The following is a 144,179-nucleotide window of genomic DNA, read 5'->3' on the forward strand; positions in this document are numbered from 1 at the left end:
GCAGCGACGCCGGACGGAACCAGAACACAAGAACCGAAAACACAGCGAAGCCACGTCGCCGCGGGGGGCGTCCGGCTCGGCGGGGTCTGCCGGGGCCGCGGGAGCGGAGCGGCTCTGTAGGGAGGAGGGGGAGAGGACGGGCAGTGTGAGGCTTTCTCTCTCGCGCTCTCTTTGTGTTGTTGTTGTTGTTGTGTTGCTGGCAGGAGAGACGTCCGTCCGACCCACGGCGGCTGTGTGCCCGGCGTGCCGCCCGGCGTGCCGCCCGCCCCTCGCCATGCCGCCGGCGTGCCGCTCGCTGCTGTTCGGCGCCGTAATACTTGTGGTCCTCTGTCTCATCCTTGTTGACATCGCCAAAGTGGAAGAAGAAGCTGCGTAAGTGGATTTTGCGTCTCGTCCACGCGCACACGAGCGCGGCTGTGTGTGTGCGTGTGTGTGCGTGTGCTGCGTGCGTGTGTTTGATATACGCGCGCGCATTTGTGCGTACATGATCTCATATCAAGAAATGGTCGTGTGTTCTTTAATGAGAGCAAACCTCGTAGACTCGTGTGCGCTATCTCTGGTCTGGTTCCAGCGGTTCAGCCGGACTGAAGTGGTTTCTCGTTCGCGGCGGATTTGCCTCCACTTTGTCTTGTGCCACCCGGGTGGGTGCAGCCCCACAGGACAGCTGTCCAGGCTGCAGCCCCACAGGACAGCTCCTGTAGGGCTGCAGCCTGCTGGGCTCTCGGAGGGTTATTTGTGTTGCAGTGAAGCCAGCATGCAGGATAGTTCTGGTTACAACCCAGTGTAACACAACACTCTCTCTCCCTCCCCCCCCTCTCCCCCCCTCTCTCTCTCCCCCCCCTCTCTCTCCCTCTCTCCCCCCCCTCTCTCTCCCTCTCTCCCCCCCCCTCTCTCTCACACACACCGTCCATCCATCCACACATTCAGTCCGTGTGCATTGTGAGGAGGAGCTGGGGAGAAAGAGAGCAACAGACCAGGGGACAAAGGGACAAAGCAATCTGCTGCCGAAATTATACATGCTGCACAAATGAAGCCTTACAGAAGGACCCCGCCTGCTCCTCGTGCCCTGCCATGAGCTGGTTGTGCCGGTGACTATTTGGGTTGTAGACATTAGTTGGCTTGGTTAGTGCTGAGAGGGAGAGAATTGCAAAAGTGTGTGGGGGGGGGGTGACAATAGGTTGGAGAAAAGAGGAGGTTTTCCTTTTCTTTTCTTTTTTTTTCTCTCCCGGTACTTTGTGTTGCTTAGCAATGCAGCAGAAATCCTCCGAGCGAGACAAATACACCATTTGCATTTGTTTTGAAAATACAGCGAAAACAGATTGTCCGTTAAGCAGCGAAACACGTCCGCCGTGCTAATCCCAACACACACCACTAGCGTGGACAAGACAAGATAAGGGGTTTTTTCTTCTTCTTCTCTCCAATCAAACGTTGGACCTCGTTATAATCACCGCGGCCGTAAAAGGGGGTGTCGGTACGGGAATAGCCGTTCACGTCCCCTTCTCGAAGCAGTTGGGATCACACATTTCCCCCCCTCAGCAAAATCATTTTGTTTGGGACGCAATTACATGGCCGTGGCTCATTTCATAATGAGGTCATGGTGATTTTTGTCCCCCCCCCCCCCCCGTAGCAGTGGGACCATCCCCGGTTCCCATCCTGGTTAAATAGCCGGTTGTATCGTTTAGACCACAAGTTTGTTAGGCAAGAAAAAGGAGGAAAAAGGTGGTTCAAAATATAAACTGAGCACCTTGCTGATGCTTGGGGCTCCAGATGCCTCTGGGCGGACGTCACCGACAGCGCCGTGAGAAGACGTCCCTGGAAAAGTTCCTACAACTATGAATAACGCAGCCGCCTCCGGTGCAGAACTTCCGGCCTAGCGTCACCTAGCAGTGTCGCCGCGCAGCGGGGTCCTTCGGAAAGTCTTTTGTGTGTCGTTGTCTGTCACGACACGCCGGTGCAAATACACATGCAGTACGGAACGAGGCCTCGTTGCTCGTTAGGTTAAATATTGATGTGTGGTTGAAGCTGATCCGGCGTCCACGCGCTCCTCCTCCTCCTCCTGAACGTTGCACGGCCTCGTTTTTATGAATAAGAACACGTGCCTCGATGAAACCCAATAACTCTCTCTCTCTCTCTCTCTGCCTAGGAACATTGGAGACTCCAGAAAGCTGTTCTGGCACGGCCTCGTCCCCAAGTCCAGCAGGTCTGACGATCCTTCCTACTCTGACCTATTTAGAATTGGTGGTCGCGGGTACTTTCCAGAAGTCTTTGGTTCGGTTTGACGAGCCATCCCGCGGTACGAGTGAGCCGGTGTGACGTCCCCGGGGTTTCTACCGAGGCAGAGGTTTATCCCGAGAAAGGACTTTTAGCAGAAACTGAAAGAAGTTCCTCATTTGCATGAGACATAATAGGCCTTTGTGATCTGGAAAAGTGGCGTTGATTGCAAAATGACTCCTCTGCATTTCAGATCATTTCATTGCATTTACCGGAGCTGTTGTTGGGCTTCGTTGTGCAACAAACAGCAACGAGGCCTATGAGCTGGACTTGCAGAGAAAAGCCAGGACTGTGATGTGCTCATTGCCTGCTTCTGGTGGTGTACTACATACGTATATCTGTATTTTTCAGAAAGGCTACAGCGAAGGTGGATCCCAGACCTCCGGCAAACCCTGGTAAAGACGTAAGCTATTGCCTTTTCCGAAGCTTGAACGACACCGCTAACCTTTCCTCGCACAACTGGACCTTCAACAAGACGCTCTCCATCCTCATCAGGTAGACTCAGAATGACCCGTATGCTCCTGGACTTCATATGCAAACCAAAACGTCGTATTTCCCGGGAAGCTCACTTCTTCCTCTCTCTCGTGTGTGTGTAGGAAGAACATCCTGAGATTCCTCGATCCGGAGAGGGACATCTCTATTCTGAAAGGCACGCTGAAACCAGGAGACATCGTCCACTACGTTTTTGACCGCCGCAGCACCACGAACATCTCGGAAAACCTTTACCGCCTGCTGCCGAGCGTGTCCCCCATGAAGAACCAGCACCACAGGCGCTGTGCCATCGTGGGCAACTCTGGGATTCTGCTGAACAGCAGCTGCGGGCCGGAGATCGACTCTCACGACTTCGTCATCAGGTATCTTTACACAGCAGCCACAGAAGAGGGCGTCAGGGCAGTGTGGCGGTCATTTCCGTTGCCTACCAACGCGGGGATCGCCGGTTCGAATCCCCGTGTTACCTCCGGCTTGGTCGGGCGTCCCTATAGACACAACTGGCCGTGTCTGTGGGTGGGAAGCCGGATGTGGGTATGTGTCCTGGTCGCTGTACTAGCGCCTCCTCTGGTCAGTTGGGGTGCCTATTCGGGGGGGGGGGGGGGGTAGTGTGATCCTCCCACGCACTACATCCCCCTGGCCCTGGCGAAACTCCTCACTGTCAGGTGAAAAGAAGCGGCTGGCGACTCCACATGTATGGGAGGAGGCATGTGGTAGTCTGCAGCCCTCCCCCGGATCGGCAGAGGAGGTGGGGCAGCGACTGGGACGGCTCGGAAGAGTGGGGTGAGTGGTCGGATACAATTGGGGAGAAAAGGGGGGATGGGGGGGGGTCCAACAAAACAAAAGAAGAAGAGATTTAAGTGCTTCAGGTTGTCCACTAACGCCCAGACAAAGTAGTAATACTAAGGGGGTTCGGACTAACGCGCAGAAGGAAATTCAGTTTTATATCCGTTTGCTTTGAGTACGCTTCTCGCTGAAAGATTTGACGATAGTCGGTGTAGTTCAGGAGTTGCTGCTCACAGGGACTTCAATATGTTCAACGCACTTTTGAGAAAAAAAATTTTCAAGGCCGTCTTCACATGCAGCCTGTTGTCGATTTTAAGCGGGAAAGGAGCAGCAAGACTCTTAACAAGCGCATGACGGGGGAAACTGACGTCTTGAAAGGCTGTAGCTGTCGCCCATAATTACAAGCCTGTCAAAGTAGGACAGGCAACCTGAGGGTTTCTCGCTCTTATTCACCTGGGAATTTTGGGGGGGTTTTTCCACCGACACCCAGCTCTGCTTTGGGCTTGAGTGTCTGCAGAACGGCCACTTAGTGGGTTATTTGTTGCCCTTGGCAGCTCGTCGTTGAAAGAAATGAATCTATCGCACTGGTAGATGCAAAAGATATTTTCTTTGGGACATGTTGACCCAGTGTGCCGCATAACAAAGCAGAAGTAGGGGCCTATACATATGCACCGGTTGATTCAAGGCCTCCAATGTGGCCCAGAAACCTATTTCCTATATCTTGTTTTCAGACGAGGCACCGACCAGGTAAGCAGCAGACAACATGGAGGCGTCCTATGTTATGTCCGAGTGTCATTGCTGCCGTGTTTGCGCCCCCTGACCTTTGCCCTGACTGTATGGTTGTGTGTCCATCGCGCATCTGGACGACTGTTCATCAGCATGCAGGTCTTTTTGACTGCTGATTGTCCTAGTTCACGCTGACCCCTAGAGAGCTCAAGCTAACGTTCTGTAGTTTCAGAAGTGCTTTATATAGTGACTACATCCTTGTATTACTGACATAAGTTAGATTTTTAGCACAAAAAAAAACCCAATTAATTTATTAGCTTCACACCATAATAACACAAATGTGGCTCTTCGAATTAGTTTATTTATGTAAGTAGTTGGGCGGCATGGTGGCGCAGTGGTTAGCGCGGTTGCCTCACAGCAAGAAGGTCCTGGGTTCGAATCCCAGGGTCGTCCAACCTTGGGGGTCGTCCCAGGTCATCCTGTGTGTGGAGCTTGCCTGTTCTCCCCCGTGTCTGCGTGGGTTTGCTCCAGTTTCCCCCCACAGTCCGAAGACATGCATGTTAGGTGAGTCGGCCGTACTGAATTGTCCCTAGGTGTGGACATGGGGGCCCTGTGATGGACTGGTGGCCTGTCCAGGGTGTCTCCCCGCCTGCAGCCCAGTGACTGCTGAGATAGGCTCCGGCATCCCACAACCCTACTCGGGATAAGCGGCTTGCATGATGGATGTTTTGAAAAGCCGAAGAAGCTACTGCAGCTAGTACACCCGAACAACACATGAAGGCGGCATGGCTCAGGAGGTAGAGCGGGTTGTCTAGTAATCAGAAGGTCGCTGGTTCGAACTCCGGCTCCTCCAGAGAGCCTGTCGAAGCGCCCTTGAGCAAGACACGGAACCCCCTAACTCAGTGTTTCTCAACCCAGTCCTCAAGAAACCCCTATCCTGCATATTTTCTTTGCAACCCTGAATAGGTACCTGTTTGTAGTTATTCAACCAATCAGCACTGAATTTTGTCAGATGTTGCACACCTTGCATAATTAAGTGCTGCGAGATGATTGGTCGAGTAAGTACAAGCAGGGCTACCTATGCAGGGTTACAATGAAAATCTGCAGGATAGGGGCTCCTTGAGGACCGGGTTGAGAAACACTGCTAACTGCTCCTGATGAGCAGGTTGGCGCCTTGCATGGCAGCCTCCACCCTCAGTGTATGAATGTGTGTGTGTGAATGGGTGAATGTGAGGCGCACACACTGTAAAGTGCTTTGAATGCTCAGTAGACTAGAAAAGTGCTATATAAATGCAGTCCATCACCATTTAAAGACTGGTGAAAAAATACTTGGTAAAAAAGAAAATAATCAGAAATGACTCATCCTTTCAAACACTCAACGCTACACTGGGTTTAAAAGCAACCCAAACGTGACCGCCCTGCTGAACACACACGTTAGATTGACCCAATCAGTGGGTTGGTCTGTTTCACTCCACAGCACTGTTATTTAACATATTTAGTAAATGGGGAAAAAATTCTACTGAGGGGTCAAATCTTATCCACTCTTTCTTTGTGAATCAACTGTCAGATTTGACTATTTTTAGTGGGATTAAAAGTTGGCATCATCATGGGAAAATGAATAACCCACATAACAGTAGGAACAGTCTATTCATTCTACTTGAATGGGGAATTAAAGGACTCCTGACAAGAAAAATGTAATGACAATAAATTGAATTGAATTGAAAAATAATATACATTTACCAGTTGACTGGTTAATGTAGCAGCAGACATCCTAACTCAGATGAGTAGGCAACCAGGTCAAGTCCATTTTATTTGTATAGCCCAATATCGTAAATGACAAATTTGCCTCAGGGGGCTTTGCAGAAATACAACATCCTGTCTTTCGACCCTTGCATCAGATAAGGGTCAACTCCCTAAAAAAAATATATGAAGAAACCTCAGGGAGAGCAACAGAGGAGAGAAGCAGTTACACAACTGATTCTATTGCTCAACCAATAGGACCTTGATTTATAGACTCAGGAGTGAGGCTGCTTGGCTGGAGCAAAGACCTGCACCTACACCCACCCTTTCTGGATCATGTTGCACATCCCTGGTGGCTATAAAAGCTGCTCACATTTACAGATGCTGTTTGGACACATGCTGATGCACATGTGAATAAGTTAATCGTTGTAAATCACATTTCGGTAGCCTTACGCATAAGAAATTGGTAGCGATTGTACAGAAAACGGCTTGTGTTCTGTTATAACAGCTGTCTGAAACTGAGATTTGACCAGAAATGTGACGCACTTTGAATGGCTGTCGCAGCTAGAATAGCACTATATAAAATGCCACTTGATTGATTGATTGATTGGTTGCTTGGTTGATTGATTGATTGGTTGGTTGAGGAATCTGTCCCCCAAGACGGACAGATGTTCAATGGATGTTGTGTTTACACAATTTACAGAATATAACATTGAAAGAGGATAACAGAATTATAATGGAATTATAAAATAAATGAAGAATGTGATGAGGAGGATGTCAAGCAGTGTCCAGATGCCACCGGAACAGCCAAGGACCCGAGCCACGCGACCACCATCACACCATGTAGACCTGACAGGAGGACAGACTACACATGCACACACGAGAGACTCTTAAGGGTCCTCCTGGACCACAAAAAGATGAGCAGTTCATCAAATCAGGCCAAACCAATATTTCCTGCAACTCAATACGATCTCAAAGCATGTGAAAGACAAATCCACAGGAAATCATTGAGCAAGTATAAAAATGATTTAGAAACTACCCAAGATGCTTAAACACAAACAGCATAGCCTCACCCCCAACAAATACTGACCCATTCTACGCGGTGGCTACAGAACACTGTGTAGGGTAGCACTGGGCAATATCGAAAATACTACTACCACTACAGTCATAGGGAATTTTACATGATACCAGTATATGTCACAATATCTGCTTACGCAAACATACCATAATTAAGAATTGACATTGTTAAAATTGGACTGCCTGGTAATGTAAAGTATACTATCAAACCAGAACAAGTTTTCAAATAATACTCACTCAACTATAATAATAATAACAACAACAACAATAATAATAATAATAATTCTATTTATATAGAACTTTTCTAAAACAATTACAAAGTGCTTTAAAAAAATAAAACCAGTCAAGGCAAACGTAAGAGTAAGACCAAATAAGTAAGAGTAAAAATAAAAACAGTATAAATAAATAAAAACAAATATAAAACATTTGTAAAAGCTTTCATAAAAAGAACAGTTTTAAAATGAGATTTGAAAGAAGCTAGAGACTTGGTTTGTCTTAGATCAACAGGAAGAGAGGTCCATAGTGTGGGGGCTCTAACAGCAAAAGCCTGTTCACCCTTTGTAACAAACCGAGACCTGGGAATAACCAGCAGGGCTCCATCTGCAGACGTTAATGGTCGAGGGGGCATACACCAGGTCAATAAATCACAAATGTATGTAGGAGCAAGACCATTTAAAGCCTTAAAAGTGAACAATGACATTTTAAAATCAATTCAAAATCTAACAGGGAGCCAGTGTAGGGAAGCAAGCACAGGAGTGATATGGTCATGCCTCTTTGTCCTGGTAATGAGCCAAGCAGTGGCATTTTGTACCAACTGCAGGCGGTGGAGGAAGTGCTTGTTGATACCAGAATAAAGTGCATTACAATAGTCAAGCCGAGAATAGATAAAAGTATGTACAACTATTTGCAGATCAGCAATTGATAAAAATAACCTAATTTTGGAGATTAGCTTGAGCTGGAGAAAACATGACTGAACAACAAGTCTGATTTGATTATCAAAACTGAGGTTAGCATCGAATATTACCCCAAGATTCACAGCAGCCTGCTTAAGACTACCTGACAGACCACCAAGATTAGTAGCAAAAGGGCTGATGGAATTTTCGGGACCAAACAGAATGATCTCAGACTTATCATTAAATTTGAGAAAATTTTCGGACATCCAGGAGTTAATGTCAGAGAGGCAAGTTGTGAGATTTGCTAGGGCGCTAGGATCTGTGGGTTTTAGTGGCATGTATAACTGAGTGTCATCAGCATAAAAAAAATGGTAGAACACATCGTGATTTTGAATCCTGGCCAAGGGGCAGCATGTATATAGAAAAGAGAAGGGAGTGCAGAACTGAGCCTTGAGGGACACCACAACTCAACTGAGCCATCAAGGAGGTAGAGTTACCCAGAACAACAGAAAAAGTTCTGTTGGTGAGGTAACAGCATAGTAAGCTAAGAGCCGAGCCCTTGATGCCAACCCAAGTCTCTAAGTGATGTAAGAAGATACTGTGATCGACTGTGTCAAAGGCAGCACTAAAGTCTAAAAGAACTAAAATCGAGCAGTCACCTCTGTTTGCAGTCAGCAGTAGGTCATTAGTAACCTTAACCAGAGCTGTGTCGGTACTATGAAGTGCTCTAAAACCAGACTGGAAACTGTTAAAAACACTATTAGTGTTCATAAAAGAAGTCAATCGAGAAGAAATTACTCTCTCCAGAACCTTAGATAGCAAAGACAATTTGAAGATTGGTCTGTAGTTACATAGGGACAGGGGATCTAAATTAGGTTTCTTCAGCAGTGAACAATGGCATGCTTAAAACGGTCTGGAAAAGAACCAGAGGCCAGAGAATATTAAGAATTTGCAGAACAAACAGGGCTAATAGTTGAAAATGCCTCCTTGAGCAGCTTAGTGGGAATGATGTCTAAGATGCGGGAAGAGGAGTTCATATTGGAGACTCTACTCTCTAACACTGAAATTGTAATTGGTTGAAACTGGGTAAAAGAGGCAGAATTAACATGGGGACTGGAATGAATGCAGGAGCCTGGCTGGATTTGTTACCTGATATTCTCCACCCTTATTTACAAAATGATTGAGAATTTTTTTTGGACAATTCAACATCAGGTTCAAAAAGAGAAGTGGAGGGACCATTAATAACAGAATCATTTACCCTAAAGAGAACTTTAGGATTGTGGTTATTTCTTGATATTAGTTCAGAGAAGTATGCTGATCTCGCATCCTTAACCGCCTTCTGGTAAATTAACATTTGTTTTTTGTTTTGTTTTTGTAGGATTCCCCCCCCCCTTTTTCTCCCAATTGTACTTGGCCAATTACCCCACTCTTCCAAGCCATCCTGGTCGCTGCTCCACCCCCTCTGCCGATCCGGGGAGGGCTGCAGACTACCACATGCCTCTTCCGATACATGTGGAGTCGCCAGCCACTTCTTTTCACCTGACAGTGAGGAGTTTCGCCAGGGGGACGTAACGCGTAGGAGGATCACACTATCCCCCCCCCCCCCCAAACAGGCGCCCCAACCAAACAGAGGAGGCACTAGTGCAGCGACCAGGACACATACCCACATCTGGCTTCCCACCTGCAGACACAGTCAATTGTGTCTGTAGGAACGCCGGACCAAGCCGGCGTGAACACGGGGATTCGAACCAGAGATCCCCATGTTGGTAGGCAACGGAATAGACCGCCACGCTACCCGGGTGCCACATTTGGTTTTTAAGGGATATTTAAATATTTGAAAATTTAAATATTTAAGACTTCATTTTGTGGGAAATTTCAGGTAATAGATTTTTGCTATCATCGACTTGGACAACAAAATTGGCTGCCATGATATGACAGTATCCAAATTTCATAAGCAATAATAATGAATAATCACCCAGCCTTCGTGCAGGGGCATCGAGTGAATGATAAACTTGTGTCCCAGCTGCAGCATAGTGCACATATTGCTTTTTGTTTTTTCTTTTCCACAACCCTGAGAACTCCGGTTTGTTAAATCCAGCAACAACAAAAAAAAGCCAAGCACTTGTTTGCAGAAAAAGCCCAGCACTTGTTAGAGTCTGGGTTTGCAGAGCCATTATCTTCCCATCTAGAACCTGGATGCCAGCAGAAATCCCACAGCTCCTTTAAATGTCACACTTTCTGCTGTCTGCCTTAGAGACAGACAGTTTACCAGGAAAAGAGAGACAGAAGAGTACCATCAGGACAATGCAACACTCATACAGTAAATATTGATTGATGAGCAGCTGAATGGCATAAGAAGCGGCTACATTTAACTTTGAAATAGGATATTGAACTCAATATCCAGGATTGACATTAGGAGGAGATGTCCCAGAAGTCAAGTGCTTAGGAGCGACGATACAGACAGGTGGTGGTGGTAAGAAGGAAGTCAAGAAAAGAACACATCTGGGTGGAATTCACAGAGAAAGGTAGCTGGAGTACTTTGTGACAAAAGAATGCCGTTGAGAGTAAAGGGCAAAGTATACAAATCAATGGCCAGGCCTGCCATGCTCTGTGGTATGGAAGCAGTGACAACAACAGAGGCTAGCATCTACATTACCAGTAGCAGAGATGAACATGCTGCGTTGGTCCTTAGGAGTGACTAGAAAAGACTGAAAGAGAAACCAAGAAGTGAGAGCTGCGTTCAAGATCAGAGGAATGGGTGAGAAGTTGAGAGAAACAAGACTGAGATGGTTTGGACATGTACAGAGAGGAGGCATAGTCTATATAGGAAAGAAGGTATTGGACCTGGAAATACCTGGCAAATGAAAAAGAGGAAGACCAAGTAAAAGATGGAGAGACCAGATAGAGGAGGACATGAGGAGGGTTGGACCGCGGGAGAGGGATGTGTCAGACAGAAAGCTATGGAGGGCAAAAATCTGCCATGGCGACCCCCTGAGAAATAGGGAACAAGCTGAAAGAAGAAGAAAATTAGGATACTGAACTCAGCATTGGCATTTATGTTGGTTTTCGTTTAAAACTTGGTGCTGTGAAAGTCCCCCAGACAGAAAAGAACCTCCTTCTTCTCCCTAACAAAGGTCTAACAGCACAACAGACTCCTCGTTCCTGCTTAATGCAGGCAATGAATTTTAAATTCTTTCAGTAACTGCATGGGAGAGGGTGTCCTTCATCACAGTACCCATTCATAAAGTTACAAAATGAAATACAATATTTTGGCAAACAAATATGTATTGATGAATGTCAAAATATTATAATTGCCAATTGTCATTGTCAGAGGGCAAGGTTATAATGGCAATGAATAGAAATGCTTTCCAAATGCATTCCTCTCATGCTGTGGCGAAGCAATTTAATCCTGAATCCTAGATGGAGCCAATAGCACAAGTGGTCGGAAAACGGTTCGGTGTGATAGCATCGACCGGCTTGATAATAACTGAAAACTGATGGAAATGCAAAGGTGCTGTTTCAACCTTCCTGTCCATTTTCTTGCAAGCTTGCAGCTGTTGTGATTGCTTTTGTTACTTTATTTATCTATCTATCTATCTATCTATCTATCTATCTATCTATCTATCTATCTATCTATCTATCTATCTATCTATCTATCTATCTATCTATCTATCTATCTATCTATCTATCTATCTATCTATCTATCTATCTATCTATCTATCTATATGCTCTGGTGGTACATTGCAAGAGAAGCATCGGAGTCTGCACAAAAGATTGTTAATTCTCTGAGACCCCAAACCCGCCAGCAGGTTTGAGAGGCATGTTTTCTTTAAGAAAAAAAAAATTGCCAAAATTACTCCATTCGTCATAGCCAGAAACTGTGGAAATAAAAAATTATTGTTGGATTTTCACATTTCTGACCGTCCTTGAATGCACTATGAGCGATGAACGGTTCCGTCATAGAAAATAACTTTTAACTAGTGACATTTCATCAAAGTCACTCGATTCCCAAATGTCTCATTTAAAATTTCCCGAAAAATGATCTGTTTGCACGAGCCAGACGCTGTAAAAACATAAATTCTGCACTCTTCAGCGCAACTAGGAAGCTTTGTATGACTTGGCTGAGACAAACAGTCACATGACAAAAAAAAAAATCAGCAAATCTGTGTCTGAGGCAAATAGTATTGTGTGATAATACACAATTATTACATATGTAAACAGTTCAATATGTATAGCATGTGCAACCCCTTCTTTTTTTCCAACACTTGTTTTTTGCATGGTTTTTTTAATGATTTTATGGCTCTATAACTGTGTTATACTGCACAAAAGACAGTTTTGAGTGTCTCCAGACTTACAGCCGTGATGGTGCTGTTTCCATAAAGGTGCAGGACATGTATTGCAGTGAAAAAGGAGCCCACGGTGAGTAGAAGTGTGACAGGAGCACAAAACGTCCAGAAACCGCTGGGATGTCGGGGGGCTAAGCGAGACGAGTTGACACTGCGGGGCTAAGTCTCTGGATGAACCAGAACTCGACTGACACCCTGCCCGTCTGTCCTCAGGTGTAACCTTGCCCCCGTGGAGGAATACTCCCAGGATGTGGGACTGCGCACTAACCTGGTAACCATGAACCCTTCGGTGGTGCAGCGGGCTTTCCAGGACCTCGCGAATGAAGAATGGAGGCAGCGCTTCCTGCAGCGGCTACGCGGCCTTAGCGGCAGTGTGCTGTGGATTCCAGCCTTTATGGCTAAAGGGGGAGAGGAGCGTGTGGAATGGGCCGTTCGGCTAATTCTCCTCCATGCTGTGGATGTGCGTGTGGCCTTTCCTTCACTGCGCCTTCTCCACGCCGTCCGAGGGTAAGAGGCCGATCAGTCGCACGACGACCGCAATTGTGTGCGTTGTAGATCAGCTGTGAGCATCTAGCACTAGCATCGAGCACCGATGACTACTTATTAACGGCATCGAAGCTCGTCACCGCCGGCAGTACGTGGGAGAGAGCCGCTCTGGCCTGCCTTTGCTGCCCCACACCCATGAGTCACCTCATTGAAATGGATGTTCAGGGATGGGTCGGGGGTTCTTATCAGGTGTTCACCACTGACAGGTTACAACACTCTGCATAACGGCCTATGAGTGTGCTAATATTGGCATAGCTTGTACACACTAGCCCTCTGTCGCCGCTCATATGTTCTGTGGCTACCCTTTCAGAAGCTTTACTTGCAGCCACACCACATATATTTGTGCAAAGAGAATTGCTCCTGCCCCTTCATTTTTAATATATGTCCTGTATATATTGCAAATTATGCTGCACGTAGTTGATAAGGGATTGGACTGCAGTTGTGTAGCTATTGTACAATGACAGGGAGTACAGTAAACTAAATAAAGGGGACAAAAACAAACCAAATTAAAAATGAGCATATTAGTTTATCCCTCTCCTATATCAAACCTATTAATTTGATTGTATTATAGATCAATATGAGGATGTCGCATACCTCAAAGTCCGTTATTTCCCCCCTGTTTTGATTTTTGTTCTAGGTAATTGTTTTTGTTGAGGGGGGGGGGTCTAACTAATGCGCAAGCAATCATTTCTTTTGTCAACAGGTACTGGCTGACCAACAACGTCAAGATTAAACGGCCCACCACCGGGCTGCTGATGTACACCATGGCCACCCGCTTCTGCGAAGAAATCCACTTGTACGGCTTCTGGCCCTTTCCGCTCGACCCGCAGGGGAAAGCGGTTAAATACCACTACTATGACGCACTAACGTACGACTACGCCTCTCATTCGAGCCCGCACACCATGCCGCTGGAGTTCAGGACCCTGAGCACGTTGCACGGACAGGGGGCGCTCAGACTCCACACTGAAGCGTGTCGTGCAGAGAAGCCGCCGTAGAACGCTGCGAGGGAGAGAAGCTGCAAGGAACGTGTCGTGGCAATTCGTTAATTCCACTCTGACGTTAAATGAGGAGCGAGACAAAACTCTCTTACGGCACTGTCACACGATTTTAATACATGTTCAATGAACAGACGCACAAGCTGAGACACTTGAATGTGTGCCCTGATCTCAGAGCCCCCCCCCCCTTTATACCTTGCAGCACAAACAGCTGGGTCATGCCTATTGTGAACTAATCTGGTTGGGAGAAGTAACTCGTCTCTATTGCTGGGCTGTCATCCGAATGGGTAACAGGCTGGGAGAGTTCATAGGTCAGGTCTCCGCTCGCCCAGCTCGTGATCCCCAGGACCCTTCCCCTTCAGACCTTGTGACCCTCGAATACGTTTCCCTGACGGTCCTCCGCCATCAACCAACAGTCAATCACAGGCCTTTTCCTGTTCATACAGGAGAAGGCACTTTTATAGCCCCACCCGTGTTGCTTCACCTGTGTCCTGCTACACATGAGCCCCAGGCATCCATCCATCCATCCATCCATCCATCCATCCATCTATCCAGGCAGACAATGTGAACACAGTGCAGCTGGCAAACATTCGTATCTGAATTGCCCCTCACAATAGCCCCCCCTTTTGATGACTTTTAATCAACAACAAGTCACCAAGATAAACATCACCTGGAACGTGACAGTGGTTCTACATCCTGGGCAACGTCTTACCTCACACACGATGACTGTGACGCCTGTCTTGTCAGTTACAAGCCAACTGAAAGGCATCAGGTGTACGTACATGAACACACGCCCTATAAACTCAGCGGTCAGACACGAGTCCCAGTTACCCCCACGTCCTCCCGAGCCGAACGGCTCACCCCGCTCTTGACTAGAAACGAGTAAAACATTCAAGACGTTAAGCTACACTTATTCGCGCAACCGTATTACAAAGAACCCCCGGTGTCGACTTTTGGGGAAAATCTATGTGACTGCTCAGAATCCGTGTAAAACACCACACAGTCCCCAGTAATGTTAAACAATGAGTAAAATTACCGAACAATACGTGAGAGATATTCATAACACACACGTGGGACGGATGAACTAAGTAGGTGTTAACATAAGGAAAAGGAAAACAAACCAGTAACTCTAAATAAAAGAGAGGATTTGGGGGAACTACTCCTATCAAGTGAGGTCACCGCAAACACTTGCTAAAATCCTTATTGTCATCATCATCATCATCATCATCATCATCACAATGGGATCAGAAGAATATCTGACTTGTACAGCATTAAGCACCGCCTTAATACAACACCTACGGAGCAACCCAATCATACAAGTAACGAGAAACAGGAGAATACCCACAATCGATGTGCGACTGAACGACGCACCCACAGGCGCCAAGTGGCCGAACCCCTTCCGACAAGGGATCCCACCCGTGAACAGTTCAGATACTGAACAAGGGGTACATCCTTTACCCCTTGTACCCCACCCCCAGTAATGTATGCACAGCAGTCAGTGGAGATCACTTCGCCTACACCACCCTGCAAGGCTGACAGCAGATCCAACGCCATCCTGTTTCCAGTTGCTACGCGGCCGACATCCTCTCGGCGCCTCGCCCCGTGGCCGTGACGGTGGCTGTAGGGATGCTCAGGTGACGGTCTGACAGTAGAGAGGGACTTGATCTCGTCCCGGGCTGCATATCCACCATACGAGGGTGTCGATATGCCAAACGTGTGCTGAGCAGTTGATAAGGCTCGTTTAGCTTTGCGATGGGAGTGATGATAAAGGGACTAATGATGCCCACGAGCCGCCCCCCCCCCCCAGCTATGGGGTAAATAGTGCCACTGTAGTGGACACCTCGGGGGAGGAACAGGCTACGGGAGTAAACCCCTACAGAAACTCAACGTCCACAGTGCTGTGGGGGGGGGGGGGGTATTGTGTGTTTCTTGCCCCTATTGTGTGTGTTTAAGTGGGAGAGTCCTGCTGGCGTCGTATGTGGCTGCCACTTCTTCCCTCTTGTAGCCCCCCTTCCCATCCACCCCTGTATGTCTGCCCCTTCCCATCCACCCCTGTATGTCTGCCCCTTCCCATCCACCCCTGTATGTCTGCCCCTTCCCATCCACCCCTGTATGTCTGCCCCTTCCTATCCACCCCTGTATGTCTGCCCCTTCCCATCCACCCCTGTACGTCTGCCCCTTCCCATCCACCCCTGTATGTCTGCCCCTTCCCATCCACCCCTGTACGTCTGCCCCTTCCCATCCACCCCTGTATGTCTGCCCCTTCCCATCCACCCCTGTATGTCTGCCCCTTCCCGTCCACCCCTGTATGTCTGCCCCTTCCCGTCCACCCCTGTATGTCTGCCCCTTCCCGTCCACCCCTGTATGTCTGCCCCTTCCCGTCCACCCCTGTATGTCTGCCCCTTCCCATCCACCCCTGTAGGTCTGCCCCTTCCCAGCCACCCCTGTATGTCTGCCCCTTCCCAGCCACCCCTGTATGTCTGCCCCTTCCCATCCACCCCTGTATGTCTGCCCCTTCCTATCCACCCCTGTATGTCTGCCCCTTCCCATCCACCCCTGTATGTCTGTGTTATGTTTATCTGTCGTCTTGTTTCACCCCGTTGATTGTAAAGCGACTTTGAGTGTTAGACAAGCGCTATGTAAAATTGATTTATTATTATTATTATTATTATGATAATGCTGATGCTGATGCCTGTCTGATTAAAGGCACCAAAAAATGCAAAGTAACACCGACTGTGGGTTTCTTCCGGGAAACCGCTATAAGCCCGATCACCTCAAATCACACGGACCGTTTCAGGCAGTTCGGGTCGCTTACTGGATGCCATCTTCACCGTCCTATTACGGCGGGCGGTGTCTGCTGTGATTTCATAACCGGGGTCCTGCACACACACAGAGGCATCAGGCAGGGCATGAACATAGGCCAGGGGCAGTTCTACACATGGAGCTGAACACACCCGGCTACAACACGATAGGTGTGTTCTGGTTCGGTCACAGGCTTACATTCCCTATTGCTAGTGCAGTCAGCAGGCACGGCCAGAAACTCTGCACGATACCGAAGCATTGCATTTAACTTTGGATACCTTCCATAATGCTGCGTAGTCCAACTCAGGCGGCCTGTAACCTCTATTGAACTCGGACAAGGCAGATGAGGTGATCTCTTCCTCACTATCGGGTAGATCGTTATGAATAACCCCGAGACATAACGGACTGAGGAGGCGTCAACTAGGTTAACACTCAACACCCTAAAGTCCGCTGCAGACAGCGGTACTGGAACCACCATAGGCGTTTGAGACGATGCAGGCAATTGCTGACAAATCCAACAGTTCAGTTAGTAAAGTTATGAGAAGTGGCCCCTTCTTTCATCATAGTTATAGCCAGATTTCCCCTATAGGTGTCAAAGCGTCTTACACGTATTAGCAATATCTTTGCATATGTGTGATTGATGCCCTGTTGGCCAGTCTGCATCTATACAGGTTTCTCATCTTTTTGGCACCAGGCTGTGGACTGTTTCAAACCCTCGGCTGTAAATCGGTCTGTGACTAGTGGCACGATAGTAATTGTCGCTTAACCATGACCAATAAACTTCGCCTGGCCGACCGGGGAGACAGGGTCGATGGCTAGTAAACAGCCATCTCCATCACACGTATCTGTCCTGCACAAAATAGACATTGATCTGCTGTCATCTGCACATGCCAATCTGGCTGTGGTGGGGGCGAAGGGTGTTGAATGAGAATGTAACGGGGTTCATTGTTACCACATTGTTATCTTGCGGGGAATCAAAAACCCGAGACTAAACCCCGTTCCCCCTAAAAGGATGCCAGGGCCTGCTTTCAGCTACTGACCTCATTGCTGCAGAGTAACTCAGTGGTGCCCTATGGTCATCCGGCTCCATTAGGTAAAGAACGCCTCTGCCTATAGCACAGCGCCCGCTGGCTCTCAGCAGGTACCTCAGTGAGAGCTGGTCACGTCTACTCTTGCTTGCTTGTGAGTGGAGCGGGTCTCCCACCCTGGACCTCCATCTCCAGTGGTGGCACCTTCTTGAAGTGGCTGGTGTGTGTCCAGCTGGCTCTCCCCTCCACCTCCGCTGCTGTAGGTGTGGTCAAGAGCATTTGGTGGGGCCCCCGCCCACGGGGGCTTCCTCCAATATTTTCTCTTTAGGTCCTTTATCAGCACCCTGGCTTCAGGTCATTCAGCTGACCCTCTATTGTCCCTCTATTGTCCCTCTATTGTCTCAGCATTGTGTTTAGTTGCACACAATAATTAGGCATTACATCGTTCTGGAGGTCGGAGCTGAGGACCTGCTCTTGCAGGGGAAGGGCTATTCCAGTGTTCATTGGTCTGCCTGTGAGGGTTTCAAAAGGCGACAGACCTGTTGCAGCCCTCCCTCTCGCTCTCGTGGCCATCAGCACTAACGCCAGCGCTTTTATCCATGCGAGTCCTGTCTCATCACAACATTTGAGCAGGGTTTTTTGTGGGGGGGGGGGTATTTTTTTGGGGGGGGGTCTCCGCAATTGTATCTGGCCAATTACCCCACTCTGTCTGGAGCTGTCCTGGTCGCAGCTCCCCCCCTTCTGCCGATCCGGGGGGAGCTGCAGACTACCACGTGTCTCCTCAGATACACGTGGAGTCGCCAGCCGCTTCTTTTCACCTGACAGCGAAGAGTTTTGCCAGGATGATGTAGCGCGTGGGAGTATCACGCTATTCCCCCAGCCCCCCCCCCGAACAGGCGCCCCGACCGTCCAGAGGAGGCGCTAGTGTAAACTACTAATAAGACACGTTAGTCCCTAGCTAACGGGTCTGACCCTTTAGCCGAGCGGTTAGTGACGTCGCCTTGTGGTGCAGTACACCCCGTATCGAATCCCGCACCGGGCAACAAAGTAACCGGTTACATTGGTGGCAGCGGTGGGATCCGGAAGTGTGCAGATCCTCAGAAGTCTCTTCGGAGCGCGGGAATAACCTCGCGCTTCCGGGGAGGGTGACGACTGTAAACTACAAATAAGACACGTTAGCCCCTAGCTAACGGGTCTGACCCTTTAGCCGAGCGGTTGGTGACGTCGCCTTGTGGTGCAGTACACCCCGTATCGAATCCCGCACCGGGCAACAAAATAACCGATTACACTAGTATAGCGACCCGGGCACATACCCACATCTCGGCGCATTGCATAAGAACTTCCGGTACAACCGGATGCGTACGTCCTACTGAATCGTTGGCTGCTAACTTACCCGTCCGACATCTTAATTTCGTCCGAAAAAAAATCAATGAATCGAACACGGCAAAAAGGGGCGTTCAAGTATGAACGCCGTGAATCAGGCTCCACTGAGCACCGTTGTGTGCCACAGGGTGCGAATTCGGCGCGCTATAATTCTCTTTTTAAGTTTCCATTCAGTCCCTAGCAACTGCGAGGAAAGAGCTAAGTGGCTAGCCAAGATTCGGAGATTTGCCTTTACCGTCACCAAGAGTACAGAAGGGTGTAGTTGGGTGTAGTTGCATGTTGAAGCGGGTGATTTCGCTGTGCCAGCTACAGGTGCGTTAAGGAGGCTCAAGAGAGGAGCTGTCCCCACACTCTGTGTGGAATGAGTGCTCCAAACCCGCACCCAGGCCAGGTGTGTGGGAGCCCCGGGAGCGTCCTGCCGTCGCCCCTCTGCCAGCTCTGGACTCTGATAATGAGATGGATGTCAGCAGCTGCCTGCGAGAGCAGGACTACTGCGTGGCTCCTAATCCTGCCGCTTTGGATGATGCCCTGGCCCAAAACGAGTCAGCGAGGAAACAAATAGAAGTGCTCCAGAAACAACTAGAGACCGTCCAGCTACAGTCCACATTCAGCCTGAGGTGATTTGCAGGTTCTGATGAGGGCATCCGGTTTTACACCAGGTATGTCTGATTTGTATCATTTCATTTACTCTCCCCTGCCAAATTAACTCACCTGTTCAGTCTCTCCACCCCCCCACGCCTCTCTCATACACACTTACTGATTTTGTGATTTTGAATGTAGATGTAAGTCAGCAACATCAGCTGACTAATAAAAACAAAGTAGCAAGGTAACGTTAGTTGCAAGGCAGCCAGCTAACGTTAGCTAGCTAGCTAGCTAGCACTAGCATAGTTCTAATGATGCCGTTGCGCATCCTCGTAGTTGTCGATGTAGCTCGAAATATACGTCTTAAACCCCATTTCTCTTTCGCTCGTCTGAGCTACAGAGGAAGCGCTAACGATGCGATGTAGGTGATTTTAGGGAGGTCCCTTGCAAACAGCGAGTGTAAAACAAAGCCATCTTTTCTCTACACAAACCAGACCGGAAGTTCTTCGCAAGCGCTCGTGCGTCGGAAGCCGAACGACGCCATCTTGCGCACCCAGGCTGTCGTGTCTGTAGGGACGCCCGACCAAGCCAGAGGTAACGATTCCATGACCAATGCTCACAACACTAAAAGAAAAAGAGACAAATGCTCCCAAATTGTTTTATAATCTATATTTACAGCGAAAAATGACAATGTAACTGATTATTTTCTTGCCCGGTGCGGGATTCGATACAGGGTGTACCGCACCACAAGGCGACATCACTAACCGCTCGGCTAAAGGGTTAGACCCGTTAGCTAGGGGGCTAACGTGTCATATTAGTAGTTTACAATAGTATACAGATATACAAATATGAAGTATGTTTACATATCGATTTAATTATGAAAATATGTACAAATACTTTCAAAACCCAATGCACTAGTAAAATATGTACATGGAATCGATTTCCTTTGTAGTTCGATGACTCTGTAGACACTGCTTTAAAATCTCTTAATTAGGTCACTGTGATCCCTATTACATGCTTAGACCTATGTGATATTTCCTGTGACATGCAACAGACTGTTCAATGGAATATTTTTCCATGAATAAAGGTTAATTAAGATTATGTAGTACCAAACAGTAATTAATAGTGTCATTATCAAGATTATCTTTAAGATCACCATTTCATTTGTCAGGGAGATGTGATCCCTCTCACATGCTCAGGCCTATGTGATATGTCTTATGTGACATGCAACAGAATGTTCAGTTGACTTTTTGAAAAATAAAGATTGTAAAACAATTTGTGAGCATTTGTCTGCACACCGAGGTAACACGGGGATTCCAACCGCCAATCCTCGTGTTGGTGGGCAACGAAATAGACCGCCACGCTACTCGGACGCTCAGCAGTTTATTTTTAATCGTCAAGTCAATGTTATTGTATAGCCCAATATCACACATTACAAATTTGCCTCAAGGGGCTTTATAGCAACACAACATCTTGTCCTTAGACCCTCACATAAGGAACAACTCCCAGGAAGAAACCTCAGGGAGCGCAACAGAGGGAGGGCTCTATCTCCCAAGACAGACAACGTGCAATGGATGATGTGTTTACATAATTTACAGAATACAACATTGAAAGAGGATAACATAATTCTAAAATTTATGAAGAATCCACCCATCCATTATCCAAACCGCTTATCCTGCTCTCGGGGTCACGGGGATGCTGGAGTGGAGTCTATCCCAGCAGTCATTGGCGGCAGGCGGGGAGACACCCTGGACAGGCCACCAAGCCATCTGATGCAATAATAATAATCCTCCCGTTTTCTCTCTTCACTGCCCCACCACTCTGTGGATGATAGGCACAATGTTGCCTCAGATTAATACCCAAAAAATGTTGAAAGTTGTTTAATAGCACTATTTACAAAGTGAGTTTCGTTATCACTACTGATCTTCCATAGTATTCCTCATCTGGGAATAATCTCTTTTATTAGCACCTTTGCTACTGTGGAGGCATCTGCCTCTCCTGTAAACATCAACCCATTTAGAAAACATATCAACAATCACAAGACAGTATTTCTTTCCCTCACATGGTGTTAGTTCAATGAAATCCATCTGTAGCTTCGATGCTTGTGTGGTTTGCCCTCTTGCGGCATTATTTTTCAAACAATTTGAACAAACATTTTGGGAATAGTTTGTGAAGCCTCTCGTGAACCAGTGTTTGTTTACCGCGTCCACCACCCCCCCTTTGACACATAGTCAAAGGGGGGGGTGTGTGTGCCAATTTTGCATAATAAGGAAACAAACACTTAGGTAGGCAAGGACATCCGTCCTCAGACTGCCATACATTATTTACATATGTACATCCAGCCCTTATCCAGGCTGATCTCCATCTTACCAGCACAGGTTTGTGCCGTTGCTAGATCAGTTAGAGTGGCAACAGGAGTCTCAGTCGTTTGTGGCATCTGCATTACATTTTCTTGTCGTCCCGCTAACTTTGTGGCTGGGTCTGCTTGAGCATTACCTTGTGATACTGGGTCATTGTCAGTAGTGTGAGCCACACATTTGCAGACAGAAACAGCAGTGGGGAGCTTAATAGCAGTTAAATCATAAATTAAAGGCCCATTTTATATGGGCTTGCCTGTAGATGTTAAGAAACCCCGCAGTTTCCACAGTGTGCAAAAATCATCTACAACTCCAAATGCATATCTGCTATCAGTGTACATAGTGATTTCCCTTCCGCTAGTTTGCAAGTCCTGGTTAATGCAAGCAGTTCAGCTGCCTGTGCAGACAAATGACCTGGGGGGTGTGCACTTTCAATGATGTCATAATCATCCGCTACTGCATATCCAACTTCATTTTGCCCTGTAAATTGGATTTTTCCTAGCAGAGTCATCAACATACCATACATAGTCGGAGTTAATGAGAGGTGTTTCCTTCAAATCCATTATTGGGCTGCATACTTGCGCCAACGTGGCCAAACAATCATGAGGTTCCCCATCTTCAGCAGTAGGGAGCAGGCTGGCAGGATTTAGAGTTGTGCAACGTTTGACCTCAACATTAGGCAGACATAAGAGAATGTTTTTCTATCTCAGCCAGCGCGCTGGAGACAAGTGCACCGTTTTCTGCTCTAGCAGAATAGAGGCCACTGAATGAGGTACAAAATGTGACTTTCTGATACCCAGTTATATCCCGTGATGCAACTATGGCTTTTTCTGCTGCTGCTATTGCTCTTAGACAGAGAGGCAGCCCCAATGCTACACCATCTAGTTTTGAGAAAAAATATGCCATTGGTCGCTGCTTTCTTCCATGTTCTTGTAACAGAACAGAAGTCATAAAGCCCGCCTTTTTGTCCACAGTCTGTGTGAATGGTCTGTCAGGGTCAGGCAGTCCCAACGTGGGGATGGTAGTCAGTCTGTTTCAGTCAAGTGAAAGCAGTATTGGCAGCTTCTGTCCATGTCACATTGTCAGTTGGTTTTAGTCCATGGCCATGCATGATAGTCAGAAGTTGAGCCTCCAGGGATGCATAATCAGAGCTCAGTGTTTTACCATTTTCAGAGATCTCATACCTTAGGAAGATGACCTTTTCCTGAACAAATTGCAATTTATTCAAACTGGCTTTGTGGCCTTGTTCTGCTAAATGTTTTAGCAATGCAATGGTGTCAATTTCACAAGCTTGTTTTGTTGATGAACAGATCATTAAATCATCGACATACTGTATCAGCACACTCCCTGCTGGAAGATCCAAGCCCTCCAGGCTTGCATGCAAAACCTGAGAGTAGACTGCTGGGGACTCAACATAACCTTGTGCCATCCTGGTCCACGTATATGTCTTACCCTGAAACATAAAAGCAAACCAATACCGAGAGTCTGGATGTAGTGGAACACTGAAGAATGTGTTAGCCAAATTGATTACAGAGAACCACATACTACCAGGTGGGACCTGTGAAAGTATTGTATGTGGATTAGGCACAATGGGTGCCCATGCGTGCAGTTACATTTACTGCTTGTAAATCTTGCATGAATCAACACTCTGCTGGCTGATTCTCGGGCCTTATTTTTTAACTGGAAAGATCGGTGTCCTCACTGGTGAATGAGCACATGGGATAATGACTCCTGCTGCTAGCAGACTGTTAAAAACCGGTGTTATACCTGTTACTGCCTCTGGTTTGAGCGGCTGTTGTGCCTGACATGGACAGGATGTGCCTGGGTGTGACATGGAAGGCTTCAGCCCCCTTAACTAACCCCACATCATAACCATCCTGGGCCCATAAAATTTGTGGCACTCCTTGGAACTCTGGTGAGTCAATGGTTAACTGGGGGAAATTTCCCCACTCCTTCAGATTGAATTCACTGCTGTGTGCTAGATGCAGTCTGTTTTCACATAAAGCTGCTCTGAAATGAGCATCTATATGCTAGCATTCAGGGTGAGTATTGCACTCTTTCTCCCCTAGCCTCCCACATGTGATCTTGTGAACACCGAGTGACCCAAGCCCCTAAATCCTCCCACTGGGCGTCAGCTGTTTTGACTAGAGGTACCTGTGGTGTCGAGTTACTCTCCCAGTGGAGCTGGGTTATGGAGGGGGTCGGCACAACCGTTAATGTGCACATATCGTCATCCCAATACAGCTAATCGCTAGTCATAAGATCACTGTCCTTGTCTTTCCCTTGCTTTCTCGAATTCCTCATCAGCTCCTTTACTTACATTGGCTTTGATATGCAAATCAGAATTGTCTGTGAACGTGTGCTGTGGTGACATGTGAGCATGCGCTGTTTTAAGCAAATCAGTGGTTATTAATCTCGGCCCTGACAGCAGCAGATCCCACTGATATATGTACAATGGCTTGCCACACCCTAATTGTACACACTGACCTGGGATGTTTGATTACTCTGGTGACCTTAATTCCTTCCTCGGTACAATGCAATACCAAGCCCAATGTACACATCAAATCTCTGGCGAACAGACTTACAGGGCAACACTTGGAAAAGAGGAAAGAGTGTTTTATTCTGTCACCTTCTTCTGTGACGACAGACAATGGTGTGGTATATAATTCTGTTACTGCAACACCTGATGCTTCTACGGTGTATACCTACCACTCGGGGGCATTTGAAATTCATTTTGTTTATTACTGAAACTAGCTTCGGAGTCAACCAAAAGCATAATGCGTTTCCCTGCCACCTCCAAAATCATTTCAGGTAAATTCTCAAATGTACTCACTGTTGTCATATTGAGTATGCTTTGGCTGTCATGTGTTAATGTGTGTGTGTGTGTGTGTGTCATGTCGGAGGTGCATTCACCAGACTCCGGAATCTTCCCTGTCCCTGCTGCCAGTCACGCTTCATCTTCGGCGTACACACCGTGTGTGTATCCAATGGGTTCCTGTCTCCTCCTTGGTTCGGTACAGTCTTTCGCCCAATGATCAGGGACCCCACAGTTCCAACACCCCTCGTTTCGACGGCCTGCATTGCGGGGTCCTCTACTCGGAGCTTGGCCTCTGCTCCGAGGGGGGCCGCCGCACCCTTGGCGTCTGCCTCTCCCTCTCCCTCTGTTTGAGCTCTGTTGAGTCTGGAACTGTGCCAGTCGTGCCATTTGAAGCTTGTCAGTCAACCGAGCTTTGACTCGTTGTGCTTTTGTCTCGGAGAGTTTCATATTGTTTTCGACGTGGAGGGCATGCTCTTGAACAGCAGCCAAACGTCCGCTGTCCCAGCCCACACAGTGTTCGCACGCCTGACGGCTAATTTCTTCCAGGAAACGGGTCTTAAGCTGTTGTTCATACAGGGAGTCATCTCGTTCATTTAGTGGTGCTGGTGGTGCTAGACCACTGTTTTCCCCGAAAACTTTAGTCGGTCTGACTAAAAAGTCAGACACAGTCTTTACAGGCTGCTGTCTACAGCTCTTTATTGTCCCCCATCTCATGGTGGCCAGGAAACCGTCTCTAATTCTGCCACGTAGTCCCTCTACATGGCGCCAATAATCAGCATTGTCCGCCCAGTCATAACAATCCTCCTCTTTTGACCAGCCTCCTTGCACTCTGCCCTATTTCAGTTTCATGCTGTGCATCAGAAGAGATTCGATTTCTCTCAGCATCGGTCTTTGTTGGTGTACAATCTCGAGCAACACGTTGACAACTGTATTTCCTCCATGTGTGGATATATACATATATATGTCTGGCAGGTCACTGCACACTGATTTCATTTCATCTGGTGTCCAGGCCCTGTAGACATACACCGTGGTTGTACTGTTCTCTTTATGTGTTAAACTTCCAAAGTGTTAACATAAATAAACAGCCAGCCAGACTCCTTTCCAAGAGCCGGGAGAGTGAGCGTCCTTGCTCCTTTGTGGCTTCGTACATCAGGTAAGTCAACATGGCACATTGAATTAGAGTAAAACTAGAAAAAGAAAGACACAAAAATACACTTAAAGGACTGCTATGTAAACAGCCTAGCACTAACATTGTAGACAATTTTCCTTTAAGAAGACTAGACTAGACATTTCTAGATAACATTTATTTTCCATACCGAATGGAAACAGATCCAGCATCAAACGGCACTCTTGGGTAAGTATACAACAGCTTAAGTATGAAGATTGGCATTAATAGACGACTAGGACTAGGTAGTAGCAGGTAAGTATGGTATTGCATAGGTTACAACGTATTAAACTTTTATTTTCGTACAAACTTAAACAATACGCACAATACTCATTAATATCAATTCTCTAACATGTAAGGAATATTTTAAACGTACAGCCATTGCTTTCTAAAGGATATTCACAGCAGATTCCTTTTGATTACACTTGACAAACCATGAAGATTCGACCATGCCCTTTCACAGTTTACAGCTAACAGCTACTTCCTACTTCTCCTCTATTGTGCGGTTTCAAAAATAAAAGCTCTACTTTCAAAGTAAAAGTTCCCTAATCATTTGTGCATATAACAGTACAAAACATACTTGAACAGTCAGCTTAATGTCTCTTCAGCACACAAACATATTCGGGGCAGAACGGTGGTGTTTCCATCTATTCTCGTATTAGGCTCGTCAATCATTGGAAGGGCGTAGGTGCTTTGCGATCTTGGTGGCAGGGCACTCGCAAGGCTCTGCGTGATGGGCTCTGCTGCAGCCGGCTGTTCTCGGGCCTCTGGATACAAACGGGCTGGCTGCTGTTGACCCTCAGCAGGCTGCTGTTGGTCTGCGGGTCTCTGAAAGGCTGAGACGGGGAAGAGATCCAGGTCATTCTGTGAAAGCGGAGGACAGTGATTAATCCCCCCCCCCCCCCGTATGTCACTATTCTTTTGCCTATTTCTTTTCTCTGCATCCTCTTTCCACATCATCAACGCTTTCCAATCCACCTTTCCTTTTCCTTTCTTTCTTCTCTTTCCTTTCCTTTCCTTCCCAGACAGCAAACGACAGAAGAACAGTGGAGAAGAACGCGGAGAAAGGAGAGAGAAATACGGCAAAGAATTGATGGTGGAAATGGAGGTGGAGGGAAGTGAAAGAGTTACAATGATGAAAATGTTGAAGGAGGTGAAGAAAGAGTGGAGAGGTGGTTGGTTGCAGAGTAAGAAGAGAGAAGACTTGAAGTCACAATGAAGGACAAGGAGGGGAAATCTAAATTGATGGATGGCATGCGAATGAAAGGGGCGATGATTCACGGCAGACACATTACAAACAATGACATGGTCGTGTCCTTCATCAGCCTGCCTGTTTAGCTGGAGGGCTGGAAGATACTGGCAAAGCTGGAAGAATAGGGAGTGAAGGCGACATGGCCAATTAAATGACACATGTGGCCTGGTACAGAAATAGCTGATGGAACGAGATTCTTAAAAGTATGTTTCAACCATCAGGTCCGCTCACTCTCCTACTCCACAAAATGTGAAACTCTCAGAAGTGCAGAATATTTTAGAGTAATTCACGACAGACAAGTTGGTGTGTGCAGACTCTGCATTAAACCTGGGCACGTTTTTAGAGAGTGCCCTGAGTTTAACTGCTTTAAATGTGGCAAGAGGGGACACTGCACGAGGGAGTGTGGCGAGCGGAGAGAGAAGAGGAGGACTGGCAGACAGAAGGAGAAGGAAGCAGAGGAGAAGAGGTGGGAGCAGAGGAGAACAGTGCAAGGGAAGATGACGACGGAGAGCAGATGGGCGAGGTAGTGGAGCAAGAAGGAGAGCAGGATGAGATGGCAGCGGAGGACGCACCCACGGAGGAGGGGAAGGAGACTGAGGAGACTGGCAGCAATGCGGACAGTAATCCAAGAAAGAAGGATGGAGGAAAGAAGGACGACGCGGCGGTGGGAATGAAAGAAGGGAAGAAGAACGGAGGGGAAGACAGTGGGGAAGCAAGGGAGGCCACTGGGGTGAGGGAGGGAGGGGGAGAGTGGGTTATTTCAGACATTCCAGACAGTGAGGCAATGGCATGCTGCCTACCCTGTGATAATTTAATCAAAGTAACCATAAAATAAATTCATGACAACATATCAAAAGCTCACTCCTCTGCTTTTTTCAGGATTGCCTTTAATGTTGCACATGCGTATTGCGTAGCTTAAGGCAAAATCAACGGGCGAAGAAAGGCACTGCTTATGGCGTGAGTGCGAGCCAATCAGCCATCAAGGTGCTAAATTGCTACAATGTCAGAGATATTTGTGCTGTCAATAAAGCAAGCTAGCTCATTTGAATTTAAGCAGCTTAGCTACACTTCAGAGCGAAAACCAGTAATGTCGACTATCGTACGTCTTCAGGGGTTTAATAAACTGGATTACCAGCAAAAATTACTTGTCATCAAGCAAGGCAGGCCTACACCAGCTCTCCCTGACCTCCACGAGTGTAAAGGGAGAAAATCATCCGATCATTCCAGCCGGAGTAGAACATAAGGAAAGAGTGGTTATGCAGCTGCGGCTCCGATGCTACCAGAAGGGTGTACTGCTTCCCTTATTTGCTGTTTTACAGAGAGCGGGACAATGTATGGGTAGATCAAGTCAGTTTTATTTGTATAGCCCAATATCACGAATTACAAATTTGCCTCAAGGGGCTTTACAGCAACACAACATCCTGTCCTTAGACCCTCGCATTGGATAAGGGACAACTCCCTAAGAAAAAAAAACCTTTAACAGGTAGAAAAAATAGGCAGGGTAGGTGGCGGTTACTGTGACCTGAACAACCTGCCTGCAGCGCTAGTCAAGCATGAGTGGTCCAGTTCACACGTTCAACATCAAATAGCATTGAAAACCTTTGGAAGCTGCACTCCGATCAACCTAGCTTTAAACGAGGCTAACAAACAGCAAGTCTCCACGCACAACACGAAGGTGAGGGAAAATCGTGAGATTCTGAGGTACTTGACAAGTGCTACTTGCTACTTAGGGAAACAGGAATTAGCCTTCAGGGGAAACATGGAAAGCACCGGCTCATCAAACCAGAGAAACTATGTGGCGCTCTTAAACCTCATGCGGCGAAAGACCAGCAGTTGGCGACACATCTTGAAGTTTCTTCAGTGTTTTCCGAAACATCGAATCCTATTCAAAACGACCTTATCTTGGCAGTAAGTGACACTCTTCGGCAGAACGTTCAAGATGAGGTGAATGCAGCCCCTTTCGTGTCGATAAGACCACTGACACAACCGACAAAGCGCAGCTCTCTGTTGTACTGTGGTATGTCTGCCAAAATGGAGTTAAAAGAGGCATTTTTGGGATTTAGTGATGTAATGCTGTGCAACGTAATGATGTGAGGCAATGGTGGTACTTAGTCATTTCACAGCCATCAAAAACCATATAAAACAAGAAAAAAGTACTTCACATATCTACTTTGACAATATTTTTGTTTCGGTTTTCAGTTTGGACTGTAGTTCAGCCAGGGGGGCGTAATACTCTAGAATTCTATGGCAGCTGGAAGAGTGAAGAAGGTTCAGATTGTTACAAAACAGAGAACACAAAAGGATGTAATTTGGATTTGTGAATAGGAAAATCCCACTGGGGAGGAAATCTGCTAGAATACAAAGGAAAGTGAAAAAAGACGGCTTAGGTAGTTAAAATGGGGCATCTCTTTCCATTTGTACTGTAGCGACTGGGGGAGGGGGTCGCTCTGACTGTCCACGGCTCTGCGCTGAGGGTCTCATGGGACCGTTAATGTTCGGGTTGAATTATAGTAATTTATGTGTCTCGATGATGTGTTCATGTTGTGATGATTGTTGTTTGTTTGCGGGTTGACTGGGACTGGGTAGACGACTATGTTACGGACTGACTGACCGTAGGGCCGTGACTGACAATAATGGCCTTGTTGGGGGAAGGCGTCGTTTCGGAAACTGTTGGGAAGAGGCAGAATCAAGGTGCACCGCTCAGGTCGTGCGGTGTGCGGGGTACAGGACCTGCCAGTCTCAAGCGCATCCTTGCCTCTTGCCTCGCCTCCCCTTCAGTGGCGTTCGGTTCTGACGGGGAGTTAAAACTACATAACCTGGGGTCATGCGGCGTAAGGGACATGAGAGTTGCGAATAAGAGATCTCTATCTTTCCACTCTTCCACACCGGCTCGCCACAATACTTTTAATGGTAAAAAAAAAAAAATCACCTCCTTTTAATGCAAATACGATTAGGGGGCAGTAAACCTTCATGGTGAGAGACACATTGGGATGAGGAGGCATGTGTGCAAGGTTGAGAGAATGGGCGGGAGAAATGTATGTGAGCAATGGTGGAATCGGAACAAGATGGGTTGGAATATTAGTGTGAAAAGAGGTGTATAGTGGAGAATGTGTGGGTGAGGGGAGAGTGATAGGGATTACTTTTGAGCACTTGGGTAAAGAAATTCAATTGTTGAATGTGTATGCACCGAATGAGGAGAGAGAGGAGGGGTTTTTTTTTTTTTTAGAAATTGGAAGGGATGGTGGGTGAGAAGTGTATGGTGGTGGGTGACTTTAATGTATGGTGTGGAAGGTTGGCTGCGAGTGTGAGATTTAAGAGCGGTTCGTCGAGAGAGGTGTGTTAAAAGAAGTGATGAGAGTGAAAGGGCTGATTGACGTGTGGAGAGAGGAATCCGGAGGGGAGGGCCTTCCCCAGGAGACAAGTGGTGAAAGGGGGGTTAAAACAGAGCGGGAAAGATTGAGCTTTGAGCACGAAGGGCGTAGCGGGTAAGATAGGGGAAATAGAATACAAAGTCACAAAACTAAGTGATCACTTGGTATTAGGTTTTAGCTTAGGCCAAAGTGTAGAGAGGATGGGGGGGGGGGTCTGAGTGGTGAGTTGCTGAGAGATAAGAAATATAAGAAGGAAATAGTGAGCGTGTATAATGAGAAGAACATTGGGAGGTGGTGGGAGAGTGTGAAAGAAGAGTTAATAGCAGAGGCAGAGATAGGATAGAGAGAAAACGAGAGGAGGTTAAAGGGAGGGTTAGCTAGAGAGGGCAGATAGGGAGGCAGGTTATGATGTAAGGGAATATATTAGAGAAAAGATGAATTGCAGGAGACGGAACAAAAGAGGTGTATGGGAGCAATAGTTAGAAGCAGGGCTAGCTAGATATGTAGTTCAGGGAGAGAAATGTAGGTGGAAGGAAAGGATGGTCGGGAGATTACAGATTTTGTAGGGATAGCTGAAAGAGTAGGTTTTTATAGGTAATTATTTGGGAAAGAACAGATTGATGAAGGTAGCATAGTCATAGCATAGCTTAGTCTCACCCGCTTCAGACGATGGCCTCACCCAGTACCGGTGTGGGAAGTTAGCGGTGCGGACTTGTGTTTGTGGCGGCCTCACCCAGTACCGGTGCGGACTTGTGTTTGTGGCGGCCTCACCCAGTACCGTCCATGTAGTGTCTTTGTCCACATCTGCATCTAAGTTTGTGTCTTCATTTGATGGCTGGGAGAGCTGGTGCTGGATCGGCTTGGAGAGCTTGGTCTGCTGCGTTCTGTGGGCCCAGGGACCACGGCCCTGCCCGGAGCTGGAAACACCGAGGGTGGTCTGACAGGATGCGGATCGGGGCAGGTTAAGCTAACTGCTAGCTCGTGCAGACCGGCAGGTCCGACAGTCGACCTACATTCGTTCTCTTGGGCAGTGATTGTTTTTTCATTGTTTGATATACGTATGTGTTCTTGTAATTTTTGGATACGCGTTTCTGTCTTCGTGTTGCACTGCTGTGGGCTGGGGGAAACGATAGTTCGTTTCATTTCATGTACGCAAGCGACCGGGACACATACCCACATCCGGCTTCCCACCCGCAGACACGGCCAATTGTGTCTGTAGGGACGCCTGACCAAGCTGGAGGTAACGCGGGGATTCGAACTGGCGATCCTCATGTTGGTACATAGGCAACGGAATAGACCGCTACGCTACCCGGACGCCCTGGCCGGCCAGATTCGGTCCGTGCAGAGTGGGTCAAAGAAGAATATGAGTTAGGCTTCCCGGAGGAGCCCCCAAATTGTCGTGGCAATTAGTTAATTCCACTCTGACGTTAAATGAGGAGCGAGATAAAACTCTCTTACCGTACTGTCACACAATTTCAATACATGTTCAATGAACAGACGCACAAGCTGAGACACTTGAATTTGTGCCCTGATCTCAGAGCCCCCCCCCCCCCTTTATACCTTGCAGCACAAACAGCTGGGTCATGCTTATTGTGAACTAATCTGGTTGGGAGAAGTAACTCATCTCTATTGCTGGGCTGTCATCCGAATGGGTAACAGGCTGAGAGAGTTCATAGGTCAGGTCTCCGCTCGCCCAGCTCGTGATCCCCAGGACCCTTCCCCTTCAGACCTTGTGACCCTCGAATACGTTTCCCAGACGGTCCTCCGCCATCAACCAACAGTCAATCACAGGCCTTTTCCTGTTCATACAGGAGAAGGCACTTTTATAGCCCCACCCGTGTTGCTTCACCTGTGTCCTGCTACACATGAGCCCCAGGCATCCATCCATCCATCCATCCATCCATCCATCCATCCATCCGTCCATCCATCCATCCATCCATCCAGGCAGTGTGAACACAGTGCAGCTGATACATGGTGAAAGATTAAAAGTGAGCAAACAGTCGTATATGAATTGCCCTCACAAATGTCTCCATGGAAACAACCCCCATACTCTCTGGGAAATACCTCATGCTTCGCTGAGCATAAGCTGTTGCACTTCACGGAGAGGGGAAAAAATCCTGAGTTACAACTTTTGGGGTTTCTATGGCAACCATTATAATTGGAAGACACTGGTTTGGTTTGCTAGGCCAGGTTTTTTCGTTGCCGGCCGCCCCGCTGGATGTGGACGGCGACCCCCATCCGGTCAGTGTGTTTGCCTCTTACTCTCGCTGCGGTCATAATGCAAAACTTTGTAAAGTTGTGGTCACGGCGTTTACTGATGTTTCCACAACGGACGCAGGGCGCGCTGTGTAATTCGATCAAATATTTGTGCTTTGAAAACTTCTTGAATAAATTTCAATTCCGCTACTTTCGATAGCGCCGCACAAATCCTCTGTTGCAAGACACGATGCTGAACGTGAACCTCCTGGGCAGCAGCAGTTTGGCCGGAAGACCGAGGCAGCCGAACACTAATCTGGCACTATGGCGGCTAGTCCACCGTGTGGCGTAAACCCACTTCACTGCAGCTCTGCTGTTTTAGATTGGTTTGCTAAACTGTGGTTGACTTTAAGCGATGGTGTGAATAATATGCATTGATTTCACTCCATTTGGAAGTCCGGTCAGAGCTCTCAGAGCATTTTCTTCACGATGTCATACTTAACACATGCTGTGCAATAATTGGGAGGTCAACTCAAAACTGCCCAAATAAGCTGGGAATTCTACCCCGGACATCTCTTGCGCAAGGGGGAGATAGTCGATACCGCTGGTTAACCTTGAGGACAAAGGGATAAGAAGAACAGACACGCCAGCTGTTCACACAGGGTGGTTTACACGGGCGCAGTGAAGTGTAAAATCAGTTTGTGGACGTTCCTCAAATGTCAGGGCCGTCTCTGCACCGTAGCTTAGCAATGAGCTCCGGCTGTGTGCGTGTTGTTGTGTGGGTGTGTGTGTGTATAGAAGACCTTTGTGTTTCTTCTTAGTGAATGGACTTTGTGTTGCAGTAACAAATTAGATTTGCGATGTATTTCAAAATGCACAAACAAATTCAAAGCTCATGTGGGCCCAACAGTCACCTGGAGCCAAACAATGCCAGAGAGTGTGCGTTTCTGACTCATTATGTTTGTGATTTTTTTAAAAAAAATTATTTTCACCGAGCTCATTCTGTAAATGAGGGCCGTGTTGTCAGGTGGACTGTGCAGATTGTCCGGATTAAAGCTAAGTTCGTACCGCGAGCCCCGCATTGAACCCCCGTGTGAAAAGGCCGAAGCGTTCGTTTCTCCCCACGTTTGCACGTTCGAGGCCTACGGTGAACCGTCTCGTGTGCTTTGGGCCACGCAACTTGAGGACGAACCGTGTTGTGACGGGATGCTCCCGCTCGCTTACACGTCGGCCTTATTGTGCCGCCGATTAGGAACATACATGGGAGTCGCCCTATGGACGTCAGCAGGCTGACGGGCTGAAAGGAGCCTTTGTAAAAAAAAAGCCCGTCCGTGTCCGGCAAAAATAGACGCGTTGTGCGACCAGTCCTAAACTGGATTAGCCTCCATGGGGTCACGGTTCGGGAAACAGTCTGCGGACATGTTGTTTCTGCTGATGAGCGGTGCTGCGGCCTTCAGCATCAGCCGGCTTGTTGTGCGCTGTGAAGTCCTGATGCAAGACAGTGGAACCTTAACACATGCGACCGTGTTTTAGACAGCCATGCATGCAGACCGGGGGGGGGCTGGGGGGGCAGTGGGGGGGCAGACAACTAATCAAGTCACTCTTTTTAAGACGATGACTCAAAAAACAGTTGTGTTTGAAAGCTGTTTGCAGCAAATGGAAAGCGGAGCACGTAGCGGCTTTACAGTAGAGGCGGTCTGTCAGTAATTAAGAACGGACATGTCTTCAATAAACTTCAGAAACGGGTTTGAACACTGATTTTTTTTTTTTTTAACGAGGGACTGAAATGTGGGATGCGGGCCACTGGCGGGCGTCCCACAAATAGCTACCAAAGTGACTTTGATTATTTTTATGAAAGGAAAAACTTGATTTGTTTTAAATCCGAAGGGAACGCAATTACGCGTGTTTTTGTTGCAGACACACACACACACACACACACACACACAATGTGGCAAGGGTGCAAAATAAAAGACGGGGACTCTTGCCTCTGGGTGCGATATTGAAGCCGTAGCGTTCAGGTGGAGGACGACGACTCCACAGGCGGTACACACTTTTCATCGACACTGCAGAAGCAGGAGACATGAGTCCGACATCCTGCATGAAATGGGGAGACGCCATCGCTTCACACGCAGAAACACATGCCGTGAAATGGACAAAACACAAGATACTAGATAAGATACTAGCAATCAGTCATGGAGAGTCCACATATATATACATATATATATATATATATATATAGGTGAAAAGCTTGATACACAAATAATGTCAAGTTGATTAAAAACACTTCTCAGAGGTAATTGGGAATGGATTTTTTTTTAATAACCTGGAAAACACTCTTGAAATTAGTAATGGCGCACTGTCCAACATAAATTCGGATCATAACAAAGCGTAATCTAAGGTTTCTGAAATGGTTCAACAGATTTACAGCACGGGTACGGTAACAAGGGACACTCTGCAAACTCCGCTGATAATCTTGTTGATTAAAGCAAATGGACACAAACGGCACACAATGTGCCTCTTGTGGCGTGTCTGACAAATGTCCACAGTGTGTTTGTCGTCCTCAGCTTGATATTTTGGCCTTTTAGTCCGGCTTTCGATCACTGTCACGTTTGGTGGGCCTTTTTTTTGTGCGTGCTGCTGAGCCGTCATCGCCGCCGGGCTCTCGCTCGATCTGAAAATGCACTTTGACGAGTTAAAAAAAAAAAAAATCCACCCAGATCGGATCTGTGGAAAATGGTACGCCGACCGACGAGACAGATCGTAATCGTAACGATTTGCCACGGCATTACATTCAAAAAGGGAAGCGGCGGGGGGGGGGGGGGGGTTACTGTGTGGCGTGACATCCAGAAAACAAACAACCCTTCCTGAGACAAAAAGGTCAACCGTCGGCGGAGACACGTTACACGCCACCGGGCTTGTCACATTTCTACATACACACACATATATATGTATGTATATGTATACATAATATAGATGTGTATATGACTGTTATTTTTACTTTCCTCCCCCATTTTTAATGTATCCAGTAGAAGTTACGCTTTGATTCGAGTGCGGTTTTGATCCGGACGAAGAAGAGAGAGACAGATAACGCAGCCGTGAGAAGGTTCCTATTTAAGCTTGGCCACTTTAGTGTCAAGCGGCGGTGTTATTCGGGTCGTTTAACTCCTTCTTTCTGCTCTTCGTCTCGCCTCTTACGAGTGAGACGTTCACACCTTTGAAGCTGATCAAAAAAAAAAGAATGATACAGACATTCGATGAATGAATGAATGAATGAATACCTTAGAAAACATGTTTGTGGTACATAGCATGTTGTAGAGATGAGGAAGCAGGCTGGCGTTACGGTTACAGAGACTCTGGCGTAACCGGAGGGCTACAGGCCGGTAGCCACCTGTCTTTACCCACTGTAGACCCGCTCCGGACCAAAGTGTCAGTCTGAAAGGCGAAAACGTCAATATACGAATACTTTGGCTTCAAAACCCGCCTTGAGCATTCCCGTCACATAGAGGAGCCATTTTGTCAAAAAAAAAAAAAAAATGACTTGCCAGATTCAGTTTTCTGATAAAACGATCGCCAAGAAGGATTAAAGCCTGACATTCCTGCAGCCTCCGACTCCCAACGTGAACAGTGGACCCCTTTAAAAAAAGGAAAACAGCCGATATAGCAGCAACATTGGAGTCTCTGCAACGCCACACGGTGAAAAGAAACGTACACGTACTCCATCCAACAAGGAAGGAAAACCTCAAATAGTCAATATGTACAAAGAAGGGGTTGGTTTGTCAATTGAAAATAATTAGTAGTACAGAAAAAGTATACGGTTGAAAAAATATCAGTCATATCATCAGATGCATAGCAATAACAGTGTGCAAACATACATATGAACCAATGACGCTCTCGGGATGATCCCGGCATTGGAGATGATCATTACACTGTGTGCAGATGGTAGCCTCGCAGCAGGCAGTGACTATAAAGACTTCCCCTAAGAAACAGCAATCCTTTAGCTTCAGTGTAACAGTGAGATATAAATTACAATAATTTAAAAAAAAGAAGAAGTGAAAATAGGTATTTCTTAATGAACAGTCAAGGAATCAATTTGAGGCAAAAAAAAAAAAAAAAGAAAAGAAAAAAAATCTGCATGTGAACTGCTCACACCCTTTAAACAAAGCTAAAAGCCATGTGCAAGCATCACGAGAAAGTGGCTGATTTGGTAAGACTTGGCAACCCACACACACACACACACACACACACACACAGCAGTGGTGTATGATTAGAAAATCATTTCCGTTGTGCAGGTTTAAAAAGCTGTCATCAGATAATGTGGTCCTCGCCGGCGTTCACCTGAAATAGAAGTGAAAACTTGAGTTACTTCATGAAGTTTCACCACAGTTGAGTCTTGCTACTAGCCGCACGGCGTGCCATGAAACAACCCCGCAGAATCCTGTTTAACTTGGACATCCAGAATGTCAGGTAAACAGGAGGTCATATCTTCCTTTGAGGAAGTGGCTGTGCTAAAGAACAATTGAAAGGCGGAAGGGAGAAACCTGGTGTCAGCGTCTGAGTGTTACTAACATTGCCTATCTTTAAAACTGTTTAGAAGAATTTTCCCTCGCTTAAAAACAAACCCTGACTTCAAATTCTTAATTAAACTGCATAGTTCAATACAGCTTGGCCTAGACACGTAATTTTATCTCCAACAGTACTCAACATGTTGTGTGTTTATAGTATTTATATAGCTACTACGGTTAAGAGGACAGAACCCTTGATAACTGCCTTAATAGCCAAACCCAAACAGTTTGGCCAACACATTCTTGTCACCCTACAAAAGGTCAATATATAACTGAGTCAATATTAGCCAAAGCTTTAACTTTGTCCTTGAGCTTTTCAAGGACTTCAGTGCGCATACTTTTACACAAGCCACAACAAACATCTCAAGCTGTCGTTTGAAGGCGACCATGTGACCAAGGCTATATTCCCAAAAGAGGGGAGGACCCCTTTTTCCGCAGCCTATTGACACTGCTCAGCTGAAGCCAAGGGACATCTAAACAACCCCTGACCCTGTAGAGTTAGTGTACGTACACGTAAACTAGAAAAATACGAACATACTGACACAAGCAGGCCGCAGAGGCCTCTTACGTCCGTGACACGTCCGGTTGATACCCAAATATCCACTTGGCAGTGCGCACGGCGGAGAAGACTACGATGTCCCACGACGCGAGACGTTTTGGGACGGTGACGTCACCGCTCATTTCCGGAGGTGTCCTTTAAAGCAGTGGTTCTCCACCTTTTTGGGGTCCTGGACCCCCTGCGTATTTTTGATCTACCCTGAGGACCCCTCCACCTGATCTTGGGGGAGGGGGGTTGCAATTTGATAGAAACAGCAGAAACTGCATTTTAAATTGCATTATAGCATTTATTCACTCTTTGGGGCAAAAATAAGAGCTTTCAGTTGTAACTTAGATATAGTTAACAAAACAGAGTTCTTATGCAGTAACTTTCAGATATATGTAACAAAACAGAATATGTATTCAGTAACTTTCAGATATATGTAACAACACAGAATATGTATTCAGTAACTTTCAGATATATGTAACAAAACAGAATATGTATTCAGTAACTTTCAGATATATGTAACAACAGAATTTTTACGCAGTAACTTTTAACAATGCAAACGGGAGCGAGATCTCTTATTAAAATACAATAAATTACACTTGTGAAACAGATGTAATTAGAGAAAAAAGTCCTGTTACCCTTTATAGTTTAGGTAGATAAAGGTCTCGGTCACATCTGAGCAAAATAATCCTATTTCTATAAACGTCACAGGCTCTTTTTTTTTAAAGATATGTTATTTTCACGGACCCATTGCAATTACACCACGGACCACTAGGGGTCCGCGGACCCCCGGTTGAGAAACACTGCTTTAAAGTGCGTGTACGACGAGAGCAAAGCGTCATAACGTGGGCAAGAACGACCCGAGACGCTTGTTAAATACAGGCACAGAGGAAGACCATTCTGAACTCCATTAAACACAATAACAATAATAACCCACCTGTACTTGACGTCGAACAGGGTCGAGTCGTCCTCGTCGTCGTTCTCCTCGTTGAGAGGGGCCATCTCGACGCGCTCTGCTGGAGTAGTGATGATGTCATATTTTCGTGTTTTTCTAATTCGTCGCCCGGATCTATAGAAAGCAGTGGGAAATGGGGGGAGGGGGGGAGACAAGTTTTGCATCATCAGATAGGGCTCCTACTTCACCATCATCTTCCTCGGGACGGAGCAGCCTAAAATTAACTCTTAGGCGACCCGTTGTTGAATCAAGCTCGCGCACATCTGTTAATTAAGGCTGACCGCTATCAGAAACGGGGGGGGGGGTCACGGTGTCCCAAAGGCTTAATTTAAACTATATACAGCCGCTGACAACTCTGACGGTCTACAATAACATTACACGGACCCCCCACAGCTGTGAGGGGTCCCCCCCCACCACCCCAGCTGTGAGGGGTCCCCATGGGGGTTCGTGCAAGATGCCAGCACAAAAATAAAAACACTACACGTCACGTGGTCCCCTCGGTACAATACCTGATTATTTTGACGACCAGGCACGTGACGAGGACAGCCGTGAGCACGCAGATGGCGAAGACGACGTTCTTGAGAGCGGGCAGGTACGTCAGCAGAGAGGAGACGCGCGACTCGGCGGCGTCGGTGCCGTTGTGCGCCGCCTCGCCTTCCAGGACGGACGCCGTGGCGTTGAGCCGCGTCGGGCTGGGGGGCAGAGTCGGGGGCTCGGCGCGGACCCCCCAGGCCGCCGCCGCCGCCGCCACGGCACAAGTCAGGATCGCCGCATACGTCACCATGGCGCCGGGGAAACGGCGCGTCGTCTCGCCGCCGGTATCGGCGGAGCGCGTCCTTGAAGCGGATTCTCGGAGCCAGCTGGGGAGGAGGAGGCGGAGGAGGAGGAGGAGGCGGCGGGGGGGGGGCGCTAAAAGCGGAGCCGCACAACACCCGTCGCCGTGCGTCCTACCCGAGCGCGTCCGGACGGCGGCCGCGCTGCTCGGGGCTTCTGATGGTTGCCTCGGAAACGCGTTTCTCCTGCGAGCCGTCGCTTCGGGCTGCTGCTGCAGCGCCTCCCTGATTGCATTAGCAGCGCAGGGATGAGGATTAACCTCCCCTACCGGAAGCGCTCCGTCTGTGGGCTTGGCCACGCTCCGTGATGCTGGGGGGGGGGGGTGGTGAATTGCTCTGCCTCTCCCGTTTAATTACACCAGTGGCAGTTGTCATGACGGCAATCCGCTGCCCGGGGTTTCCAGAGGGGGGGGGGGGAGGGGGCCCGGGGGGGGGGGCCTCGCCCCGATCACCGTTATGATAGCCGGTCTCATCACGCCCATCTCTCTAATGCAATCGTTTTACTATGACGTTTTCAACAACCAATGGGGTTTCTGCAACCCACGGGTGAGCAGAAATAGGCAAACTAATTCAGAAAACAGACGATAGGAAGTAGGTTTTACTCTAATCTTAATTCGTGCAACAACAACAAAATATGTGTTTATAGCCCCTCAGTGGGGTTACCGTTCGTTTGTTGGGACACAATAAAACAAAACAGAGGCCCCCTGACTTTGTCTCGTTTTATTTGTTTTTTTGCACTTCTGAGAGTAAATTGTGAACCCACCGAGTGAGGTTACATTACGTGTGTGTGTGTGTGGGAGGGGGGGCACTCGATTTAATTAATGCACACCAGATGGCAGCATACAATCACAAGCAAGTCCCAGGGGGGAAAGGGGTATAGAGGGTTGTAAAATTCTGCAGCGATGTTTTACTGCTGATACAACAAACAGCTGCCGCCGCTACAGTGCAGCCTACCGGTGTGTCTGGTATACGCCCGATAGTTCACAGCACTTTGGACAGTTGTAGGCCTACGTAAGGACGTATTTTCAGTGAATTGAAGAGCACACATAGCACAGCCTGCAACAGAAGACAGGGAGACTCGTACAGAGCTGTGGAAGAACAGAGTGGTCTAATTTAAAGAGTCGTTACACAGTCAACGAAGATTTTGAGCGGGGAAACTGAAAGATATCACTTTACTCCAACGAAAGACAAACATCCATGGATGTTTGCATCTCCCAGCATTGTGCCCCCTGCTGGTTGAACTCTGTCAAAGGCATGCGGTCCTTAGGGTCGTGTCTTAGTCCACAGACGGGTCAGACTTGCAACAACAACCAAAAAAAAAAGAAGTATGGAAGCAGAGTACAGGGTTCGAGATGTAATGTGAGTTTTGCGGGGTTCTCTAAAATAACTAACATTAGGGGTGGAGATACATATCTAAATAATGAGAGAGAGAGAGAGAGAGAGAGAGAGAGAGAGAGACACTTCACCACTCATTACTTGGTCCAACACTTTCTCTCTCTCTCTCACACACACACACACACACACACACACACACACACACACACACACACACACACACACTACTTGAAAAATTTGTATCACGCAGATTGCAGCGACCTGAAACTGCTGGAGATGCTGCGATATTGCGACAACAAAGTTTCAACAGCCTGAAATGTGCCAATCCAGGCCCGGGCCCAGGCTCGGGCCCAGGTCCAGGTCCAGGCCCAGGCCCAGGCCCAGGCTCAGGCCCAGGCCCAGGCTCAGGCTCAGGCTCAGGCTCAGGCCCAGGCTCAGGCTCAGGCTCAGGCCCAGGTCCAGGCAGCAGGATGAAGTAACTGACTACATACAACACAACACACAGCGCGATCCATTATTCTGGAGCAACAGATAAGCGATAGTCACATGTATCTCAGCCAATGTTTTTACTATTTTAGTGTAGCTACATAAAGCTTAAGCAGACAGAAAAATACACACATACAATAGCCAAGTAAAACGTAAAAGCCACCCTATCGCCTCTACGCAGACAAAATAAGACCACCGTGATCTGTTTTCAGCAGGCTGCGGTCGCGGTCCTGGAAAGTCCGATGTCCTTTATCCAAGATTGGACGAACAGCTGAGGGTCAAATTTGAGGCCATATTTTCAAACTTTGTACGAGGTCACCAGACAGACCCCCGTCAGCAGCCGCGGTCTATTTTCGCCGGCATGGTCGCTAGTCTGTACTACTACTTTCTATTCAGTATTATAAGGATCATGTTGGCTGATACACGTGCCGGCTTCCTTCCAGATGTGTTCCAACGTTTGTGGCTCGCGCGCTCCCAACAGGCATAGTTCGCGCAATATTCTACTGCGCCACCCTGTGGCTTGGTGGTGACGTGCAGCCACGCTATCATTCACGAGAGAATATGATGCATGTAGTTCTTTTGGAAAACGTCTTTCTTTTTGCCTATTTATCTCGTCGACTTGCATAATACTCATTACATTGAAAAATAAGTTATTTACGAATAAAAACTGGTTACTGTTAATGTATTTGCGACCCCACAGGTGTATGATTTTACTGCTTTCGTGGGAGCTCAGACCCCACCTTATGGGAGCGCAGCTCCCACATAACTCGAACTCAGGTTGAGTAAATGGTACAATCCTAGAGATTTCCATTCAAATAATGTCATTTTTATACTTTCAAATATTTTATGTTGGTACTTTACAAAGGCTAAACCAGAAATATTCAACTCATTATGCTACTACTACTATTGCTACTACTACTACTACTACTGCTATTTTCAGATGCTCCCGTTAGGGGGCGCCACAGCGAATCATCCATTTCCATCTCTTCCTGTCCTCTGCATCTTCCTCTGTCACACCAGCCACCTGCATGTCCTCCCTCACCACATCCAGAAACCTCCTCTTTGGTGTTCCTCTTCTCCTCTTCCCTGGCAGCTCCATATTCAGCATCCTTCTCCCAATATACCCAGCATCTCTCCTCTGCACATGTCCAAACCATCTCAATCTTGCCTCTCTTGCTCTGTCTCCAAACCGTCCAACCTGAGCTGTCCCTCTAGTGTACCCGTTCTCCCTGTTCTTCTTCGTCACACTCCCCATGAAAATCTTAGCATCTTCAACTCTGCCGCCTCCAGCTCCACCTCCTGTCTTTTAGTCAATGCCACCACCTGGTCTCACAACCGTCTTGTAAATCTTCCCTTTAACTCTTGCTGGTAAACTTCTGTCACAAGTCCCTCCTGACACTCTTCTCCACCCACTCCATCCTGCCTGCACCTCTCTTCTTCACCTCTCTTCCACACACAGTATACCTACCTTTCTTTCCATCATATCAGCCAGCGCTCTCCCTTTACCAGCCATAGTGCCAACGTTCAAAGTTCTGACTCTCACCTCCTCAATCTTACCCTTCTCCTCTCCCATTGCCTCTGGACAGGCCTTCCCCCTCTCCTTCTTCTTCACACAACAGTCGTATAGTTTTCACCGGCACCCTGCTGGCCGACAGTACGGTGGCGGTTGTTGGTAACCTGGGCCTCGACCGATCCAGTGTGGAAATCGGATTTATGATCCGCATATTTGATTTGGCAAAAGTGAGGCAATCCTCCCCATTTATCCGGGCTTTGGACTGGCACTAAGAACGCACTGGCTTGTGCATCCTCGGTGGCTGGGTTATTGTAGTGTTGGATGGTGCACAATCACGAGGCATGTCGCATTAGAACGGACATTTACTTAAGTCAAGGATCATGTAGGCAGCCACCATTACCTTTTCTTCCTCCGGTCAAAACAGGAAACCGCATATTAACATAGCACGAGGGTAACGTGAATATCAATATAAACAGAGCACAGCAGTTATTCAACTCATCAATGCATTTGTACTTTACTTATTGCTGTTGGATAGGACTCACCCAGGATAAATAGCATGGCTCGTAGCATTTTATAACTTCACCATAGAAGCCAAATACAGGAGAATTAGGCAGGTAGCAGTAGGATTTGAGGAAGAAGGCAAGCTGTTGTGCCTTATGAACTGATAAGTTTGGGAAAGGCCCTTACAACATCAGTAGTTTAAACTCAGGCTCATACATTTGATTATTTATCTATTAATTCATTTGGCTCTGGGGTCAGGTATTGGCAAAACCACACTGGCTACTGTTTCATTTGAAATGGATCTTGGGGATTCATAATGATAGAACTAATTCAGTTATCAGTATCACCATAGATGTCAGTAAATCAAAACAGAATTTATATTACATCATCACAGTAAGAAGGCCAGAACTTCTTCACAAGTGCAGGCTGCTATGCTCTACAGGTTATTGTATGTCAATAGAAGGCTTATGGAACTTTCGTCTGTTCATAATTTGACCACACGACTCAATTTTTTAATGATTTTTCCATCTACCTCTTTGGTGCTAATGAGTACTGAGAATTGTTTCATGGCGAATAACAACTCCTTACTGCAGGTGTTACCTTGGGCAATGTCAAAAACGGCCATCTGTGGGGTAAATAAAAACAAATCTACACAGAAAGGCTACTTTTTGGAGATGTTGATGGTATACTGTCGATATACGCATGTTCTTCAGACTGGTTTGTCACAGTCAACGTTTGACACATTAACAATATAGAATGACCACGTTGTTAACTTAAGCATAATGGGAAAGGAAAAAAAACGAACTGCTTGTTGACTTTCTGGGTGTGAGCATCCCTGGTCTCGGTTTGCAGCAGTCCCTCCCATTTTCTCTTTCTTTCGTTCTTTCTTTCAACACAATCTGGCATTTGTTCAGTTCAGTACCTAATTCACTTTTCACCGAATTTAAACTAACCCATGAGACACCCACTTGGTCAAGTAAAAGATGGGGAGATGAAGTTTGGCCTAAACAGCTGGGGAAGAGCGGACAACATGGACTCGGCAGTAGTGCAGGGGGCTAACGCTAATAAGATCTAAATTCTTACAAAATCAAAGACAAAACCACGGAGCTCGGAGAGGGGACAATTTAAGAGACAAGCCAACATAGAAAGTCCCCTTTTCATTCGGCGATTTCGACACGCAGTGGGGATCGTGTGTACACCCACTGCCGACCCCCCCCCCCCTAGCCACATTAATAGTTGGGGTTCGTTTTCTCAGCGCAGCCACCCAGTTTCCCTGGAGCCACAGTCCCTGATATCCTCAATACACTCCCGGGGTTGATCCGCTCGCTCCCGTCCTCCACCAGTCAAGTGGTCGTTCATGTGGGGACAGACGATGCAGCTCGTCAGCAGTCTGAATGAACCAAGAAGTTTTTATGGACCTTTTCAGCTTTTTAAGTAGGTGCGGAAAGTCTTGTTTTTATCTCAGTTCCTGTTCCCACACTGGGCCGTGGCGCGGGGCGTTTCAGCAGAATCCCCAGCCTGCACACACACACACACGGCTCTTCTCCGCCTGCACAGCCCACAGTATTGGCTTTATTGACAAATGTAATCCCTTTTGGGATCATCTCTCCGTCTTCAGATCTGACAGAGTCCACCCAAACAGGCTGGGTAGCCAGATGCTAGCGTGCAACCAGCAATCCCACGCTTGACCTCTTCCACCTGTGGTGGCACAAGATGGTACTGTTCCGCCCGCTGAGTCCCTCCGCCGGCCTCATCTGCCATCGACCCTCCCGTCGGGAGTTTACCCATACAGACTATTAGGCACTGTGCCTCTCATCCGCACAATGTAGCTATGTTTAATGTATAAGCATACATTCATATATATACACTACCGTTCAAAAGTTTGGGATCACCCAAACAATTTCGTGTTTTCCATGAAAAGTCACACTTATTCACCACCATATGTTGTGAAATGAATAGAAAATAGAGTCAAGACATTGACAAGGTTAGAAATAATTATTTTTATTTGAAATAAGATTTTTTTTACATCAAACTTTGCTTTCGTTAAAGAATCCTCCATTTGCAGCAATTACAGCATTGCAGACCTTTGGCATTCTAGCTGTTAATTTGTTGAGGTAATCTGGAGAAATTGCACCCCACGCTTCCAGAAGCAGCTCCCACAAGTTGGATTGGTTGGATGGGCACTTCTTTGAGCAGATTGAGTTTCTGGAGCATCACATTTGTGGGGTCAATTAAACGCTCAAAATGGCCAGAAAAAGAGAACTTTCATCTGAAACTCGACAGTCTATTCTTGTTCTTAGAAATGAAGGCTATTCCATGCGAGAAATTGCTAAGAAATTGAAGATTTCCTACACCGGTGTGTACTACTCCCTTCAGAGGACAGCACAAACAGGCTCTAACAGGTACTATTTAATGAAGATGCCAGTTGGGGACCTGTGAGGCATCTGTTTCTCAAACTAGAGACTCTAATGTACTTATCTTCTTGCTCAGTTGTGCAACGCGGCCTCCCACTTCTTTTTCTACTCTGGTTAGAGCCTGTTTGTGCTGTCCTCTGAAGGGAGTAGTACACACCGGTGTAGGAAATCTTCAATTTCTTAGCAATTTCTCGCATGGAATAGCCTTCATTTCTAAGAACAAGAATAGACTGTCGAGTTTCAGATGAAAGTTCTCTTTTTCTGGCCATTTTGAGAGTTTAATTGACCCCCTCAAATGTGATGCTCCAGAAACTCAATCTGCTCAAAGAAGTGCCCATCCAACCAATCCAACTTGTGGGAGCTGCTTCTGGATGCGTGGGGTGCAATTTCTCCAGATTACCTCAACAAATTAACAGCTAGAATGCCAAAGGTCTGCAATGCTGTAATTGCTGCAAATGGAGGATTCTTTGACGAAAGCAAAGTTTGATGTAAAAAAAATCTTATTTCAAATACAAATCATTATTTCTAACCTTGTCAATGTCTTGACTCTATTTTCTATTCATTTCACAACATATGGTGGTGAATAAGTGTGACTTTTCATGGAAAACACAAAATTGTTTGGGTGATCCCAAACTTTTGAACGGTAGTGTATATGCCTGTGATGGCCTGGCGGCCAGTCCAGCGCTTTTCCCCGCCTGTCGCCCAATGACTGCTGGGATAAGCCCCAGCATCCCGCGACTCCAACTGGGATAAGCGGCTTGGATAATGGATGTATATATAACTGTGTTAAAAGAAAGACTCAACGGCAGGGAAAGTGCTCAACAATTAAGGAGCAAAATAATCCAGTGAGTCAAGTAAATCCTTTATGAGACAGTACAAGCCTGTTATGGCTTGAAACAGGCTTGTACTGTCTCATAAAACATTTACTCGACTCACTGGATTAAAATTAGGTTTAACGCCCACATGAGTAGCTTCAGAAATGAACATGCAAGAAATGCAACGGCCTTAAGCCGCCACATTTGGTCATTGGAAGACAAGAATATCGGTTACTCTATATCATGGCAAATCCTCACAAAGAGTAATGCATACTCAACTAGCGGTAAAAGATGTAACCTGTGCTTGGCAGAAAAGACCCGATATGTCCACCTTGAATAGTAGAAAGGAACTGGCCCCCGGCTGTAGACACCGAAAAAAATATAAAAAATTATCTCCTTTGTAATTACAAGTAAAATGTCATTATTATTCCCCATTAGATGATACACGTGACATTTATTAGATGTTGTATTTTTTATATTTTAACTGCCTACCCTTCCAACTGTGCCCCAACACTACCCCACTATATGATTTATAGAAATTACCCCATTCGACGTTACCTTATCTTCTAAATGTAGGCTATTTCAGCAGTGCCCTGGTCCTTTAAATGCTTTTTCAAAACAAGGCCCAGCCCCTTACCCCATTGGTTGTAATGTTTTCTACCCCACCATTGGTTGCTGTGCATCCTAACTACCTACCCCATTGGTTGTAATAGTTCAAATATTTTCTCCTCTGATTGGCTGCTGTCCACCGAAATTAGGGGCGTGACGCTGGGCAACACCATGTTTTCTTGGTTGACTCACATTAGCAGCTGATGAGTGCACGATGCACGAAACAAGCTTGTACTGCTATGTATTAAAAAAAAATGTTTTTCTTACATCTATAAGATATTCCGCTCCTCATTAGGTGAGCACTCTTATCAACACCATTGACGGTTTCCAGGAAAAAAACGCCATATATATATATATATATATATATATATATATATATATATATATATATATATATATATATCCCACCCGCTTATCCTGCTCTCAGGGTCGTGGGCATACAGGAGCCTATCCCAGCAGCCACTGGGCGGCAGGCGGGGAGACACCCTGGACAGGCCGCCAGGCCATCACAGGAGTTTTGCTCAGTTATTTGTTAATTTAAGCTCAATTGTTATGAGTTGAGTTTTGTTCACTTGATGTTAATTTAAGCTCGATTACTGGGAGTTGAGTTCGTTTTAGGTAGATCTTATCAAACTTTTCTTTTATGCAACTCATGCAATTTTAGGACCATTCAATGAGCAGCAGGTTTGTACCCCCCCCCCCAAACTTATTAAACTTTGAAAATCCAAAACGGTCAAAATGACCATCTTGGTTGTTCTAGTGTTAAGGGTAGACTAAGTTAATGTTTCCTTGTGGCTGGCTACTTGGGCTTCATGTCCTAAAATCAGAGGAAGGGTTAAGTTATGGTCCTATTGGCTGTCTTTGATTTCATTTGCAGGCACATTGATGGCTGAACCGAGTGCCTGCAAACCACATGGCACTGTTTTAATGCAAGGTATATATATATATATATATATATATATATATATATATATATATATATATATATATATATATATATATCAAACAAGTAGATAATTATGACTAATTATGTAATACAATAGGAGAAACAACAACCAAATATCTGGAGCAAATATCTGCAATTTGCGTCCTATTGGTTGTACTCCCGTTAGTTTTAATTCTGCTTTGACACTAAACAATTTTGGCCTCTTGAAATTGAGATCTTTGCATCATAAGTCCTTTATCATTAATGACTTTATTGTTTCTAATAATCCAGACTTTCTTATGATTACTGAGACACGGATGTCCCCAGGGGACACTGTTCCCCTGATTGAGGCTAGCCCCCCCCCCCCCCCCCATTTGTATATGTTCATATTCCTAGGTCCTCTGGTAGGAATAGGGTAGAGAGAGAGAGAGACCTAGCTGTTTTTTTATAAGTTAGGTCTTAAGTACCATCCTGTTACTTTTGGTAATTTTATCTCATTTGAGGTTTTATGTTTTTTAATCACTGGCCCTCCCCTTTTACTCTGCATCTTAATTTATAGGCCCCCTAATTCAGTTAGTTTTATCTCTGAGTTTTCTGACCCATCTACTGTCATGCCAAAATATAACAGGGTCCTTATTCTTGGTGATTTTAATAGTCATGTGTGTTGTCCTTCCCATTCCCTGACTTCACTTTTTTTTGTGGATCTTACAGACTCTTTTAACCTCCTTCATTCTGTTAAAGGGGCCACACATTCTGAAGGCCACATCTTAGACCTTGTACTCACATATAGTTTCTCTCTCGAATGTCTTAATCTGGTGGATATGCCTGTATCTGACCAGAAAGCTGTCATTTTAGAAGTTACACTACAGCTCACTATTCCTAGTCACTATCCTGAAACACACTCTCGCATTCTCAAGGCTGGCTCTGCAGTTAAATTCTGTGATGTTTTTAATTCATCACCCTTTAATCCCTCTTTATCCCCCCTCAATCCAGATGCACTGTTAAATCCATTCAATGATCAGTGCCTATCCATCCTCAACCACATTGCACCGTTTAAAACTAGGAAACAAAACTCAAATAACCTCCCCTGGCTGAATGATCACACTCATGCCCTTAGAAGACTCTAGAAAATCAGAACGACAGTGGAAGGTCAACGAGTCCGAATTGGCACACAACACCCTTAAAAGCCAAATGTTAATTTACCAGAAGGCAGTTAAGGATGCCAAATCAGTGTACTTCTCTGAACTAATATCAATAAATAATCACAACCCTAAAGTTCTCTTCAGGGTAATTGATTCTGTCCCTCCACCTCTTTTTGAACCTGATGTTGAGTTGTTCGAAAAATTTCTCATTCATTTTGTAAATAGGGTGGAGAACATCAAGTCCCAAATCCAGCCAGGTTCCTGCATTCGTTCCAGTCCCAATGTTATTTCTGCCTTTTACCCAGTTTCAACCAATTACAATTTCATTGTTAGAGAGTACAGTCTCCAATATGAACTCGTCTTCCTGCATCTTAGTCATCAGTCCCACTAAGCTGCTAAAGGAGGCATTTTTAACTATCAGCCCTGTTATTCTGCACATTCTTAATAATTCTGTGCCCTCTGGTTCTTTTCCAGACAGTTTTAAGCATTTATTTAAGCATGCCATTGTTCACCCATTGTTGAAGAAACCTAATTTAGATTTCCTGTCCCTAAGTATTTACAGACCAATCTCCAAATTGTCTTTGCTATCTAAGGTTCTGGAGAGAGTAATTTCTTCTCAGTTGATTTTTTTGTGAACAATAGGTGTTTTAAACGGTTTCCAGTCTGGTTTTAGAGCCCTTCATAGTACCGAGACAGCCCAAGTTAAGGTCACTAATGACCAACTGGTGACTGCAGAAAGAGGTTACTGCTTGATTTTAGTTCTTTTAGACTTAAGTGCTGCCTTCGACACAGTCGATCACAACATCCTCTTACATCGCTTAGTGAATTGGGTTTGATTTTGATTTCCTCTATTGATCCCCGAAGGAAAATTCTTGTCTGCATTTAACCCACCCTAGCTGTGTAGCTAGGAGCAGTGGGCAGCCACTGTGCAGCACATGGCGACCAACTCCAGTTCGTCTTGCCATGCCTTGGTCAAAGGCACAGACAGGAGTACTAACCCTAACATGCATGTCTTTTTTCTTTTTCTTTTTGATGGTCGGGGAAACCGAAGCACCCGGAGAAAATCCACTGCAGACATGGGGAGAACATGCAAACTCCACTCAGGGGATGACCCCAAGGTTGGACAACCCTGGGGTTTGAACCCCAGGAACTTCTTGCTGTGAGGCGACAGAGCTAAACACTGCGCCACCGTGCTGCATCAAGATCAAGGGCACTGCTTTTAGCTTATTACACTTTTCTTTTTTTTACATGATGATGCTGGTTGTGTGGCTTGGGTCCTGGACAGTTCCAGTGGCTTCTGGACACTGCTTGGCATTCTGCGCATCATATTCTTCATACATTTTATAAGTCTGTTATAATTCTGTTTATCCTGTTTCAATGTTGTATTGTGTATATTGTGTAAACACAACATCCATTGCACGTTGTCCGTCTTGGGAGAGAGATCCCTCCTCTGTTGCTCACCCTGAGGTTTCTTCCTATTTTTTCTCCCTGTTAAAGGTTTTTTTTTTTTTTTTTTTAGGGAGTTGTTCCTTATCCAATGAGAGGGTCTAAGGACAGGATGTTGTGTTGCTGTCCCACTGAGGCAAATTTGTATTTGTGATATTGGGCTATACAAATAAAATTGACTTGACTTGACTCTTGTCTCAACAAACAAAACTTTTTCTGTTGTTCTGAGTAACTCTACTTCCTCAATGGCTCAGTTGAGTTATGGTATCCCTCAAGGCTAAGTTCTTGTCCCCCTTCTCTTTTTCACAACCGTATTGTATACATGCTGCCCCTTGGCCAGGTCATTCAAAATCATATGCATTATCATTTTTATGCTGATGACACTCGGTTTAACACGCCACTAAAACCCACAGATCTCAGTGCCCTCGCAAATCATCAACTTGCCTCTGACATTAAATCCTGGATGTCTGAAAATGTTCTCAAATTCAGTGGTGACAAGTCTGAGGTCATTCTGTTTGGTCCCGAAAAATCCAGCCCTCTTGTTACTAATCTTGGTGGTCTGTCAGGTAGTCTTAAGCAGACTACTAGGAATCTTGGAGTAATATTAGCCAAGCGTTACCAGCGTCTAGCCTCTTATTTTCAAATCATCGCTCACAGCCATGTTTTCCTGCTAGGTGAACGCATGTATTTGTTTTGTGGAAAGAGGTTATTTTCTTGTGTATGAGTAAACGTTCCTTTTACGAAGCCAGAAGACTAATCGCTAGCTAGTTGCTAATCGCTAGCTAACATTCTGAATGCTTAACATTGTAACGTGCACGGATAAGTAGACACGTTAGCCCTTGGCTAACGGATCCGACCCTTTAGTCGACTGGTTAACGCTGTCGCCCGCGGTGCAGGAGATACGGGTTCGCGGCCAGGCTGCCCCCCGAATTCGCTACCATGTACTCTACCCCAGTGGTTCTCAACCTTTTTGGGGTCCTGGACCCCCTGCGTATTTTTGATCTACCCTGAGGACCCCTCCACCTGATCTTGGGGGAGGGGGGTTGCAATTTGACAGAAACAGTAGAAACTGCATTTTAAATTGCATTGTAGCATTTATTCACTCTTTGGGGCAAAAATAAGAGCTTTCAGTTGTAACTTAGATATAGTTAACAAAACAGAATTCTTATGCAGTAACTTTCAGATATATGTAACAAAACAGAATATGTATTCAGTAACTTTCAGATATATGTAACAACAGAATGTTTATGCAGTAACTTTTAACGATACAAACGGGAGCGAGATCTCTTATTAAAATACAATAAATTACACTTGTGAAACAGATGTAATTAGAGATAAAAGTCCTGTTACCCTTTATAGTTTAGGTAGATAAAGGTCTCAGTCACATTTGAGTAAAATAATCCTATTTCTATAAATGTCATAGGATCTTTTTTTAAAGATATTTTATTTTCACGGACCCCTTGCAATTACACCACGGACCACTAGGGGTCCGCGGACCCCCGGTTGAGAAACACTGCTCTACCCCATCGTATATGGAGCTCTAAATTACTACACCTGACTAAATGGTGGAGAAGACTTAAGACAAGTGTTGCCAACGTCTATCCTTTCTTATTTTCAAACCACCGCTCTCTGCCATGTTTTCCTGCTAGCTGATGGATGGGACGGCAGCTGAGTAGATAACATCATTCTCCTTGGACACTGAAGACGAGTTGGCCACCATCACCTACTTCTGTTCTTGGGTCACTTGAGTACCAGAGAACATATTTCTTTGATATCGAGCGCTATAATATATGTTTGTGGGTACCCAACTTTTGTTTTGTTTCAACTGTTTATCGGGAGTGTTTTCGCATGGATCGAGGCGTATCAAACCAAGGATAGACATTCCCTTCTCGGAGGTCTAACTGTTCATTGGTTTTGATCAAGACTGAAAGCAAAAACAAAGATATTGAACCAGAATTTGATTATTTTTATTTTCTTAATAGCTAAACTATCTCTATATTGTCATTCATTCATGTTTGTTGTATTGTTATTCATTCTCTTTCATTTATGTCATAACTTACAAATTGAAGCAGAATGATTTATTTTATGTCTTGCGTTTACTTATAACAAAGGGTTCGCATTTATTTGAAAGAAGATGCGTTCCAGTTCATTAGTTAACTATTTGGACTTCGGTAGCATACTACTACCAGACCCTGGAATAAATTTCCTGCTACAGTACAATTTAAATCTGGTCTCATCTGGATTGATTTCTATTTAAAGATGGGCAAATAGATAATTGGTTACATTATCACCTGCCAGAGGTCTTCCTTTTTTCTTTTATGGCATTGTTTTGTTTGCATACTAAAAATGCTTATACTTACCATACAGTTCAATAATTTTTTCTTGTTTCACTTTGAGTAATTTAATTTTCGTCTCTCCGACTCAGTCATTTTTAACCTGTTCGTTGGCACCAGTATATATATAGATATATATATAAATGTGTAACCATAGCAACGTGAATGCCGTGGCAACTACTGCTGTGGTAGAACGTGTCAGCGTGGACGCGCATCGCCTGCACTGCGTAGCAGCGCCTAGTCGTACTTTTAGGTGGCGCAACAGGTGTAAATACTTATCACAAGGCGGCTGGACGCAGCTAAACTCGGCGTAGGGCTGCTCCCCCCCCCCCCCAGGTCCATCTGGTGAAACCGACCCAGAGCTGCAACCTGAGCAAGCAACTCTTGACTCATTTGTGCTTCTTACATTTGAGCCAATCTTCCCTCCTGTTAAGTACAGTTCTCCTTTACCCTCCCCCCTAAACCCGCCAAACTCCACCTATCCAGTCTGGGGTGGAAGAAAGCTGTCCGTCTGTCGTGTGCTTGAAAGGTATGCCTTGTTGCTAAGCCGGAGGTATTTTTAGCGAAATCTACCATTGCAGAACAGTATGCGCCGCGGCTTCTATTGGCCAGTTCCAGGGGTGGAGTTGGAGTAACTAGTGCTCCGCCATTTACGTCAAATAGCCGACGGAAAGCTCCATTCGTCGATTGAGGATCGCCACACCAACTTTATCCGTCATTAAACGCGGCTAATGGGTTTTCATGTTACAAGAGGTGGGCGAGCCCTTATGGAGGAACTTCCCCTCTAAGTGTCATTATAGTCTGGGTGTCCACTTCCAGCCAACGGCCCTACTTTACACGACTATGGCGTTTTTACGTCCCCCTGAATTCGCGTGAAGTTGTGAGATGAGTCGAGCACCGGCAATCCAAAATGACATATTTCTTGTTTGTTTTTTAAGACATAGACAATAAGCGAAACACGCAGACGCCATCTCTCTCTCTCTCGCGCGCGCGCGCGCGCACACGTGTATATGTCACATGTACACGTTTAAAATGGTGCAGTGGTGTCACACGAAGATCCGTCACCGGCAAGGAAATCTGAAATTAAGACATTCTGCGGGAGTTGTGCAAAATCTCAAAGTACGCCGACTTTATAGCCTCTTTCGGTGGGTATCGGCTGAATGCGGAGGTGGTGGTGGGGGGGGGATGGTGAAAACGATCGCCTGTGCATTAGTGGTTTTTTTCCCTCCATTTTCTCCCCCCCCCGTACATTTTCAGTACTATGTTGCCTTTATTTTTAATAATATATTTATTTCCTGGTTTATGGCGCGGCAGAAGAGCGGACCGCTGCTGGAGGAGCGGAGGAGGAAGTGGATCTCTTACGTCGAGTAGAAGTGGGCAGAGCCTGTGAGGGATAACAAGCGCAGACAGCAGCCGAGCGGACGGCAGAAGACGACAGAGGGGGGCAGAGCGACCATGGCGGAGTCGGAGCGACGCGGCGGAACGAGAAAGAGAAGAGAAACGGCCAAAAAACGTCGAAAATCGCCCAAGTACACCACGCCGGCTCGGGCTACATGAAGCGGGACGGTGACACCCCCGGGGGGGAAAGGTAAGGATCTTAAAAGTCGTTACTGTTCTCTTCTTTAAATGGGAGTCTGGCGTGTCGGGCAATATGGTGGAAAGAACGACAGCTAGACGCAGTGTTGTGAAAATGGCCACGATGTCTGCTTAAAGAATAAAGACCACGGTTTCCAGGCGGACTCGAGTGCTGAATTTCACTCCTTTTTCCTCGAGATTAACGTTTCTCTGCCCCTGTTTTCCCAAAGAGTGCTAGTTTGTGGATGGAGAGGAGACCATTTGGAGACGGAATGTTCGAAGTTTTCTAACCTACGCATTTATAATTTGCTTTGTCCTTGAAAGGGCAAATGCCCTTGCCCGCATTTTATTCAAAAGAAAACCTAAAACCAAATGTTGTGTGGTCTTGGTACGACGGGATGGGGCTGACTGAACTAATTCCAAGTACCTTATACTAGTATTTTGCACATTTTTGCTATATTCGATGTTCTGAGCTTTTCCAGCACATTTCAAACAAAAAAATAATAAATAAAAGATCCAAATAATTTCCACATCAGGTAAAGCATAGGCCCAGGCTGACAAAGTGTGGCATATAACAAGAGGTTTATTAAATTTTAACAATGTAACAGTATTGAAAAATAAGGTTCTAGATTTTGCCAAATTGACAAAAAACTAAAAAAACCAATATTGACGATGAATCCCTTTTTATAGACATTGTATGCCAAAAGAGGACGATTTGTTTGGCACACAAAGGTTTCATATGTTAAATAAAGCACAAGTATTGTTCGAAATCCTAAATAGGGTGTTGGCTTTTAACCCTTTGAGATACTGAATAGAGAACTCCAAAAATCAATTACATTTTGTTTTTCCATTTAATATCAAAGAACAGAAAAGGTGCCAGGGAAGATTTTATGTTAGGAATCGCATCACTACATTTGAATTATGTTCAGTTGATGAAAATGAAAAATAGTACTAATAAAATAAATAAATAAAAAGCTTCTTAACACTGTTACCCAAGATCAGATTGTTTATTTAGCTACAACATGATAAGGCAACCACCACAGCTATTTCAGACAAACAAACAAACAACAAACGTAACTTTTCTGGAAGATTATTATACAAATTCCAGCTGTATTGTTGACCCTCCCAGTATTTCAGGCACATATATATACTCCAGCATCAAACAAAATGTCCTCTGCAGACCATCTCTAGTAAGATATTTCAGTTCTGATCCACGAATAGTTTAGCACACATTGTGTAATAATTAAGACATAAATAATTGCTCATTTATCATTTTTCCCAGAGGTCATGTTTCCCCTAGTCTCCTTTATACTTGTTAGCATTTGATTCAGAAATTAGAAACCTAATATTCTCCCAAAACCATGCACATTGTTAGGTTGTGATACTTGTATTTGTAAAAGAGGATCATAACAATGCATTTTATAAATTTTAGGGGATTCCGCGATGTTGCACAAACTGGGTGAAAGAAGCAAAGGAATCATCTGACGTGAGAAATGGTATGTTTGTGAACCAGTCAGGGCCGTATTTTATTTCCGAAGTCGTTATAGCACAATGACTTACTTTTACCGCCAAATAAGCATGACCAGTAGGGTGTGCTGTTAGCACATTCCTTTATAAACCTGGTGTTTCCTTTTTCCGATCTCAGGTTTGACATTTTCCCACCATGAGCTGAGGGATTGGAGCAATTCGTATTGAAATGATTACTCGTAAGTACAGTTTTTCAAATATGATTTAATATGCTTAAATTAATTCTTGTATATCTTAAAAGAGTATTTGGTTCCTACCATGTGCTCTGATTTGATGCTAATAGCAAACACTATGGTAAAACGTAACCACTGTTGGAGCGTCTTTTACGTAAAGGTGAGAAAAATTGATAACAATAGTTCCATCCATCCATTATCCAAATCGCTTATCCTGCTGTCAGGGTTGCGGGGATGCTGGAGATCATATTCTATTCATACACATAGTGTTGAGTTGGGCATTTTCTTCAAATGCTTTCTAATGAACCAAAGCCTTAAACTTTTCCGCCGTTGTTTCTGTGCAACAAAATGGTGTCGTGTCGTTGGTTTCAATAAATATTCTTCGCTCCTCTGTATTAGGGAAAAAAATGTTTTGTCCCACCCACAAACCTCAGATACAGCTCTTATGAATACTGTCATAAAAAATAATTAGAAAAATAAAATGGATTTAATGACTCCCCGTATCCAATTTGCTTGGTTTTGAGTAAATTGGTCTAAAGAATATGTTCGTAATGCAGCCAGAGAATGTTTCTTGGATCATTCACCTCGCTGCTCATGGAGCCATTTGCCTCGCATATCCACTTGGTGCTGCACTTGCTGCTAAAATGTATCGCAGAATGTGTTGCTTCACCTAGAAATTTTCTTTTCGTGAGTGGGGGTTGGGAGTTGTAGGTATATCGCTGACAGGAGAGGGGGTGGGTTGTTGTCCAAAATTTTGCCCGGCTTGCTTCCTTTACTTGGTTTTGTCATGAAACCAAGGCTACCGTTAAAACTTTATGCGTCCTTGTAGTGTGCTTGCAAGAGCTAACTTCTCAATATTTAGGCATTCACATGCCCAAAAACCAATAACCCCCTGTAATGTGAATGTTTGCTAATGTTGCCGTTGATTCTCAATTTATAATTTAGAATGTTGTCTAAGACGTTTGCAGAGGACGGAAAGTAAGCATGACGGCAGAAATGTGTAGCAAGTTAGCTAACATGTTAGTAACTAACTGGATACTTTTACATCCAGAAGAAAAAGAAACATTGGCATCTTTTTTTTTTAATCCTGTGCGAGCATTATCCAGGTGAAAATATGGATTACAAGCAGATTATTTTTTACACTTTGGCCCCCATAGAGATGAGGAGGGAGGGGTGATGAGCGACTTTCCTACGATTGTGTATTTAAGAATTTCTTGAGCACCACCATCTCCAGTTTAGCGGTTCAAAATCGCTAAATGCATATTTAAAGGGGTACGTAAGCATATAGTTTATGTAATAAAAATAAAACCACCTGATTTAGATATATGGATTTTGCCCGACAGTAATCTTAATATTCTTCAAAAAAACGTTGGCCGCAGTTTGAAAGTGCTAGTTGTTTCGTCCCATGATGAGTCACCTTTCAACTTGTTTAGACTTTCATCTTATGAGGAATGTAAAGCCTTCAGAGAAATCTTTTGAGGAAATTACTGCTGAATTTAAAATATTACATGTAGTTAATGGGTTGTATTTATCCAGTCTGGTGAAAACCCAAAATCTCAGACAGCACATGACATCTGCGCTGTCAACAATGCTGCCATTCTCCTGCATGGATTTTTAACAATAAAAAGTTGCATTTTGTTGACAAAGTGCAGTCAGCTTTACAGGTTATTATTTGAAATACCTGTAATTCTGTGGTGCAGTAAAATTAGCTTTGTTCCACATTTGGGGGGGGGGGGGTTAGGGGGCCGGAAGTTACGATTAGCTTACGGCCTGCCCACTAAAAGCTATGGTAGTGAAAAAAATTTTGCGCATGTTTGACCCAGTTAGGATGAATTGTTGGCTAGCTAAGTGGGTTTCGGTAGTAAGTACAGGTCTTTTTTATATCTTGATCATCCTATACACTTCCGTTACTGTTTGATTAAAATATTTGACAATGATTGGCTTTTATTCAACGAATGAATAATTAACGAATTTCAGCTTATTTGTGGTTTTAGGCATCTTGACCAAATGGCTCATCGATTATTACTTTAAGAAAAAGTACTTTCTAACAACCCATGAAATGCACGTAGAAATACTTTCTGATGAAAGTATTTTGTCCTGAAACATCGCTAAAACACAGGTAGTATTTGAAATGGCGGGCGTGTACAAAGTTTGCAGACATGCCTAAGAGAAGAACATTCTTGCATAATTAACTTTTGATGAACCAGCACAGGTCAGGCTTGCTTTGGTCTTGGGTTTCAATGGCAAGCATTCAGGTTATTTTAAAGTTTAAAAGAACTTAAGTCTGATTATCTGACTCAAACGTTAACTCGGCTAAATTTATTAAAAACTTAAGAAATAACATTATTGAACACGCCACCAAATATGAGTTTGAATAATTTATGTAGGATATGATCTGCATATTGGCTTGAATTTCATGACCATTGGTCTTATGTGAATGTTACATTTTCTTTCAGCACGTTTTAATTCTTTCCACTGTGAGCTCTATTTTGGAACTGTCCACTAAGCCAGCGTTTCCCAACCCAGTCCTCAGGGAACGCCTATCCTGCAGATTTTCATTGTAACCCTGCATAGGTAGCCCTGCTTGTACTTACTCAACCAATCGTCTCACAGCACTTAATTATGCAAGGTGTGCAACAGCTGACATAATTCATTGCTGATTGGTTGAATAACTACAAACGGGTACCTATTCAGGGTTGCAAAGAAAACCTGCAGGATAGGTGGTCCTTGAGGACTGGGTTGGGAAACACTGCACTAAGCTATTTGTAGTAGATTTTTTCACTAAGCCAAAAACAAATTTCAGATGAGTAAACCAGAAGCACAGTCATTGAATTGGTGATCTTAGGGGCAACTGTTATTGTTTTCTTGCTGCAAATAGAATTTGTCACAGGAAATGATTTGACAACAACATAAATGAAAAAGGTGTAATTCTGAAGATAGTCTTTTTTTATCATTAATTGACAACTATGTTGAAACTGGTATGGTATGGTAGCGGACTTGCCATGGCGACTGTAAGAATTTGGCCAGACCTGGGTTTTTGTTGTGTCTGTTGGTGATGGTCGAATACAAACTTTCTGCCATATCTACTGACTTACCACTACAACTTTTGCATCTTCCTCAAACTTGTGGTTACCTCCTTTGTTTCACATTTGGCTGCTTTGCTGAAAATGTAAAATGCTATTGACCATATGATTTTACTGGGAAAGACCTTCGGGAATTAGCTATTGTTTTAAATATGCCAGTGAAAGAAAGCTAAGAAAAAGGATAGGTCTATTTGTTTGTGAGGTAATCTTCAAAATTGTAACTCAACCGTCACGTCAGTGTTGCTCCAGTCAGCTCAGCAGTAGATGTTCTAAATAACTTGCTGATTGGGGTTGTATTCCTTGACCAGCAGTGAAATATTTGTTTCTAGTATTGTATTTCATGGTGCGTGTTTCCTTGCTCCTCTTCTATCCATTTTCTCTGTGGAAAGGAATTGGTTCCATACTTAATAATTCTTTCAAAAGCATTGTCAAATATTTTATTCAGTAAAATGTATTTGTCATCCTGTTGTTTAGAGGACATCAAAAAAAATCTGTTTACTTAAGCGTATGCATTTCCAGATATGAAAGGAAGTAGTAGCCTTAGATGAATTAAGCAAGTTTGCCCTCAATAAGTTTAGTTCATTGCTCAGCTTTTATGTGATGTAACTGTAGGTCTATACTTTGCATTACTTGTGAAAAAGAGCAACATTTGATGATAGAACTATCTTAAAAATGTCAGATTTATTTTCCAAACAAAACCACTGTTGAGAGTTCCTAACCCCTTGTCCTAGTAGGGAACATGAGCTATTCCCCTTATAGCTGTCACTGGAGGACAGCAACGACTTGTATGTAAATGAAACACATTCCTCGGATTCAAGCGGTTGTCTGCTGGGATGGCTAGCTTTTCTAGCCATGTTAGCAAGTGGCAACTAATATCAAGCCAGTTGACAGTCGAGCTTAGTATGAGTGAAGAATAATTTCAAGTAAATGGGAGGCCCTAGATGCAGGAAAACAAACCTATTCAGTTGAGTTTCATTTTAGTGGTATTTTGTTTTTGAGAAACATAGCGCCTCTACCAAAATCTTTATTCAAATCCATCCAAAGGTTACTGTTACTTAATTCACGTAATACTTATGGATTTTGCTCATTTTTGGTTTTGTTTTTTATTTTATTTTATTTTTTATTTTTTACAGAGTCAAGACATTGACTAACTCAAAGGAAACACGAAGACAGCCCTGTAAGTTCCCTATGTTTCTTAAGTTTGAACTGCTCAAATCAAAAGTGAAATGTGGTCCTGGTGAGATATTTAGTTGGGATACTTGGGTCTCATTAAGAAGAATTTAATTGAGATAACCTCATATTTTAAGCAAGCATGATGATATCTATGAACGTGGGCATGAAGTATTGTTGCCATAACACAAACCGGCGTTAAAGGTGCAAGACATGGAATGCAGTTGCAGAATGCACAAAATCGCAGTTCAAAAAGTAAAATGGCTCAACTTGAGTTTGGGGAACTTCCCTCTTTTGTAGCGTTTTGTTTTTGTTTTGTTTTTTATTCACTTGGCTACTTTGAATAGTGAAGAAATGAAACAAAATTTGTATTTGGAAATTGGCATCTTAAGCCATTTGGGTGTATTGGTTGTTGACACAATGATGTGCTAGTTTCTAACGGCAAGCTGCGAATCTCTTAAGCAACTACGCCAGTCTCACTCCCGAGGTTTTTCTTCCATCCGATTTTCTTATTTGCCCCCTAGTCACTTTTTCCCCCACTTTTTCTGATTCTAAACTATAGATGTATGAAAATTACCTGCATGTGGGAAGTTGCTTAAAAGTTATTGGGACCTACGGAAATAACGTTCCATTTCTCATCTCCGTCTGCACTTTCCTGTTATTTCACCTGATGTTTCATGGGACACAGATCACGAGGCACAGTTTTCATACTATGTGTAATTTGTTTGCATGCCTAAAGTTTTTGGAGGTAATTCTATTTGAAAAGCACACGTTTCTGGTTTATTGCATACTTAGTGTTCACCAATGTACAACAAGTAAAGATGTTGGCAAGGCTACACCAACTCTTATCTTGTACCAACACCCCTTGTGGACAGTTGATGATTTATTTATTTTTTTTGTCCTAGCTTTATGGCAACATTTATTCTAAAAATTGGAAGCGCATATCACCATTGCTTGAATCATTCATCAAGGAGCTTCTTTTCTTGATAACTTAAACCTTGTTCAATATTTATTCATGGCCCAGTAAAATCCAATGGAATTTATTAATATCGCCTTCTGATCTTAAATCAGCAGTCAAATTCAATGTTACTCATACTGGACCATTTGTCGTATGTACGAATGTTTTGGGAAAAAAATTGTATGACCCTCCCTGGCTTTATTACAGTATGTAATACATCAAAATTAGGCTCTTAAATATTTCACCAGAAGAATTAAACATTAATAAAACAAAGTGTTCAGATGAATAGAAGTTTAGCTAATTTTAACGTGTAGCTATTTTGAGTTTTGGTAATGGCAAATAATTTTTATTTTGCATTTAATAGACTATTGTGTATTTGCCCAATGTGCTTTTCCATACTGCAAATATCGGAGTACGTGCAGGCATTTTGGCTACAGGTGAAACTGATGTAGATGGCAACCTAACTTAAAGGCCTCTTTGTTTTTCAAGGAACTTTTTTCGTTGTTACATCTGTTAAAATATGACAGTAGTTCACTTTGGAATGCTAGCTTACCTAACTAAAAGCTAGCTGTTAACATTTTGTAATTGATCGATATATATATATTTTTTGGTTTAAGTTATAGCTTGCCTTTTTTAACGTTAATGGACAGTGAAAGACTATTAATTTTCACTTGCATTGTGGGCTTACAACTCTTCCTTCTTTTTTATCCTATCAAGACCCCAATCAGCTGGATATCACTGAAGTGGACACAGCGTTGTTTGACATGAAGATGGCAAGTGATTTGGCTTTTAGCCAAATTTTGACAAGATGAAACGCTTTTTCTTTTTGGTCTGGATTGTTTCTCAATTGGATTTTTCGTTTTTCGAAACTCGGACATTGGAGCACGTTCTGGAATAATGGTTGTTGAGTGGACCCCATGAAAATGACTGTTTTTGAAAGAAACACAGCCTATGTACGTTTGATATTCAAATGCTGTTCTTAAATAAAGTGTGTGAACTCGTATTTTTTCCTGACTTTTTCATTAGCTAATAGGTGTGCTAGTTGGCGCAAACTGAAAACAAATTACATAAACTTAAAGGAATAAGTGAGAAAACTCAGTTAAATTAAGATATTTTACATGAACTTGTGTCAGTTAACATCTACAGTGTGCTTTGATAGTATACAACCACGAATTTACAATTTAAGCATTATTTTAATGCCTTTATTTGCTGTCATTGCTTAGTCTTTCTCAATTTTGATCACTGTCTCCTCAAACTGTCAGTAAAATGTAGGTAGTTTTGCTAATTCGACATCCCAGTGGTTTCATCAGTCCCTTACATCAGCCCTCAAAATCAAGAAAAGTCAGCAAATGATTACTTATTTGCATGGGCTGCATCACAAATAGTGAAGGCTCAGGGTTGAGACGAAATGGTTTCAAAGGCTCTGTAAAATGGCTCCTGGTGTTCCACTTCCTGTTTGAGCAGGAAGTGGTGAAAAAAAATGCTCTTAAAAACGATATCCCATATACCCCCACAATCTCCAGGTACTTGAACCTACACACAAAATTTAAGAAATACTGAAACGTTCCCTCATACTCGGTGGTTGGAATTCAACGTGGATCCGTTTAATGGCAGTTTTAAACAAAATAAAAGGGGTGGGACCTTAACATCACCTGAGTGTGGAGTAAATGGAAATAACGTCAATCAAAGGCAAAGCTTTCAGAGCTAGGAAGGAGCTCTAGATGGCGGATCAGCCTTAGGAAGGGTACTATGGGCTTTCGTACGTCCCGTTTCTCTTGACTATCCGGTGGAGGCTCGTTTTTCCGGACGAGTATTTTCAACCGCGCTTGGACGAGTCGTGTTTCGGGGGGATTCGAGGACGGTTTTTTTGGCGTAGTTTGGTTGCTTTTTCGACTCGTTTAAATCGTCTCTGCGGAGCGAATGCATGTCGTTGTTTTCCATACTGGGCTCTGGCAGCCATGGCGCGCCTCCATTTTTAGAGCGCTGTGCTCCGTGAGGAGCTTACGTCCGTGCCGTCTAGCTCTTTCAGTAGCTGCCGATAGATTAGGCCAAGTACCTTTTCCTTTTTGTTTTTTTTGTACAAACTTCTTTTGTGATTTAATTCATTTTAAATTTGTTGCTTTTGACCTGATATCCTCTTTTTCATTTGTTTAAATATCTATAGCTTATGATATGGCGGACATGATCTAATACTTCGTTCTACCTTTGTGTGTGAGAAATTGGTATGTTTACATTGCGCTGTACACGAGTTACTTAGTTTGCTACATTTTGTTGATATTATTGTTACATTTTATCCGATGACGCAGTTGGAATTAATGCATGCGACTTGATCTTTGGATAATGTTGAAGCCGATACGCTGGGGTTTTTTTTTTCTTCCCCAACTCAACGTAATCGCACCTGCTGTATATAGACATAGATAAATCAGAAATCTAATAACGATTATTAAATCGTTCGTGTTAATGCATTTTTCACTGCTTGTGTCGCAAAGGCTAGGTTTCTACGGCCACCTGAGCAAAAGCAATCTTGTGGGACTTGTTTGATAGTCCATGTTTCCTCCAACTTTTTGACAGTAAATACCAGGACTAAAAGATCATAACAAAGGCTTTCAACATATAACGATGATGAAGAATAAAAATAAAAAACAGGAGGATGAAGGTTCGGCTCAGAGCAATGCATCAAGGTATGACCCTTATACTTTTTACCTTTTTTGACATCTGGTTTGATTGTTTACCTTGTCAAGCATGGTTGGTCACCTGTGCATACATATGCTAAACTATTTTCATGATTTGCACGACTGTCATATGAATGACCTTGCCATTATTTAATAGCCACACCCTTATTTTCCTACCATTTCTTGCACTCAATACTGAGCTTTCAGGCCTTTGTAAGAAATCATTGTCCAGAGGCTGGTGGTATGAAACTACAGCAAAACCCAAATGCTTTGTGTTGTATTACAAATAGGCTAATTTGTCACAAACGCTTGATGTACTCCGGCAATAATGTTATATGACCTTGTCTTAGTTGTTGGTACTGCATTGCACCATTTTATCAACGTTGATTCATTTTTAGAAACGATGCATTAATATAGATCTGTTAAGGGTCAGAATCAAATCTGACCCCTGCAGATAGGTTAAATAAATAGTCTTTGTGCTTTTTTACCTTTTACAATGAAAGCAATGTTTTTATTCTCGTTATTGTGTTGCTTGTCAGTATAACTCTTGCTCTAATGATTTAAGTTTAAACAAACTATCATATTTTGTAAATGGTATACTATTCTATCCTTAGAATGCCTTAGTGTCTTGGATACTAATGCCTCACGAATCATTTGTTTCGTTTAAAAGAATATACAGCCCACACACTACAGTGTAATTTCAAGTTTAAGCAATGTTGCTTGCAAATATTAACTGGCTGAAAGTTGTGCATGGCTTTTACCAGACTAAGGGGGTTTATTTTAATCGTCAGTTTTAATTTCAGGTTGAATAGCATTCTCTTGTAAAACCTAATTAGTGACATTAGTCCTTTTATTTATTCAGTGAAGAATTCCGTCCATTAGTGGCTCCTGTCATAGCCTTCCTTAATATAACTCAGCCAATTGGAGACTGATAACATCATTCCTGAACAGGTGTAAGGTTCATTTTTTTCCTCAGTCATGATGGGTTATACTCACTGTTTTCCCTCAAACATGAAATATCTTGTTTTGCTCACTGTTTTGTAGAATGGTTGATAGGCCTATGGCCAGGTATAATGATTTGTTAACTGTTTTCTGGTATTCTATCCAAGTAATTCCTGATACCAAGATGACAAATATTTGTATGTGTGGGTTCAGATAATGATCCCCAGTGACGGAATTTGGTCTTGTGTATGTGAGTAACTAATTTAAATTAAAGCATAGGTGAACGTTGTCATTTCATCTTCATCAATAAAGACGTTTTACAAAAAAAAAACTTATCAGATGATTTGCATGGCATATAACGGTAATAAAAAAAGAAAGTGCTAAGCAAATTTCTGGAGCCACATGGCAAGCTATCCATTGTAATTGAAAATAGATGTTTGTGTCAATGCTCTCCATCGAGTTCTCCTGTTTATTTTTGGAAATGTTTATGCATTTCTTATCCCCCACTTTGCGCACAGTACAAAGCAGCGTTTAATTTCGACAAGCTCTGTATTCTCTCTTATCAAGAGACGAGACAGGCACAGATCAGCTGAGATCCGGACTACTGACTACGACAATACATTGCAAAAGGTCACGCTTCCATAAATGTATTTCCCCCCTCTGATGGCAGCCATTTTAGTATTATAGTTCTGAGTGAATTATGCCCTCTTTTATCCATTGTATGATGTCAAGTGTTCGGGGGGAGACTTTGAAGGGATCGCACCGAGTAGGCGATTAGGAAAGCCGGTGACTTTCGGCAGCGTTCTGTTTCGGCGGAACGGAACACAATTGTTCTCTCTTAACTCACAAAATGGCCCTTGCTTTGTGCGCCGTACAGTACGCCGAGTTTCTGTATCTGAACCGAAAGCCTTGAACTACACGGAGGAGGAACAGGAAGTGTCGAGTTCCAAGTCTCGCGCACCGTGCTGAGAGGCTGACGGGCCACCTAGTAACACGAGCAGCCAATGGCGCGGCGAGACGTGCTTAGTCCCGCCCACCCCTGACCTTTTCTTAAATCGGAAGCAAGTTTTTTTTTTACTTCCGAGTGAATTTGTCAGTCGTCCCAAAGGTGGCAGACGTTATGTGTAGTAGTGTGGTGGTGTTGTGGGTGGTGGTGGGGGAGGGGGTGTAACCCTTACGTTATGTCTGTACGATGACCGAATGAGCAAATGTAAACCTCCGGGAAAAAAAGATGACAAAACCGCCCTCATATTACTGGCTGTCGGTAGAAACACGAAATACTGATATGTCTCGGTGCATGCGCAGTATTCCAGGTAAGAAAGTCAACGAAGGTTGACTCAGTTCGTCCGGATACAACGTTTATTGGCAGATACGTTTCGTCACTCAACTAAGTGACAGCTTCAATCTAGAAGACGTTGTCACTTAGTCGAGTGACGAAACGTATCTGTCAGTAAACGTTGTATCCGGACGAACTGATTCAACCTTCGTTGACGAAATGCTGATATGTTTGTTAGTTACGTTATTAATCAGCATACATTTTTTTTCCAAAATGTTTGAGAAATGGTAGTACGCCCCAAAGATAGAGAAATTGTCATATATGTACTTTTATCTTTGTGACACTCAACTTGCCTCGTATTCCAATCCAATCTGTTTAGGGACATGTCATCTGTTTTGATGAGTACCCCCAGTTGTCGTTTCAGTGTACTGCATGCACAGGAGACCCCACGAAACAGATCGCCAGATTAACGCTTTGTGTAATTGACATGTTACAGATTCGGATTAAATAATCAATTCCTCATGTATAATAATAATGATAATAATTAATGTAATACGATGGAGTCATTAATTTGTTTTTTTTTTCCCAACCCAATATGACACCTTCTTAAAAACAAAACAGTTCAATTTCCCAAAGGTATTTGATAAAGCCTTGATCGTGAACATATATATATGCAATAACACAGTATGTACAGTTGAAGTCGGGAGTTTACATACACCTTAGCCAAACACATTTAAACTCAGTTTTTCACAATTCCTGACATTTAATCCTAGTGAACGTTCCTTGTCTTAGGTCAGTTAGGAGCAATACTTTATTTTAAGAATTTTAAATGTCAGTATGATAGCGAGAATGATTTATTTCAGCTTTTATTTCTTTCATCGCATTCCCAGTGGGTCAGAAGTTGAAATGAACTTAATTAGTATTTCATAGCATAGCATTGCCTATATATTGTTAAATTTGGGTCAAATGTTTCGGGTGGGCTTCTACAAGCTTCTCACAATAATTTGCTGGATTTTGGCCCATTCCTCCTCACAGAACTGTTATAACTGAGTCAGGTTTGTAGGCCTCCCTGCTTGCAAATGCTTTTTCAGTTCCGCTCACAAATTTTCAATTGGATTGAGGTCAGGGCTTTGTGATAGTCACTCCGATACCTTGACGTTGTTGTCCTTAAGCCATTTTTGGAAATATATTTGGGGTCACTGTCCATTTGGAAGATTTATTTGCAACCAAGCTTTAATTTCCTGGCTGATGTCTTGAGATGTTACTTCCATATATTCGTATAATTTTCCTTCCTCATGATGCCATCTATTTTGTCAAGTGCACAAGTCCCTCCTGTAGCGAAGCACCCCCACAACATGATGCCGCCACCTCTGCTTCACGGTTGGAATGGTGGTCTTCGGCTTGCAAGCCTCCCCCTTTTTTCTTCCAGACATCGATGTTCAATATGGCCAAACAGTTAAAATTTTTTGTTTTATCAGACCAGAGGACATTTCTCCAAAAAGTAAGATTTTTGTCCTCCCCATGTGCAGTTGCAAACCATAGTCTGGCTTTTTTGTGGCGGTTTTGGAGTAGTGGCTTCTTCTTTGCTGAGCAGCCGTTCAGGTTATGTCGATATGGGACTTGTTTTACTATGGATATAGATACTTTTTAAATTGTTTCCTCCAGCAACTTTACAAGGTCCTTTGCTGTTCTTGGATTGATTTGCACTTTTTGTGCCAAAGTACATTCATCTCTAGCAGACAGAACGCGTCTCCCTCCTGAGCGGTATGATGGTTGCATGTTCCCACGGTGTGTATACTTGCGTATTGTTGTTTGTACAGATGAATGTGGTACCTTCCGGTGTTTGGAAATTGCTCCCAAGGATGAACCAGACTTGTGGAGGTCCACAAGTTTTTTTTTCAAGATCTTGGCTGTTTTCTTGTGGTTTTCCCATGTCAACCAAAGAGGCACTGAGTTTGACGGTAGGCCTTAAAATACATCCACAGGTCTAACTCCAATTGACTCAAATGATGTCAATTAGCCTATCAGAAGCTTCTAAAGGCATGACATAATTTTCTGGAATTTTCCAAGCTGTTTAAAGGCAGTCAACTTAGTGTATGTAAACTTCAGATCCACTGGAAATGTGATAAGAGTGAATAAGTGAAATAATCTGTAAGCAATTGTTGGAAAAAATACTTATCATGCACAAAGTAGATGTCCTAACCGACTTCCAACACTAGTTTGTTGACATGAAATGTGTGGAGTGATTAAAAAATGAGTTTTAATGACTTCAACCTAAGTATGTAAATTTCCGACTTCAACTGTATTTATTAGCTCCTTTAGGTGTAGATTATTATTATCATCATCAAATTAGTCAAATAAATCCAACCATTTTGTATATGCTCTACATTGTACATATACTGGCACACTGTCATGTCCAGCTACCTCAGGCATGTATGCAGGTAACCTGATAACATTTATTTCAGCATCACTGATATGTTCTCTGCACCATTGCACTTCATCACCTCTTATTTCGCCTGTATAAGTCAATCCTTGTGTATATATCTGAAGACTGTTGTGTTGTAGTTTTATTCTATGTTAAGTGCAGAGCCACAAAACCAGAGTCAAATTCCATGTATGTGCAAACCTAAATGGCCAATAGACATGATTCTGATTCTGAAATCCGTTGGCCAGCATTATGAATGTGCCACCCATTTTACAAAGGATCTTGTCCCGCATAAAGCAGACCTTTGTGAAGCTATGACGTTTTTATGAATGAATGAGTATAAAAGGGTTGATCTGACCTACACAGAATGAGGGTACTGTAAGGATGATACACTGACTAAGGAACATGCTGCATGATATCATGAACCTCCTAATCCCCTTCAGCAGAAAGACACTATACTACTTAGATGAAGCAATGTTGCAGTGTGCTTACCTGTATAGTATAAATAACTTAGTATGCATACTCAAGAATTAATTGCCTACGTGAACCAGTATTTTACTCAAAGTTACAATCCTAAAGATTTATATGTAAACAACTCCTTTTGTTGCATTTAAGACAATAGCTAAACCATGAACAGACAAATGGACAAATTAATTCTTGGGAATTACTTCCAAATGTTGGGAGAGGGCAGGTAGTGGTGAGTTTGAAAAAGAAGCAAACTACTGTAGCGAATTCGGGGGGCAGTCAGGAACTGCCGCCGCAGCCGGGAAGTGAACCCGGGTCGCCCGTACTATGGGAGACTGCGTTAACCAGTCAACTAAAGGGTCCAACCTGTTAGCTAAGGGCTAGCAAGTCTAGTCTAGTCATCCATGGCCGTTACACTACCCACCTCCTTCGGGAAGTGTGTCCCCGTGCTTCAGCATATCAGTTCCCTCACACCTCTGGGGCATGCACTTCCGATGGCCTCACGGTCTCACCATCCCACTTCTGACACCAATGTAGCGAATTCAGGGGGCAGCCGGGAATCGCCGCAGCTGGGAAGCGAACCCGGGTCTTCCGCACCACAGGCAACTATGTTAACCACTTGACTAAAGGGTCTAACCCGTTAGCCAACGGGCTAGCAAGTCTAGTCATACGTGATCGTTACACTACCCCCCTCCTTTGGGAAGCGCGTCCCTGTGCTTCAGCATACAAGCTCCCTCATGCCTCTGGGCACACGTGCTTCCAATGGCCTCACCATACCACATTTGACACCAATGTAGTGAATTCGGGGGGCAGCTGGAAACTGCCACCACAGCTGGGAAGCGAACCTGGGTCGACTGCACTAACCAGTCAACTAAAGGGTCGCCCACACTACAGGCGACTGCGCTAGTTGACTGGTTAGCGCAGTCGCATGCCACGGGCGACCCGGGTTGACGTCCCGGCTGCCCCCTGAACAACTCGCTACATTGGTGTCAGAAGTGGGATGGTGGGACCGTGAGGCCATCGGAAGCACGTGCACCAGAGGCATGAGGGAGCCGATATGCTGAAATGCGGGGACGCGCTTCCCGAAGAAGGATGGTAGTGTAACGACCACAGATGACTACTCACTAGCCCTTGCCTAACGGGTCGGACCCTATAGTTGACTGGTTTAGCGCAGTCGACCCGGGTTCGCTTCCCAGCTGCCCCCCGAATTCGCAACAGTACGTATGATAAGTTGGTAGATAAGTCAGGCCATTACCAACAGATATGACATCAGCAGCTAAAACTCAGGTTCACCATTATTTTTGTTCAATGGTGGAAAAGTTACAACAGCATGGATGATTGTTTCATTTTGAATGAAAGACAATCTCCAGATTGAACACCAGTATCAACCGATAGTTAGGCAGTAGGCCTGTGATAATTTAATCAAAATAACCACACAACAAATTAATAACAACATCAAAATATCCCTCTTGTTACAAGTTTGCTGCGCTAATAGCGTATTTTTAATGATATTTTACATCCTTAAATTTCTAAGAGCGAAACGTCGTATAGCGCACAAGCTCGCCTACTTTTTCAGTGGGAAGGGTAGGCTCTGCTTTTTTCAGGACTGCCTTTAACGTTGTGAATTTCGGAGTTTGCGCATGCGTATTGCGTGGCTTAAGGCGAAATCAGAGAATGAGGAAAGGCACTGCTTATGGCGGGAGTGCGAGCGAATCAGCCATCAAGGTCACGTCACGTCACAGAGAGACTTGTGGAGAAAGACAGGCGAATGGACTTCATCTTCAAGTGAAGGTAAGCCATTGTTTTTGCGCTTTTATGCTCGTGGCAGTGTTAAAAGTAATCTCTAAATGGGTTTTTCACGTAGTGTGGCTGTATTGGACAACATATAAATATGATTTTATTCTCTAAATTTTGACCTTTTTTTTTTTATAGAATGCTGCCCTGCATCAGACAACCATCGCTGAAACGCCTTCCCTATCAGTTGCACACACTCGGTAGTTCACATCCTTATTATTAATAGCTCTTTATACAGTTATTTTGGAGCTGTTTTAATTTAAGTTTCATTGTTCATTTTTACAAATCGATACAAAAGTACAGTTCACAAAGGTATGCAACTGTTTGTGTAGCTGAACTGAAGTGTTAAGTAATGTATTTTACAAATCTCTACATTTGAATTGATATCTGTTGTTCATTTGTAGACCTCTAGTTTGCATTGGTATTTATTGTTCATTTTTACAAACCTATACAAATGTACAAGCCTATACAAATGTAGAGTGCACAAAGGTATGCCACTGTTCTTACATTAATGAGCGTTTGCAATTGTGTAGCTGAATGGAAGTGTTTAACTGCAGTGGATGCTTGCATGCATGTGTAACGGTTTCAAACGGGTCTCAGCGCCAGCGCAGTGGCTGTGGATAGGGCATAGGAGGCAACTGTAGAACCTGATAATGTAATAAATCCCCGATAATGTAATAACCCTGATAATGTAATAAAAAAATGCACTTGGGGGCATTGAACATGCAATAAAACCTGATAATGTAATAACTTCCTGATAAAGTAATAAAGTGCATTTCCCGATAGTGTAATAAACGTTTTACCGATAATGTAATAAAGTATTGCATTAACAGGAGGTTATTACATGATCAGGTTAGCCTTCGTTTTGCAGGTCCTGATAATGTAATAATTCCCCAATATTGTAATAATTTAACAGCAGACCACCTATTAATGGGTTCAAGTGGTGACACTGTGTTGGCAACTCTAGCTCCAGAGCTCTAGCGCCGCCAACAGGTCAAAGTTGGACATGCAAATGCACTTTATTACATTATCAGGAAGTTATTACACTATCAGGTTTTATTGCATTTTCAGTGGTCTCAAGAGCAGATTTTTATTACATTATCGGGGATTTATTACATTATCGGGTTCTACAGCAACTCTCAACGACTGCTTTTCAGCATTTATTGGCTCTGCAGAAGACAAACACAACACATTTTTTGTCATCTCTTCTGCTCCTCGTCAGTGTAATACGGCGCTGTCAGATTTCATTCTCACATCATCACAATGAGAGCGTTGACGCGTTCCTCTTCGAAACTTAAATCGAACTATGAAAAATATACAAAAGGAAAAGACAGCGCCCCCCGGTGGGCAAAGTAAAAAAGTGCACGGAGGTTGGGTTACTAAACGGACAACGAAAAATGTAAAGATTTAACAAGGAAAACACGTACCTGTAGAAGACGAACACAAAACGTTTTTGGTATCTCTTCTGCACCCCTGCTCCCACACATCCGAAATAACAGTTCACGCCACGTTTAGTCGCATTATACTGAGCGGCCAACCGTCATAAAATGGCGGCGGTAACTACACGTACGCAACTCCCAACAAAAATATTATCCAGCCGTCAAAACGACATAAAACCGCTGGCTAATGTCATCGCATTAGCAGCAAAACAACGTGAATTAAAAGTTACCACATCAGCGGTTCATTTGTCAAAGAAAACGAAACGGCGCAACATTTTTCACATGACTTGCGCAGTCACCGCCACACGGCGACGCGAGAAGAAGGCGGAAGCTACGGAAGCGTGGGCGGGGAGTGCGTGACGTCATTTCCGCAGGGAATATAAACAAAATAAGTTAAAATTCACAAATGCGTCACAGAATTATTAAATGATAAATACTAATTTGAAGTAAATTCATTAAGAGCGTTTTTAAACTCCGTTACGCATGCTTTGCAGCCAGTATCATTTATTATGCTTTTGTTACTTTGTGTCTTCTAAGATAATGGCTGAATGTGAAATTGAGTACTGTGAATGACATGTGTACATGGGTCATACATGGCTTCTCAAGTCACTTTTTTTTTTTACTTGTAGTTTTGCTGTGTTTTTTTTCTTCTTCTTCTCCAGGCTGGCTCAAGGCATCGCGCCACATTTTCTTTTCATTGACTGACAATTCATCTCCCGCTAATGCATCAAAAGCAGCCCTGAAAGCTGTCAACCAATATAGATTTGTGCAAGTCATCTCAGTTTGTCTTCCATTTCTACAAATCAGTGCGATTACTCGTCTGTTCACTTTCACTATAGATGTTTTGTGGTTATGTTGATTCACTTTTTAAAATGTTTACAAGTTATGTAGTTGAACTGGACTGGGATCTAACTGCACAGGAGAGGCACTAATGATGGGATACATCAATCAATCAATCAATCGAGTTGCATTTTGTAGACGCTGTTATATGTTTAGCTTCTCCCCGTTTGTCGCCTAATATGCTGATGTCACTTTGTATCTTATAAGTTTGCTTCTAAATCGTTGTGGGTAAAAGCATGCCCTAAGTGACTAACTGCTATTTTCACATTGTCCATCCATCCATTATCCAAACCGCTTATCCTGCTCTCAGGGTCGCGGGGATGCTGGAGCCTATCCCAGCAGTCATTGGGCAGCAGTCATTGGACAGGCCGCCAGGCCATCACAGGGCCAACACACACACACACACACACACACCTAGGGACAATTTAGTACAGCTGATTCATCTGACCTACATGTCTTTGGACTGGGGGAGGAAACCGGAGCATCCGGAGGACACCCACGCAGACACAGGGAGAACATGCAAACTCCACACAGAGGCCGACCCGGGCCGACCTTCAAGGTTGGACTACCCCGGGGCTTGAACCCAGGACCTTCCCGCTGTGAGGCGACTGCGGTAACCACTGCGCCACCATGCCGCCCTATTTTACATATATTAAATTACATATTTTTACCATAAATGTTGTTTCTTTGTGTTCTTTTCAGGTAATGTTTCAACAGTATTTACAAGTAGTATCTCATAACTGCTGTTTGTAGTGACGGCAATAAAATCCACAATGGTTTGGGAGCTCAAAGGAAAGGCAATGGTGTTACTTAGTCATTTCACAGCTATCAAAAACCATATAAAACAAGAAAAAAGTACGTCATAGATACTTTGACAATATTTTTGTTTAGGTTTTCATCTGAATGTAGTCAAGACAGGGGGCACAATATTCTAGAATTCTGTGGCAGTTGGAAGAATTAAGAATGAGATTGTTATACAACATTAGAGAGCACAAAAGGATGTAATTTGGATTTATGAATGGCCGCTGCCTACCCAGCCACTGACCTCACCGCCCGTCGCTGATATCGCCATGTCACAGACAGTTGAGTCAGTTCGTCTGGACACAATATTTATTGAAAGAGAAACATGTCATCACCCATCTAAGTGACCTCTTCAGTCTAAACTGACTGCAGGTATCCCCACCCTTATCAGGAACACTTTATTGTCGTTTCACTTCATGCACTTGCGTACATGAAATGAAACAAACTGCCGTTTCCCTCAGCCCACAGCAGTACAACACAAAGGCAAAAACACATCCAAAAACTACAATAACACACATACCCACATCCAAAGGAGTTGAATCAAGTGCAACTGGACTTGGTATATATCCGTGAAGACGTTTCGCCTCTCATCTAAGAGGCTTCCTCAGTTCGTGCCTTTCTGACTAGATGAAGCTAGTCTGACCGGCCGGTGATGAGACTCAGAATTTATCCTCTAGGAGTTGTTGTCAGAGCTATAGCCAGTCAGACTAGCTTGGTCTAGTCAGAAAGGCACGACCTGAGGAAGCCTCTTGGATGAGAGGTGAAACGTCTTCACGGATGTATACCAAGTCCGGTTGCACTTGATTCGACTCCTTTGGATAACCATGACCTGGATGAATGAGAACATTCACAGACACACATGCCCACACTAACACATATATCCAAACTAAACAAAAAAAATCACTGTCCAAGGGAACGAACGCCAGCCACGATAGCTGTCGGTCTGCATGGGTTAGCAGTTAGCTTTGCCCGCCCCACTTCCGTGTCCTGTCAGACCTCGGGCGCAGCTCCAGGCAGGGGCCGTGGTCCCTGGGCCCACCTGACGAAGCAGACCAAGCTCTCCCAGCCAGACACCCTTGACACACCTCCCCGCACTCCTCACGACTGCATCAAAAACACCACAGTCAACGCCAGGTGAGGCCGCCGCCAGACCACCCTCGGTGTTATCGGAACTGCCAATCTGCATGGGCTAGCAATTAGCTGAGCCTGCCCCGCTCTCCCAGCCAATCCAGCACCAGCTGTCCCAGCCACCAAACGGAGACAAAACTTAGACGTGGACAAAGACACTGCATGGACGGTACTGGGTGAGGCCGCCGCAAATGGGAATTCGCGCTGCCATCTTCCCACACCGGCACTGGGAGGCCGCTGCAAACGCGAATTCATGCAGCCATCAAGACAATAAACGATACCGTTGTGTAACGACCAAACCACCGATCATTTCATATGCAAATTGCCGTGACCATTATCTAGTTAAAATGGCCATGTGTGCTATTCACAGAGGATTGGGGAATAGTTGCGATCACAGCATTGTAAAATGGTGACAGACGTACTCTTGGCCGCCGACCCAGTTCAGGGATTGTCGTCCGTCTTCACATAGACGGCCTCTTTGACTCCCCGGTCATCCGTCATCAGTACATCTGCATGTATTGTGTGCATTTTAGTTTAGGTAGAGTAAAACTGAAATATTGTTTGTTTGTTTTTTTTTCTCCCCCTCCATTAATTTAGCAATTCTGTCTCAGAAGAATCCAACCATTCTGGGTCAGAGTCTGGAAGTCAGTCGGAGAGTGAGCATGGCAGCGAGCAGAGGAGGTTCCACAACTCGGAGTCCAACAGCTCTTCAGAATCAGACAGCCATTCAGACTCGGAAAGTGAATCTGCGGAGTCCAAATCGCAACAGACTGCTGCAGAAGTGAAAGACAAACCCGTCAGAAAGAAGGAGAGTCTTGCAGATGTAAAGAAGGTAAAAGTGACTTGGTTTGGTTGAGAGGTGTAACCAACTATGTCACCAACAGCCAGGGATTTTAGGCGTGGCTGCGTTCATGGGGCGCCATGGAATAAGGGGCTCTTTGGATAGAAACTCTGTTGATCCCAAGGGAAATTAAAACGCCGTTACAGCTCGCATAACCCAAAAGTGCCCAATATCAAAAATACGCACAATGGCAATAATTATATCAAGAACTAAAGTGAAATACTTCATCCTTATAAGATAAAGAGATGTATATTAATATATAAAACGGGGTGGAGCAAGAGCATTAAAGTATAAAAATATAGATGATGTACATTAAAAAAACGATCCAGCGGCATGTTCACATGTTCAGTTATTGCACACACACACACACACACACAGTTATTCACAGTTGTTGCACAGTTATTGTATATTGCATGTAATAGCAAGCCGACAGACGTATATTGCACATATAAGTAAATGTACTGTGGAGGATATATGGGATGTCCTTAAATTAAATGATCACATTATGTGTGAGTGACCGTGTGCAGTACTGAATATGAAAAGTATAAAAATGACAGTTGACGCTGTTGCTTCAGCGTCCCCCAGGAATGCTGGGGTCAGTGTTGTGGCAGAATAGGGAGGCGTTATACGCTTTTATGGCCACCGGCAGGAATGAGCTGCTGCGGTGTTCGGTGGAGAACCTTGGGGGGGGGGGGGGTTAGTCTGTTGCAGGTTTGTTCAGTGTGTTGTGGAGAGGGTGTGACGCATTGTTCATGACCACCAACAGTTTGGTCAGCATCCTCTTCTCTGGCACCGTTGCTAGAGAGTCCAGATCCGCTCCTGGCACAGAGCTGGATTCCTAACCAGCTTGTTCAGTCTGTTGGCGTCTCCAAGCCTTCACACAACACCGGAAAAGGTTTTGACCGGCATTGTCTTGTGTAGTAAGATAGATGCATCAGGGTTTGGGGCCTGTGGTCACATCTGGTCAGGGGACCTAGAACTAGCAGTTCCCCCGGTGATGACGAAATATTGATAATGTCCCTGTCCTCTAGAAACTTGGATCCACCTGATTTCTGTTTGCATAATCGGCCTCTAAATGTGCTTATCAAGGTTTTACTTGCGCAAGACACCCGTGACCCCTGTCAAGTAACGGTTATGCAACGTTTAAAATTTATTGATGGGCAATTCTACAGTTTTGGGCTCAATTAGCTCTGCACAAAAAAAAGGAAACTTTTTGAGCCACCGTGTTATGATGGTTTTATTGTAAATCAGTGTTGGGAATGAAAGGCCAAAGAGGAGGTTTATGTATGTGGTGAGGGAGGACATGCAGGTGGCAGGTGTGACAGAGGAAGATGCAGAGATGGAAACGGATGATCCGCTGTGGCGACCCCTAACGGGAGCAGCCGAAGGTAGTAGTAGTGTTGGGAATGAGAAATAGAATTGAGAAACTGGAACTGCTATATTTAAACTAATGATGGCAAAAGCATTGGTATTCTAATGAGATATTGGGGGAAGGATGCTGAATATGGAGCTGCCAGGGAAGAGGAAAAGAGGAAGGTCAAAGAGGAGGTTTATGGATGTGGTGAGGGAGGACATGCAGGTGGCTGGTGTGACGGAGGAAGATGCAGAGGACAGGAAGAGATGGAAACAGATGGTTGCTGTGGCGACACCTAACGGGAGCAGCTGAAAGTAGTAGTAGTAGATGTGTTTGCCGTTCACTGCGTGTTTCTGTTGAAATAAAGTAAACTTTGTCCTTCTATAACGCCCTATAAGCGTCTATAACGCCCTATAAGTGTAGCTATAAGTCATTGTACGATTTATTATAACCGTGTATATGCCTGCACCACACCTCATAACCACCTTTATGATACATTATGTCAATTTAAGATGGATTTATGCATTATAAATATGTCATCATTAGCCTGTTTATCTGTCAAATGTCATAATGCGTCATAGCCAACTTATTTTGCTGAAGTTTTGTGGAGATGCATAATGAGACTTCAGTGCTATTTCACAGTCTTCAGCCATAGCCGTTAGTCACTGTAATACACATAGGAAAGTATGGGCGTTAGAGAATCAATAGATGCTTATAGGGGTGTTATAGATGCTTATAGGGCGTTATAGATGCAAGCTTCATAGAAAATGTTACCAAGTATTTTTATTTCATGGACATGATAGCACTAGTGATGGCCAGGTATATTTCGTATAATTATAAATGGTATTTTTTCATGAGGCATTGATATGGATTTTATTTAGTTACTTTTTTTGATGCAGGAGTATGGTGTGCAGTTAAACCATGTAATTTCGGTCAAAATGTGTGCCTAAAGGTCGAAACCCAGGGCTGGGGATGAGGCCAAATCTGAGGGCTGACGGGTAAAAGATATGGGGGGGAAACTGTAGTGTAAATTTGATTTACATTGTCGAAACAGCTTTAATTTGAACTTTATGTAAAGACAAAAACATAAGTAGCTGGAGAATTATTATGATATTGCCTTTTGAAATATGCGTAACACCGATGATGAATTTTTGATCTGTGATTACAGATGTGGGAAGAACATCCAGATGTGTATGGGGTCAGGAGGTCAAATCGCAGTCGACAAGAGCCCGCCCGTTTAAACATTGGAGCAGGGGTAAGGAAAAATGTAGATAAACAAGGGCAAAATTGCTGCAGTGTAGTGTTGTTGAACAGTGCAAATGAATAATTCAACTGACCAGCAAGTCTTAGGCATCCTATGCGTCTCCCAAATGCATGTCAGTCAAAAAAAAAGAGTGGAGCTATTGCCATCTAGTGGATATTGTTAGGAAATGCTGGTTTCATGCCACATTAGGGCACACTTTATTTTCCTCAACTGTCTACTTTAAAATGTGATTGTGCCTTTTTCAGGGAAGCAGTGACTCTGAAAGTGAACCCAAGAGAAAGGCAACACGGGCTAAGAAGAAAGAGTGAGTATAACGGCTAAAAACATTGTCTTACCGCAACACAATGTTTATACACAAGTCCCCTCTCTCACAATACCATCTCATATTGTAACATTGACAGAAGACTGTTTTGTTCACTTGTATAAGGAATGCTCTTGAACAACACAGGGGTTTTGCATGATTCATTTGTTACGTCCATCGTGCAGTATCAATGTGTATGTTTTATTGCTTGTCGGTGTACACGTCGTAGGGGGACCCATCTTTTTAAGCTGACTTTTGAATGGGTATCTGTTTGCTCCAAATGGGCTAACATGGGTTTCTTTTTGAGTTGTAGCCAGACTGTGAGGTGGTTTTCTAAATCTTCAGCAATTTCTTTTGGTCTGATCAGTGGCTTATCTCGGATCAAGTCAGGTTAACATGAACACCCCGTGGCCATTATTAGCTTAACTAAAAATGCAAAAAACCAATGTTGGGCCTTTGAGGGTGTGAACTTGTGGTATTTCTTTGTTGTAAGAAATATCTGGAAAGATGATGACTCAAATGATGAAGAGGAGGAGGATGAGGAAGATTCCAGCAGTACAGACAGTGAGCAGGAAGAGAAAAAAGTTAGATCCAGACGACTTCCTGCTAGAAGGTAAGGGTGTAGCAAAGCCTGGCCATCAGACAGCTACCCACTGGTCAACCCAAATTCACTCCATCTTGTGTGATCAGTTACTTGCTTCTTCTTTTTTTTGCTCTTTTGAACATAAGTGCTGTATCCTTCCGTACTGCAGAATGTTCAGTCTGAAAATCTGACGTCTACAATTTTAAGATTTTAATTTCCAATTATCTTGCATAAATATCTATGAAGTTATAAATCAGTTACACATCTGGCCTGTGTAACGATGATTTGAAAGGCTGAGTAGAGGATATTACTGAAGCTGTCTCAAGGCCCATGGCTGCAGTCAGGCAATTAGGTTTGATAATCAGCCGCTGCACAGCTGCTCAGATGGAAAGCAAAAGTAGAGCGATAATGAGCCTGGCCTTTGGTTCATTGTCCCTAAGTGGCTTGTATTTCTTTGTGCTTGACTTGCTGTTTTTGCAGACCTCAGACTAAATCTACGACGGCCAAAAAGCAGCAGTCTCAAAAGGGAAGGAAATCCAGAAAACAGGAGTCATCCGCCGAAGACGACGACGATGATGATGACGATGATGATGATGATGAAGACACTCCGAAGCGACAAACTCGGCGAAGGGGTGCCACGAAAGTCAAAAGGTATATTTCTATATGTAATGTTTTTCACTGACAAACATTTTGTCAGTACTTCTTGTCAAGTCAACTTTATTCATAAAGACATTTTAAAAACAACCCTTTAACTTTAACCGGGCCCTAGGGACTGTTAAAAGCATCTGGCCAGAGGACCTAAGACTTGTGACTTGATTTTTCCATGTAACATGAGTTCCCCGTTGCCAAGACTACAGATCATTACCATTCAACTCCTGTACGTCTCATTCTAGAGAGACGGCTTTTTATGACTTTCGCTGATGAGTCACTTTGGCCATGACCCTTGGAATTTCTACTGTTGGTTTCTTGTCATCGTGGCCGACTAGGAATCGAATAAGCTCAGTCCTCTGTTGCACCCATTGTAAACTGCTCTGGATCAGAGCATCAGGTGTATCAGATTAAATGTAAAAATAAGGAGTGCATTGCTACTGGTATGTCACCTTCCTTAACTCTGACTGATATGGTTGACATTTTCCCTCGGTCTGTGTTGTGTGTTACAGTTATAAAGAGGACCAACACGACTTTGAGACAGACTCTGATGACCTGATTGAAATGGCCGGGGATGTAGCAGAGGAGCAGCAGGATGATGACAGTGAGACCATAGAGAAGATAATGGACACCAGAACTGGCAAAAAAGGAGGTGATGCATTTTTCCCTTTTACTAGAGTCTATGCCTCTCTAAAGATGCAGGCTGTGGATAAGAATTTTAGATGCATGTGTTTTCAAACAAAGCTTTCTTTTTTTCATTTGCTATTCTAGCTACTGGGGCTTCGACTACTTGGTATGCTGTGGAGGAAAATGGAGACCCGGGTGAAGGCTTTGACCCAGAGAAAGATGAGGGAGAGATTCAGTATCTGATCAAATGGAAGGGATGGTCCTACATCCACAACACATGGGAGAGCATGGACTCCTTGACACAGCAGAAGGTCAAGGGACTCAAGAAACTGGACAACTATAAAAAGAAGAACGACGAGCTCAATGCTTGGTGACGGTCTTTGTGTTTTCACAGCCATATTGACGATAAGGACACAACCCTTTCCAGATTGGCAATTTACAACGCTTATCTTTAATATTCGTAGGTTGAGAAGAGCGTCTCCTGAGGATATAGAGTATCATAACTGCCAGCAGGAGCTCACAGCAGAGTTGAACAAACAGTTTCAGATTGTCGAGCGGATCATCGGTGAGAAGTTACCAGGGTTTTTACGTGTATGCTTTCAGTTGCTAGCGGTGCAGAAAACCTTGTTTGCTGTATATCTGAATGTTTCACTCAAGTTATTCAAAATTCAATTTTCTTATGAACAGCAACCAAAACAGGGAAGACGCAAGGACCCTCGGACTTCCCTTGTAAGTTTTATTTCTAAGTTTCCATTGTCATCATGATAGAACTGTGACTGTTGCGGGTTTATTTTCAATTATTAAAATCCAACGCCTGCATGTTTCAAGTGATTCTCTTCATGTCGCCGTTGTGCCTCAGAATTTGTCTTTTTTTTTGATATCCTAATTTAAATGACGAACAGCTCACAGTCACAAGACATCGTCATCCTCCGAACCAGAGTACTTATGCAAATGGATGGGCTTGCCCTATGCGGAGTGCAGCTGGGAAGATGGTGCGCTGGTCAGTAAGAAGTTTCAGCGCTGTATAGACAGCTTCACTCACCGTAACTCCAGCAAAACGGTTCCCTCCAAAGACTGCAAAGTAAGTCTGAATGACCTCAAATGTTAGCATTTCACTGCTCAGCCTGCTAGCCATTCTTGTTGAAGTGCAGATAAAAAAAACCTCAACTGCTCTTCCCCTCCGTTTCCCCCAGGTGTTGAAACAAAGGCCAAGATTTGTTGCACTAAAGAAACAACCGTCTTACATTGGTGGCGAGGGCCTAGAGTTGAGAGATTACCAGTTGGCCGGGCTGAACTGGCTGGCTCATTCCTGGTGCAGGTATAACGAAAGCAAAGAAAATAACCCCCCTTTGCATTTAAAGAACAGCATTTCAAATATAATGTCACTATGTTTGTATACTGATATTGTTGGAGCCATTTCATATCAAGTTAGAATGTTGCCCCTACTGTTGACCTAGGTGAATAGCAGCATAGTTTAATTTGATTAAGCATCAGGTGCGCGTGTACGCCGAACGCCAGAAAGAGAATTCAACTGCGCACATACACAAACATATATCAACAAACAAATGAGTTTTATTTAGAACATTTATTTTGGCTTATTTGTTGATTTGAACCTGGATCCCTGCTCCGTTTGGGTTCGATTTCCCCCTTTATTTTGATACATCGACAATTATTACCACACATACGAACACTCCTGCCATAAAATCATCCGCTTCGGATTCTGTCATTGGAAAATATCAACCACTTTCATCAAACCACGAGTCGCCTCAGCAAACGGCAGTAGAGCAATCCAAGTGTGGGCGCGTTGTTACCCTGCATTATTTTGGTGTAAAGGCTGCTGGTGGAAAACAAACCAAAGCCGTAGGCCCTACAGATATGATTTGAAGAAATTATATATATTTATATTAGTGCTCAAACCGTGGTTTTGTCTTTTTTTTGTCACCTTGTTCCTCAGGTGCAATAGTGTTATCCTTGCTGATGAGATGGGTCTTGGAAAGACCATCCAGACCATCTCCTTCCTGTCCTACCTGTTCCACCAGCATCAGCTTTACGGGCCCTTCCTGCTTGTGGTGCCCCTGTCTACGCTTACCTCCTGGCAGAGGGAGTTTGACACCTGGGCCCCTGACACGAATGTGGTGGTCTATCTTGGGGATGTCATGAGCAGGAAAACGGTACAGTGAAATTCATCGTGGGTGTTTTGTGCTCATCTTGTCGCACATCAAAAGGGTGTTGGCTATGCTAATGTTCTTGACTGTGTTTTGAACAGATCCGTGACTATGAGTGGGTGAACCATCAAACAAAAAGAATCCGTTTCAATGCACTTATAACCACATATGAAATTCTACTGAAAGACAAGGTGGGTGCGCTAAAGATGCGGTATTTTGCTCATGTATGCGGTTGTGCTGTAGAATTTAAACTCAACAATTTAACTGCTTTATTTCCAGGGTGTTCTGGGTAACATCAACTGGGCCTTTCTGGGAGTGGATGAAGCTCACAGGCTGAAGAATGATGACTCTCTTCTGTACAAAACGTTAATGGACTTCAGGTCCAATCACAGGCTGCTCATTACCGGCACCCCACTGCAGAACTCCCTCAAAGAGCTTTGGTCTCTTTTGCACTTCCTAATGCCTGACAAGTAAGTCATTTTATCGCTTAATCAATTTTGTTTAAAATTACAACACAATAAAATCACAAACTGTAGCACTTAGGCAGAAATAGCTAATGAGCTGGAAGAAATTAAAAGTACCTTTGGTTGAAACCCTAAAAACGGATATCGGGACTCAAGGCCCGGTATCGTTATTTTCATTGTGCTTACTGGTGCCGGCCCCCTTGTTTCATGTAGGTTTGAGTTTTGGGAAGATTTTGAGGAGGAGCATGGGAGAGGGAGAGAAAATGGATATCAGAGCCTTCACAAAGTCCTTGAGCCCTTTCTGCTACGGCGTGTTAAGAAAGACGTGGAGAAATCCTTGCCCGCCAAAGTGGAACAGATCCTCCGCGTAGATATGTCTGCTCAGCAGAAACAATTCTACAAGTATGTCCCCCCCCCCTTTTTGCTTTGTTTTTCACATCTGCCCTTCTTAAAAACTACATGGGCAACAGTATGCCTGTTACACAAAGCTGCGTCTCCCCTCTCACTTAACCTTACTTGTTGCTGAATCTTCCCAGGTGGATTTTAACAAGGAACTACAAAGCTCTCTCCAAAGGCAACCGTGGCAGCTCCTCTGGCTTCTTGAACATTGTTATGGAGCTGAAAAAGTGCTGCAACCACGGGTTCCTCATTAGACAGCCAGAGGAGGGGGAGAGCGAAACCCAGCAGGAGCACCTGCAGGTAATGTCCGGTCATGAATCCTTTGCTGCTCAGAGCATTACCTCAGGCAAAGCCTTTACTGCTCTAGAGATTAGTTGTAAGTTACTAAAGAAAAAAAAAAGTAATAGCTTTGTTAGAGAGCCCAGTGCTACTTACTTCGTACCTATTTTGTCCTTGTTTCTTGTGTTGCACAGAATCTAGTGAGGGCTAGTGGGAAGCTGATTCTGTTGGACAAGCTGCTGACCAGACTTAAAGAGAGGGGCAACAGAGTCCTCATCTTCTCCCAGATGGTCAGGATGTTGGACATTCTGGCTGAGTACTTAACCCAGAAACGCTATACATTCCAGGTAAGAGCTTCTCATTTCTGATGCTGCTTTCCGTCCTAAGAAGCCCTTATTGTGTATGCTTCCAGCTCACATGCCATTTATCGGAAGCAAACAACTTTCAGGGCATTATTGGTGTTGTTTACAGTTAGCAATTGAGGTGGTGTTCAAGTGATCCTGGGTGGGAGTTGACTCAGATTCTGCTAGGATCAGGTGACAATGTTGCAGTGCACAGATTTTGCAAGACTGATGGCGCATGTGGTTATTTATATCTCCAAGTTATTTTTTGATGAGCACCAACAGGTTCCCCTCTAAGCCAGTGAAGTGTTTGCAAACTTGGTCCTTGAGAGGGTCATTTGCTGTAGACTGTAATACTCTCTTACAAGAACAGAGGTTCAGAGATGGTATGATGGAATGTGCTGCATAGCGTGAGTGATGCCAAGGTGAGGGATGGAAGACCAGGAGGTAAAGTTTCTTTGTGCCTCTCTGCTTTTCAGCGTTTGGACGGTTCCATAAAGGGAGAAATTCGAAAGCAAGCACTTGACCACTTTAACGCAGAGGGCTCGGAGGTATGTATTCTGTGAATCACTTGTTAACCCAAACTGCTAGGCATGAAAAGTTTTATCAAATTTGTATGAAAATGTTTACACCGTCGATCTTTGCAAGCCAGCCACAAAAAATGTTTAAGGCAGTTGAGTCAAAACCTTGTTGGGATCATTTATGATGTCCTGTCACCCTTAAAGATATGCTACATATGTTTTTAGCTCCTTGAATAAATCTCTATTTTGCTATATTTTATTTCAGTTGTCAAGCTAACAATCTCCTCTGGTTTTTAGGACTTTTGCTTCTTGCTTTCAACCAGAGCTGGAGGGCTGGGAATAAACCTGGCCTCAGCAGACACCGTGGTCATCTTTGACTCAGACTGGAATCCTCAAAACGACCTGCAGGCACAAGCCAGAGCTCACAGAATTGGCCAGAAGAAACAGGTAACCCCTGGGCTAGATCTATGACAGTTACTGTAGATGGGGGGCAGGGTTCTGATTGAAAACAAAAAAAATACTATCCCAGAGAGACGATACGTAAAGGGCACTTCCTTGCTTTACTTTTCCAGGTCAATATATATCGACTGGTTACCAAAGGAACTGTTGAAGAGGACATCATCGAGAGAGCAAAGAAGAAGATGGTCTTGGACCATCTTGTCATTCAGAGAATGGACACCACTGGGCGGACCGTACTGGACAGCAACTCTGGGAACTCAAAGTGAGACTTTCTAATATTGTCACTGGGTTTTTGCTCAATACTTTCTTGGAAATGCTGATATTCTGAAGCCCTCTTTGGATTTACACTTGCTGCTTGTGTGAACAGCTCCAATCCATTCAATAAAGAGGAATTGACTGCCATCCTCAAGTTTGGAGCCGAGGATCTTTTCAAAGAGGCAGAGGGAGAGGAGTCTGAACCACAGGTACCACAGCACAGATAATGCCATCTGCATACATTATTGTTACCTTATACGGTCACTGTAAAAAAAAAGAAAAGAAAATTGACTTGTGAAACCAGAATTTTTGGCTTTTGCAGGAAATGGACATTGATGAGATACTGAGGTTAGCTGAAACAAGAGAAAGTGACCAGGGATCAAGTGCTACAGATGAGCTCCTCTCTCAGTTTAAGGTGCAAGTTATCACAACTTTGCAGTGTTACTTTACGTTTCTCACGACTTTTTTCAGCTACATCTGCCAATTACCGTAAACCATCTGTTAAACCCTCCACCCTCTCAGCTCACTGTTATCTCTTATGCTCCTCTTTTAGCCCAATATCTCGAATGTCTCTTGCTCTCTCCTAATTTTCCCGTTTTGTGCATGCTACTACAGGTGGCCAATTTCTCCACCATGGAAGAGACCGCTCCAGAGCTGGAGGAAAGGCCCATACGAGACTGGGATGACATCATCCCAGAGGACCAGCGGCGCAAGCTGGAGGAGGAAGAGAAGCAGAGGGAGATGGAAGACATCTTTATGCTGCCCCGGAGCAGGAGCTCTAACAAGAAGGTAAGGAGGAATTTGGGGCAGAAGAGAGTTTGGCTTTGGCTACATTCCAGCAGGTTAGCTCTATATAGGATTTTTTGGAAAGATGGAGACTATCTCTGGCCATTTCTGTAGCTATTCAAATAGAAATTTGACACTAAATCCGAGCCGCTCTCTTAGATCCTCTGGTGCTGGCCTGCTCATTATCATTATTAAATGGCTTGAACAGCATCATTGGTCTCTGTGACTGTTTGGTCCCTTATGGTACAGTAGAAATAATAAATACACTTATTAAATGAGGGTTATTACCAAATATACAGTACATAGAAACGGATAACCTTAAAAGTGCCTGCTAATATGTTAACATGAGAGCATTATTCTTTCATAAAAAACATTATTCTTCATAAATGATACTTCTGCCCAATTGGGTCTGCCTTCTGTCTCTTAGGCTCAGGCCAACGACAGTGATAGTGATGTGGGCTCCAAGCTGAAACATCGATCCTCAGGCTCAGAGAGTGAGACAGATGATAGTGAGGATGACAAGAAGCCGAAGAGGAGAGGCCGACCTAGAGCCCGTAAAAACAATGTAGAAGGCTTCACTGATGCTGAGATTCGCCGGTAAGTCTGCCTTTCTCAACCGTCTCAGTGGGATAGTGTACTTGGCATTGTAGTGAGACTGGAATAGACTTGTCTAAATCAATAGAATGTTTCTTAATTAACAGACACTCACTTTGTGAATCCCTTAACAGGTTCATTAAGGCATATAAAAAGTTCGGCTCTCCACTTGAAAGGTAAGTATAATGTAAAATGTTCCTGATAGATAAATCCATCAATAACCTTATACTAGGCAGGCTTTGTTTTAATGGTTTATTGAAACCTTTTCAACTAAACTGGAAGCTCTCTCTCTGTTGGCAGGTTAGAGGCCATTGCCAGAGACTCAGAGCTGGTAGACAAATCGATTGCAGACCTCAAGAGACTGGGTGAATTGGTTCACACCAACTGTGTGGCTGCAGTGCAGGAGCACGAGGAGCACCTCAAAGAGAACCCCACTGAAGGTGTGTTACCAATAGAGTGTTTTCTAGAATCCCAAATAATCGTAACACTAACTTGTGAAATAATGGGCTCTGTTTTCGTACAACTGGGCGCAGACAAGTGCAAGCACAAACACAAGTGCACGTGGGCATGCTGAATATATGTTTGGTAATTAGGTGACCCAAGATGAAAGCAAAGCCCTGGTGCAGCTCGGCACATTTGGCTAAGAGGTTGGATTAGGATGAATACATTCTAAGCGGGTGGCATTTGAGCAGGCTTCGATGCGCTGCGGCTCAGCGTATTGTCATTTCCCTGATGGATGAAGAGGAAAGTCTATTAGAACAGTTACTCCTCAATTAGCTTGGATGTATGAAATCTGACAGCAGTAAGTTCTTTTTCTATACCGTCGCTGTCTTTAATTATATACTCCATCCCTATAGAGTGGGACAAAACAAAATATACATTTGAAGCAGCACACAAAATCATTATTAAACTGCCTAACTTACATTACTTACAAATTGACTTCAATGTTATCATTCACAGGCCTACAGAGATTGATAATTGACACAATAGTTTAGTCTAGAGCAGAGATGGGCAACATGATCCAGAAAGGGCCGGTGTGGGTGCAGGTCTTTGTTCCAACCAAGCAGTTACACACCTGCTTCTATTAGTCAACCAATAGTATTTGCTAAGAACCTTGATTTGTAGACTCAGGTGTGCGCTTTCTGGATCATGTTGCCCACTTAATCCAGAAAGGGCCGGTGTGGTTGCAGGTCTTTGTTCCAGCCAAGCAGTTACACACCTGATTCCATTAGTCAACCAATAGTCTTTGCGAAGGATCTTGATTTGTAGACTCAGCATGTTGCCCACATGATCCAGAAAGGGCCGGTGTGGGTGCAGGTCTTTGTTCCAACCAAGGAGTTACACACCTGAGTCTACAAATCAAGGCTATTGGTTGACTAATAGACTCAGGTGTGTAACTGCTTGGTTGGAACAAAGACCTGCACCCACACCAGACCTTTCTGGACCATGTTGCCTATCCCTGGTCTAGAGCCTGGCACTGGAGTGGATTTTCACATCCCGATCATGTGACTCAGTAGAAGAAAAAAAAAATTCCTTCCCACTCACCGAGATTGGTGGTAGAATTGACACCCATCCCTCGGGAATTCCATGGGGATCCCCGACCAGTGTCGGGCTCCGGTATAAATAGTTTGTTTTGGTGGCTACAGATGTATGGACCAGACAGACACACTTTGTTAAGTTGGGTTGAATTGTCCATGCGTCATGATGAGCACAAATTCTTTGGTTCATATCAAATTCAACAGTCACATGTCAATGATTTTTTTTCTGATGAACTTATTCAGAATATTGCATTCAGTTAGTTCTTGCTGTTGGTTTAGTGATTTATTTCAGTGGGGTAAAATGCATAGGCTAGCTTCCAGTTAAACACATTTTGATAGATGTTCCGATGTGCCCTCACCTAGACTGCTGCATGAAAATGGCCCAATGCACCTGCGTCTGCGTTTAGAGCTAGTCAGAGACAGCAGAGGTGTAAGTGCAAATTCAAGCCAAAACGGACACCAAAATTGCCCTACGCCAGTAGATCGGCGTCAACATACCCCCAGCTTACCACCCCACCCATTTAGCTGCAGGCGGGTTCCTTTCAAGCCATGAAGCTACCAAACAGAAATCACCTTGTGCTCAAAATTCACCTTGTGCTCAAGGAAATTGCCAGTCAGCCTGTGTTTGCGCCTCCACCGGCTCTGCACCAGTACGAAAATAGAGCCTAATGGGTAAGTTCAGGCGTCTTGTGCGTTCACTGATGGATCTATATTATTTCAGCCAAGGGTCCTGGGAAACGAAGGGGGATTAACATCAAGATTTCAGGAGTGCAAGTCAACGCCAAGTCCATCATCCAACACGAGGAAGAGTTTGAGCCTTTACACAAAGCTGTGCCCGCCAGTCCTGCTGAGAGAAATAAGTAAGCTACCTCTGATCTTATATTTAGGAGAGTTTATGAAATTCATGATTTAGAGGTCTTATGAAAAGCCTGAGTCTGTTGCTAATGTCCATTTGATGATGCCGTGTCACCCGTAGGTTCCAGCTGACATGCAGGGTCAAGATAGCCCACTTCGATGTGGACTGGAATCTGCAGGATGACATACAACTTTTACTAGGTATCTACGAACACGGCTACGGTAACTGGGATCTGATCAAGACCGACCCTGACCTCAAACTGGCTGACAAGGCAAATATCAAATAGCTTTTGAAAGCAGAGGTTTAGTCTTAGGGCTTGAGTTGGAGTAGGCTAATATTCACTTTTCTACGTACAGATTCTCCCCGGTGACCCAAGCAAGAAACCCCAGGCCAAGCAGCTGCAGGGTAGAGCAGACTATCTTCTTAAGATGCTTAAGAAGGAGCAAGACAGCAACGACCTGTCCAAAATGGGGGAGGAGGTAAGCTGGTAGCTGTAACTTAGCAACTGATCAATGCAGTTTCTCCGCATACAAGCATTGAATGCGATACACTTTGCAACCTGCACAAAGCAAAACCGCAGCTCCACCCATTCCTTCTCCAACTGCAGGCCAAAGTGAAGAAGAGGAAGCCCCGGGTAAAAAAGGACAACAAGATCCTCAAGGACGAACAAGGCAACGACATCTCCTCCCCTCGCCTGTCAGACAACCCCTCGGAGGAGGGTGAGGTTAAAGTGAGTCTGAAAAAAAAAATAAAATAAAAGGTCTCTGCCACCTGCTCACCTGCCAACACTTACAGAACAGTGTATGTCTCGATATGCACATCAATGGTACACTTAAGTAGTGGGAAGAAGAAAAACAAATAATGAGCACAACGGGGCCCTGCGTCATTCTGCGACCAACTATTTTGCTGACCTTTTTCTTTTCCTCCATCTCTGGTAATAGGACGACGGTACAGAGAGGTCCCCTGCCAAGAAGCGGCAAAAGAAGAAAGATAATAAAGAAAACAAAGAGAAACAGGGACTGCCGAAAAAGGAGAAGGAGGGGGACAAAGAGAAAAAGGGCACCAAGCCCAAAAGAGAGAAGGTAATTTAGCACAGCATGAGCCAGTCAAACAATATTGTGTTTAGCTTTTACATTTTCACATTAACACGCCTAAGTTGTAGATGGAGCGCTGGGTCAGCAGGGTGCCTGTCATTTTTGGTCAATCAGAGTCTACCTCTCATTCAGCAACACGTCATTCTAGTGCGAGGTTGTATCGTTAATGCAAGAAGAAATGGTGCATTTTTAGTTTTTGTATTTCCTATTCTGATTTCATATATAGTATGTATAGTATATCAGTCAACATCCTTACTATTACATTGACTTTCCCCTTTTCCCTCGCATCACTTTTTTCAATATCTGATCAGGTCCTCTGTTTTGAAAACCTGCTTTATTAATGAAGATTCTAGCTATTGATATATCTACAGATGATGATTGATTAAAATGGGTATTATACAGTCCCCTGCAAAAGTATTCAAACCCCTTGACAGTCATCACTCATTTCTGGATTATAAAAGGTATTCACACATCTGTTCCTGAACAATATTATTTTTGTGAACCCATAAGCTCTAACAGCATGTTCCCAAAGCCAAAATAAGTTATGTTTCGCTGACTTTTAAAAAAAAAAAAAAGATTAAAAACTAAAATATAGTACTTGCATAAGTATTCAACCCCCACATATCAGAGTGCCCTTTTGCTGCAATAACAGCCATGATTGTCTTGGGGGTAAGTATCTACAAGCTTTGCACAGTCTTCTGGAGTAACTTTTGCCCATTCGTCTTGGCAGAATTTCTACAGGTCTTGCAGGTTGGTGGGACGGCGCCTCTGGACTGCGATTTTCAGTCTGTGCCACAGATTTTCAATGTGGTTGAGGTCCGGACTTTGACTTGGCCACTCCAAAACGTTCAGCTTTTTGTTGCTGAGCCATGCCATTGTTGCTTTAGTCTTGTGCTTAGGATTATTGTCCTGCTGGAAGTTGAACCTTCTCCCAAGCTTCAGTTTTATGGCAGACTGCAACAGATTTTCTTCCAATATTTCCCTGTATTTAACTCCATCCATTCTTCCCTCAATTTGAACAAGGTTCCCAGTGCCTGCAGATGAAAAGCGACGCCATAGCATTATGCTGCCACCTCCATGTTTCACTGTAGGGAGGGTGTATTTTAGGGTATGAGCAGTGTTAGGTTTGTACCACATGGAACGCTTTGAGTTTTGGCCAAAAAGCCCAACTTTCATCTCATCTGACCACAAAACCTTTTCCCACATCCTAACTGGGTCTCTCTCATGCTTTGTAGCAAACTCCAAGCGTGCTTTTATATGCACAGTTTTGAGCAACAGCTTCTTTCTTGCCACCCTCCCACAAAGGCCCGATTTATGGAGAGCCTGTGATATGGTTGACTCATGCACATTTACTCCAGTTTCAGCCACTGACCTCTGGAGCTCCTTCAGAGTGATTGCAGGATCATCTGTGGCTCTCCTCACCAGCCCACGTCTTGCTCGGACACTTAGCTTTGAGGGACGGCCTGTCCTACAAAGCGTCTGGGTGGTTTAATACAGCTTCCACTTTCTGACAATGGATCCAACTGTTCCATGGGACATCCAAACACTTGGATGTTGTTTTGTATCCCTTTCCCGCCTTCTGCGTTTTAATCACGTTGTCTCTTACTTCAGTATTATGCTGCTTTGTCTTCACTTTCTGATGGAGTTCATGCCCGGCTAATGAACTTTACAGAGTGCTTTTTATACCCATAAACAAGGCCGTTACTTTAATATCTTACAGGTGCACACTAATTATGTCCAATTGTTTTTACCTGAGTTTGTTATAGGAATAATTTGTCATTAGTATAAACTTGGAGCTTGGGGGTTGAATACTTATATATGCAAGCACTATATTTTAGTTTTTAATTTATTGATAAAAAGTCAGCGAAAAATAACTTATGTTGGCTTTGGGAACATGCTGTTAGAGCTTATGGGTTCACAAAAATAATATTGTTCAGGAACAGATGTGTGAGTATCTTTTATAATCCAGAAATTAGTGATGAATACTTTTGCAAGGCACCGTGAGTTAGTCAGATGTGCAAATAGTTTCAGGATGTTGTGCTGATGTTTTCATTTTCCTTCCCCTCTCTTTCAGACTAAAGGAGGCAAAGGGAAAAAAACCCAGGGCCCAGTACACATCACTGCCGGGTCCGATCCTATTCCCATTGGAGAGGAGGATGATGAGCTTGATCAGGAAACTTTCAGCATTGTGAGTTCCTACTTGTTATGCCTGTGTTTCATGAATAGTCATTGTATACTCAAAAGTAGTTTGAACGTGAACTCATTCCACTGAGACCAATTTTGTGATAATTTTTAGTGTAAGGAACAAATGAGGCCGGTGAAGAAGGCTCTGAAGCAGCTGGATAAGCCCGACGAGGGTCTATCTGTCCAGGAGCAGCTCCAACATACACGCACTTGCCTACTGAAGATAGGAGACCGTATCACAGAGTGCCTTAAAACATACAGTGACCCAGAGCATGTGAAAACATGGCGGCGGTAAGCTGTGGATCGGATTGTTCTGAAAAAGATGATGATGCCACCAAGAATATGATTAACAAAAAAAGAAATGAAATAGAAATTCTTTTTCTTTTGGCAGAAACCTCTGGATTTTTGTGTCCAAGTTTACAGAGTTTAGTGCGAGGAAGCTTCACAAGCTTTATAAGATGGCGCAGAAGAAGCGGGCACACGAAGAAGAGGTGAGAATACATTTGAATACATTTCAAAGAATAAACACTAGTAGATATTTTGTGTGTGAGTGTGTGTATCTTGTGGCATATTTTAGAAGGAACAGAAGAAGAGGGAGGACCCTGCAGGGAGGGCAAAGCTTTTCAGACCTGAGCCTTCTGGTTCCAGTCGAGACTCTGTAGGCACACAGCCGTCCTCTAAGTCTATGTCTCACCCCTCTCAGCCAGGCTCCCATGGACACCACAGAGAATCATACAATCCCTCTAATAAACGACACTTTGGCAATGACGGTAGGTGTAAATACATTTGATTTTGAGCGATAAAACATGTATTTTATTCACTTGAACTTGTACAAATTCCATCGCAGACAAAGTTGCAAATATACTAGACATAAATATGCCAGCCAGGGTAACAGCAGCCAGCCATTAGATCACACCTGGGGCCTCATTTCTGAAACTCAGCATAGATTCCATCCTAAAACAGCATATGCACAAACCTTAGAATCTACGTCTCATTTCATCATCGGCCGCTTCTCCAGAGTCGGGTTGCGGTGGCAGCAAGCTAAGTAGGGCACTCCAGATGTCCCTCTCCCCAGAATTGCCCTCCAGCTCCTCCTGGGGGGATCCCAAGGGGCTCCCAGGCCAGATTGGACATGTAGTCCCTCCAGTGAGTTCTGGGTCCACCCCGGGGTCTCCCCCCAGTTGGACGTGCTCGGAAAACCGCCAAAGGAAGGCACCCAGGAGGCATCCTAATCAGATGCCCGAACCACCTCATCTGCCTCCTTTCGAAACGAAGGAGCAGTGGCTCTACTCTGAGCTCCCTCCAGATGTCGGAGCGCCTCACCCTATCTCTAAGGCTGAGCCCAGACACCCTATGGAGGAAACTCATTTCAGCCGCTTGTATCTGCGATCTCACCCTTTCGGTCACTACCCAAAGCTCATGACCATAGGTGAGGGTTGGAACGAAGATTGGCTGGTAAATTGAGAGCTTTGCCTTCCGGCTCAGCTCCCTCTTCACCACAAAGGTCCGGTACAACGTCCGTATTACTGCTGATGCTGCACCATTCCGCCTGTCAATCTCCCGCTCCATCCTACCCTCACTAGTGAACAAGACCCCAAGATACTTGAACTCCTTCACTTGGGGCAGCAATTCATCCTAAACCAAGAGGGAGCAATCCACCATTTTCCAGTAGAGAACCATGGCCTCAGACTTGGAGGTGCTGACTCTCATCCCAGCCATTTCACACTCCGCTGCAAACTGCCCCAATGCGCGCTGGAGGTCGCGTTCTGATGAAGCCAGCAAAACCACATCATCTGCGAAGAGCAGAGATGCAATTCTGAGGTTCCCAAAATGGACACACTCCTCACCTTGGCTGCGCCTTGAGATCCTGTCCATGAAAATTACAAACAGAATGAGAGACAAGGGACAACCTTGGTGGAGTCTTGACACCCACCGAAAACGTGTTTGACTTTGCGCCGAGAATACGGACACAGCTCTCACTTTGGTGATACAAGAACCGGATGGCTTGTAGCAGCTGCCCCGGTACCCCATGTTCCCGCAGTACCCCCCCCCCCCCACAGAGTGCCTCGGGGTACACGGTCGTAAGCCTTCCCCAACTCCACAAAACACATGTAGACTGACTGGTCAAACTCCCATGTCTCCCTCAGCACTTCCGCAAGGGTTGGTCCGTTGTTCCACGTCCAGGATGAAATCCGCATTGTTCCTCCTGGATCTGAAGTGCGACAATCAGTCAGAGCCTCCTTTCCAGCACCCTACAGTAGACTTTCCCAGGGAGGCTGAGCAGTGTGATGCCCCAGTAATTGGCGCACACCCTCTGGTCCCCTTTTTTAAATATGGGAACCACCACCCCAGTCTGCCACTCCACAGGTACTGTCCCCTACCTCCCTCCACGCGATACTGAAGAGGCGTGTCAGCCAAGACAGCCCAACAATGTCCAGAGCCTTCAGCATCTCAGGGTGAATCTAATCCACACCCAGTGCCTTGCCACCGAGGAGCTTCTTAACTACCTCAGAGACCTCTGCCAGGGATATGGGTGGGGCTTCCCCCGAGTCTTCAGACTCTACCTCCTCCACTGAGGATGTGTTAGCTGGGTTCAGGAGCTCCTCAAAGTGTTCTTTCCACCGCCGACAACATCCCCAGTCCGGGTCAACAGTTCCCCTCCCCGGCTGAACACAGCCTGAGTCAAGCCCTGCTTCCCCTTCCTGAGTCGCCAAATGGTTTGCCAGAACTTCCTTGTGGGCAACCGAAAGTCCTCCTCCATAACATTGCCAAACTCCTCCCACACCCGAGTTTTTGCTTCCATGACCACCGAAGCCACAGCCCTTCTGGCCTCCCGGTACCTGTCTGCTGCTTCAGGAGACCCTTGGGCCAACCAAGCCTGAAAGGGCTCCTTCTTCAACCTGATGGCTTCCCTCACTGCCAGTATCCACCAGTGGGTTCTTAGGTTGCCACCTTGACAGGCACCAATGACCTTATGACCACCACTCCTACCTGCCACATCTGCAGTTGAGGCTTTGAGCATGGCCCACTCAGACTTCATGTCCCCAGCCTTCCTCGGGATACAGGAGAACTTCTTCCGGAGCTGGGAGTTGAAGACCTCACGGACAGGGGCCTTCGCCAGACGTTCCCAGTTCACCCTCACTACACTTTTGGGTTTGCCAGGCCTGTCCAGCAGCCTTCCCTGCCATCTGATCTAACTCGCTACCAGGTGGTGATAAGTTGACAGCTCTACTCCTCTCTTCACCCGTGTGTCCAACACATACGGCTGCAGATCTATCTGATGATACAACTACAAAGTCTATCATCGATCTTTGGCCTAAGGTGTTCTGGTGCCAAGTACACTTATTAACTACCTTCTGTTTGAACATGGTGTTTGTTATGGCCAATCCATGTCTAGCACAGAAGTCCAATAACAAGGCACCACTCGATTCTGTTCGGGGAGGCTGTTCCTCCCAATCACGCCCCTCCAGGTTTCTCTATCATTGTCCAAGTGAGCGTTGCAGTCCCCAGCAGAACTATAGAGTCTCCAGGCAGAACCCTATCCAGGACACCACCCAGAGACTCCAAGAAGGCCAGATACTCCAAATTGCCATTTGGTGTATAAGCACACACAACAGTCAGAGCCTTCTCTCCAGTGACTCGCAATCGTATAGAGGCGACCCTCTCATTCTCTGGGGAGAACTCCAACATGGCAGCGCTCAACCGGGGACTTGTGAGTATCCCCACACCTGCCCGGCACCTGTCACCTTGGCCAACTCTGGAAAAGTAAAGAGTCCAGCCCCTCTCCAGGAATTTGGTACCAGAGCCCATGCTATGTGTGGAGGTGAGCCCAACTATATCTAGTTGGTACCCCTCCACCTCCCGCACCAGCTGAGGCTCCTTCCCTGCCAGAGAGGTGACATTCCACGCCCTGAGGACCAGTCTGCGATGCTCATGAATATGCTCTTTAGTTGACTGGTTGGGTCAGGGGTACGGTTCATCTGAACTCCAGTGCCTTTCGCAGTTGTGTGTGAAAGCCAGCCAATCTAAAATGAGAAAGTTAAACGCTACTGATGATGTCTACTGCCTATCTGTCCAGTTGGTCAACACATGTTCCCACCACACAGTAGACCGCTGATGCATCCAAATTCTCCTACAATGAATAAATCACCGTTTATGTTATCATGAAAATGCTGAACACTGTTATTTTGGTGCTGACGCCATGTTAACAAAAAGATGAGCAAAATAACAAATACAGCGTGGCTCTCCATTTTGCCTCCCTTTTGCTTGTTGCCGAGCGACATTGGTCAATAAAAGTTGCGCGTTCCTTACATGTTGATGACGTAGACGGACCAGGGTTCGCAACCAAATAATGTAATGCGAAAAGAGACCAGCAGGGGTAGGGGGAAATAATCACACTTTTGGTATCGCAAGCGTTCTGATTTCCATTTCCGTTGTAGTCTGAGTAGTTTTGACCAATCACGTTTGAGTAAGCGGCAATTTCTACAGGAAACCGCCCATGTGGGGAGCAAAAGAGGCGGAGCGCATTGGCCGAAATGTCGCCTGGACCTAAAAAAGTATCAGTGTTTGTGTATTGTGTAGTTGTCGTCAAATGATAGCCGACGGGTTCTGAGATTGTAGACGTTGTCTCTCAACTCGAATCTCGGGTCTCACGTTTCTGATCCGACTATAAACAATGACGGGCCCACAGATCTTCATGGGTAACGGCAGCAAGCAGCCAGCAGTTACCCTGGAAGCCCCGAAATATTGGCTGTTGCCCCCAGAGGCTAAATCGTCATCAGCTGATAGCTGACAGGTTCTGAGATTGACAATAACTGGACCTGTTCCGCCAGGTGGGTCATTCCAAAGCTGGGCCCAATTCAGCACAGATTTCCAAGAGAATGGGTCTTGGTAGAATCGGTTTATTTGCCATTCATCATCATGGGCCAGAAAGTCGTCATGAGGAAGTCCTCGTGTCTAAATCTTCTATTTGCCAAGTCTTCAAGTAGTGCCAAAGCAGCCATAGAAGCAGCCATCATTTGGCATTACGCACGTCACAGTGAGCACTATTTATAGCCCCTGTGCCAGTCAGCGAGATTGATTTCAATATCGCCTTATAAAACCATTACTAGACTAGTGGACAGGCGGCGGCGGTTTATGTTTTTTCATCTGAGGACCGAGCTTGATCTTGTGATCTCACCATCGGGCGTCGCTGATTACCACGTCTGAAAAGCTTTGCGTGAGCTCTACACATGGCTGCAAGGATGCGTAGAAATGCCCACCTTTTTCCGCGTAGAATTTTTCTATAAACCCCAACGCTTGGGGTGAAAGATGTGTACGCACATTTCAGCCCCGTTTGCACAACTGTTTTTGTGCGTGGTAACCTTTATAAATGAGGCCCCTGGAGAGGGACTCACCCCCCCCTCCCCTTAGCAGTGAATGAACGATGGCACGGAAACATCAAGCAGCAACATTAGAGGACCATTGTCTTAAGTTTGTAATTGCAAGTAAGGTTGGTATTGACTTCACATTTTCAACTGGGCAGCAAATGTTGCATATTATCTACAAAATATATCCTGTAGCCTGAACGGATGCAGGATATATTTTGTGCATTGTAAAATAGATGCTTTTGCACCGGTTCAAGAGAACTAAAGTTGGCTCGTAATCATGTAATAAGCTATCCAGCGACCCAGAAAAGCGAGCTGGCAAATCAGAAACGCTTAAAAACTTTTACCAAAAAAAAGATTATAAGTGTTTCTTGTTTTGAAATGCTGGTTTGTTTAAGCGCCTTAAAGGTGATGGAACGCGTCTTCGTTGCATATCTGTAGGTGGTGTTTCTGTGAAGTCCTACCTCAAATGAAGCCGCATGGGCAGAAACGGTTTTGACAGTTTTCTTACCAATTAGGATTATAATGCCAATAAAAAGGCGAAATTGTTCATGTTTTACAACAGCATATATTTTCAGGTGCTCTCACAAACATTTTTTGGAGGGGGTCGCAATCCCCCCCCCAATCTACACAAGAAGCCAAATGTCATTTTATCAGCAAGTGACTTGGAAGCCAGGTTCGCGAGGTGCTTCGCACCTTAAAATGGGATGAACCGTCGAATGAAACATCTTAGTTTGTTGAGGTGACTTGAATGAAGGCGCAGACTCACAGTTGTGTACCTCTGTGTACCTCCATAAACACACAAGCTGTTCAAGTCAACTATATCCACATTTCATCACAGATAGAGGAGAGTGGCAGAGGGACCGTAAATACGGTTACCCAAGCAACAGCAACCAGCCATGGCAAGGAGATCGACATCATCCATACGACCCCCATCGGTATAAGGATCACTACGGCGACCGTCGTCCCCATGGAGATCCCTACCGCAGTTCAGGCAGTTACCGTAACAACAGCTCCCCTCGAAAAAGGCCATATGAGCAGTACGGAAACGACCGGGACCACAGGGGTCATCGACCTTATTACGACAGGTAAGCCAGTCGAGTCAGATGCTGCGGCGGTTCGACACTTGTTGATGCATGAGGGGAATGTTGATGTCATACACCCCTCCCCCCTCCCCTCCCCCCCCGCCCCACCGACTCACGTGTGCAAACACACACATCGCCGGTTGAAAAGCTTTTCTTACCAACACAATCCCCTTGTATTTTCAGGAATCCAGATGCCAAGAGGAGGCGGTCCGATGAATTTCGTCCCGCTAATTACCACCAGGGCCGGGAAGGACCCCTTCAGGACTTCAGAAGGATGCCGGAGCACAGGCCAGCGGGCCCAACTGGGCCAGAACATTACAGGCCCTTTCACCCGGACAAACCCCCTCCCTTGATCGACCCGCGTTCCCCGCAGGGACAGAAGTCCCCACAGGACTCCCGCTCGCCGTCCGAGAGGCCGGCAGAGCAGAAAGCCGGGGCAGACCCGAACTGGAACAGCAGGAAAACATAAAGCTGCACGTGCGGGCTGAAAAGCAGAGCCGGGGGGCCTCGTCGTTAGTCAAAGCCACATGCTGCTTATGAATTCGTCTGGACTAGCCAATCATAAGCTTGCAGTTGTAAAGGGAATCAACATGTACCCCCCCCCTCTTTTTTTTTTTTTTTTTTTTTTTTAAACCAGCAAAACGATTACACTCCTCCAAGTGACAGTGAATGGCTGTGAATGATGGTCACCCTCAAGGAAGGAAAAGGTTTCGTCAAATCATCTCATGATCATGTGGGGGGAAAAGAAAGAATGAAAGCACCCTTATCTAATTGAACTGACTTGATCAGTCCAATAACATGCACTCCAAATGAAGCAAAGGGTTTCCTCCAACCATCTTTATGACGATGATGATGGGGGGAAAAAAAGGAGGAAATAAAAAGGATCTTTATTTAAATTAACTGACTTGATAAGACCATGTTTAGTCCCGTGGACTATTAACCTAAGGAAGCTGTAAGAACTGATACTGCTGACTGATCTCAAATCCTAAAAGTGCCTGAAGTGTTTGGCCTTCCGAGTGGTAAACATGTGGGATTATTCCTAAAGGAACCATGACATGTACAATGTTCCCTTTCTTCCCTTTTTTGGTGTTGAGCTTTAAGTCAAGAGAATGTGTGTTTTGTTTTTCATCTGCACCTTCAAATCTTTATCTTGCCCATGTAGCTGAGCCACATGGGGGGGGGGGGTCAGTTGGGGGGGGCGGTGTCATTGCAGAAAGACAGAATGAAGTTGTCCCCCTTTTTCCTAAACAACAGGGTGGCGTAATTGTTTTCATAGTCACGAAGAATGTCGATCAAGCCAGTAGCTACACCTCTCAATAATGTTCAGTGGAGGGGTTGGAAAAGTTTGGCGATATAATATCTCACCGTGTGTGTCGATAATCACAATTTCTCCGTTTGTATTGTATGTCCCTGTTCACCGTAACCACTTTCCTATCGGGCCTAAAAATGGTATTTATGACAAAATGTGTAAAAGTTGAAAACACTACGACTTCCATCGGAGCAATCCGTTATTTATGTCCTTCATGACTTGGGGTAGTATGGTAACAATGGTACTTTGTTGTATATTTTTAATACTTCACTCCTGGCAGTTTGTCCCCCCCCCCTCCCACCCACGTGTTTAAGTATTCAAACATGTTTGAAAGTAATTGTCAAAAACTGATCATAATCCATAGTTTCTTCTTCTTCTTCTTTTTTTTTTTTTACTGATTTACAGCTACATTTGCGCTAATATTGTTATATTTGAGTTATTTGGGAGTTGCTGGTAACTTTTGACTACATCGGCTATTACTTCAGTCTTTTTTTGGTGCCAAATCAGAAGCTGGTTCTACTCTGGCTCCCATTTCTTCCTTTTCTCTGGTGTTGTGATCACGCTTCTCCATTTGTGCCTTATTTCTGTGTGCGTTATCATATTGTATATGGGTTCATGGACACTACTTTGGTTTAACAGACGACAGGATGCAGTATTAAAGTCACATGTTAAGGAGATTGCTCTGGATGGTTAAGCTGTAGTATTCGGTGACAAATGGTGGGGTGGGGCTGGGGGGGAGGAGGGGGAGGGGGCATCTACTCTCATTACCTGACACACATGGTTCTGCAGTTTTCTACAGATATGTCGCAAAATATAATCATGAAAAAAAAAAGGAAAAAGAAATTGTGTGTTCTGCCCAGAGCACCTGGCCAACTGTTAGACCGAATAGCCAACACAACCTTCTTCTACAAGAAAGCCACAGTTCCTGTATCATATGTTCTTGTAACATGCCTAAATAATTTATATTTCTGAAGAAAAAAAAAACCACTTCATGGGAAAATGTCCTGTACATATGTTTATAGACATATGTAATAAACTTTGTTACATAATGAAACGTTGTGCTTTGAATTTGTCGTTGGTTGCCTCAAGTGGCTTTGGGACACCGTCACTAAAGCCTGGTTATTGCCTGGGTGCGGACGTTTGAGTCCCCCCCCCCCCCCCCACTCCACTGAGCCGTCTGATTCTGCTGAGGTGGTGTGTAACGAGTTGACTATTCTGTCTCATCAGGCAAGCTCGGTTTAGTGACACTGTGTAGCAGAAATGCTCATTTGCGCGGCCCGTCCACTAGAGGGCAGTCAAACGGAGCAAATCTCGTTCCACAGCAGCAGCAATTCAGATTTCCCCCCCCAAAAAAACACCCTGGCATTAACATTCGCGAGACGACGAGGGGCACATTAAACAAGACATTTTCTTTTTATTCAATAAATAATTTACATTATAAACAGTTGGCAAGAGGCTCCACTTCTGCTCTACGTACAAACACGGTCTGATCTTTCTGCACGCCCCGTTTGGCTATCATTGTATATTTTTCTACCGCTGAAACGCCGACACACGTCTATTCACAATCAATTTCCAACAAAGCAAAGAGCTAAATGGAGAAAACATAAAGTGCTTTTAATTCAAAAACTTTTCAACACCGCAGAACGACTCCGTGCATTGCTCTTTCTGCAGACTGGGTGGGCTGCACCCAGGATGCACCTCTTGGTATGAAAGAGATCCGAGCAGAGCTGTGCCACTGCCACGGACAGGACGGCACAGCCATTAGCTCATCACAAAGCTATTGTTCTGTGGTGTTCAGGTTTTTGCAAACTCTTTTTTTTTTTCAAAGTAAAACATTCACCGAAACGTCTCACAAACAAAATCTAGTGATAAAATTCAACACAATTGGTAAAATACAAATTTAACTCACCAACTCACAAAACGTATATACAATCTCACATCACGCACGAATAACCATATAAAACTCACAATACAAATTACACCTATTAACACAAGATTCAACAGTACAATCATGTTTTGTTTGTATTTTTTTTTGTTGTTAAACTGCACTAATACATATCCCAATAGCAGTAGTAAGGTCTGCCAAATACTTCAGTGTAAAGATGTATTACTTTGAAACCTTGCCCAAGAAGTAATAGTACCTGCAAAGACGATCGCCGCTACATTGCAAGGTTATTGGAGCTCGGAGCTAAAATTAAAACGGAGACCTCCCTTTATGAGGATTACTTTCCATGAACGAATGGAAAGCGACAGTGAAGCTGCAACACAGAAACAAATGGAGGTCATGCAACTCCGGGGTACGTTTGTCGCTGTGGTTCACCGAGAGCTTCGCGGCCCCTCTGTTAACACAAAAACTTATATACATATATGCAACTACATGGATGCTTGAAAATTCCCTTAAATAGACCGAGAGATGAGATTCTGGCTGTTTGGAAATAGTTGGCACAGTGGCTTGTTCTTTGGCGAAGACTTAAGCCATGAATTCACGTGTCTGCAGACATATGCTAATCATTTGCTCGCTGAGCCGCAGCCAGTTCAGAAAACTCTCTCTAGAAAACGGTTAAGTGTGCCTAAAGGCAACATCCCTGCAGGTCGGTAAAAGATCAGTATCTACAACGGATGTCTCTTCCTTTGCTAGCGATGACTGATGGTCACAAACGGACATATTTCGATAAAAATGGCGTGAAAGGTCCGAGTTGAAGATTGAACTGGAAGGTAACAGTCTGTGAAATTTCTTATGTTCTTTGTGCCCGTGGCTAAAAAAAAAAAAAAAAAAAAAAAATGTCTGCCTTCGATACAGTTTATACATATTTGAATTGTGAACGACCATTATGCAAAGACAAACGAGTAACGGAGCGTAGTGGAAGGCTTTACGACAAAGTAATTGACATCTGATGAGGAGTGAAATAAGTTTCAACCGGTTTCCTTCGGCTTCGCGACTTGGCAGATAGAGTCGATTTTAACTGACCCTAGGCCGCAATGCCTTTTCTAAGTTGGAATTCCGGGTGCAATATAAAGACATAGGAATTCATTCTCACAGGAGGTTTGACGTCCATGTCAGGGTGCACACACACATACACACGCACACACACGCACACACAAAATGACCAAACATTATGACCCATTAATCTCTACAGCAGACAACTGGAGTCGCTGCTCTGTCATCCTTTTGGCTGAGTGCTTCCTCGGAAAGGCTCGAGGCTTTTCCAAAGCTGGAAGCTAATCAAACATGGAGCTGCTTTTGGCCATAGGTTAACAAAAGCCCCTGTCAGGTCCTCTAGCCCTGCGACATGAGCCACAGAGAGCCTCAATGACTTGGCACCGTTGCGCGGGATCAGGAACGGAGGATCAGCAAACTTCTCTTTCTTCAAGAGATCATCTTGTCCGGCTTCCCATAGGCACGCAGCCCCAACGAGGATGCAGGATTTAATCCCATTTCGATATCAACAGCGCTGGGGTGGCTGGGCTCTCTCACTGCTGCCCTCCCCATCAAAGGCCAGGCCCATAAACCAGCTAAATTCACATGATGATAGGCTGCAGTGAGGGGAGCGCTCCTTATCGCTGGACTGCAGTCGAGATATGACAACACAACAAAAAACGAGACTTGGAGCTGGAATGAGCTGGGGGCGACACTGCTGGTACTAACCACCAGTCATACACATTATTTAACAATCACGGACAAAGAACACAAAGACATTGTGGGACTAAATATGAACCATACAACATTCAGTCCACAAGAAAAGGGCCAACGAGTTGAGGAGGATGAGCGGCAGTACACTTCCCCCGGTTGGTGCTGCGTTGCCCATGTACGCGTCCTTTTCAAAAATGTGGTATCTGTCACTGTTGGAGTGGAGCATTTTTACGTCTTCAAAGGCGTAGTATGCAGCCATGGTGAAGTTTATGTCCCCAGAAGAAAGGAGGTCAAACACGCAGGACTGGAAATACAGATCCTCCACCGGGAGGCGCTCTTTGCACGTGGCCTTGGCAGACTGATAAGTGAAACCATGCCCCACGGTCCCGCTCCTGGCCCTGCCTATGCCGTGGGCCTCCGCTGCACGAGCCCTAACGGTTCTGAAGTCGATGCGCTGGTTGGCGGGACAGCCGTGAAGACAGAGGTACAAGTCCTGGTTATCATCTTCCTCCACTGAGTTAACGACTTCCTCCGGCATCCGCACAGCAAAGGTCAAGTAGCGGCCGACCTGCCGAACCACTATAGTTGTTCCGATGTACCTGGCCTGGATCTCGACGTACTGCCCCGGTACCTTCTCCACCACCCGCAGCGTGTTGGCTCCATGTTGATCTCCGCCGTTCTTGGATCCATCCGCAAATGCCGCGGGCAGCTCGTCGGTTTCCGCGTGGTACATCTTTTGGTCAACACACTCCTGGAAATTCTTGAAGATGATTGTCAGCTTTAGGGGGGGGGGGAGAGAAAAGGAGAAAGTTTTAGCAGTGGGCCAAATTGATGACATCACTGCAAACTGATCCTAAACATTTCCTCAGAGGTGCCAGGGGACATTTCAGCGTAAAATGCTGTCTTGTACCGGCCAGCTAATAGGATATATAATAGGACGCATCGTATTTGCGGTCACAAATACAAATAACCAGTTAACATATAAAAGTTGGGCACGACCCCAAGACTTTTGTCTTGTGGACGTGCATAAAAACGCCATTTTAATCATTAGGATCACTGAAGCGGTTGTTCCGAGTCGACTGAGGAAAGCCCTTGTGGTGTTGCATTTAGAACAGGTTTGTGCAATATAGACCTATCTATCCCACCACCCCACTTAAGTGTCACATTTCAGCTCTGGCTCAACATGGGGGAGGCCAAGGTAAACGCCCTCAAAAAACATGAGTCTCGACCATGTTAAATCAGGCCTCAGTTTGCAGACACAAAGACGATCCATTCATAGCTCTGAAAAACCTGCCTGTGAACCCCAGAAACTGTGCTCAAGGGAGTGGCATCGGGCCAGAATAGGGGGATTTACTCGCTGGCTAATTAGGTAAGACTGGTCACTGTTCTGTGTGCTTGGTTTCGTCCGGACACCGGTGAACTGTTAACACGGCGGCGATACCAGGACAGCCAAGGGACTCTGTTGTCTGTGTGGTGGACAGAGGGTCAGTCAGAGTAAGGACAGCATCTACTGCGCCAATTTCTTCTCGGTTCCTTTGCACGGACAGACCATTTCACAATGAAACAAGACAAACTTGTCCGTCCATATCCACTTTCTGTTTCTCTGTTAATGAAAATAAACGAAACGAACGGAAACACTTCGCCGTCCCATCATCCGGATGAATATTAGCTGGTCAGTTTTAATCACTGCAGTGGGAGCCACATACCAACTTAAAGCTCTGGTAATTCCTGTCTATAAAAAGCGGGGCCTTGTTTGCACAGGTGGCATTGGCTGCGGCCCCGTTTTCCCTTTGTCCAGAATCAAGATCTTAAAGAGCTGTCTCATTTACTTCCAAGAACAGCAATTTAAAAATATCATTACTTAAGAGTGCACAAAATAATTCCTGAAATGCTAAATGGAGGAGACCTTGATTGTAGAAAATTATACTTTCTTCTAATGCGATTAAAAAGACAAAGTCCTCTTATACCTTAATTTAAAAAACTGCAGTCATAATACTGCAAAGTGATTGAGGTAAATAATCACGGCTGCCAAAAATGGACCAAATGTGGACAGATTATAAGTGGTTCTGCTGATTACAAATGCTCCTCCTTTTTTTTTTGGACCTTAAGTTCGACTGAAAGCCATTTTAGGGACAGGCGTCCAGGCTATCCAATGTACCATAAAACAAAACACTCATAATTTATGAGGTATGTACGCTGGCTAATGTGGAGAGAATATCTGCAGTTTCCTGCGTGGACTGGAACACTTAGTTGAAACAACAGTTTTAAACTTACTTTGTATGGTATGGACTGCTACACAAAAAGTAGGCCAAACATCTGTCTTGGCTGTCCACAGTGAGAGTGGGAAAGTGTGAGGACCGGGGCCTCATGATAGCGTTTGATGCAGTGCTGCTGTCATAACACTGACATGCCATTTGTAAAGCCCATCAAGAACTCAGCAATTGTTCGGTAGATGGCCTCTTCGTCTGTTAGGGAACCACTCAAAACATTAAACAGAGTCCACACTAACAGAGTCCATCGACAGCTCTCAAACCTTTGACCACATGAGAGCGAACGCCGGCGGATAGCAACGCAAGGACATGAGGACATTTTGGCCCGGCACTCTTGCGTTTGAATTTTCTCGACGACTATGGACCAAAGACTCCCGATGAAATGTTGTGACAGACAACCTACTAATCCTGTTTTTGGAAATAACACACACACATGCACACGCAAACATGGACACACACACACAACACACAATGACGTAATGTCAGCAGCACATACGATCATGTCCTGAGGATGAATGTAAAAAGGTCCCCACCTTGCTGGTGGCAGTGGCCAGTGAGCCAGGCACTACAGGAGTGTTGGTCACCTGAACAGACAGGTATTTGTTGTGGATGAGTGGCCAGGCTCCCTCCACCTTGCAGGTCTGAAAATCATCGCCGAAGGTCCGCAGGTGCGGGTCTCCGAAGAAGCCGCAGTGGGTGTAGTTGGGCGGGGCCGTGTGACGCGGGAGACTGCGCTCATAGTGGCACACCTCAGGGCCGTCGGAGCGCTCCTGGCTGTCGGGGGGCAGCTGTGGCGGCAGCGGCGGAGGAGGGGGCGTGCGGGAACGCGGCTGAGAGGTGGGGCCCTCTTTGGAGCAGTTGTGCTGGCTCATCAGGTCCTCGATGCCATGCTGGGCCGAATGGTACGCCAGGTCGCCCCGACAGGTGCGCGCGGTCCGACGGACGCAGCTGTTATACGCACGCAGTGCCGTGCAAAACTCCTCCTCCGGTCCGGAATTTGAGGTGGAGGCCCAAAATTCGGAGTTACACTTGAGGATCTTGCACTGCAGACTCGCTGTCAGGGCGAGAAGAGAAACGATCAGAACAGAAGGAGAAAAGTCAAAATGTACTTTCGGTTGTGTTTTTGTGTTGCGCGGTTCCAAACTATGTAGGTGTGACCGTGTTTTGTCGAAATATCGGTGCTTGTTTATTCCTATGAACCCACACTGAGAAAGGGGGGGGAAACAAAAGACTGTAACCTTACAAGCTTATCGCCAAGCATTAATGCGAGAGGCCTCGGCTGCAATGGTGGCAGAGCGGGGGTTTGACTCTGCTTCAGCAACAGGCTCTGTTTCGCGACGCGATCCTGTTGCAGCTTGTTTCTCCGTTACCGCTCCTATCTGCATGCATTGTGACGACAAACCCGATGCTAAACAGCCAGGTGGTTTGTCCTTCTGAGCCGGAAACTCGGTCGAAGAAAAACAGTTTAGTTGTCCACAAGTGCGTTTTCTCTACCAGCACCGGTGAGTGGGTTTTTCTAGCTGCTCTAGAGCGCCGCCGCTCAACCCAATACCACATCACTGCTGGATGCTGCTGTCATACGTCATCATCACGGTGTCCCTGTAACAGAACAAGTGTCGTCTGTACCAGATCTGTTTTTAATGCAGTGGCATGTGCTGCTAGTGTGCTTTTGAGACACAACCTGTGGGAGATCTGGTTCCAGACTACAGCTGAGAATATATCTTTGTGTTTCAGAGACTTATAAAGCCGGTATTAAGAGGCTTACTATAGTGCGTTTGACCGGGAAGTGTCCTTTCAAAAAGATGTTGGTTCAGAATTTGCAGGACCACCAGGATCCGAATCAAAATATGCATTATAGTAGGTAGTGCTGGGTGATATGGAAAATGTTATCGTGAAAATCTTCCAGAATTTTACACTATATATATATATGTATGTATGTATGTATGTATGTATATGTATATACATACACACACACACATATATATGCTTACATACACCACAAAAATACCATATTCAAGCATCCAAATGAGGTTCATCACATTGAACTGTTTGGTAATATGACACCAAACTAGTTTCAAATAATGCCTCCTCAGGTATTTCAGACCTCATATTCTGACATAAAAACAGGTAATTTATCATCCGTCTGTTCGATGGCAGTGAATACACCCATGTGGAGCTCAAAAAGGGGACAAGCATCACCGCGTTAATGATCCCTTGGTAGTTAAACACCAGCGAATAAGAAGGGTTGTTTTTTTTTTTTGTTTAATAGGGGATCAATCAGGATTACCAGCCAACAATGTTATCTCGACCGTTTTTAAACAGCCCAAGGGCCTTGCGGGCTGGCTCGTCCATTTAGGTGCAACAGATAAGCGAATCCCTTTGTCTCGCAAATATGAAAACATCGGGGAATTGCAATCTGCTCCACCGGTTCGTTACACACCAACTTCAGGTCCAATTTTAACAACCCTATCTCAGGTTAATACGAGACGCCCCCCCCCATCCCATCCCCCCCCCAAGCAAAACAAAACATAAAACTCGCTTCCAATTTGTCTCCCACTCATGCATTTCTTACCTGCATGGGTTAAACCTGCAAGAAACCCTTTTAAAAAACCTCTTAACGCCCCCCCCTCCTTTTACTGGTTTACACCGCAGCGCTTCATTCGCACGCAGTGTGCTAACAAAGTGTCCGGCGTTATCTCGCAGATTAGCGTCTGATCTGCTTTACCACCACCACCCCCCCTCCTTTAGCCGCTGACGGCAGATAACCCCCCCCCCAAAAAAACGCAGAAGAAGTGTGAAATCTGTGCAGGGCGCGTTTTCCTCAGCTCCCCCGCGGCCTTCACATTGTAGCGAATTCGGGGCACAACGCGAATTCGCTACAATGTATATGTGTAGTCGTTCGGGAATAGCGTTAGCGCGGCCGTTAAACAAACGTAATAACGACAGTTTATACACTTTCCATGTTATGATGCATCACTTTTTTTACTAAACATAACCTGGGTTCTCGGCTTTCCATGGCAGAATATAACACGGCTGCTGAAAACACTTTTAAAAAAGGCGACCGTTAGTGTTATAAGTACAACAAGTAGGCGAAGAAGAAGAAAAGTAGAAGAAGAAGAAGAAGAAGAAGAAAAAAAACCGACTTACCGGACGGAAAGAGCGAGAGCAAGACAGCGATGGTTCTGCACACTTGAAGCGCCGAGAGTCTCGCTCCTGTCCCCATAACCATCCATCCAGCTCGGGGTCGCGCTTCACTTCCCTCCCTGGTCAAACCACATGAAGGGAGAGCTGAGCAAGGGGCGAGCGGCTCCGCCCGCCACACGCATTCCTCGGAGCTAAAGACCCGGACCGTCCTGCCACCCGAGCGGGGCACGCAAACCCACTCAGGTCCCACCGTCGCTCCTCGGCTCGCGGCGCAACTTATTTTGGCTGTTTTACCCAACCCGGGCTGGAGGTACGTTTTGCCCCCCCCTCCTCTCCTCCCCCTCCCCCCTCCCCCCTTTTTTTTGGTGCAGGAGAATTTCAACCTCCAACCAGCAGCGAGCGAAAGGAGGCGATCGATCTTCCTTTTTTTTTAGAGGAGTGTCGAGAAGGTGCAACGTGCGGGCCTGCCTGCCCTGCCTGCCTGCCCTGCCTGCCTGCCTGCCCTGCCTGCCTGCCCTGCCTGCCTGCCTGCCCTGCCCTGCCTGCCTGCCTGCCTGCCCTGCCCTGCCTGCCCTGCCTGCCTGCCCTGCCTGCCTGCCTGCCCTGCCCTGCCTGCCCTGCCCTGCCTGCCCTGCCTGCCTGCCTGCCCTGCCTGCCTGCCCTGCCTGCCTGCCCTGCCTGCCTGCCTGCCCTGCCCTGCCTGCCTGCCTGCCTGCCCGCCGCCGGAGCCAATCACCCTTTGCTGCTCTGCGTCTCAATCCGCGCTCCGTTTCGAGTTACGCCTCCACACCGCCGGCTCTTCCCCGACCCACGAACGGCTTCCCCGCGAAGCCGTTTGAAAGCGTGGCCCGATCGCGGCCGCCTCGCTATGGGGTTCGTTTTAGGGGGGAGGCGCCGCTTCGAGCGGATGGATGGATGGGGCCCCGGCCACCTGAAATGCCCCAACACCGGCCTGTTCTGTGCGGTCCCCCCACCCCGAAAGAGACGAACCCCCAAGCGCCTCGTCAACGTCTCTTATTAACGTTACCCTGACGACGTACTCAGCCCGGTGTTGCACCAAAATCTGTGACCCCGTCAGATTATGTCACCCTGCCCTTAGAACGCTGTTTCGCCCCCCCGCTTCCCCCGCCGCCCCCCCCGCCGCCGCTAATCCTAATTTTAACCGCACCAAACCCGCATCGAGTATCAGCTGTCTCCGACCCAACACCCAAATTTAACCATCTTGAACTTTGCGCCTAAACGTAACCTTATCTAAACTGCCATGCCCTAGTTGAAAGGGAGCGTTTTAGTGGAAGGGTCACACAATCTGAGGGGGGGGGGTCACAGATTTTGTCGTAACACCGGGCATCTGCAGCCATATGCTGACTGGCTGCAGTGGAACAAGTTGCGAGTCTCTGTGATTCGCCATAGACGTGTCGCCTTTATGTTGAGGCCCCGGGCAACTTTAAGGCTTTTATTTCAACATGTTCCCCCAAAAATGCTGCCCTCGTCCAGCCTCTATCTCCTGTTTTCTGATTCCCCGCGGCTGCACTAGCGAAAAGACTAGATCGAAATGGTAGGTCATACAGTGATATAAATGATAAATGGTAGGCCATACAGTGATATAAATGGTAGGCCATACAGTGATATAAATGGTAGGTCATACAGTGACATAAATGGTAGGTCATACAGTGATATAAATGGTAGGTCATACAGTGATATAAATGGTAGGTCATACAGTGACATAAATGGTAGGCCATACAGTGATATAAATGGTAGGCCATACAGTGATATAAATGGTAGGCCATACAGTGATAGATATAAATGGTAGGCCATACAGTGATATAAATGGTAGGCCATACAGTGATATAAATGGTAGGCCATACAGTGATATAAATGGTAGGCCATACAGTGATATAAATGGTAGGCCATGCAGGGATATAAATGGTAGGTCATACAGTGACATAAATGGTAGGCCATACAGTGATATAAATGGTAGGTCATACAGTGACATAAATGGTAGGTCATACAGTGATATAAATGGTAGGCCATACAGTGATATAAATGGTAGACCATACAGTGATATAAATGGTAGGCCATACAGTGATATAAATGGTAGGCTATACAGTGATATAAATGGTAGGCCATACAGTGATATAAATGGTAGGCCATACAGTGATATAAATGGTAGGTCATACAGTGATATAAATGGTAGACCATACAGTGATATAAATGGTAGGCCATGCAGGGATATAAATGGTAGGCCATACAGTGATATAAATGGTAGGCCATACAGTGATATAAATGGTAGGCCATGCAGTGATATAAATGGTAGGCCATGCAGTGATATAAATGGTAGGCCATGCAGTGATATAAATGGTAGGCCATGCAGGGATATAAATGGTAGACCATACAGTGATATAAATGGTAGGCCATGCAGTGATATAAATGGCAGGCCATGCAGTGATATAAATGGTAGGCCATACGGTGATATAAATGCATAAGTGATATAAATGGTAGACCATACAGTGATATAAATGGTAGGCTATACAGTGATATAAATGGTAGGCCATGCAGTGATATAAATGGCAGGCCATGCAGTGATATAAATGGTAGGCCATACGGTGATATAAATGCATAAGTGATATAAATGGTAGACCATACAGTGACATAAATGGTAGGCTATACAGTGATATAAATGGTAGGCCATACAGTGATATAAATGGTAGGTCATACAGTGATATAAATGGTAGGCCATACAGTGATATAAATGGTAGGTCATACAGTGATATAAATGGTAGGCCATACAGTGATATAAATGGTAGGTCATACAGTGATATAAATGGTAGGCCATGCAGTGATATAAATGGTAGGCCATGCAGTGATATAAATGGTAGGCCATACAGTGATATAAATGGTAGGCCATACAGTGATATAAATGGTAGGCCATGCAGTGATATGTCTTCATTAAAAGCAGACAGAATCGTCAGTTTGCAACCAAGCAAACATGGCAGGCTGCCCTAAAGCCGGAAATCCAGCCACAAATCAATATGTCATCAAACATCGTTGAACAGGTCAGTAGGATCTATATCGCGTCACGCTAGAGAAATATGGAAAACCCAGTCTTCATCACAGCACAGCACACTCATAGATGCATGTTTAGATGGTTTTATCAGGTCTAAAGAGGAGATTTAATCATAATCCATCCAGATATCCACTGGACAGTTAAATCGACACTGCCACCTGTTGCAGGGGTTGAGTCTCGGACAAAGGTTCGATAGGCCTCCACCGGAACAGTCTGTAAACCCTCGAATGATCCGGTCAAAGACCTTCCCTTCTTCTTAATTTGACATGCACGGTGAGTAATCCTGATCAGAAACGCTCCGGCTCGCTTCTCCCGTTTGTTACAAGAACCCACCAAAGGACCCCAGAGGGGCTTTAATTACAGAACCTCAACATGGGCCACGGGGCGAGCTTGATAAATTCAATATATATATAACCCCCTTTTTACTAAGAGTGTCTTCAGTGCCCTCTTCAGGGACTGATCGGTTGCCTTCAGAGACAACCAATATCCTATTGGTGTGATCGATAGCCGATACCGAGCAGCTGTTTGGTAGTGTACATGGGCTGGCTGCAGCGTGATGCAGACACGACCCCGGTTCAGCACAGCAGCAGCAGTGGCTGAAAATGTAGGATCCTAGCATGCCAATTAACAAAGAAAAAACTACCAACCACATATGAAAGAAAGGGCGGACAGGGTGCGAGTTGCAGCATTGCGCAGTAAGACAGCCCAAAGGCTTCGTCCCGATCAGGCTTTGTGATCGATGGCCTCGCCAGCTGCGGGGCCAGTCAAGCGACGGACGCGTTAAAAGTAACGTTACATTTGTTCTACGTCGGTCTGTCTAGACAGGCCGTGTCTCGCCAGCAGAGGGCGCTCGCCCGCATCGGAACCCCGAAGACGACACAAACGCACATGGCGTTAATGACGATCCGAGACAAGTAAACCCCTCGCGATTCAAGCAGCGCCCTTCGGACAAACCAGCTAACCCCGCCGCTGCTGTTATGAAGCCTACTTAAGCCGTGTGAACGGTGGACATTAGTCGGATCCAGTGGGGGGTGGGGGGGTGGGGGGGGGGTCGTGTTCTCTGTCTCTCTCTCTCTCCCTCCTGTCACACCGCACCGACGACATCGTCCGCGCGGTTCAAACACACCGCGTTGCAGAACCTGTTGTGCGACAAATGGGTTCGTGTTCCGCCTGCAGGTACCGCCACGCCGCCCGACTTAGCGGAGTCCGGGACACGTTACTTCCCCGCCTGCCTGCCAATTCATCCCACACACGCACTCACGCATGCACACGCACGCACGCACACGGAGGCGCTCGGTATCGTGCAAAAAAACCACAACAACAAAAAGAATTTAAACGACCCAGCTGCGAGTTACAGGGTCCTTCCCGACACCGCCGGAACAGCGGGTCCGAATCCAATTCGTTACGCTGAGAGAGAGAGAGAGAGGGAGCCCATCTAACACGGGCGTACTGACAGACGACAGGGACCGGGGCCGAAGCGGCGGGTCGGCACCTCCACCACCCGCCGCGTCCGACCCCGAAATCCGCAACAAGAGGGAGTCGAACCCACTGACCTTTGCGACTGCATGGGCTCCTTTGCGACTGGAGTCTCGCGGAACCGGAGGGGGGGAGCGAGCGGGCGCGCGGCGAGGGAGCTCTCACAGCGGTCCGGGACGAGGCGCTCTCGCCTCCGCGGACCGGGTCGGGCTCCTGGTCGTCGTGTGTCCGCGAGGAGCGTCCATCGGGGGGGGGGGGGGGGACGCGTCGAGAAGAAGAAGAAGGCGAGCCGCCGGAAGGTCCGCTGCTCTCTTCTTCGCCGGTTGCCGCGTGTGTCTGCGTCGCCGCCCGGAGGAGTCAGACGGCCCCGGCCGCTCAGCTCGGCGTGTCTCCGCCGCCCGGACGAGAGAGGAGGAGGGAGGAGGAGGAGGAGGAGGAGGAGAGGAGGAGGAGGAGTGGGGGGGATCGGTAAACCAGATCAGGTCCGGTAAACGGCTCGGATCCACGCGTGTTCCGTCTGCCCCTCGTCGGCAGGTCGGGGAGGATCGAGGCGAGGAGGTCTGGAGCCCCCGGGGCAGTGCGGCTTCATAGGGGCTGCAGAGGATCTGATCCGGCCGCCTCCGTTCCCGGTCTCGCTGTTGCGAAACGCCTTCAGAAAGGGTGAGAGACACAATGACGGTGTCTGTGTGACGCCGCAGGAACCCCGAATCTTCCCCGGGACCCCATTTCCTCCTCGCAGCTGTTTCACACAGCAAGCCTGCCCATTACCGTAAAACACATAATAACAATAACGTTGTTATTAATGAAACGAAACGCAGGCGCTGTAGGACCAGTTCACTTCGGGGTGCAGGTGAGTTTGTATTTACGGGGCAGTTTGCAGATGAATTGGGACCTGCTGCGCGCGCGGGGTGGGGTTAATCCCTCTGCGTGCCATTAAATGGTTGGCTGGGGGGTGGAGGGGTGGGGGGGGGGTGGAGGAAACGCCGTAATAACTGCGGTTGAATCGGAAGATCAGATGGACAAACGTTTAAAGGGGTGGTGGGGTGGGGTGGGGTGGGGGGAGAATAGGGGGGGGGGCGTTGGCAGAGAGGCCTCCAAGGAGGCTGCACCTGTGTTTTAGGATCAAACCGAGGCTAAATACAACCACCCCCACCCCACCCCCCCCCCTCCATCTTAAGTTTACATGGACAGCCTGCACCTCTTGCACAGCATCGGCTTCCACAACTGCCCCAGTCACCCCCCCCACCTCCCCTCACCCCCCCTCCATCTTCAACTTACATGGACAGCCTGCACCTCTTGCAAAGCATCGGCTTCCACAACTGCCCCAGTCACCCCTCCACCTCCCCCCACCCCCCTCCATCTTAAGCTTACATGGACAGCCTGCACCTCTTGCATAGCATCGGCTTCCACAACTGCCCCAGTCACCCCCCCCACCTCCCCCCACCCCCCTCCATCTTGGAGAGGGGGTGGGGGGAGGTGGGGGGGTCACCACCAGTCACCACCCCCACCCCACCTCCCCCCCCTCCATTTTAAGCTTACATGGACAGCCTGCACCTCTTGCACAGCATCGGCTTCCACAACTGCCCCAGTCACCCCCCCCACCTCCCCCCACCCCCCTCCATCTTGGAGAGGGGGGTGGGGGGAGGTGGGGAGGTCACCACCAGTCACCACCCCCACCCCACCCCCCCCCCTCCATCTTAAGCTTACATGGACAGCCTGCACCTCTTGCACAGCATCGGCTTCCACAACTGCCCCAGTCACCACCACCTCCCCCCCCCCCCACCTCCCACCACCCCCGCGATCAGGAAACAAAACAAAATCATGACTGGGGTTTGGTCGCCGCACCGAGACGCGTCACACCGCATCTCTAAACGGCACCAATGTCGTTGTTCGAGCCCGCAGCGATGCGGGCGCGGGGCGCTCACGTGAGCGCCCTGTACCCTTTCTAACCTCCCCCATATAGGAGCAAAAGGAGGCGGCTGGCGATAGGTGTGCTCGCGTAACGCGGGGCGCGCGCGCGCGCAGAATTGAGTAATGGGAGCGTTATTATTTCGGCTGTCCGGCGGAACCCCCACCCACCACCACCGCCCACCCCCCCCACCCCGAGCCGCACCCATCTGGAACCCCCGTCGCAGACCTGCGTTTATTTTGCACCGAGGTAAGAGAAACACATGAAAGGCCGCCACCCCGGTGTGAAGAGCATGGCCTTGCAGAGGGGCTGCATCCCGCCCCCCCCCTCTCAAACACAGCTGCTGCACACGACGCTCATAGCGAGCTGGCGCGCGCACGCGCACGCGCGCGCGCACGGCAGTAGTAGGTCTGCCAGCTATCCACCCTCCTCCCCTGACTGTAGTGACTTTTGACAGACAGGCGATGCCCTTCGTATTTCGTTTTCAACGCACGTCACCCACAATTAGCCGTGTGACTATGATCACCCCGAGTCACAGAAAGAAAAATCAGGGGACCCCCCCCTCCCCGGGACCCCCCCCCCTCTAGTTTCACACGATTTCCCTCAGATTGACCACCCCAGTGAGTTGTGACAGCCACATGTAGTCCACATACTGTCTCAAACCCGCCATGCCCAGGCTGACAGGAGGCTTGTAAGATCTGCAATGAGTTAAAAAAAACACACAACACAACACACACACAACACAACACACTGGAGCTGGCGTGGTGTGTATCTTCCAGTGTCTATGTATGAAAGGAATTGGGGGGGTTAGTGAGACTTTTGGCGTCCAGCTAGACCCCTTCGGATTCCCTCATCAAGCCCATACCGGCAGGAGGCCGAGAACGCCAGAAAAACAACACTACATTTCCTAACGCACAGCAAAAAGGGCCTTTGGGGAAGTCGCTCCGCCGTTTCTGCAACTACACACACGTCCGTTACAACTCCCGGCGTTCCCCAGACGCGCCCACGGCACCGGGTCGATACCCTGGAAAGCCAGGACAGACGGGATCCCCCGTGCACGGCCTCCCCTGGTCTGCGTGCAGTGGCGGATCATCACCTTCTCATCATTCCCGTCCAGTAGTGACAGACTCAGTCCTGTTACCGGTGTGTTTACCTTCCCACAAACTGCTTCACTTTTACTTTGGGGGCCTCCCGTTAGTGTGTGTGTGTGTGTGTGTGTGTGTGTGGTAAGGGTAATTAGGTTACGGGGGGGAAATCTGGTGTGAAACGTTACACCATCTCTGGAACGACATCAACCGAGGGTTTGCAGTCGTGATTTGCAGTTTGATTGAGCGCCCACAGCTCTCGCTGCGGGGTCATCAGCCGGGGGACCACCGAGCGTCGATGTTTTGCCCCTTACCCGAGAATAAGTGGCAAAACATCGACGGCGGGGCAGTAACATGAACGTTTCCCCTGTCACCCCCCCCCCCTGCAGCTACCCTCTCTTCAAGAGCTCCCAGGCCTCGCTCGGCCTTCCTCCCGAGCCGCTGCCAGAAGCCGGCTTGCTCTGCCCTCCTCTGTCTCTTACGTCAGTGGTTCTCCACCTTTTTGGGGTCCTGGACCCCCCCTGCGTATTTTTGATCTACCCTGAGGACCCCTCCACCTGATCTTGGGGGAGGGGGGGTTGCAATTTGGTAGAAACAGTAGAAACTGCATTTTAAATTGCATTATAGCATTTATTCACTCTTTGGGGCAAAAATAAGAGCTTTCAGTTGTAACTTAGATATAGTTAACAAAACAGAATTCTTATGCAGTAACTTTCAGATATATGTAACAAAACAGAATATGTATTCAGTAACTTTCAGATATATGTAACAAAACAGAATATGTATTCAGTAACTTTCAGATATATGTAACAAAACAGAATTCTTATGCAGTAACTTTCAGATATATGTAACAAAACAGAATATGTATTCAGTAACTTTCAGATATATGTAACAAAACAGAATATGTATTCAGTAACTTTCAGATATATGTAACAAAACAGAATATGTATTCAGTAACTTTCAGATATATGTAACAACACAGAATATGTATTCAGTAACTTTCAGATATATGTAACAAAACAGAATATGTATTCAGTAACTTTCAGATATATGTAACAAAACAGAATATGTATTCAGTAACTTTCAGATTTATGTAACAAAACAGAATATGTATTCAGTAACTTTCAGATATATGTAACAAAACAGAATATGTATTCAGTAACTTTCAGATATATGTAACAAAACAGAATATGTATTCAGTAACTTTCAGATATATGTAACAACACAGAATATGTATTCAGTAACTTTCAGATATATGTAACAAAACAGAATTCTTATGCAGTAACTTTCAGATATATGTAACAACACAGAATATGTATTCAGTAACTTTCAGATATATGTAACAAAACAGAATATGTATTCAGTAACTTTCAGATATATGTAACAAAACAGAATATGTATTCAGTAACTTTCAGATATATGTAACAACACAGAATATGTATTCAGTAACTTTCAGATATATGTAACAAAACAGAATTCTTATGCAGTAACTTTCAGATATATGTAACAAAACAGAATTCTTATGCAGTAACTTTCAGATATATGTAACAAAACAGAATATGTATTCAGTAACTTTCAGATATATGTAACAAAACAGAATTCTTATGCAGTAGCTTTCAGATATATGCAACAAAACAGAATATGTATTCAGTAACTTTCAGATATATGTAACAAAACAGAATATGTATTCAGTAACTTTCAGATATATGTAACAAAACAGAATATGTATTCAGTAACTTTCAGATATATGTAACAAAACAGAATATGTATTCAGTAACTTTCAGATATATGTAACAACAGAATTTTTATGCAGTAACTTTTAACAATGCAAATGGGAGCGAGATCTCTTATTAAAATACAATAAATTACACTTGTGAAACAGATGTAATTAGAGAAAAAAGTCCTGTTACCCTTTATAGTTTAGGTAGATAAAGGTCTCAGTCACATCTGAGTAAAATAATCCTATTTCTATAAATGTCGTAGGATCTTTTTTTTTAAGATATTTTATTTTCACGGACCCCTTGCAATTACCCCACGGACCACTAGGGGTCCGCGGACCCCCGGTTGAGAGACACTGTCTTACGTCACTACCCAGCCCTTTTTGGGCGGCCTTTGCTGCCCGTAGCCCCGCCGCTTTGAGCCGCCATGTTGTTAGCATGCTAACAAATGCGCCTGGAGCTCCCACCTTGACCAGACGGGACGCTTGTCCTCCAAATCCGTGTCCTTCTCTACGCCTTACAGGGCTGTGCATTGGCGAGACTCTTGCGAGGTGATACGTATCCACGATACAGGGGCTACGATTCAATATATCGCGATATATCGTGAGATATCGCGATATACAGTGATATGTCGCGATATATCGCGATACTATAAGAAAGGCGATCGATTGCGGTTTCACAGGCCTGTGTTCTTTGTGCTTATGCTACTTCCTGTCTCAGTTTACGTTGTTGTTGCGTTGGATCGGACGAGTCAGGTGGCAGAATATAGATCACAACACGCCACGTGGTCGTGGGGTTACACACAACACAAAATGTTTGTCACCACCCTTCACATGTAAACAGTGAAATATCGATACAGTGGATTGGAGAATCGATACGGTATCACAAAAGATAATATCGCGATACTCGAGTGTATCGATATTTTCTTACACCCCCCCTAACGTATTATTATTATTATTATTGTTATTATTATTATTATTATTATTATTATTATTATTGTTATTATTATTGTTATTATTATTGTTGTTGTTGTTATTATTATTATTGTTATTATTATTATTATTGTTATTGTTATTGTTATTATTATTATTGTTATTATTGTTATTATTATTATTATTATTATTGTTATTATTATTATTATTATTATTATTATTATTATTCTACCTCTTCCTCTCGTGAGCTGCTTCGATTTGTTCCACTCGTGGCACCGCGAGCTCAGCCGAGAGCGCGGCGTTCAGAGCTTTCAGGCTTTGCCCCCCATGTCTGGCCGGGGGGCCCAATACGCTGTTGATTTCCCCTGGGAAGCGGAGTTCCCTGCCCGTGTCCACCTCCGCCCTCCCCATCACACCTGATGCCATGGGTTTATCTGCTCCCGTGAGTTTCTGTGCTACCGCCGGCGCCGGGGCCCCCCGAGGATTTATTCTCATCAATTTGCAACTAATTGTGAGCACGCGGTTCTCTTATTGAGGCCTGCCACATCCAGTGTATGGACATATTTTCTGAAACGGTGAAGAGGCAAATGATCGGTTAGGCATAGGATTAAAGCGTCATGTTGTGTTGACCTTCCAACCCCCCCCCCCATTAAACTAGCCTGGAAAGTGGCTTTTCCGGTGAGTTGTCCCACTTTTCTGAGGTGTCAGGTCATGCTGTCCTGTCTCAAGAAACGCCGAAGGTGCAGCCATCCACCCCGTGGTCGGCGGCTGAAAGAAATACGTTCATTTCTCTTTTCATCGCAAAGTATTTAGCAAGATAATCTTGTCTCCTGTGGTCTTGCTGAAAAAATGCATGCACTTGATCCACAACGGGTCACAGAGCTGTGACCCGTTGTGGATCAAGCGCATGCAGAAACGAGGCCCAAGTGTTTATGTCTGTAACAGACATAAACACTTGGGCCTCATTTGTATCAGACACATTTGTGAATAAACCACGGCTGATTTTTATCTTTCATATGGTTAATTTGGACACCTGCCTGAAACGGCGAGGCCTTTTAGTCCGTTTCAAAATGCTCTCGCCCTCGTTCACTCTGGCTCTTGTCGGTGTAGGCGACGATATAAAACATTCGGTGTCATTGTGCAGTTTCACCCAGCAGTTTTACTACAGCAGTGTAAGGTCGCTCGTCTTCGATTTTGAAAGAAGAAGTTTTTTGATTTCCCGTCAACCGAGCTAGCATGGCTAAAACATGCTAGCACACGGTAGTCCCAGTTGGGATGTTTGGATTAACACGTGGAGAAAGTGCTCTATTAAGACGCCGACCTTATCAGTCTGCAGCCCCCCCCCCCATAGTCACGTTTAAAGAAAAACAAATAAAGTGGATGGGGATATCTTTATATCCCCAGATAAGGTCAGACATTGCTGTATTTACTACAAAAAAAAGAAAAAAGGAGGGAGAGGGGCTGTTATTATCCGCCTCTATCTGCGTGGCAGTAATGGTGATGCATCGTTGCGCAGCAGAGCAGGATACTATTAGCCAAACCTATTAGTCTGATTTCCCCCGGACACATTGAAACACACTGTAGCTGCAACAACGTCAATGTGGGGGTGTGGATTAAGTTTCAGATTGTCAACGATATGATATATAGGTTGGAAAAAAAAATGCATTTTTCAGTGTGCATTGTGGGATTTAAAGAAGACGAGGGCCATGAAAAATCCACGCGTCCTGTAAAAAAGGAAAGGTCTATCAGGAGGAGGGGGGGTGGGGGGGGGGAGTGCATCCGGAGTCTCCGTCGTTGGCAATAAGGTGTGAGGATGAATATCGGAGAATCTATTTACCGGCCGAGACGCGGCGTGGCGTTACTCCCATTGTCACGGACGCTGTGAACGGGGGGGGGGGGGGGGGCTTACAAATGGGACCGTCCCGAGGCTCAGAGGAGTGGGTTTGAATGTGGAGGCCTTCATTACGGAATGCACGGTCTCATTTCAGACAGGGGGGCGAGTGAATCCCCACCCCCCACCCCCCCACACACACACACACCCCCCCTCCTTCCCCCAAAAAAATCCCAGATTTTAATCCCATGGGAACGATGCACACTGTTTAATTCTGGACATGAAGCGTATAGACAGGGTGTGTTGTAGGCTGCAGGAGTAAGCGGCCCCGCCGCTGCTACGAGACACAGTCCGAATGACGGATAACGTGTCGAACCGACGCGCCAAACGCAACGTGACACAGTCATCACCGGGGTGACATACCTGGCGGTTTTCCCCAAACACCGCGATTCCGTGGAGAGAGTTGGCCGGCAGCCACGTTAGCCATTAGCATGCAAGGCTGTGTAAATGTACGCTAGAAAACAGGGGGGTGGGGGGGGGCTTATCTCAAAAAAACAGCTGCCTTTTTAATTTCCTGCCGCTTAATTTCCCCCCCCCCACCCCACCCCACTCCTCCTCCTCCTCGGCGGAGAGGAGAGACGATCTGAATATTCAGCCCATGAATGTGAAATAAGGCGAGGCCTCCCTCGCTTTCTGTCTTTCGCCTCCGCGTCGACCGATTTCATCTTCTGGAAATTGGCAATTACGCCTTCCTTTGTCTGCGCGGCGGCTGCCATTTTTGTTGTTTTCCCGCAGTGTCTTTTGGAAAACGTTAACACCGGCAGCTTTTGATCGTTTTCAGAAACACTGGAGACGGGCGGGGAAGAGACCGCGTTATCTTCATCTTGAACATAACATCAGCTGTGGTGCTGAAACAGAGGGACACACGATGAGAGGCCGAGTTAGAATTGTGACGTGTTAGGCTCCACATCTGTTTCATTTTGTATCAGAGGACGTGTTCCGTGTGACGCGGTGGTGGAGAATGGAAACAATGTTTCCCAACTGTATGCATCCGCATGTTAACCGGTTACATTGTCTCTGTCGCTGCGCTTGCATCATCAACAGCACCATTGCAGTCATCAAAGACAGGTCAATGAGGTCATCTGGACACAAAGTGTCCAGATGACCTCATTGACCTGTCTTTGATTTTTTTTTTTTACCTGGATTATGCAGCATGCGTCATTTTGTATCAGAGGACGTGTTCCGTGTGACGCGGTGGTGGAGAATGGAAACAAAGTTTCCCAACTGTATACATCCGCATGTTAACCGGTTACATTGTCTCTGTCGCTGCGCTTGCATCATCAACAGCACCATTGCAGTCATCAAAGACAGGTCAATGAGGTCATCTGGACACTTTGTGTCCAGATGACCTCATTGACCTGTCTTTGATTTTTTTTTTTTACCTGGATTATGCAGCATGCGTCATTTTGTATCAGAGGACGTGTTCCGTGTGACGCGGTGGTGGAGAATGGAAACAATGTTTCCCAACTGTATACATCCGCATGTTAACCGGTTACATTGTCTCTGTCGCTGCGCTTGCATCATCAACAGCACCATTGCAGTCATCAAAGACAGGTCAATGAGGTCATCTGGACACTTTGTGTCCAGATGACCTCATTGACCTGTCTTTGATTTTTTTTTTTTACCTGGATTATGCAGCATGCGTCATTTTGTATCAGAGGACGTGTTCCGTGTGACGCGGTGGTGGAGAATGGAAACAATGTTTCCCAACTGTATATACATCCGCATGTTAACCGGTTACATTGTCTCTGTCGCTGTGCTTGCATCATCAACAGCACCATTGCATTCATCAAAGACAGGTCAATGAGGTCATCTGGACGTGTCCAGATGACCTCATTGACCTGTCTTTGATTATTTTTTTTTACCTGGATTATGCAGCATGCATCATTTTGTATCAGAGGACGTGTTCCGTGTGACGCGGTGGTGGAGAATGGAAACAATGTTTCCCAACTGTATATACATCCGCATGTTAACCGGTTACATTGTCTCTGTCGCCGTGCTTGCATCATCAACAGCACCATTGCATTCATCAAAGACAGGTCAATGAGGTCATCTGGACACTTTGTGTCCAGATGAACTCATTGACCTGTCTTTGATTTTTTTTTTACCTGGATTATGCAGCATGCGTCATTTTGTATCAGAGGACGTGTTCCGTGTGACGCGGTGGTGGAGAATGGAAACAATGTTTCCCAACTGTATACATCCGCATGTTAACCGGTTACATTGTCTCTGTCGCCGTGCTTGCATCATCAACAGCACCATTGCATTCATCAAAGACAGGTCAATGAGTTCATCTGGACACAAAGTGTCCAGATGACCTCATTGACCTGTCTTTGATTTTTTTTTTTTACCTGGATTATGCAGCATGCGTCATTTTGTATCAGAGGACGTGTTCCGTGTGACGCGGTGGTGGAGAATGGAAACAATGTTTCCCAACTGTATACATCCGCATGTTAACCGGTTACATTGTCTCTGTCGCTGCGCTTGCATCATCAACAGCACCATTGCAGTCATCAAAGACAGGTCAATGAGGTCATCTGGACACTTTGTGTCCAGATGACCTCATTGACCTGTCTTTGATTATTTTTTTTTACCTGGATTATGCAGCATGCATCATTTTGTATCAGAGGACGTGTTCCGTGTGACGCGGTGGTGGAGAATGGAAACAAAGTTTCCCAACTGTATACATCCGCATGTTAACCGGTTACATTGTCTCTGTCGCTGCGCTTGCATCATCAACAGCACCATTGCAGTCATCAAAGACAGGTCAATGAGGTCATCTGGACACTTTTTTTTTAACCTGGATTATGCAGCATGCGTAAAGACGTTGCATTCACGTGTGTCCGAGTGGCTCAAAATAACATGCATTATTTTCTGTAATGGCTAAACTCGGACTCCCCGGCCTCGACTAACGTAAACGCCGAGCGACGATGGCGCCACGACGAGGATTAGGACGAAGAGCGAACGCACATTCGTCTCACTCGGGTTTGCTGTTGCGCTTCAACAGTTTTTGTCGTATCCGCATTTCCATTTGAAAGTGTCCAAAGTCTCGGGGGCCCTCGGCGTCTGAAAGCGAGCAGCCGGGCCGAATTCTTTAGGGCCGTCTTGTTGCCTTAGCTTTTTTTTTTTCCCTGCTCGGCTGTTGAACTTTACCAGTGTCCTGTAGCGTCGTCCTGTATGCACAGCTGCGGGGGCCGTGTCTTGCCCTTCCCTTTTGTACCATCCTGTCACAATGGCTGCAAGTTATTGCAGCTGCGAGCAAATTACCAGCAAACCCCCAAAAAGTCGCTCCGCAGCTTTCCCGCTCTGGCGACGGTGGAAAACAGGGTTCAGTGGTTTTTGTTTGTGCAATCAGGCTGTTTTTGAATCCTCAAGTAGCACAGGGGGCTTTGATGTATGCCGGCGTTAAAGTTGGAGACGTCCTGTTTTTAGTTAAAAAAAAAAAATTTCTGTATTTTCCTAATGAGAGATGATCGTTAGTCCATTTTCATCATATGGAGCAACTCACACGTGGCTCTCGGAGCTCCCACTTTGGAACGATATCACGAGACGAAACCGGCTGTCGCGTGCACTTTCTGGCCTTCCGAACCGGTCGCTAAATTTTGGGATGTAGGCACGCTATTAAGTAGGACACTTTGCAAGGAAGCGCTTGGTAAATATCTGATTACTCCCAGCGATAATAACCCAGTTGTTTCCACCTCCCTCAGACAAATCTCCTTCATCTGCACACATTTCCTTTCAAGGCTGTCATACCACGCCCTTATGATTTGAAAGGGACGATTTAGTTCTAAAATAGTCAAGACACCTGCTCTCAGAAACCCCGTGACAGTCCATTTCACCATTTAGCGCATCCGTTGCAATTGCGCTGTCATTATTTCATCCGGATATCGCTATTCCTGCATATAAAACCGATGGGACCATTCCCACTGACCCAACACCGTGCAAAGGGGTTCGTACGCAATTTAGATTTGGACTCATTTCTGTCCATATAACCATTATTATGGGTCAATTGCCCAATGAAAGTTTAGGGGCGTCCTATCACACAGTGTAATTTCAACCCAGCCGATGGAGGGAAATTAATTTGCAATTCTATGGCCTTGGAAAAAAAAAAGAAAAAGATTTCCATACTAAAATATTTATAGTCTCCTTAAAACTGTTGAAGGGCGCAATGCCGCAGTGGCTGAAAGGACGGATTAATTTGAAAGTCGTTCAAATTTATGCTGTCTCTTCAACAGGCTAAAGAGGAGCTCTTTCGCGTTAGCTGCTCCCAAATGTTTGGAAATGCCTCCGGTATTGTTGTTGGCGATGGCGGTGTCATGCAACTATGTGTGATGCATGCTCATAACCCGCTGTTGCCGTGTAGCCCTCCCCGTCTCTGTATAGTGGGCTGTGGCTTGTTAATGAGCCATGGAAATGTCAACGCTCAGGGTTCAGATTAATTAAAGGGCCCATGGACGTCTAATTACAGGAAAATGACTTACAGATCCCCAACCCTTTGAGACAAAAGGCCTCTCCTCTGGGCTAAACGATGCCGTTATTGATTGTTTGGCGGTAACATGATACTGTAATTTCTCTGTCTTTGCTGTTGCAACGGATCCTGATTAATTGAATCAGACGCCATGGAGGGGGGGCGGGGGGACAGTGGTGCAGAACGAGCGATAGAGGATTGATTTGTTATTTAGATGTGTCTTCGCTCGAGGATCCTAGTTAAAATGCAACGAGGTTAATAGAAATGAAAGGGAACGGGTGCGCCGTGTGCCGTCACAGCTCCGGCGTCTGGCCCGGCTCCATGAGTCGCAGGGCCGGAGACACAGGAAACGGCGTGCGGTGTTTGGTCAGGTGCTGGAGCAGCGGGGCGATGATGGAGCCCGTCGACGTTTTGCTGACAGCTCTTTGTGGCGCGGCGGCAACACCTGACACAGACTTGCTCTCTCTAAAGTTGTGAAACAGGAGGAGACTCGAGCTCAACAAAATCCCGATCCCAGAGCCAAAATAACAGCAGTGAGTCATAGCTGCCTGTAGGCCATGTTGACATGATCTCCTCTGTCTCAACACGCAGGCTGGCCCTCTCACGAGGAACTTTAATTAAAGTTAGAGTATGGAGTCACCGCATATTTAGCCTCATCGTAGCGACTACATCGGACTGTAAAACAAAACAAAAAAGACTAAAATGAATGAAAAGTGAGCGGCGTTGCTTTCCCCCGGTGCCCTCATCTTCTCCGGTCAGTTTACACACACTGTGTGAAGCTGTTTGGGTTGTTTGGGTTGCATCTCTATAGGTTTCTGCTTGACTGGTTAAAAAAAAAGAAAAGCATCGATACGACTATGGGGCCCCAACTGTGCAACACTACTGAAACGATACCAGCAAAGTTTTTTTTTCCACCTCCCCTGTTATGTGCCAGTGAAGTTCTAATGCATAAAGTATGAAAGTGGACGGTGGGAGGAAAAAAGGCTTTTCAGAATTGATATTAGAAAAAGTCTGCTTCGCTCTCTGTCTCTACACGCCCCGGCTGTATTGCCTACATTTCCGCTCATTTGCTAATCAAAGCAAACCGAGGGAGTGAGATACCTTTCGGCTAATGGAAATTCTGTGATGTGACAAAGCACACTAGACGGAGTCGGTTGCCTCTATTAAAACCGTCTCTGTGGAGCCGTCACATTTGCCGCTCCCGTGATATCATCTGCTCTTTACAGAATAGCTTGAGCTAACACTAAATACCCTCAGTTAATGAATCGACGATGTGCTCTAAGAAGGAAAGAAAAAATAAAAGACCTGCACAGCTGTATGACACGATGGGATGACAATGCATTGTCATCCCATGTTTAATTCAGCTCGGCATTAACAGCACTCTCAGACACCGAATGGGAAAGCCTTTGCTTATGTATAGTAGAGCCTGGGTCTGCAGGAACCGAGGTACGGATGGCAGCACAACTACATCAGTGTTTGTGCCTCTGCACAGACTCTGTAACAGGGACTTTGCAGTCAGGTATACAGGCGGTTTGTGTGCTGTAAGAGCCTGCTCCTTCCTTTACGAGGTCATATTTATGCAGACTGCATGTATATTTTCCCCTGTAAGACCTGCACTTCAGCGTGCTTTCTTAGGCGGGGGCCAATAATAGATGCACCTTACTGCACTGAGGAAATGAGGGTTATAAGGCCACCACACTCACATGGAGGATCTAAAAGTGCAGCTCAACAAAGTAGTTTAAATGTATAGATATAATCCAGTGGGTCAAGTAAATTCTTTATGAGACAGCGCAAGCCTGTTTCATGCCATAAGCAATCATCAGCTGTCAATAAAGCGACTCGAGGAAAGAACATGCCATTTCCTGCCTCGTCATGCACATCACGTGCACAACATCCAATGGGGAAGGGAGCGGTGCAACGTACAAAAATGTAAAAAACACGTGATCACTAATTGTCCAATTTGGGGAGGGGTAGTGTGTGTGTTGGTGTTTGTCTATTGTCATGATTTATTTATAATTACAACATAGGTGCTTATATCTATGTCTGCTACTGCTGGCCAGTTCATTCCTGTTATTCAATGTGCACATTTCTGGTTTGCAAATGATAAAATATTTTTCAGTTAGACGTAGGTTGCACATTTTACTGCTGGTTGAATATGCCCTGTTGAATATGTGATGCGCATGACGAGGCAGGAAATTGTATGTCCTTTCCTCGAGTCGCTTTATTGACAGCTGACGATTGCTTACGGCATGAAACAGGCTTGTACTGTCTCATAAAGAATTTACTTGACTCACTGGATTATTTTGCTCCTTATTTGTTGAGCACTTCCCCTACCATTGAGTATATATATATATATATATATATATATATATATATATATATATATATATATATATATAATTTTTTCTGCTATTCTGTTGAGACCTTGAATACAAATGAATGTTATAAAGGTGACCATGTCCCTCTAAGAACACATAACACGGGACAGATGGCACCTGTGGCACTTGGAAAGCCCGTTGCACGATATAATATATAGTCCTTGTTCGTGGATTTTTGCATTTGTCTGGAACCACTAGAGTTTTGATAGTAGCCTTGTGGAGAGCTGTTAGTTTATTCCAAATGTCATTGTTCCTGCTTGAAACACAGCTTTGCATAACCAGATTCAGCGTAGTATGTGACCTAACATTTCACACACTCTTTGAAGCCTGTGGTATTTATCAGTGTGCATATTTCTTTTTTTTTACACAGGAAACCAATAGAAGCTGAGATGCTGAAGGGTTTTTGGGTTCACAGGAATAGACACAGCTGGTTGTAGCTGCTATTCCCCCCCCCAACCCTCAAAAAAAAAAATCTTAGATCAGTTGGAAGGTGAGGGCCCTGCTTGTCTTTTATGTGCTGGCATGGGTACACTTGGGCATATTCTGGCATGTACATAAAACAAGTCTTTCTCAAGGACAATATCAGACAATAGCTACCTACTGTTGAGGTGTCTGGCCATAACATCTGAGAGAGAGAGCATTTGAATCATTTAGCCACCAGGAAGGAGCATAATAAGAATTGTGTTTGTCCTTGAGGCAAAAGCCTGAGGGTTTTTTTTGTTTTGTTTTTTGGGCAGGCATAGTTGAGGAGAACAAAGTATGCAGGGTTTGGTAAATGGTAATAGATATGGGGAAATATTATTATTATTAATATTATTATTGTTATTACTGTTATTAATAGCAGTTTATTATTAGTATTATATATATATTAGTATAAGTGGTATTGTTATGGTTGTTGCATTATAATTACATTAAAATTACCTTATATCATTACATTATAACACCAGTCCAACAGATTCCCTCAGGACATAGTAGTTCAAGGACCAGAACTGTTGTTATGATCAGCCAGACTGTGCATTTGACTGAGGTCGGCTTCATGGGAGGATGTGGTAAAAAAGAAAACAACAAGAAAAATGTTCACTTATTTTAAAATGGCAACAGACTTCAAGCGGGACCTTGCTGGAGTCAAATGTTGAGAAACTATTAAAAAAAAAAGTCTACTTCAGCAACGCTAATTGAATTAGCCGTTCTGGGCAGGGCTGCTGAAAGTAGGCTGTTTGTTTACTGTAACACTGGGGGCCAGCGAGTGGTTGTGAACGAGGACCAGGGATTCAGCCCAGGATATAAAGTAAGTAAGTATCGTTGTAGGAATCTTGTGCTGTTGTTTGACTTGTATGTTGTATTCTTAGTATTAGTTATTTAGCTAGTACGGCATAGGTGGATAGTAGCATTTAGTTTACTTATGCCTGTGGGCTGCATGTTTGATGGTTGGTTGTAGTATGTCAGGTCTGTATGTAGTATTTGTACACACACGCTGAAACACAAACACACCAATTACTGAGCCAGAGTCTGTATTAAACCCCAACCCCTGACCCCATTTATACCAACACGTGATCTGCGTCTAGACATGTTATCTGGATAATAATCAATCTGCCCTTTGCATTCACTCCTGTTATTGATACGCATCCTCATTATCTGCATGGTGTCTTTGTGGTCCGTGCGTCATTGTGGTCACATTTCATTTTGTGTGTGTGCAATGGCAAGATGATTAATGGGTAGGAAGGTGGCACGTCTGTCTATTGTCATCAAAACAATAGTATAACAAAACAATAGCCTAAAGAGCAAAGGGGCAAAATACCAGCTGATGACTGATGGTGGGATTTACTTCAGCCCCGCTCGGCGGGGTGCAGTGCCGGTGGCAAGATAGAAAACAATTAGCAATGCAGAAACAGTGTCAATGAGCCAAGCTTTCATACAGGGCCTCAGTTATGGACAGGTCAAACAATGGACACCCATGGTCTGACTGGAGACCACCTTGCTAAAGGGAGAACGGCTTAAAACAAACGGCTTTAACCAGCTAGAGCAAGAAACGGTGTGTTCAACTTATGGCCAGGGTAAACCGCTCACCCGTATAACTGCAAACCGCAGTGGGGCAAAACAGAGGAGCGGGGCAGGAAGATCGGTTCCTGCAGCCACTAGACGCTGAGGCTGCTGGATATCTTCAGTGTGACTGTAGGATACCAAGGGCTTTTATGCATGCGAGATACATATGCCCTCCGGGGCCTTCTGCTAGAAAACGTAAGGGCTTTCTGCCAAATTCCCTGAGCTTGCCTAAACTTAGCCTAACCTTACGCAATCTTAACCTAACCTCAGCCGGTAGCTAACCTTAACGTAACCCTGAACCTCAACCCAATCCTGACCTTAACCGAACGCTTCTGTTAGACCGGAAGCCTTCTGGCAGAAAGCCCCGGAGGTAAACTTCTCCCGTGTGCAACTTTTACGGGGCAAGTGAAATTTCTTGAACAGGGAGGACCAGCTTACCTCGGAGCTTATTGGAGGGTCAGTCTCCAGGTGTGACCGTCACAATGACACCGCTGGAATGGAGCGATAGCTCTCCTGCAAGAGGCACGAGCAGGGTCCGCTGGGTTCATGTCAGTGAAAGGCAAATTAACCCGAGGACCTTGGTTGACATACCTATGTCAAAGTCCACACGTAACAGCAACAATGCTGCCTCCTCTGAGACGCCTACAGGAAACAAATCACCCACTTACTGGTCAGGGTGTAAAGGAGCTAAAGAGTCTAAAGTTTAGTTTTTACTGTATGCCTTTACTGTATTGTATAGTATATACCATATATTCCAAGACAATACTAAGGTATTTTCATTATCCTGGCTTTATAAAGACACATTCCTATCTAAAACTTCGGTAACACTTTCTATGAAGCGTGCATCTATAACGCCCTATAAGCATCTATAATGCCCTATAAGCATCTATAACGCCCTATAAGTGTAGCTGTTAAGTCATTGTAAGATTCATTATAACCATGTATGCGCCCTCACAACACCTCATAACCACCTTTATGATACATTATGTCAATCTAAAACGGATTTATGCATTATAAATATGTCATCATTAGCATGTTTATCTGCCAAGTGTCATAATGCATCATAGCCAACTTGTTTTGCTGAAGTTTTGTAGAGGTGCATAATGAGACTTCAGTGCTATTCCACAGTCTTCAGCCATAGCCGTTAGTCATTGTAATACACATTATAGGAAAGTATGGGCGTTATAGATGCAATAGATGCTTATAGGGCGTTATAGATGCTTATAGGGCGTTATAGATGCTTATAGGGCGTTATAGATGCAAGCTTAATAGAAAGTGTACATCAAATTCTGGTAGTTTCCTGTTTCGGGTCTTGGGGTTGTCAATAGGGACCCCTTTTACATGGCCAGGTTGAATCCTACTTTTTTCCTGGAAACCCCCCTTTAGCGCACACCCCTTGACCCTCTGCATCTTGTGTTGTATCAGTTTGCGTCCTGTCCTATGACCACGTCTCTATTATCACCTTACTGTTTTTATTTTGAGCTTGAAAAAAAAACTTACTGGTGGACTGGATTACTCCGATTTGCTGCTATGTTTACCCGTGTTGCTGCGTTTGTACAACATACAGTAGATTTAAGTTGTCGTCTAAACTTGTTGGTCTTCAGGAGCCAGAGGCAAGCGCTGGGTATATGATTGCATTTTTGGTTCCCGTGAGAACCAAAACGAAGACTCCTCTGAGGGAGGAGGATGCAAATGGGCCCGTTCTCCTTCCAGAGGGGCTCCACGGCCTGTTTATATGGGGTTCGACAAAGAAAGTCATCGGCTTGCGTCGACTCACAATTGTTTTGGTTGCAGCTGCAGGCGGCCATTCTTACGTAGCTCCAGTTGATGCCGTCAGGCCTCAAACCTCATCCAAGGAGTCACGGTTTCTGATTTCTTCTTGGTCCACATAGCATCTCAGTATTGACTATCTTTGCTTTATCTTACCAAGATCATCATCCTCCTCCTCATCAGTTCCATGACCTATGGAGGCCGTAGGAGCACAGCTGATGCCTCAACAGGTCTCTTCCACTGGTCCCTATCCATCGCAGCCCTCCCTGCTTCCGCTACACTCATCTGTGGACTAGCCGGTCTCCCATGTGGTTTCCTCAGGTTCTTCTCCATCTCCCTCTCTTCCTAGTCCCTTCCACGGAATAGAGATCCTGTGGTCCCTTCTACCAGGCCTTGCAGGATGTCCTTTGCAAGTGTCCTTTCCGCTCGGCAAACGTGCCCAAACCAGTTTAATTTCCTTTTTCTTTCTTTCTTTTTTTTTTTTTTAACCAAGCTGCAGACTTGAAAAGACACGGGTGACGTGCGCAGGAAGGACGGGAAACAAGTACTCCTTAATTTGGGCCAAATCCTGCTGGAACAGAATCTGGCACCGCTCTGCCTTCGGGTACCTTTTGCAAGGAGGCCCCCACTTCTTTGTGTCAAGCAAAGGTCAGTTTTGAACGTTGTGTTGTGTTGCAAAAATAAACTTGCTGATTTTCTTTTTTTTTTTTTTTTAATTCCCCTCCCTCCAAAACTCACTGGCTCGTCTCTCCACGTGAACTGGCGATGAATTTATTGATAGATCATGCAGAATTTGTTGATAGATCGTGCAGAATTTGTTGATAGATCATGCAGAATTTGTTGATAGATCATGCAGAATTTGTTGATAGATCATGCAGAATTTGTTGATAGATCATGCAGAATTTGTTGATAGATCATGCAGAATTTATTGATAGATCATGCAGAATTTGTTGATAGATCATGCAGAATTTGTTGATAGATCATGCAGAATTTATTGATAGATCATGCAGAATTTGTTGATAGATCATGCAGAATTTGTTGATAGATCATGCAGAATTTACTGATAGATCATGCAGAATTTATTGATTGATCATGCAGAATTTACTGATCATGCAGAATTTATTGATAGATCGTGCAGAATGTATTGATAGATCGTACAAGGTGGACAGCACTCGCAGTTTAACCATATAACACGCTGTCAAAGCAAACGCCAGACAATTAAAATCGATGAACGTGATGGGCGAAAGCCATTTGCAGCAGCGGATCGTTTCTTTTTTTCTTCTTCTTGGTGTCTAAATGTGCATGATTAAATGCGTAAATGGCTCGGTAATCCACTGTGGTTAATGAGTGACTGCTGTTAAATTGCGATTTTATTTTGTTTGTTTGCATGTGTGGCGTGCCAGTTGTCTGGGCACTAGTCTCGCACAGCTGCTGCAGAGTCGATTCTCTTTGCAGGCCGCGACGTAGCAGGTTTGCCATAAATAAAGGTTATATAATTGCAACCGGCGTAAAACATGGCCGCTGATCATGCTAAACGCACGCCGCGTCATGCAGTCGGCGTGTTTGCTGCAGCAGTGTAACGACACATCCCAGCATCTCCCCCCCTCCCCCCTTTTTAAAGTGGGCCTGCTGCGCCCCCGCCCACAACACATCTATTGGCACCGAGGACTTCAGCTGGAGACTTGTGTGTGTGTGTGCGTGTGTTTGTGTGTGCTTATGTAGTATACCCCAAAACCACACACACACACACACACACACACACTGTAAGTGTTGCACGGCTTTGCCAGTGGAGCAGCCGTACGCAGCGCAGCATTTCCACTGCAGGAGAGAAGAAGAAGAAGAAGAAAAAAAAGGAAACAAGTGTCGAGTCGCGCACACAGATCCAGTCCAAGGGTTCGTCTTCGGTTCGGACACGTCTTTCCCCGAGAACAAAACGACCCCTTTGTCTCCGCCTCGGAGGACGCGCGGTGTTTTCTGGGGGCCAGTGCTCCAGATGGCTGACACATGTGCGTTCGCTTCCCCGCTGCTATCAGTCTCTCCCCTTCGCAGTAAGGTGATCTCCGCCAGTCCGCCCGGCTGCAGCTCTGCAGTGCATTCCTCGGTATCAGCGGCCCGGCTCTCCACGTCTCCCGCCCGGCACCCGGACTCCACCCTGCCTGACGGAGTGGCACTTGTTCCCCCCTTCCTGCAAGAGGGAGAGGAGCACGGGGGGTTGGGAGCGTTGTGGGTGAAAAAGAGATGATCTCCCTGATCTCACATTTGTGTCATCATTTGTATCATCGTGTGTGTGTTGCCGCCAGGTGTGCAGGCGTGGGTGAACGTGCGTGCGTTGCTTACGCACGCGTGCAGCTGTATTTATGGTGGGTTTTCCTCACGGCCGGCATGACCCGGTGTCCAGCGGTGCACACGAGCCCACGGCTCCCCAGCAGCCATGTTGGACAGGAACCTCCACGCCTGTCAGACCCCGGAGCCGGGAGCGGGACTTGCTGGCGAGCCCGGGGAATCTGTCCACGCTTGTCTTGCGCTGGATTTATCCCTGTATTGATTAAAGGTGTTGGCTGGTTTTTTCACCTGAATTAAAGCGGAGGGGGGGGGGAGAGAGGGGGAGGTATTCAGCAACAGAGGGCCTCCCTCCCTCCTTCTCTCAGCGCTGTTCCCTCTCTGGCCTTTGCTCGGAACACCTTCGTGCAGCTGCTTGTTGAATTCTTCGGCAGTGACCGACCCATCAGCTGCTCGAGCGCCGCACGGCGAGCCGAAACCCCGCAGCGGCAACGCCTCGCGGCGCCCCACCACCACGCGCCCCACCACCGCGCGCGCTATTTACTATTTAACCTTCAGCCGGAGTCGCGCAGGAGTCTGTGACGCAAACATCTGCCTGTCCCGAGTTTCATCCTCGTCTTGCCGGATCCCTCTGTTTCTCCGGCTCCCCCGGTCCTGTCTGGCTCTCACTTCCATGTACACACGCACACACACGCACACGCACACATTAACTCTCTTTTTCCTTCCTCTTTCACACAGACAAGCAAATGCACACACTCACATGCACATACACACACTCACATGCACGCACACGCACACACTCACGTGCACACACACGCACACACACTCACGTGCACACATGCACACACACACACACTCACCTGCACATACACACATGCAAAAACACACACGCACGCACACGCAGGCGCACATTAACTCTTTTTCCTTCCTCTTTCACACAGACAAGCAAATGCACACACTCACGTGCGCGCACACGCACACACACTCACGTGCACACATGCACACACACACTCACCTGCACATACACACATGCAAAAGCACACGCACGCACGCACACACATGCACACACACACTCACATGCACATACACACATGCAGACACACACACACACACTCTCACTCACTCACATGCCCATACATACACACATGCACATGCTCACATGCACACACACACACACACACACACACACACACACACACACACACACACACACACACACACCCCTTTTCACCACAATAGTTTTCTATTCATTTAGCAAGTGCGTCTTTTTTGCACCTGCAAATCTTGTGACACAACGCAGCGGACAGACAAAGCGCCGCCGAGGCAACTGTCCGTCGGTGCTGCTGTTACACAACGGAGGGAAGACACAAAAGTTTAAAAGGCAGCATCCAGTTGGGACCACGGAGCCGAGCAGCCGAAGGGAAGGCAGACAGCGGAGAGTGAGATGGGTAGAGACAGCGTGGAAGGTGCACACACACACACACACACACACACACACACACACACACACACACACACACACACACACACACACACACACACACACACACACGAAGCAGGAGCTTTGAGACCCAGAGATGGGCCGAGACGGGCCCCCGGGGGCCTCAACCCCACGGCTCTGCTGACGTCCACGCAGCCTTTTTTCCCCCTGCTTCCTTTAAGCAACAAAACCGAAAGCGGAGCGATTACTGCTGCGCAGAAGTGTTTGTGTTTATTTGGCCGGGGCCTTAAAAAGTCATCCGTTAAAATGACAACCATGTACACAGCGGCAAGAACAGCCGCACGCTTACCGGCCGAGCAGTCAGATGATACCGGTTCGTCTTCTTCATGACGTCGCTGTGTTGCTGCTCTTCCGGTTGTACTCCCTCGTGCAAGGCAGACAACGGGTATATAAAAAAAATCAAGAGAGCTCACTTTTGAAAACTTTATTTTGCAATTTTCAAGTTTTTTTTTGGAACAGGTATACAAGACACACGAAGAAGAAGAAGAAGAAGAAGAAGAAGAAGAAGAAACATGTGGGAACCCCCCCTCTCCCCCCCAGGCCAAAAAATAAAAAAAGCACTATGCAGGGGTTTCTTATTCCAATTCCACACGTTTTTGAAGACGATACAAAGTGGCGCACACATATCTACAAATATTGTCGTTACAACCAGGGGAGAAGAAGAAAGCTCACTTCCGGTCGCCCGTGAAGGCTGTGGTGACCGTCGCAAGGTCGCAGAAACACTTGTTATGCTACTGTAACCGGTTATTTTGTTGCCCGGTGCGGGATTCGATACGGGGTGTACTGCACCACAAGGCGACGTCACTAACCGCTCGGCTAAAGGGTCAGACCCGTTAGCTAGGGGCTAACGTGTCGTGTTAGTAGTTTACAGTCGTCACCCTCCCCGGAAGCGCGCCCTCGCGCTTTGTTCTTCCCGCGCTCCGAAGAGACTTCTGAGGATCTGCACACTTCCGGATCCCACCAATGGTAACCTGTTATTTTGTTGTCCGGTGCGGGATTCGATACGGGGTGTACTGCACCAGAGGGCGACATCACTAACCGCTCGGCTAAAGGGTCAGACCCGTTAGCTAGGGGGCTAACGTGTCTTATTAGTAGTTTACACTACGAAAGCATGGAGGAAGGAGCCGAAACGCACGCGAAGTGAATAGGTCGAAGACCGGCTCGGGAGGCTTCCGGCGAAGGTTAACCACCAAGACGTGCTCCCCGAGCTCTGCTCCGCAGAGAACAGCATTAATCCCTTCCAGCTGCCTTTTGTCCGTCCACCTCTCCGGCCCCTCTGGGTCGTGGCAGAGACGTTTACCGCCGATTGGACTTGATGGCTCCCGCTGTTCTTTGGTTGCAAAACACGGGGCAACACCTGGAAGTCCTCTGCCCCTGTGCTGTGAGCTCGGCAGTAAAACCCTTCACTCGCTGGGCTAATTCACGACAAAGACAATTAATTTCAGACCGGCTTCCTTGTTTTTATTTGGCCACTTAAGGATCGTCGGCGTAGCAATTTGGGGTTTAGCGCCAACTCGCCGCCCGCTCTGCCACACACGCCGCACGGTTTGCTTTCGTTGTCTCGACACCGACAGCAAGTCCCGCTGCTGCTGGCAACTCGAAACGACTCCTCACGACCACAGGTGGGGCCCTGGGGTGCGTACATGCCATAATCTCAGCTGCCTCGGAGCCATGCCTGGAAATGTGAGAGCGTGAGACCGAACGGAAGTAGCCGTTTAGAAGTGGGCCTCGTTGTGGCCGCGGCGCACACGCGCTCTTAATCCCTGACACAAAACCCGGATGAGCATCATCTTTGTGTGCGTCAGAATGGCGGGGTTAAGAGGCAAGCCCCGGCATGCACCGCTTTTGGTACGGCGCCGTGGCAGGTAGGGAGACGGCTGAGCCGGAGAGTATCTGCAACAGCATGATGGCAGCGGCGAGAATCGATATACGAGCGAGCGGAGAAGAATGCGCGCGCACGCACGCACGCACGCACGCACACACGCACAGTAGCCGACTGAACAACCCATTATGTTGCTCTGCACCGGTCTGAAACAAGCGCATTGGTAATATTTTCACGCATGCGCTCCTGAGGCCTGATCAATCAGAGCGAGGGTGACGGGGCCCATTGCTACGCCGTCATCACTGTGTGTTGGAAAGCACTTTGTAGCAACTGTTTCGAAAAAAACGTGGTTAAAAATCCAGGTCATTATTGTCATGACGATCATTAACATCATTATCCACCCATCCATTATCCAAACCGCTTATGCTGCTCTCTGGGGCCCGGCGGCATCATTTTTGAGGAGCATCTCTCAGGTTCATGTAGGCCTGTTTGATCTGATTCCTTGTGTCTATCGAATTGGTATTTTATGAATGGTACGAAACATGGAGTGAATGAGAAAGAGAGAGAGAGAGAGAGAGAGAGAGAGAGAGAGAGAGAGAGAAGTGAGTTGTTTCTTATTAGTGTGAGTCAGTGATATTTTACATGTGACATCATAGCTGCATGGAGAGTGAAACTTGCCATGTGTATGAACCATATATGTTTGTGTAGCTAGGCTCTCTGCAGCACTTTGTGGAAATAGAGCAGGTCTGACAGGTTGGGGGTGGGGTGTTAGGGTTATATGGATGTAGCCCCATGGAAATAAGGCTATAATGTAATGCATAAACAGAAGTAAATAATTAGAATGACCATAGTTAAAAGGTAAACATATCCAGTGATATTATATATATACAGTTCATACTGTAAACTACTAATAAGACCCGTTAGCCCCTAGCTAACGGGTCAGACCCGAACGGGTCTTATTAGTACACCCCGTATCGAATCCCGCACCGGGCAAGAAAATAACCAGTTACAATACTATAACAAGGACTAAAAGCAAAAAGGTTAAAAAAGGTTTATATTTCATGCTGAATGAATATACTTAAAATCCCGCGTATGTATGGTTTAAGAGCTGAAGCTGTATGGTTAAAGAGAATAGCCATATTATTATCATTCCTTATGCATAATGTTTAAGCGTCCTTTTATTCCTTTAATTTGTATGGAGATCTGTTGCTCATAGTGAGCAAAAACCTGTTGAAACATTGTCCGCCTAGATACACGGAATGTCAGCAAATTCTAATTGGTTGCTAGGGGATTTACTTAATTCTGATTGGGCTATACTTGAGCGTTACGGGAAGAGAGAGTTCGCGAAGAAGAAAGAGAGGCTAGAGATGGCGGTGAGTTAGCGGAGGCTACGGAGGACGAGAGAGGCGGCTAGTTCCTCCGAAATGGACTCAGTGCTCGCTGTGTGAGGTGGCCCTTTGTTGGAGGAGTTGCTGGCCAGACGACCCAAGGCGCACCGAGACAGCTACTCGACCAAGGTCGGCCGGAACGAGGCGGAAGGATTCGCTGGGCGGGAGAAGACCACCTTCGACGAGAACAAGGTAGACGGACACTCGGGGTTCTGTTTGTTTTGCTCTACGGAGGCAAGAGGCCAGGTTCTGTTTCGAGCACCGAGCCAGGCCTGCTGCGCGGGCTTTGGCACGGTGTTGGCCGGCTAGTGTAAGACGATGGGCCCGTAGCGCCGTTAGCTTGCTAGGAAGCTAAGTTCGCGCCACAGGAAGTAGCTAGCTAGCTCTGGGTACTGTGTAAGACGACGGGCCCCCACAGGAAGTAGCTAGCTAGCTCCAGGTACTGTGTAAGACGATGGGCGCGTAGCGCCGTTAGCTTGCTAGGAAGCTAAGTTCGCGCCAGAGGAAGTAGCTAGCTAGCTCCGGGTACTGTGTAAGACGATGGGCCCATAGCGCCGTTAGCTTGCTAGGAAGCTAAGTTCGCGCCACAGGAAGTAGCCAGCTAGCTCTGGGTACTGTGTAAGACCATGGGCCCGTAGCGCCGTTAGCTTGCTAGGAAGCTAAGTTCGCGCCACAGGAAGTAGCTAGCTAGCTCTGGGTACTGTGTAAGACGATGGGCCCGTAGCGCCGTTAGCTTGCTAGGAAGCTAAGTTCGCGCCACAGGAAGTAGCTAGCTAGCTCTGGGTACTGATACGGGTGAATGTGAAGTTGTGAAGTTTTTCATGTGTGCTTAAAGGGTAAACTGATATCTGCTTTTATTTTACTTTCCAAATAACCACCGAAAGGTTGTGAGGCGGAATTGGTTGCTGTATTTGATCTTATTTCACTTTTGAAAATAGTAATTTACCCTTTATTAAGAATTCTTCTTGTTTGCCAGGCTAATATTAAAGGAGCAGTCAGTGAATTTAGTGATACCTTTAATCGTTATAACTACCTTGTAAATAATAGTATTCACTACTTTGACTGATTTATAGTTCATAGTTCAGGGATCCAAGATACAACAAAATATTTAGTAAAAGAGCCCAAAAGCGATTCTTTCACACACAGCAGGTGTTGAGAGCGCCACATGGATACGAGTACACACCTTGGAGATGCAAGGGGGGTTTGTTGCAACATATCAAGTGACAGGTAGTTGTTGTGTTATATGTGTGTGTTTGTGTGTGTTGTGCACACGAGTCTAATTTTTGTTGTTGTTGCATTTGACCTTGCCATCAGACTACAAGGAGCCCACTGCAGGATTTTTAACGGGACCCAAAGGGATCCTGTAAAAGTGGGCCCTTCGGGTCTCACACGGTTTTCTGTCATGGCAGTGGGCAAACTGTTTGAGCGCCGCTCCAGGAACATTGAGTGGTTTCATTTTTGCTGAGGGACTCGACGGCCCTTTTCGGCGTAAAAAGAAAAATCAGTCACACACATGAATGTCGATGTGATATTTAGGTCAAATGAGGTGTGTGTGATGCATAAGGCACAAGACAGGCTCAGGAAATCAAATGCTCAGACAGGGGATGCAGTGCTGCAGACACTCACATGATCAAAATCAAAGAAAACACAAAATAGCACAAAGAATCGGATATGAGACAGGTGCAACTTTGGGTATTATATATACTATATATATATATATATATATATGCTGTCATGTTCTCTCAGCATGCTTTGAATTCATGAGGACATTTGGTAACGACTTTTACGAAGCCCGTCTCTATAATGCGCTATAATCATACTTAAGACTATAATGCAATCATAATACATGATGAGTACAGTTATCGTTGTGTGTAAGTGGTTATAACTGTTTCATAACAATATTCACATTAAGTTATATAGAGTTTTTGTAATAGCCGAATGACAACTCATAATTACAATGTGTCACAACACTTTTGTCATTACAGGCTAGGGTTATAGTATATTATAATGCCCATATGTGGAATATATTGGAAACATTGCAGGTATTGAGCATAATATGACCAAATATCAGTAGAAGGTAATCTGGATATGGGGCGTCCGGGTAGCGTTGCGGTCTATTCTGTTGCCTACCAACACGGGGATCGCCGGTTCAAATCCCCGTGTTACCTCCGGCTTGGTTGGGCATCCCTACAGACATAATTGGCCGTGTCTGCGGTTGGGAAGCCGGATGTGGGTGTGTGTCCTGGTCACTGCACTAGCACCTCCTGTTTGGGGGGGACTGGGGGGAATAGCGTGATCCTCCCATGTGCTACGTCCCCCTGGCGAAACTCCTCATTGTCAGGTGAAAAGAAGCAGCTGGTGACTCCACATGTATTGGTGGTAGTCTGCAGCCTTCCCCGGATCGGCAGAGGGGGTGGAGCAACGACCAGGATGACTCAGAAGAGTGGGATCATTAGCCAAGTACAATTGGGGGGGATCCCCCCCCCCAAAAAAAAGAAGAAGAAGGTAATCTGTATGAGAGTTCCAATATGGCTGTTTTTCTTATCAGTGCTGTAAACTGACTAAACAGAGCACACTTGCTTGTTCTATTGACATTTCATAGTGTATGGGAATGGTCTCCCTCAGAGTTGCTTAGTTCGGGGTCCCCCTTATGGTATTTCTTAAATATGGATGTAGGCCTTCTTTTGTAAACGTTTATAAGTATTTGGCTCTTGATGGAACACAAGTCGCTGTGACCAGTAGCGCGGGCTTGCGGCTGTTTTCACATCTAATATGTTGGTCTTGCACGTGCCTCTTAACATCAGTCACACATTTCATATTGCTGACACGCGTCGTCTCCACGTGACAGCGTGTTTACATTCAACATATTTTGGGAATCGTAAATATTCACAAAGAGCTTTGAGTTGTGTTTGTCCCTGATTAAACAAGAAAAGTCAGATAATGACATGTTTTATAAACTTACTATATCTGGCATTTCGTGGCTTTCATAGTTTCTTAGTATGGCATTATAATACACAATAACATCAATTATAATGCATTATGACAGCCCTAACTTGATTAATAATCACTCTTATTATAGCACACCATACTTGTGATTATGATGCATTATGAGTGGCTTGTAATTATTTCATAAAGCAACATCTCAGTGATTATAATGTCTTCTGACAGCTGGGTAGCTCATTACCCACAATGTTTATAATGCATTCCACCTACAGGCATTATATTACACTTTAATCCTAGACTGTATTTATGACCTATTAGGACACGCGATGTTATAAGTCATTAGGAAATTACCTGTAACATGTTATGAGTATTGTTATGACACATCACCTATAATCAATAATGACTATATTCACAATGTATTGTGAATTCATTGTACAGCATTATAACTTTGATTATCATGCTTTACAGAGACGGGCTTCATAGCAAGTGTCGCAGACTTTTTGTTCTGCGATATTTTGCTGATGGGGACTGGAGGTAGGGCCGTGGATTCATGTTAAATATTTTAAGCAGAAAGATCTTATTATTTGACAACATACCTGATATGACACAACGCCGACATAATATCAGGTCACAAATGAAGGCTTTCAAAACAGTTTCGAATAAAAGTCATCAAAATTGAACATTGCAGAAAAGGATGAAGACAGTGACGTGATCGGCGGAAGAAGGTTGATTTTTGAAATGCGTTGTGGTGAAGGACCGTCTAAATTAAAATGGGCCGCGTCACTGACGATTTTCCATTATGAAGGCGACCCCGGAGCTATTAAATTCCGATCCAGGATATTCTTCTCGTTGTGCCATTGTGTGCCATTGTAAATGCAGCCGGTGCCATTTTCATTAATATTGTTCTGTTCTTTGGAGCTCCTCAAGGCAAAGTCCTTTTGGCAGCCTTGCACTGGACCAAGCCAACCACCTGTCAGCTTAGTTCTGCACATGGCTTCTTCTGTTAAAAAGTCCCTCAAATACCCCCCCGTGCCCCACGCAACACCTGTGACTGGCTAGTCTTTTGCCATCCCAGCTGTCACACTTACCCTCAGCATTAATTAAAGTGATTGCGCAAAACACATAATGTAATTCCTGTTCTGAGATTTTTCAGCATAATCTATATGCCAGATGCAGATTTGTGAAGCAGGCAAAAGTTTTGACTTGTTTTTATCACTGGGTATATATATATTGTGGGCTCCTGTTAACAGTATATAGTACACACCATGCATAAATAGGAATAGCTACAAGTTTCCTCACAATCTGTGTGTGTGTGTGTGTGTGTGTGTGTGTGTGTGTGTAGAGGAGATTGATATAATTTGGATGGTAAGAAAAATTAAGTCATTTTTCTTCAGGAGCTCCCATCTCAAAAGCCCGAGCTCCAATGTTACAGACACAAGTCGACCACAGCAGCATTGAACGAAACACGGAAATGTAGGTTATCCCTGCACGGCTGCGTTTGGGCCGTGGTAGTCTCCCGAGACTTTTTGTTCCCAGAAAGCTGTGATAATCATCACAATGAGACAAGATCAGTGACAGCGCAGACACAGCCGGCTCAAACAGCGGAGGCCTGTTTGAGGTGAACACAAGGTGTCTCGATACAGGTTTTC

The 144,179-nt window shown here is 45.5% G+C and overlaps 4 protein-coding genes and 1 long non-coding RNA gene across 7 annotated transcripts; 2 read left to right on the forward strand and 3 right to left on the reverse strand.

The window, feature by feature from the left end:
- The first annotated feature begins 274 nt into the window (after positions 1-274).
- On the forward strand, positions 275-13,884 carry st8sia2 (ST8 alpha-N-acetyl-neuraminide alpha-2,8-sialyltransferase 2). The gene is made up of 6 exons (XM_056282308.1): positions 275-372; positions 2,144-2,200; positions 2,623-2,766; positions 2,868-3,125; positions 12,542-12,835; positions 13,578-13,884. The coding sequence occupies exons 1-6, from the start codon at positions 275-277 to the stop codon at positions 13,867-13,869; spliced, it is 1,143 nt and encodes a 380-aa protein (XP_056138283.1). The 3' UTR covers positions 13,870-13,884.
- Positions 13,885-20,097: 6,213 nt separating this feature from the next.
- On the reverse strand, positions 20,098-25,789 carry LOC130113968 (uncharacterized). 2 transcript variants are annotated; one of them, XR_008810370.1, is made up of 3 exons: positions 24,935-25,789; positions 23,353-23,474; positions 20,098-21,485 (listed from the first exon to the last, which is right to left on the reverse strand). It is a non-coding gene; the product is annotated as an uncharacterized LOC130113968 (long non-coding RNA). The 2 variants fall into 2 exon arrangements; XR_008810371.1 differs by lacking the exon at positions 24,935-25,789 and adding an exon at positions 24,509-24,896.
- Positions 25,790-36,344: 10,555 nt separating this feature from the next.
- Positions 36,345-40,024, reverse strand: fam174b (family with sequence similarity 174 member B). Its single transcript, XM_056281680.1, has 3 exons — positions 39,394-40,024; positions 38,867-38,998; positions 36,345-37,158 (listed from the first exon to the last, which is right to left on the reverse strand). The coding sequence occupies exons 1-3, from the start codon at positions 39,666-39,668 to the stop codon at positions 37,155-37,157; spliced, it is 411 nt and encodes a 136-aa protein (XP_056137655.1). The 5' UTR covers positions 39,669-40,024; the 3' UTR covers positions 36,345-37,154.
- A 13,919-nt stretch (positions 40,025-53,943) lies between these two features.
- On the forward strand, positions 53,944-101,547 carry chd2 (chromodomain helicase DNA binding protein 2). Of its 2 annotated transcripts, XM_056281677.1 has the most exons (43): positions 53,944-54,381; positions 54,551-54,824; positions 56,244-56,307; positions 56,457-56,517; positions 60,728-60,771; positions 62,440-64,403; positions 76,102-76,336; positions 78,868-78,954; positions 79,209-79,267; positions 79,758-79,877; positions 80,328-80,498; positions 81,008-81,147; positions 81,267-81,492; positions 81,587-81,687; positions 81,810-81,851; positions 82,025-82,203; positions 82,316-82,440; positions 83,077-83,293; positions 83,389-83,478; positions 83,567-83,757; positions 83,965-84,153; positions 84,288-84,450; positions 84,624-84,776; positions 85,250-85,321; positions 85,589-85,738; positions 85,864-86,012; positions 86,118-86,214; positions 86,328-86,420; positions 86,621-86,794; positions 87,219-87,388; positions 87,520-87,561; positions 87,686-87,825; positions 89,645-89,783; positions 89,900-90,050; positions 90,136-90,258; positions 90,387-90,509; positions 90,721-90,861; positions 92,948-93,061; positions 93,170-93,348; positions 93,449-93,548; positions 93,635-93,827; positions 99,265-99,511; positions 99,692-101,547. In XM_056281677.1, the coding sequence occupies exons 6-43, from the start codon at positions 64,342-64,344 to the stop codon at positions 99,975-99,977; spliced, it is 5,433 nt and encodes a 1,810-aa protein (XP_056137652.1). In that variant the 5' UTR covers positions 53,944-54,381; positions 54,551-54,824; positions 56,244-56,307; positions 56,457-56,517; positions 60,728-60,771; positions 62,440-64,341; the 3' UTR covers positions 99,978-101,547. The 2 variants fall into 2 exon arrangements, with proteins under 2 accessions (XP_056137652.1, XP_056137651.1); XM_056281676.1 differs by lacking the exons at positions 53,944-54,381; positions 54,551-54,824; positions 56,244-56,307; ... (1 more) ...; positions 60,728-60,771; positions 62,440-64,403 and adding exons at positions 71,107-71,293; positions 71,435-71,496.
- Positions 101,548-104,395: 2,848 nt separating this feature from the next.
- rgma (repulsive guidance molecule BMP co-receptor a) lies at positions 104,396-114,493 on the reverse strand. The gene is made up of 4 exons (XM_056281678.1): positions 114,480-114,493; positions 109,866-109,981; positions 107,252-107,772; positions 104,396-105,226 (listed from the first exon to the last, which is right to left on the reverse strand). The coding sequence occupies exons 1-4, from the start codon at positions 114,491-114,493 to the stop codon at positions 104,522-104,524; spliced, it is 1,356 nt and encodes a 451-aa protein (XP_056137653.1). The 3' UTR covers positions 104,396-104,521.
- Positions 114,494-144,179: the final 29,686 nt, after the last annotated feature.

Source organism: Lampris incognitus, chromosome 6 (assembly GCF_029633865.1).
Source record: "Lampris incognitus isolate fLamInc1 chromosome 6, fLamInc1.hap2, whole genome shotgun sequence".
Lineage (NCBI taxonomy): Eukaryota > Metazoa > Chordata > Actinopteri > Lampriformes > Lampridae > Lampris > Lampris incognitus.

Bases quoted from the DNA above. Each gene is read 5' to 3' on its own strand.
- st8sia2 (XM_056282308.1), top strand. From the start codon at position 275: ATGCCGCCGGCGTGCCGCTCGCTGCTGTTCGGCGCCGTAATACTTGTG. The intron at 3,126-12,541 runs GTATCTTTACAC...GTCTGTCCTCAG, and splicing joins TCTCACGACTTCGTCATCAG to GTGTAACCTTGCCCCCGTGG. The intron at 12,836-13,577 runs GTAAGAGGCCGA...TTTTGTCAACAG, and splicing joins CTTCTCCACGCCGTCCGAGG to GTACTGGCTGACCAACAACG.
- fam174b (XM_056281680.1), bottom strand. From the start codon at position 39,668: ATGGTGACGTATGCGGCGATCCTGACTTGTGCCGTGGCGGCGGCGGCG. The intron at 38,999-39,393 runs GTATTGTACCGA...TGCTTTCTATAG, and splicing joins CTGGTCGTCAAAATAATCAG to ATCCGGGCGACGAATTAGAA.
- chd2 (XM_056281676.1), top strand. From the start codon at position 71,177: ATGAGGAAAGGCACTGCTTATGGCGGGAGTGCGAGCGAATCAGCCATC. The intron at 71,294-71,434 runs GTAAGCCATTGT...TTTTTTTTATAG, and splicing joins GACTTCATCTTCAAGTGAAG to AATGCTGCCCTGCATCAGAC. The intron at 83,294-83,388 runs GTACAGTGAAAT...TGTTTTGAACAG, and splicing joins ATGTCATGAGCAGGAAAACG to ATCCGTGACTATGAGTGGGT.
- rgma (XM_056281678.1), bottom strand. The intron at 107,773-109,865 runs GTAAGTCGGTTT...TCGCCCTGACAG, and splicing joins GCTCTCGCTCTTTCCGTCCG to CGAGTCTGCAGTGCAAGATC. The intron at 105,227-107,251 runs GTGGGGACCTTT...CCCCCCCTAAAG, and splicing joins TGGCCACTGCCACCAGCAAG to CTGACAATCATCTTCAAGAA.